Source organism: Delphinus delphis, chromosome 4, assembly GCF_949987515.2.
Source record: "Delphinus delphis chromosome 4, mDelDel1.2, whole genome shotgun sequence".
In the NCBI taxonomy this organism is placed as follows: Eukaryota; Metazoa; Chordata; class Mammalia; order Artiodactyla; family Delphinidae; genus Delphinus; species Delphinus delphis.
Genome location: NC_082686.1, coordinates 58,719,197 through 58,863,375, shown reverse-complemented (window position 1 = coordinate 58,863,375; position 144,179 = coordinate 58,719,197). Strand labels below are relative to the sequence as shown.

General features: G+C 38.2%; 3 protein-coding genes and 1 long non-coding RNA gene across 6 annotated transcripts in view; 3 read left to right on the top strand and 1 right to left on the bottom strand.

Moving 5' to 3' along the window:
* CCDC80 (coiled-coil domain containing 80) overlaps positions 1-15,779 on the top strand; it is a 34,183-nt gene extending 18,404 nt beyond the window's left edge. Inside the window, exons 4-8 of the mRNA XM_060010632.1 lie at positions 3,532-3,668; positions 5,252-5,400; positions 11,278-11,381; positions 13,846-13,926; positions 15,015-15,779. Coding sequence (XP_059866615.1) covers positions 3,532-3,668; positions 5,252-5,400; positions 11,278-11,381; positions 13,846-13,926; positions 15,015-15,361 — 818 coding nt within the window. The 3' untranslated portion in view covers positions 15,362-15,779. The remainder of the gene's footprint in view (positions 1-3,531; positions 3,669-5,251; positions 5,401-11,277; positions 11,382-13,845; positions 13,927-15,014) is intronic.
* Positions 15,780-27,312: 11,533 nt separating this feature from the next.
* SLC35A5 (solute carrier family 35 member A5) lies at positions 27,313-47,394 on the bottom strand. Of its 3 annotated transcripts, none has more exons than XM_060010629.2 (7): positions 47,045-47,394; positions 46,244-46,392; positions 41,288-41,386; positions 39,776-39,906; positions 37,186-37,253; positions 30,066-30,846; positions 27,313-28,796 (listed from the first exon to the last, which is right to left on the bottom strand). In XM_060010629.2, the coding sequence occupies exons 2-7, from the start codon at positions 46,371-46,373 to the stop codon at positions 28,728-28,730; spliced, it is 1,278 nt and encodes a 425-aa protein (XP_059866612.1). In that variant the 5' UTR covers positions 46,374-46,392; positions 47,045-47,394; the 3' UTR covers positions 27,313-28,727. The 3 variants fall into 3 exon arrangements, with proteins under 3 accessions (XP_059866612.1, XP_059866611.1, XP_059866610.1); XM_060010628.2 differs by having other exon boundaries at positions 39,776-39,909; positions 47,200-47,392; XM_060010627.2 differs by having other exon boundaries at positions 39,776-39,909; positions 47,045-47,391.
* Positions 47,395-47,640: 246 nt separating this feature from the next.
* On the top strand, positions 47,641-76,236 carry ATG3 (autophagy related 3). Its single transcript, XM_060010630.1, has 12 exons — positions 47,641-48,015; positions 50,894-50,935; positions 54,546-54,595; positions 58,496-58,566; positions 59,919-60,026; positions 65,181-65,230; positions 67,283-67,364; positions 70,868-70,902; positions 71,153-71,308; positions 72,085-72,212; positions 74,272-74,340; positions 75,970-76,236. The coding sequence occupies exons 1-12, from the start codon at positions 47,944-47,946 to the stop codon at positions 76,049-76,051; spliced, it is 945 nt and encodes a 314-aa protein (XP_059866613.1). The 5' UTR covers positions 47,641-47,943; the 3' UTR covers positions 76,052-76,236.
* A 26,977-nt stretch (positions 76,237-103,213) lies between these two features.
* LOC132424077 (uncharacterized) lies at positions 103,214-138,532 on the top strand. Its single transcript, XR_009519161.1, has 4 exons — positions 103,214-103,688; positions 112,454-112,633; positions 137,132-137,178; positions 138,215-138,532. It is a non-coding gene; the product is annotated as an uncharacterized lncRNA (long non-coding RNA).
* The last annotated feature ends 5,647 nt before the right edge of the window (positions 138,533-144,179 follow it).

Sequence of the window (144,179 nt, the reverse complement as noted above, 5' to 3'; positions counted from 1 at the left end):
TCTTTGGCAGATTCTCTCAGCACAAACATTGCTTCGGGATGTATCTTTCTGTAGGCTGGGAGTGCAAAATGTTCTGTTTATCATTTTTAGTTTGATCAAATCATTTCAGAAAATATTCTAGTTGAAGGGAGAATCCAGACCATGAAGTTGGTTTTTTTTTTCCCCTCCATATCTTAGTAGAATAAAATTTGGTTTAAATCTTGTTCTTGGGTCATCTCTATCCTTGAGTGTGGTGCATTTTGTGAAAGTAGAGAGAGGACTGGATGGGAGTGAGGTCATGTTACCTGAGTCCTCACCTGCAGTCTGTTATTAACTAGCAATGTGAACTTGAGCAGAGTGCTCCCTTCATGGTGTCTGTGATAGGTCAGTTCTCTGGGAAACAGACTCTGAGATTTGCATGCAAGAGGTTAATGGGGAGTATTCTCAGGAATAATGCCTATGAGAGGTGAGGGATGCAAAGTGACAGAGAGAGAATTTGAATGCAATTGGCCCTTCAGCATTGTTCACTTTGAGGCAAGGGGGCAGCTGTTATATCTACTGCCTCGCCCCCTGCAGCAACCACTGAGTGTGGGCTGTCTCTTTGTAAGGGTGTGATTTGGGGAAAGGCAGCACTTTTCTAAGGAGAGCAGTTTTCAGAGGGATTCAGCTGCTAACATTCACAGCAGCTTTAGTCCTGAAGGTAGGATCTGGCCAGCACTGCAGAGTGTCCACTGCAGTCCTTGGTTTCATCTTCAGTAATGTGACTGGGTTGGGCCAGATAATGTCTGTAGCAGTTATCTATTGCCACAATAAGGCTATGTAATAAAGACCCACACACCTCAGTGGCATACGACATTAAACGTTCATTGAGTCGCAAGCCTGAAACGTTCAGCTTTGGCTTGCCCATATGTTTGCAGTCAGCTGCCTGTTGGTTAGGTGGTTCTGCTGATCTCGGCTGGGCTTGCACACATGTTAGGGGTCACCTGGCTGTCAGTGGATCTGGGATAGCCCTGGCTGGGGTGAGACCAGAGTAACTTGGCTTGACTTATCCTCTTCAAGGCTAGTATGGACGTAGTCTCATGGTAATGGCAGAAGCAGCAGGAATCCCAAATGTGCAGGCCCATTTCTAGCCTCCATTTGTATCACTTATGTGAACACTGGCTAACCCTGACCGAAGCAAGTTATATAGATGAGCTCAGAATCAACCCATCCACCATAACAGGCAGCTACAGCTACTGGGCAAAGTGTAAGTATAGGGAAGGGTGGAGAATTGGGACCATTTTTTTTTTTTTTTTTTGCAGTGCGCGGGCCTCTCACTGTTGTGGCCTCTCCCGTTGCGGAGCACAGGCTCCGTACGCGCAGGCTCAGCGGCCACGGCTCACGGGCCTAGCCGCTCCGCGGTATGTGGGATCTTCCCGGACCAGGGCACGAACCCATGTCCCCTGCATCGGCAGGCGGACTCTCAACTACTGCGCCACCAGGGAAGCCCTGGGACCATTTTTGAAATCCACTACAGTCTCCAATTTCGTTTCATCTCAGCCATTCAATGGTTTTTGTGACTTTATCTGTTAGGTAGATGTAAATGTTCTAATTGTGATTCTACTTAGGAACTTGAACTCTGTTCAAGTTAGCAAATATTTTGTTCAATGAACAAAAGCAAAAATGAATGTATGTTATGGATTAAAAATAGCAATTCCGGGCTTCCCTGGTGGCGCAGTGGTTGAGAGTCCACCTGCCGATGCAGGGGACACGGGTTTGTGCCCTGGTCCGGGAAGATCCCACATGCCGCAGAGCGGCTAGGCCCATAAGCCATGGCCGCTGAGCCAACATGTCCGGAGCCTGTGCTCCGCAACGAGAGAGGCCACGACAGTGAGAGGCCCACATAACGCAAAAAAAAAAAAAAAAAAAAAAAAAAAAAAAAAAATAGCAATTCCTAGGTTCAAGATAAAATCTGGTTTGTAAGGTCTTAGAATCAGAACATTAGTTGTTGAGGACATTTACAAATCAGTTTTTTAAAGATTTCCTTCATTATTATTATTATTGTTGTTATTAATCACAAAGTAAAATATGCTTCTTGTTAAAATTTAAATAATATAGACTTACATGGAGTAAACAGTGAAATTTTCTACCTCACCTCTTCCCACTCCCCAGAGGCAACCATTTCTATCAGCTGTATGTCCTTCTGGACTTTTTCCTATGCATATTCCCATATAGATGTATTATGTTTTCTTTTGCTTTATTTCTTTTTAAGAATAACATCATACTATGCACTTTATTTTGCAAGTTGCTGTTTTTATTCAATGAGCTATACTAAACAAAAACCAACACCATGAACCTAACAATTCTTTTAAATTAATTTATATTTTATTAATGATAGCATTCTCTCCCCTCTCACTATGATCTGCTTGGGAGAATGAAGCTTTTTGTTTATATACTTTCAACTTATATACTTTCAATCCTAATCAAATAAACCAAAGTAATACTTAAATTGTAATTGTCCCCTTTATATCAACAAAAGAGTAATAGTCTGTGGTACTCAGCTGTGTAACCTCTGTATCTGCAAAATTGTGTTTTTTCCTACTGTAGTACTATTCATTGGGTAGCAGTATTGATAATAACTGATAGATTCCCTTCTGTAATAGATCTGTTATCACATATTTGCTAACTTTAACTTTTGTACCTTTTTTTAAAATACAGGGGATTATTTGCAGATAAAAATTTTAATAGGGTTGAGGGAAACACTGTGACCTGTATGGGAGAGAAGAAGTAAATAAAGCTGTCCTATCTTTTCCAAAATGCTTTCCAGACATAGTAATTTGCCATGTTCATACTTCCCATTAACCCAGTAGCACCTTTAGGAACCATTCTGAATTATAATAATTTGTTTTCAGGGTTTGATATTTGAAAAAATACCTAACACTAAAAACTTCCATAAATTCAGTAACATTTTACTTAAAATTGTATTCACTTACAAAATTTATATTATGAATAGCTTGACTTGTTTTGGAGCCAAATGACCATATTTGAACATAGGCTTTTTATTTTTCTCTATGGCAATGACATAGTTCACTGAGTCCCAGAGTGATTCTCTAAGTGGGAGGAACAGACACTGATTTTAGACTTAAACAAATAACTAAAACTAAAATAAAATTTTAAATGAAATAAAACTTAACCAAAGAATCTGGGTCTGGTTCCCTGGTGAGCTAGGGTGATGACTCATCCCCAGAGTGAGTTGGCAGTCTTCTTCCAGGGATGACTCAGCAGCTTCACTCTCACGTTGCTGCTTCTGATTCACCGTGACCAGGGTGGGCAGAGATGGTGGTTTGATCATCTTTGGAAAAGTGATTTTCAAAATGAGTTTACTCACTTGTTTCTATATTTATTTGTTCACTTTGGAAATGCTCGTTCAAACAAAATGTTAGTCAAATGTGTGCAACTAACAAAAACTGTTTTAATTAACTTGGGATGAAGGCTCAGGGCCTCCACCCTTTGGTTTCCCACTGATTTCTGTTTTGTCACATCCATATTTATTCACATTTCATTTGCCTTAAGATAATGAGAAACCTATGCGTGTTGTGGATGATGAGGACTTGGTAGACCAGCATCTTATCAGCGAGCTAAGGAAGGAGTATGGAATGACCTACAATGACTTCTTCATGGTGCTCACCGATGTGGACCTGAGAGTCAAGGTATGGGTTCCTGTTTTGGATGATGCAGTGACATTCCTTAAGATAGCAACTCAATTTTTTGTCAATGAGTCTATTAGACATATGACTAAGCACAAGTTATTTCATAAATGGGAAGGGTTTGAAATGGTCCAAATAGTTCCCACTGTCCTGTAGAATTTGTGTCTAGAAATGTGGTCTATGGAAAATATTGGATTGGATGACCACCTATGGCCTAGCTACTTGACTCAGACTAAATTCTTCTGTAACATCAAAGTCATGCATTCACCAGACAATTGCTGAATAGCTATGATGTTTATCACCAGCCAGGCCCTGGTGATAAAAAGTAAAGAGTATTTAGCTTCTGTTTTCAGAAAACCCAGATTTAACATAGGTCTACTTTGAAAGGGCCTGGAAGTTTACCTCCTGATCCAACATGGGCAAGACAGTAGGGTTTTACACCTACTTTCTTCCTATGATAAGGACAGAGATTCTGAACCCTGAAAAACTGTGCCATGTAGTCATAATAATATTAACAATAATAACTAACTTTGTTTCATTATGTCAAGCACTCACCTCAGATGTTTACAATCCTTGTCTCAAACCTCTAAGATAAATAGCAAGTATTATCATTGTTTCACAGAGGACAAATAGAGACCCAGAGTAGTTAGGTAACTTGCCCAAGTTCACCCAGTTAGTGTTGGGCTTCATACCCACGCAGGTTGACTCCAGAGCCCATGCTTACATGAAAATCCTTTTGAAAAAAAGCTGCCTGGACTATTAGAATAGCTGATTCAACCTGCAGTAGTTTTCTGGATCTGGAGAGAGATCCCTTCAATAATTCATTCCACATTTGTGTTGTGCCACGTCTGATGTGAGAGGTTGGACTAGATGATCCCCAAGGTCTCGGCCAGCTTTCACATTCCATGATTTACTAAATTCCCATTGAGGGCACTTATGCTGATCAGCCAGCCCTCAAATCCACCTCAGGTTGCTGTTCTAAGTCCAGACAGCTCTGATGCAGGAAACTGAATTTCATTATCCCCCAAAAAGTTAGATCCAACTTTTTTTCTGAGAATACATAAGCAAACATGACCTAATTTTAAGTAATGCTCACTCAATAAAATAGTCTCTGAGAATCACAAAGAGTTTATGTAGATTTCTGATGACCACAGAGCAGGCCTCCTTCTGGTGGAAAATTACCCTTATTGCTCAGGTCAGATACTCTAACATGTTATTCCATTTGTTTTCTTGTGTTTAGTACAGTGTTTCTGACCTTCTCTCCAGTTGTATAGTGAAGAGGAACCAGCTTAGTCCCAGAGGTAGGGAAGTGAGCCTAGAATATGTGTGGTGAGGAAGGCATGGACCCTTCCCAATAAAAAGAGCGAAGTTAAGACCTTCATGGAAGGTAACGGCTTTTGTTTCATGGATTCAAAACCTCAAAAAATCAGCAGAGGTACTACTGCCGGAGAGAATTTATAAATCAAAGAGCCCTCCAGGCTCTGATTTCCCTGGAGCCACCCTGAATTCTCTCAAGCTCTCTATCCTCTGGACATAGGGAAGAAACACCTTCATACATTATATACTTTTTATTTTTCCTTCAACAGCAATATTATGAGGTGCCTATAGCAATGAAGTCTGTGTTCGATGTGATTGATACCTTTCAGTCCCGAATCAAAGACATGGAAAAGCAGAAGAAGGAGGGCATTGTTTGCAAAGAAGACAAGAAGCAGTCACTGGAGAACTTCCTATCCAGGTACATCACCTTTGGAGACCCCGAGGAGGCAGACGGGAGAGTGTTCTGAGTGAGCTAATGAAAACCCCAGAGAAACACAGAGCAGACATGTGTGTGCAGAGTGACCTTCCCTGTGAGACATCTGTCCTCTTCATGGCACTCTAGCCACCAGGCTTAGTCTTGTCCTTTTGGAAGTTGCTCTGGTGGCAAGGCTGGCTGGGGTCAGCTCCAAGCTTGAGTGTTAATTGGGTGGCTTTGGATAGGTCTTTTCTTTTTTTTTCCTGCCTTTTTTTTTTTTTTTGGCACAGATACAGAATTCTGAACTTCTGTGAGGGTTAGTTTATTCATTCAGTCAATTTGGAGGGCTTTGTATACTGTACTTTTATTTTACATATTTATTGGGCCTTTTCTAGTTCCAAACAGGATTTGGAACACTGCTTGATTTTCTGCTTCCTTCCAACTCTGCAGAGAACAAAAGCTCCACTAAGACCTCAAAAGGAGAAATCCTCTTGACCCAGCTCCCTGATTCCTTGGGGAGTATGGTTTATTGAAAACCATTATAGGGAAACTCTAGTACATACACCAAAAAGAGTGTAAAAAAAATCACTCTACTTCTTCCCTTCTCCATCCCTTCCCTCATGTTGGATGAAAATTCTACAAATCCTTGGGACCTTAAGAGGTGCAAGGATGCAGAAATTTCATCTAAGCATCAAGAATTCTGTGATTAGGAAATGGATAATCTGAATTCCTCTAGATTCAGAAAGCTTGGGTCTTTTAAGAGATAACAACATGATGTGTAAAGAGCATAGGACTTGCCATTCATCCAAATTTTCAGTTTACAATTTTCTAGGTATGTTGCCCCTATGCTTCCAATTAACCCTATCTTAAAAATCTCTCACCCTTGAGGATAACGACAGCAAGTAGCCCTACTTCCACTCCAGGGTTGCTGTAATCACCTTTTGTGCCAAGCACTTCTTCTTCCCTCCTGATTTTAATCTTCACAACAATCCCATGATCTAAATACTGTAACTACTGTCTTGCTGCAGACAAGACAACTCAGGCTAATGAAGATTAAATAACTTTCATCACTGAACTAGTGTCAGTTCTAGAACTTAGTGGTCCCAGGATAATCTGGTTCCCAAAGTCCACGCTTTTATCTAACACTCGTTTTGAAAATATAATGTGAATTAATTTTAGTGTGAACCCAGAGGCCCAGAGTTTGAAGTGAAGAAAGATACTCCTAAAACCACAGGATTTCAGAGCTGAAAGGAACCCAAGATTCTGCCTTCATCCAAATTTTCAGTACAGAGCAAATACCTGGAGTGGAGATGAAAGGTGCATGCCTCCCTAAGGACATAAGGCTCAGTCAGTCTTCCGGCCACTCTCCTGGCTGAGAAACGGCTCTAGGGCTCTACTGGGCCGATGGCTTCTTGTCCAATCCTGGGGGCTCTGAAATATCAACTTTTAGTTCAAGGTCATCCTTCTAGATGTCAGTGATTTAGAAGACTGAGGATAAGAGCTTGCTGTTGTCCTTGAGGTATTTTCTTCCCCTCCCCTTCCCTCTCCTTCCCTTCCTTTTATTTCTTTTACCTTTCTCTCCTTTTTTAGGCAGAAAAGATTCTTTAGAAGTTTACTTTTGATTTTAACCAATAGTGTTAAATATATCCAAGTTATAAATTCAAGACCTTAGTTTTCTCTTAAACTTTTAAGTTAGGCTTTTAAATCTTATCATTTTATTTATAACCTGGCAAATTTTAACTATCATTCTTAAGGGGCTTTGAATAATGTTTAATCTCACTTATGAACTCAGTAATTAAACAATGTCATTATGCCAAACAACCATTTTACATTTAATATATTTCTTTCAATTCCTTGAAATAAACAAAACCTTTCTGAGTACTTAAATGAGCCATAAGTTTAATAAGTTAATCTTGTAAATACAGTGAATCTAAAGTTTTCTCAGATGTTCCAATAACTGTATACGCTTAGTAAGATTTCAACCTAAAACTATACATCTAAACCAAATACTCAATTACACATTCTAGTTGGAGTTTCAAGGCTATCATTTTAAGCCAAATTCTCTTAAGTTTCACAAGAACATAAATTATATAAGGAAAATCAGAAATGTATATTATTACTACGATTTGGATTCTTTGCAAACTTCCTCTTCTTAATTCTGAATCTTCTAGGACTGAAAGAGGCATACCCACTGAACCAACCCATTAAACTCACATAGCCTGATCTCTAAAGCAGTAACCATCTAGTTCATTGATATTACTTATAACCAAGGATTTAGGCCATCCATGAGACCTGCAACTACAGACATTCTGAGGGATTATTTTCACCATTTCCAGGCAGAGGGTCTTTTTATAATCGAAGTGTCATGGGTTTCAAAACTTGAAAGGGAAAACTGACATTATCTCACTTTTGTTCACTCACAAAGCTTGCAATGCTCATTCAAGTTGATCGCTGACTTGAATTTGTATTTTTTTGATTCTTAAGACATTATACATATTTTGCATCTAAAGTCTTTTGAACTGGATAGGGTCCTACATAATGTAAATGTATTTTCCTTCTAATGTTAGAGACTTGTGAGCTCTTATATTCACTACTATTTCAGGAACATACATCTTTTATGGATATTCAGAATGGCATATGATTATAAGTTAGATGTCCTATGGCTATCTATGACCTGTGGTCATGGAATCATCGTGCTGACAATCATCACTGATCTTAAAAATTAAAGTAGAATAGTGTGTTACTTAAAGGCATGAGTAAGACAGCCCTGAAGTTGATTCCTGGTTTCTCCACTTATTAGCTGTGTGACCTTGGGCTAATTGCTTAATCTCTTTGGGCTTTAGTTTTTTCATTTGCAAAATGGGCATAATAAATTTAGCTATTCTTAAGATCGTTGTGAAAGGTAAATTTGATACTAAAGGTAATGAGCTAGAACCTAGCACAAAGCAAGTAATCAATAAATGGTGGTTATTAGTAGTATTAGGGCCATTTATTCAGGTCCTAGTTAGAGAACTTTGTCATCAAAGGAGAGCTAAGAGGAGATATAATAAACACCTTCAGAACTGAAACCCAGGCAAAAAGAACTGAAAAAAAAAAAATGTTTTTTCTACCTAACTGTTCTATAAATAAAGGAGTATCCAAATGGGAATTTTCCTTCATATTTGCTGAGTTGTTGGTGGGCCTATACAGCCTGGTTTCAGCTGACCAGACTCTGAAGCCAGTCTAGTTTTTAGTGACACTCATATGATTCAGGCTATAATTACCTTTCTCTGAGACAGAAGCCCTAAAGAGTGGGCAAATGCACACTAATTTGGAAATGCCAGTTAAAAGAAGCAAACACATGCATAGCTTGTAGACTTTCCATTTACTGACAAAGTAAAGTGACGGAAAAACAGTTTGTCCAAAATAAGGATCTGGGCCACATTCACATCTCTTGTTACTTCCCACAGAAGTTAGTTCCATTAACATTTGTCCTTCAGTGTTGGGAGCTGGGGCCTTGTATCTTAATGTAAATGTCTGTGGGATAAAGAATCATCACTTAGGGGAAATGACCTTCTCTTGATCGTGTCTGGGACAGGGAGTCTCAGATCCCATCCTTCTCCAGTCTGACAGCATTCAGTGGTGCACACAGGTAAACAAGCCAAAATAGACCTCACCCAAAATAGCTCCCTCCAGGATACTCTGAAGCTCTGTGTGAGGCCAGGAAGGCTGGCCTGCTTTGGGTGCTGGCTGGGGTGCCGGTGCTGGTCTGGCATGCCTCCTAAGGAAGCAGGGAAGATACAGGAGACCCTTTTCGTGATCCGAGAGCAGTCACTGTTCCGTTTCCCAGGAAACCTCAGACAGTCTCAGACTCTCCTCTCCCCTCCTTTATGCAAATACATTCATCTTCCTATCCTCAGTGGAGATTTTAGTTTTTCTTTCCCTTTGAAGAAAAACAAGCAGAGGAAGCTAATGTAATGTCACAGCAAGCAATTCTTGGCGAGCCTTGCTACAGGCACCCATTCAGAGGTTGTATTTCATCAGACTATCATTTTCTCTCATTCATCCAAACCACTATTCCCCTAAGAGGCCATTTTCTTTGGGACTGAAAACTCTCCTGTTCACTGTGAGGCTTGAAGGGGCACAGGGAGAGAAGCCATGAATAAAATCAACTGGCTTCCGGCTCCATGAGTGCACTGACACCCCGCAGTCACCAGCACTGAGGGCAGAAAGCAAAAAACCCTTCTCCAGTGAAGGTGGAATTTGAGACAAATGCACGCAGCGGCCCCTTGGATGCACACCCTCTCTCCTTCCTATCCTCTTTGGGACCCTGACGCGCCAGCCAAGCATCAGCACCTCTGAGGGGGTAGACTAGGGAAAGCACTGCACCAGGAGTCAGAGAAATCTGTATTTCGGTACCACCTCTTAGATTTACTAGTTAGGCAAGTTACCTCACTTCTCTAAGCCTCATTTTGTTATCTGTGAAATGGGGAAAACAAGTCACGCCCTCACTGAACTCTAGTGAGGATCACATATTGTGTAGGTGAAAGTGAGCTATAAAATGATACACAAACATAAGGATTAAATGGGTTGTTGTATGACATCATGATAGATAATGTCCAAGATCTGTTAATGGGGAAATGGACATTATCCATCAGTAGGACAAAGTTCTAAATCAAGAAGCCTGCAGAATAAGACATGATCTATAGCCATGCCATCACATGCATAACTTCCATTGATGGGTTTTAGAGTTTAATTCTTATAACACCTCTTTGAGGTGGATGCTCTTTTTGATTCTAGAGCTAAGGAAAAACTATGACTTAGATGAACAGAGTGACATGCTCAAGGAACCCAAGAAGTGGCAGTGACAAAATGTGGACCAAGCTTCCCGGCTGTAAGACAAAAGCTCTGTCCACTGCCCTGCCGTGTTGGAGCTGTAAGAGCAGAAACAAGTTTATCATATAATCTAAAATCCTATGGCTCTAGGTTTAGCCCCATTCTGCTTCATAGGGGTACTCTGTAAGTGGTGGTTCTTACTATGATGATAGGGTACATTTTAGAACTAGCATTTGCCCCTGGAAGAGCCCCTGGCTATTGAGGAAGGTACACAGGGCTTTGTTTTTCCAGGAACCCTCCTTGACCCCTTAAGACACTTTCCTATTTTCCGTCTTCCTGTCACTGTCATCTACTTAAAATGCAGTTCTTTTTCTCCATACTATTTCCTGTCCATATATTCACTGATCCCTGCCCCACCCAAAAACCCTAGGGAACTCTACCAGAACCTGAGTTTTCTTTTCTTTTCTTTTTTTTTCTTTTTTTTTGCGGTATGTGGGCCTCTCACTGTTGTGGCCTCACACAGGCTCCGGACACGCAGGCCCAGCGGCCATGGCTCACAGGCCCAGCCGCTCCGCGGCATGTGGGATCTTCCCGGACCGGGGCACAAACCCGTGTCTCCTGCATCGACAGGCGGACTCTCAACCACTGCGCCACCAGGGAAGCCCCAGAACCTGAGTTTTCTTCAGTTATTTTCTGATTCCCTTATTTCTGTTGCTACAAGTTAACATACAATCTCAGCTAGTTTTCATTATATCTGAGAGCTTTGTCTCTCCCTAAGTGACCTCATCAGGCATGGGGACCAGACTCATGCCTGATGACCAGATTCATGCCTGACACATCACGCAAATGTCACAGTATGGCAGACTGTGAAGTTACAAAAGAAAACGTGCAAGAAATGTGGTAATACCGTTTAATATTAGGCTTTGAGGAGCTATGAAATATTTGTAAGGGTCACTGTTTTTTATTCTGGGCACAGGAAAAAAAAGACAGCCAAAGTTCCTCTGCGTTTTCACACTGGCCTCTATTGTTTGAAGCAGCAGTTGTGGCCTTCTGCTTCTTTTCCAGGTTCCGATGGAGGAGGCGGTTGCTAGTGATCTCAGCACCTAATGATGAAGACTGGGCCTATTCACAGCAGCTCTCTGCCCTCAGTGGTCAGGCATGCAATTTTGGTGAGTGGGAAGCCTCACTGACCTGCTTGTCTTAAAGCATCACTGCTTTCCCATACCACTCTCTTCCTGGTCTGTTCTAAAATGGAACATTAGGTCATCCAAATATTCCCCAGTCCAAACTGTAGATTCCTAGACACTTACTCAGTTATACTGAGGATAAAGTTGCTTTCAGACTGAAATCTTAGTCAACTGGGGTCTATTTTTCTTTTTTCTTTTTTCTCAATATTCTGCCCTCTCAGGTTCTTCATTAAAGTGTTTGAAAATACCTGCTGCTTTCCTTTAAGTGAGCTCTATTATGTTGTCTTCTTGTTTACTTTTTAAAAACTTGTCTCAAGATCATAAAACTCAGGTATTATCATTTTCTTACGTAATAATTAGGTACCAACATGGTGTACTTCTCCACAGATTGAATATCTTTTGTAAAACAGGAATGGCTTTGGGAATTAATGAACGAATTGAAGCACACTGTACTATATTGCCATTCCCTTAGAAAGGATTTTGATCTATAACTGGGCACCAGGAAGACAGCAAGATCTGTTAAACAGAACCTTATGCTTTAAGACAAGCAGGTCAAAGAGAAATGCAGTTTATTATTACTATCATTATTTGCAGTAAATTGCTCAGTGTTTTGAAAACTAATGTATGCTTTCTTTACCAAACATTATTATCCTAGTGGTCAGAAAGAGCTAGTATCATTTTGAATATGGACATAGAGAAAGGAAAGGAAATGCATAATACAGAGAACTTATTACTAAGTTCTGTTTTGAACCAAAGAGATAATGGCAATTTCAAAAGTGGAAATCACAACTGAAGTCTCATGTAAAATACACCTCTGCAGAGGAAGAATTTTGAGAGAGTCATTAGAGGGGGGAAGAGTAGCTAGGGGGCCACAGATTAAAAAATTCGTAATTGGAACATAGATGAATCTTTATTCTTTTGATACTTCTATTAGGAAGAAGAATCATTTATTAGTTATAAAACTGTGTTTGATTTATAAAAGGTGGTGTGGTGGCATAAGTCTTGTAAAACATTACCAGAGCCTGGGCCCTTGCTATGACCCAGTACCTGAACATTATAAATACATTTCAATTTTAAGATGTGAAATAATAACTCAAAAGAAGGCAGAAAATGAGCTCATAACAGTAAAAACAATTAGAAAATTTGTGAATTTTTATTTATACTCCTATTAACAAGGTTAATGCTTTAAGAACTTGTGTCAATATATGTAAAGAAGATTTGCTTGTGCCAGTATTCTCAGGCAAAATTTAAATTATGTATCGCCACCAACAGTGCTGGGTAAGACAGAAGTTTTTAGAGCAGTTAATGACCCTCCACAATAAGAATATAAATAAAATCATGGTTTGCTAATTTTCTAAAGATGTCTTTGCAGCAGCTATTAGGTGATGTTTCATTTTGAATCTCTGCACAGAGCCCAAGTCAAACACTTTTGCAGTAGACAGGAAATGTGAACAAGTCATGTTTTTAAGGAATAATTAAATTCATGATCTTCCCTTTTGAAAATATGACTCAACAACATGTAGAATAGAAATGCTTCACTTCTCTGGGAGAAGAGTAAAGGCCACAAAATTTTTTTGTAATAGCATTTTGCCTGGATTTCAACTCTTCCTTAAAAAAGCCCTCCATGGTGGCTTTCAGTTTTCTCCCCTGGACAGTCAACACCGTCAACATTCATATTTCGTTCCAAGTTGCTACCATGACTAGGCTCGGATTTTGTCTAAAACCACGAACTCTGAATAGGATGAATCTAGAGCCTCCTTGTCCTCCGGTGTTCTTTCTCCTGAATCTTTTCATATGCGCTTCATCTTCAAAAGAATTCCAACAAGCTACCAAGGCATGACCTCCTTTCCTTTCCTGAAACTTTAGCTGAGGCTGGGAAGCAAGCTCTGCCTGCTGTGCTACCCCTTTGAGTCTTCTAAAAAAGTGCTAAGAACCTGCCCTTTAAACTGACAAACTTTTCTTTGAGGAAGCCAGAATGATTTCTTAAACAATCACAACGGCTAGGGTCTGTAGTCTTTTCTTTGAGAGAAAATTAAATTATCCATGCAAGCTGTTTAGGCATGACTTTTTTCGAGAACACTAATCAGCTTAGATCATCTTAGATATTTTAAAGTTCCGATGGCTTCATTTTTGTTTTGTCATTTAGTAGAGTGAGAATCACAGTTTAAAGGCAAATTCTTCTATTTCAATCTGCAAAAACAAAACCAAACCAGACCACATCTGACCCTGTTGTTAATCCCAAAATCTGCAATTAGTCTTTTTTCAAGATGTTATAAGTATTTAAATATATATTTTTAATGAAAAAACTTTAAAAAAATGAATTATTTTACCTAATCAGGTTATGTTTTATATTCTTTTTAAACTTAGAGATTTTTAATACTCAGACATCCAGTGTTTGGAGGTGAAAGAAAACTTACAGATTCTACGGCTTTCTTTTTTCTCTTAGGTCTGCGCCACATAACTGTTCTGAAGCTTTTAGGTGTTGGAGAGGAAGTAGGGGGAGTTTTAGAACTGTTCCCGATTAATGGTAAAGTATTACTTTAAAACAGTATAAACTACTGATAAGTTCAGTTAAATTATGTTAATTTATATGTAAGCAGTGGGTGTACCCCTCAGGTGAAGAAAGGTCACAAAATCCTCCCTCTTCATGTTTGCCCGTGTGTGTGTGTGTGTGTGTGTGTGTGTGTGTGTGTGTGTGTACACAGGATGCATGTAGAAGAAGGGGAAGGAGAGCACAAGCACTAATATTGTTTTTACTAAAAAAATCATAAGTGACAGCAAAAGTATCCATTTTCTTAAATAAGTAATTCTTTTTTGTCTGCATGGGGCTTTATTGGCTTACAAAGCATTTTCATCTATGTTATCTCATTTAATTCTCGAAATAGTTTTACGAGGCACAAAGGTCATATCTCACTGATTCCCTTGCAACAGATGAGGACATATACTAAAAGGCTCAGAGAAGCTGAAAGAAAATGACAGTGACTAAAAGTTTCAGAAAGTAAACCCAGTCCTTCCATCCAAGATCAAGCACTTTACCTGAGATAATGTGGATAAATCCCTGGCACAGTGCTGGACAGAGCAGATACGCAGAAAGTCTCAGTGCCCTTCTCCCTTCGCTTTCTTCTTTTCACTAATGATAATAGTTTAAATATATTCCCAGCTCTTAGATAATTGGTATTTTTCACCTTTGACAATGAAATAAAAGTTTTGTTATAAAGACAACAGCATCAAAAGTAAAACTGTAACCGCTAAGAAGAAACTAAACTAATTGGAAGTAAACTTAGAAATATAAACAATATAATCTTTGTTAGTGACAAATTTTATAGCAGTTGATCTTGCCAGGATTAAACGAAGGGACTGGTTTTATACTTTGTAACATTCCTATAAGGAGACATTATGTGCCCCAAAGTTGGATACACTAATAATGTTGTAGAACAGCAGGGACATTTCTTTGCTAATAGAAAAAACAAGCAAACTTTTTAAATTGGATTTTTGAGCTGAAGAGAAGAGACTCCTGGGTCCTCTCTCTATTCTCACAGTGGTTTCTTCTCACTTTGATGCTTTCCTGAGTGCTGCCTCTTCAATCCTCTAACAACTTTTCTAATCCTGTTCCAGGGAGCTCTGTTGTGGAGCGAGAAGACGTACCAGCCCATTTGGTGAAAGACATACGTAACTATTTTCAAGTGAGCCCAGAGTACTTCTCCATGCTTCTAGTTGGAAAAGATGGAAATGTGAAATCCTGGTATCCTTCCCCAATGTGGTCCATGGTGATTGTGTACGATTTAATTGATTCGATGCAACTCCGGAGACAGGAAATGGCTATTCAGCAGTCACTGGGGATGCGCTGCCCAGAAGATGAGTATGCAGGCTATGGTTACCATAGTTACCATCAAGGATACCAGGATGGTTACCAGGATGACTACCGTCATCATGAGAGTTACCACCATGGATACCCTTACTGAACAGAAATATGTAACCTTAGCCCCAGCCAGTTTCCCCTGCAGCTGTTGAAGCCACATGTGGCCAGCTATGTAAAGGAGAGTTCTTCCACACTGCCTACATTCCCTGCCTTTTTCTTTCAGTGTTCTTCCAAGATTAAATAAATAGCAAACTTTTGCCTACTCTTGAGTTGTTACTGAAGCCTTAAATCATAAAGATGTTTAAAAGAATTGTTTGTCTAACTGGAGAGGATCTGGTGCTGAATAATGTTATTGAAAATGGATATTTTCCTTTTCTTAATATGGTGGATGTGAATGGGAATACAGTATTCTATAGCGTAAGTATTTATACCTCTCTTTTTAGTATTTTTAGTATTAATTGGTAAGTGAAAACCATGATTGTTAAAGAAAATTAAAGATCACAGCACAGATATTTTCAGATGAACATCTGAGCAGATGGAACAGACAGAGCAGATAGCTTCTTAACCCTTTTTGAAATGTTAGTCTAAAAATGATTAAGACAGCTCTGCTCTGTACTGTGAATTTCTTTCCTGAAGTTTGATACTACAGGAGTCCGGTGATATTGGCTACCAAAGCCAGGGCAAGTACCAAACTCGGCTTTGTTATCATAGCCACTTCCTGCCCTGTTTCTGTTAACTTTTAGTGTCTTTTCAGGGAAAAGGAACTTCTAAATCACCACCAGAATCTGGCTCTGCATCTAGAGGTGCTACTTTCAGAGTTCTATCAGGTACCATGGAATTTCCAGCATGGGAAACCTTGACTCTTCACATTTGACTCCCTAATGGGCCCATTATCATACTGGCACCTTGTAAAATAAAATTACAAAGGAGATTATTTTTAGGGGTTCTTTTTGTTTTCAAAGGAAAATGTTACTAAATTAACAGTGGATAAAATTGTAACTGGATTGCAGAATATAATCCTTGTCTTTGAAACAGAGCATTTATTTTTTACATATGGCATATAAACTAAATATTCTCCCTTCCTCCCTCCCTCTTTCCCTTCCTTCCTTCTTTCCTGCTTTTCTTTGTTTTTCAGCAAAGACCAAGTAATATTAACTCATATGTATGAGTTTGCCCTAAGGTGATCAGATTCCCCAGCGTTTAGCATCCGGACAGTGCCAGCCTCTATCAGTAATGGGGATGCTTATTTTTTGTCACTGTTATTAACAACTAATTCTCCAAATAGTCTTGAAATTGGTTATTAACTCTAGTGAGCCTAGATATTAATAACTGCATTCAAGCCACATGTGAATACTACTAGCATTTAACTTATCTATGCCTATTTGTACGAGTTTGTCTTTACATCATCTGAACTTTGTTATAATTATAGTAAAAGTGGAATTTGTACCTCAATGAACCTGAGGAATCACTTGTTTTGTCCCTTTTTCTCTATGAAGACCATTCATTCTTACCTGTTTTACAGGTAACTGAGGTCCAGAAAGTACAAGTGACTTCAGAACACAGTTTTCTTATTATATAAACCATGCTCCCACCCTACCCCTCTCCCATGGTGGAGAACTTTCCTCCTCTCTCCTTCTAGAACAATCTGTACCAGCTGCCTGAAGGGTGAAGGTGCAAGAACCAGGTTGATGTGCATTGCTCTTACATTTTTGCCAAGGTGAAGCACAGCTTAAAATTGCCAATAAGAATGGTTTTCTTTATGATTGTTTCTGAAAGTACATAGGGACAATTTCTAAGGGCCACAAATTGTCTCAATTTCAGGAAATATAATAATGAGGGAGTTTCATCTCCCAAGGAAACTAGGTAGGGATGATAGGAAATTTACTTATAGAATAATATGAATAAGGTTTTAGTTCCTACACCCAAAGAAAGACAACACTTTTTCATAACCTGAGATTACTTTTTCAAGAATTCTTCTGGTTTCAGGGACACTGAAATGATCATTAGCAAATGCATTTGAAGACTCCTTCCTCTAACGAGTGGAGGCAGAAGTCGTGTATAATCACTTGGGGGACTATAGTATAAGCCATAGCTCAGCAAAAGGACACATTCAGAGGAAGATGTTTTTGGTAAATTCTATAATCTGGAAAAATACAGAGTAATTCTCACCAAATGGGAGCATTGGAGAACTAGGTAACCTGAATCTCTGTCTTCCAGGGGTATAGATCAGGTTGTTTGAAATCTGAGTATTGTTTGTTTCCTCTAAAACCATTTCCTTCCCAAAACAGCAACAACAAAAGGTAAGAAATAAATAAAATATAGTCTCTGAGCAAGTTTATGGTATTTAGAAAGAAAAGCACCCAGTTGAGTTAGGAAAATCTGGAAAACTCTGTAAAGGACACAGCCTCACCAAAGTTGCTGGTTGTCATAATTCCCTTCCATGAATTTCCAAGAATTGGTTTCTACTAGAGAAATTCCAGGGCTCTAAGGTGAATATTTTTTTGTTTGTTTGTTTTGTTTTTGTTTTTTTGTTTTTGCATTACGTGGGCCTCTCACTGTTGTGGCCTCTCCCGTCGCGGAGCACAGGCTCCAGATGCGCAGGCTCAGTGGCCATGGCTTATGGGCCCAGCCGCTCCGCGGCATGTGGGATCTTCCCAGACCAGGGCACGAACCTGTGTCCCCTGCATCGGCAGGCGGACTCGCAACCACTGTGCCACTAGGGAAGCCCTCTAAGGTGAATATTAATTCAGCAGAGAGATTCTTCTCCTGCCTGCTACAGGGGCTGGTGGCCCAGACGCAGCAGAGTCGGTGGAGCCCACTGGTCTCATTTTCTGGATTATAGTTAATAATGAAACTCACACCTTCTCAACTCCTAGAGCCTTGAGGATAAAAATAGCTCAGGACCAGGGTGAATGATGGCCTCAGCTGACCCTGATTGATGATCTCAGTGCTCAGCACTGTAGGGAGATTCCAGAAAAGGAGAAGCCTGTTGAAAAGAACCTCTGTCCATTTCTGTGCCACCACAAATTCCCCTTTCCCTGCTGAGGAATCCTTTCTGCTCCATGGTTGCTCTGTACTTGATGGTTTGGTGGGTGTGGACAAAGGGTGTGGTTGGTGAGTGCTCTTACCTCCAAGTGAAGCTCAGTTAAAATGCTAACTACTTCTCTTCAGTCCTCTCAGAGTTGGTGCAAAGCCCCTAATGCCAGACTTTCCTCTTCATTTTTTACACGTTGTTAGTTATTAAGAACTCAAGAATCAAGGTCGGAGTGGTGCTTCCTGATGGTCTCAACCTGTCGATAGTGATGCTATCAGCCAGGAATGCCCGGGGGCACTCACCTGGGCCTGTATTACAGACATTTCCCCATAGGAACCAATGTTGTGGCTGGACTGGCCTTTGTGGTTCTTATTATGATCGCAAAGTGCACTTCAGCAACAACCATGTTGGTGAAAAATTAATCAATAGCAGATCTAAGAAAGAAATGGAAATTTTTATTCAAGCCAACCTGAGGATTATAATCTGGGAGACAGTCTTTGAGAAAGCTCTGAGGTTTGTTCTACCAATTAGAGGTCAAAGCTCGGTTACATACTTTTTTTTGAGACAAATAGTTATGCATCATTTGACAGTTTACAGATCAACATGTACAAAATGAGTAGTGGGTCATGGGTCATAGTGGCCCCTTATGAGGTTAGGAAGGAAGGTTATCTCCTAAGGAGGTCTGGTTAGTACAAATGCATAATACACACTAAAGGGGAGGGAGGAGGCCGAAACAGGCAAAGAAGAATTTTACGTTTTTTTCACCTTGCCATAAAATATGAATTTTATTTCATCAACCATCACAAAACTCTGTAAAAAACAAGGTTTATTATTCACAGGTCCTGGAGGATACACACGGCAAGGCTGCAGGTAGAGAGCAGAGACCTGGGGCTCTGCCTGTATTGGGGTTGAGGGTGAGGTGCCTAGGGTTTCACGGGTTTACTTTTTATTGGTGAATTTAAACCTAAGAGTGGGAATTTAGGCACATGAAGGAAGAAGTAGGGTCACTCAAGGGGTCAGTTATGTAGGTCACCCAGGGCTTTCCAATAGGGGAACTTCATGGGGGTTGCTGGATCTTTAGGTAGTTGTGTAGCTGGCAACATGTTTATTTGAGATGCATTCTTTGACATGGATGCCTTAACAATCAAAAGATTAATGTTAAGCCTTTACATTACTGTCAGAAAAGCTAATTGTCAGGCACTTACACAGAAGGTGATGAAGCGCAAAGGGCAAGTTGTAACGGAATTCGATGAGTGTTTTAAAAGGGCCACTGGACTTGGGAAAACTACTGGTCCTTGCCCTGACCTGAGATGAGTCACTTTACCTCTGGGACTCAGCTTCTTATCTCCAAATGAGAGAGTGGGACTAGACATTTAAGTTTCTTCTGACTCTGTGACATTTACGAATCTTTCTTGGTCTTTAGGGAGTAGAATGCTAAGCTCAGAGATTTCCTATGATCCAATCAATGTTAATTCTCAGAGAACCCAGACTTCATAGTTCAGAATCCAGTTCCAAATTGTTATGGGAATTGGGAAAGGTATTAAGAAACTTCACTGAATTCTTCCCAGCACAGTACTGCTGCTGTGGCTGTGATCTAAAGAGGTCATCACCTCTAACACACAGAAACCCTCATCATCACCTTAACAGCCAGGCTGGAGCTTCCAAGGGATTCAGGCTGGCAAGGACTGTGAGCTTCCTGAACATTTAAGGAGTCCCTTAATGTGGTCCCCAAATTAGGAAAGTTGTGTTGCAGCATATGCTTGTGCTTCAACACAAATTTCCTAATTTGGGGACCAAATGCATCACCTGAAGCTTGGAAACTGGGCAGTCCCTGGGCGGACTTCAGAGACCTTAAATATTAGTACTTCCTTCTAGAAAGCAAAAGGATGGTCCTCCACCCTCCACTCCATGGGTTGATACATGTGCCAAGGAGGCTGGGCGAAGGGGTGGGGTGATTTTAAACAGCTAAAACTGACCCTGGGCAACATTTTCTTTGGCTTTCCTCCTCCCCCCTAAGCATCCCTTTCCTCTCTCCCTTTTCTCCTTTCCCTGGCCCCTCTCTCATGAACCATTCTGGCTCACAGATGACTACAACTGATTAGGTATAACTGACATGCTAAAGGTACCACCCTTTCTAAGGACATCTGCGGCACAAAAGGAGATCCTTGAAGAAGGACCATAGGGAACAGCTTGGCAAACCATTTCTGAAAGATTGCTAATCCCTGGAAGCAAGCCTCACTTTCCTTCTCAAAAATGTTAGAGAAAGAGTAAATTCCTCCTGTGGATTTCACCATCATTCTGTTTGTCTCCTTTAGTCCTCTTTTCTATCTTTGGCTCGCCTCTTTTTGTGAATACTCTTTAGAGAAGCCAAATTAGAACAGGGTAGGCAGAGGCAGGAATATACCCAAATTTGGCAAGACTTGATCAAGAATGGCTGAAAGCCTTGAGGTGTGAAGAGAACCATCTAGTCATTCCAGGTCTTAATCCAAGATACTCATTTTCAGGTTATGCTCAAGTTATATGATGATTCCAACATTTATTGTATTTATATTATTTTCTATGTACTTTGCTAGAAACCAGTAATACAAAACTGACATTTTCCAGTACAGATTAGTAGAGAAGAGCCATGTACACAGTCAATTATAAGATAGTATATATAATCAATGATGGGGGGGAGAGGTATAAAGAAGGGACCAGGGAGATATAAGTGATGATAGTTCTTCAATCTTCTGGAGACTAGAATTATTACATTGCTCTTCCTGTCAGCCTCGACATGATTTGAACAAGTACCTCATATTGACTCCACTGTCACCAGAGTCAATGGCTTTTGGATACTCACAGTGTAGGTACTTCTTCTCCTGGGAACTTCTTACCTCTCCCGGATTTAAGAAGTTGTCCAGATGTCCATGAAAGGATGGTGGCACTAATATTAATTCATTCATAAACACTACCCCCTTGCTGAAATAAACTAAAATGAACAATAAGCATGAATTTATAGAAGAAAACTTCATCAAGATTGAAACTAGGGAATAGCTTTAATCTCAAAGCATGAACTTTGAGTAATGTGTGTCTACTTACTATCCCCAACTTGGGGAAATTGAGCACTAGGAAAGATAGGAAATACACTTGTAGTCTATTGCTCAGGCGAGGATCAGCTGTAGCTGAGAGGCCAAAGTTAAGTGACATGGCTATGCCCTGCCCTCCGTTCCCCCTAACTTCCTAATTGGAGGAAGGAGGTTTGGAGATAAGGGTATATATATATGCAGGATGGAGTTGGTTTACAGCTAGACTGGAAAAGCTCTGTCTCTGGGGACATAATGGTATCTTTTTCGACTCTTGGCCAAACTAAGGGCAGTGGGATTTATGATGTGCTGTTTAAAGTTTGAAATTACCCCGGGGATCCCCAGGGTTAATTTCTTTAATGATGGTTTCCAACTGGCCTAATAGATTACGAAAACCTGACTGATTACCTGGCTAGAGAGGCCATGAAAAGCCTGGGAAATTCTACTTTGAGCTCTCCCAAAGTCAAGATTCCTCCCACAGATCTTGGTAGCTCCAGCTGGAGACAGTGGAGACAGTGCGGTCTCTGTGTAATAAGGACCCTGGGGAGCTCAGGCTTCGGCTCTCTTGGAACCCCAGTGTTTACACTCTCCTTTTCTTGCGGCACCATGTCCTTCGCCTTAAATAAAAGTCTTACGTGAGTGTCCTCTGTGGAGTCTGGTGAGTCCTTTCAAATATATGAACGTGGGAAATCTTTGCAGCAGGGCAGTGTGTATAAATTTTACATAAAAAACCTTACAGAATATGAAATGTTAAAATATTTTATACAATATGTTAAGTGTCTATAACATATTAAATGTAAGAATATATACAAATATTATATAATTATATATAAGTATACAATAGAAACATTCTAGAAGCAAATTTCACAGCTGTAGAGAAAGTGTGTGCTGCTTTCAAGGCACTTCACTTAGCCTGACTTCTTATCAAAGCAGGGGGCTCAGTCTCAAACAGAGGAACAAACTAAAAGTCAAGTGATACCCTCTCCTCACAACAGGAGACAGTACTACCCCTATCTCTATGGAACTGGCACTTAAAGCAGGCATTTCAACAGAGATAGAGGAAAAGTACACACCCAGAAAGTTACCTCGTTGCAATTTTCTATGGTCCTGCTTCCCTTCCACCTTCTTAAAACACCTTCTAGCTTTAACACAACTTCAAAGATGCCATTCAGGGTCCAGGTAAAGAGCAATTGGGTAAGGGAGATTGCACCTACACCATTTTGTGGGAAATACTGGGACTGATTAAAATTTTGTTTAAAGATGAGTACACAGAAATCTTAAAGAAAAGATCTGTACGGAGGCATCCATGCACCCAGGCTTAGAAATCAGCTCACCTACAAAAATGGGGAAAAAAAACCTATATATATATATATATATATATATATATATATATGTGCATATACGCATACACACACACCTAGACATACATATACACATACATACGTACATATGTAATAGAGCAGGGAAACAACTTTTTGGCAACACTAAATGATAAAAAAGGAGATTTCTAAATGGAAAAAAAAGGTGACTTAAGAATTATTTTTCAGACAAGCCATTATTTATATTATATTAAATAGCTATAGAAAGTAATAAAAATGCAAAACCTCTGAACAATAATATGACTCGAAAAAACCTGCAGTTAGTAGTTATTAGACACCAAAAAATATTAAAACCTCAGGAAGTGTATCAGTCGAAAACACTTCCGGAAGAGAAAAATCTATTTTAAGACAGCTCCCAGCTGAGAGATGAACTGGCATTTAAAGTTATGAATAAACAAATTATGTCATGAACGAATAAAGTTTAATTCGCTGTGATAATTGGAATTACAAACTAAAAGGCAAACTATTAATTCTTGAAGGAAAAGGTGCATAATAAAACATTTTAAAAAGAACTTCCAGGGCTTCCCTGGTGGCGCAGTGGTTGAGAGTCCGCCTGCCGATGCAGGGTACACGGGTTCGTGCCCCAGTCCAGGAAGATCCCACATGCTGCGGAGCGGCTGAGCCATGGCCACTGAGCCTGCGCGTCCGGAGCCTGTGCTCCGCAACGGGAGAGACCACAGCAGTGAGAGGTCCGATTACCGAAAAAAAAAGAACTTCCAAATTATGATGAAACTTCCAAATTTCATCATATCCATGACAACATCAAATCTAAGAGACACCACTATTTCATGTCCTGCTAAGAAACAGTCAATTAAACATATTACTTTCTTGTCATTTAGAATTTTCATTTTATATCTCTTTTTAAAGAGCTTTTAAAGACTTTGCATTTATCATGTAGCATTTTCTGATTACATAAAAAGGGAAACTATAAGTTAAATAAATTAAGCTATTTTTAGAATATCTTCACATTTTGAGCCAGAATCTCTTGAATCACTTTTTGACGCAGAGTCGTAGATGTCTGAGGTTTTCCAGGCAGATAGTTCCCTGCACCACTGGGAGACGTGATGATGATGAAGCATTTTAAGAGAGTTTCTCTGCTGTCTCCAGGGTCTTCTTCCAAGCTATTGACACTTATTCTGTAAAATTTGATGCTGGCATGCTCTTGATCTCACCAGGAGGTACCAATGAAAGATTTTCAGACAACAACCAGAACTCTTATCCTCTCCTCAAATGGTCTTTAAGTGGCTTGTTGACTGAAACATCAAGAAGTTGTATGCCCGTGCCAAATGCCTGCATGTGCAAGCAAAGACAACTTCATTACTGCCAGGAGGCAGCAGCTATATTAACATGCCATTGCTTAACACACCCCAATTTCAGAGATGGTAATGTGAAAACATATGAGTCCTAGAAGAGATGAAATACAGCATAGCAGACCTAGATAAAATTCTCAGAGCTTATTAAGAAAAACGAGGAGTTGGCAGGAAATATAATAACCTAAGTTCCTCATCTTTCAATGAAAGAAGTCAATGACCATATTTTAATTTTTGAGGTTTAAACATTTATAAATAAGGTTCTAAGTTTGCTTTTAAAAATGTAGAAGTAACTACTAGCAGTGAAACAGACTAGACATGAAAGTTGAATAAATCTAAAATATGACAAGAAACTTTCAAACTGGTTCAAAATATCAAACCAACATCAACTTTCTCAAAAAAGTTTTTACACAAAGGATGAGCCAAACTACAATAATAAATTCAATAAAAATATGCAAATAACAACAGGAAGAGCACAGATCTCATTTTCCAACCAAGTGTATAAAAACTAGAAATTAACAAAAGTATGAATAAAATCCTCAATGACACTACTCTTGACTCGAAACAGAATTAGAAAAAATAACAATGATAATGCTATATTTTAAAGTCTTTGGGGACTGGCCTGGAGTCTACTTACTTTAAGGAATTTTTCTACTAGTTATAAACATGTTCATTAACAAACAAGGAAGAAAACAAATACATTTGAAGAAGATGGAAAAAGAACAAAACAAACTTTAGAAAAACAGAACATAATAAATTTTAATAAAGTAAAAATTAGAAGCTGCTCATTAACCTATTTTTTAAAAAACCAGGAGACACCATTCATACACAAAATCAAAAATGAGAAAGAAAACAACTATAGTAAAAGAGGAAATAAGTAAAAGGATTATGAGCATGATTCACGAATTCCTGTGCAAATAAATTTGAAAATCTGGATGGTTAATTTTTTAGCAAAATATTGAATATAAATGATCAAGAGTGAATCAAGAGGAAGAGGAGAGGAGGAAGAAACAAAGACTGTTGTAGGGAAAAAAGTACTCCTCAAAAAAGTGCCAAGCCTAGGCAATTTTATTTGTGAGTTCTTTCAAAGCTTCAGGGAACACATAAAGCTGACGTTTTTAAAATCTTTCCGGGGCATCGCGGCCAATGGGAGCTGGCAGCTTGACGCACACCACATCCGTATGGGATTGTTAGGGACATGGGTTGATAAATCCCAGCAGGATTAAATGCATTACCAGCATTGTCAGCAGGTTTCAGTTATCTTTCTTGGCAGAGACAGGATGGTGCTTGAAGCAAGTAAAATAGCAAGTGAGGACAGAAGTTCTGCAGATCTGTTAGGAAGTTTACTGTGATTCCATTTGAGCAAAATATCACCTTCTCACTAAATTCCTATTTGAATTGAAAATGTACTGCTTTTATAGCTTTATACTTTCATTGTAAATTTGTTTTGGTTTTCATATAAAAACTATAAGAAGTTTATACTTTATGTTCATATGCATTTAAATTACAGTAAAGTGAAAAAAAGGTCAACACTGATCTGTGAGAGGTTTTTTTTGCCTTTAAAGGAGGGATATATATTACTCAGTATTAGAAAGTCTGCTCTCGGCTTTAGAGAAGGAAAACCACTCTCTTTCCTTTGGGTTTGACTTTCTCTGCCCCTTCACCATACTAAAATGGTAAGAGTTCGCAGGAAAAATCAGGACTTAAGTAAAAGGAGAAGTTGCCAAGGAGGACCTGGGCTGTGTCTGGTCAAGGTTGGGCCTGTACAAGAGCAAAAGGTTTCCCTGCAGCCCCACATAGTCTAACCCAGGTCACCAGCAACAGGGCTTCCACATGTGGATTCAGATGCAAAAAGCCTTAGAGTTATAAACAAAGTAACTCTGCGCTGAGTCTCCTCTGCATATAGACCTTGAAAACCTATGGCAGCAGGACACAGTTGGCCAAGCATTTGGGATCTGGGTCTAAGCCATCTTTCCCTCTATAACCAACAGCCACATCCTGCTTCCCCTCAGGATTAGGCACATTGCTGGATAGAAGTTTGACCCTAGGATCAGTGACAGAGCTGGAATCAGGTCACTGTAGGCCATACTTGTGGTCCAACCAAAGGCTAGTCAGCTCATTAGTTGTAGGTCAAAACTGCTTAGAAGAGAATCTAAAAATAGGAAGGGACTTTAGAAATCACTTAGTCCAACTTCTATACCAATGATGGAATCTCTTCTAAAACATACTGCTGATACAATCTCTCCTTAACACTTCAGTGATTGAGAATTTACTACTACTCTCTACTACTCTTCAGGAAGGCCTTCTCCATTATTGGAAAGTATCATTTGTTAGGAGAGTCTTCCTTATAAGGAAAGAATAACCATCACCCTATAACTTGTTCTTTAGAACAGGAAAGAAGTCTACTTCTTTTTCCACATGACACTCGTTCTCCCCAGATTACACACTTGATCCAAGAGCACCTAAGATGATAGGATATGGTTTCTAGACCTCTCACCTTCCAGTTACTCTCCTATTAAAATAGCAGCGCCCACAAAATACAGTTGTCCCTTGGTATCTGCGGGGGATTTGTTCCAGGACCCACTGCGGACCAAAATCTGAGGATGCTCATGTCCCAGAGCCGGCCCTCCGTATCTGCAGTTATGCATCCGAGGATTCAACCAACCGGTGATTGTACAGGACTGTATTTATTGAAAAAAAATATGCACATAAGTGGACCCGTACAGGTCAAACCCGTGTTGAGGGGTCAACTGTAGTCCAGTGCATCCACATCAGAACTTCACATTTCAGTCCCAGCTCCTTCCCTCTCTCTACTTAATTTGTAAATTAAGATGAGTAAACCTTCCTTTGGGCAATAAATGCTTTCCTGAAAAGGAGGGTGAAAAAGCAACTGTAAATGAGAAAATCAATCTCCATGAATTAGTGGGATCTGCTATTTAATATATCCCGTAGGCAATACCTTCACAAGTAATACTGTTGCAATTTTATGTGTTTAATAAGTATGTTTTATATGCTATATTTCCTAAAAGTGAGGTCTTCCTATAGCTGATTTTCTTTACCTTAAAATGAATTGCCATAATAAAGTAATCTTTCTGTTTCACATTACTCTGATGGAACGCCTATGATAAGGTAAAGTTTTGCTATTCTCAGAAGTCAAGATCTACTGAAAAAGAGACAGTTTAAAAAGTTCTTTTGAAATTACGTTTTGAAATTAAAAATACTCTGCATTCCATCTCATATAACAAAGTGGCAACACAAGGTAAGTGTTTAATAGTTATTTTATTTATAAATTTCCACCAACTCTTGCCATTCATATTGTTCTGGATATCACAGATGGATTATGTAATAGTATTATCTTATATTTATCTGTATGAAATTTAGGGGAAAGAAGAGATGTACAGACTGCATGAAAACGACAACTTAAAGCTCACATTTACAGTGTAGTGCTCTATAAACACACAGGTCTATTAGCTGAAGCCAACACTTGTCCCATCACCATCCACCATATGGCCTTGGGCAAGTCATTTCTGTTTTCTCATTTTTAAATTATCTATCACCTGACTTCCTACCTCATAGACTCAACTGGATGCATGCAAAAATACCTCAAAAAATACCATGCAGTTTAAGGGTGCAATATGGTTACTATAAAGTGCTTTATTTATTACTGGCCTTCCTCTTTTTAGAGTAATACTATTCATATTTCAGTAAAAGTCATTTGTTTGCAAAGTGACTCTTTTAAAACAACTCTTCGGCAATAGTCTTACTGACAACCTGGCATGATTCTGAAGCCAGTGTCTCAACCTTTAGGAACAGAGTATGATATAAAGATATAAAATAGTCATAAGTTCTATTTAATAACTAATAAAAGTGGCTTATTAGTTCTCCAAAATAGAGTAATTCAAGAGTCATGTGGTCAAACTGAGGAGAAAAAACCCACCATAGCTCGTTTAAGTGATGTAAAATACAAGTGATAACTGTGGGGACTGGAAACCCACTTTCACCTAAATGGAAGCTTATTTGTGTAGAAAAACATCAAAAGACAACCACTAAAAATAAGATTTCCCACAAATTCCTAAAAATTAAAATTCTGAGATTTTTCTTGAAAAATTTGCTTCTTTGGCAAAACATTTAGCACAGACTACACTACTCTCAAATCAATGTTGTGGCCAGTTATTAAGGTCCTTCAACCACATTTTTAGAGTCTCATTGCTTTTTAATTACAAAATGACTATCTCCATGGTCTCAAAATTCAAGGGTCAACCTAGGTGATATTTATAACGATAAAAAAGGGAAGACTATGGCATGCAAAGCAGAACTACACAATTCTGAAAATCTGGCAAACTGATCTCTATTTGTATATTTATAGGGTACAGCTAACATGATTATTACAAGTTTTCTGGAATGGAGGAACAAGGAAAATAATCTGCAAATATATCTTGACCTACTAAGTACCAGGCCATTAATGCAGTCTCCATACTATTATTCTTACGTCAGTTCCTTAGAACTTTTTAGCCTTTGGGTACTCTAAGCTTTGGTTGGAATTATTTAGGGAGCGGTTAGATATATGCAAAGAGTTTTATGCTTTAGAAATGTTCTTGGTTTATCAAAGTGGAAAGATAAATATCACACATGCTGAAAATGTGAAGATAAGGTTTATGAGAGCTGCCAACTATTTGGGTACCAGTTAGAAAGCATCTTCATCTGATTCAATATCACTCTTGGGTTTGGTAAGTCTCTCCAGTTCTTCTCCATCCTAAAAGGAAACATGAAATCAGTAATTAATTAGGACAAAACTAGAAATGTCCCATTTTTAATGATTACTAAGGAGAAACCTTACTAACAAATCATGGATTTTATTTAATTAAACTATAATCTTGTTAAATGAAATTAAATAAATAAGTTCTTGGAAAGTTAACCGCAGGCATACAATGAGATAAAAAATTGGAATGCACTTCAGTACTTTTGAATTTCAAAGTTAACAAGAGCAAAGTAAGGAGCGGCCTCTGCTGGTCTTGGAGGGAAATGACTAAAGGCTGCAGAAATAGGTATAAACTAGGCCTTGTTACCTACATTGATTTTCTTCTACCTAAAAAAGTAGGGCAAGCAGTGTCATTAGACTGTTGGAAAAGAATACAGGATTTCTAAATCTATATTCTAACTGATATCAGAGCAGGCTTCTAATTTTTTCATCTTAAGAATCTGTTGTAAATATCATCACTTCAGAGGCATTACTGAGGGAAGCTTTGCCATGAACTGTATCTAATAAGAAATAGGTTAACTTTCCCGAAGAGTAAAATGTTCATTGTGTGAACTATCTCATATTTTGTGTTGTCATGAAAACTGTAAATTTAAACCTAGATAGAGGACTCCATTTCATGTTTTATTTAAATATATATCTCGTAACTTGAGCCTCCAAGAGATCACTATGCATTTGCAGCGATCCTTTTGGGAACCTTGGGAACCACCGTCTGAGCGAGATAAACAAGGTTGCCCTTCTGGCACACTCTGGTTGACGAAAAGCTACAGCGAAAAGAAAGAAGCCAGGCTTTTGACTTATATTTAACAAGACTTACTAATGTCAAAGATCAACTTTTCTTACGAATGAGGCTTGTTTCCCCAACTACAGTGGGGTGGAAAGAGTAATGAATGGGTTTGGTACCAGTTCTTTCACTTACTATCTGTAACCCAGTTAGCCTCTCTGAGTCTGTTTCCTCACTTGTGAAACTAGGAGACTAGACAAGATAACCTGTGATGCATCTTCTGGTTCTGTGACTGTAATAGTCTATGATACAACTAATGCAGAAGGTCCTTGAGACTGTGATTTATACTTTTTCTCAACCCCTGACAGCATTATCATGAGCCCTTATACATAAGGAGTCCAACAAATGTTTGTTGAACAGTAAGTCACAGAGAGATCCAATACGCCCTGTGCCAAATCAGCACTGATCTATTTCTTTTCTTGTATAACTACACTTTGAATTTGGGAAGAACAGGCAAAAATGCGGCATCGTCACAAACTTACCCCACTGGAGCGCTCCCAAAGACTGCCGCTTAGATCTCGGATCCTTTCTTGCCTAGGTGCGTATTCCAGACCTTGAGGCTTGCTGGCATTATAAATAAATATGGAGAGAAGAACTGACGGGGCTTCTATGAAAAACTCCAGGGAGGGCCTGAAGTCAAAGACCAAGACAGACACCGTTGTGATGACGACAGTGGTGACCTGGGCCATCAAGACATGGAACATGTTATCCAGGAACTTCAGAATAAAGGCCACCGAGAGGCCCTGGAATGCAGTTACAAAAATAAGGGCTACTGAAAATGCATTGTGGCCATAAAAAAACCCACAGTTCTTAACCTGATCACGGTTACTGCTCTGAAGGCCCAGGGTCAGCCCATTAAAAAGAATGCCAAAGAAATAGAGTTTGCTGTTCTGTACAAAGATGCTTTCAGTGAGCTGGTTCCCTTCCTTCAGTATCTTTTCATTATAGATATTGGCCATCGAAGAAATAAAACACTGGACTATAATAAGAACATGGCCCAAGCCAAGACGGATATGACTGAAAACCCTGGCCGTGGTGTTCCACTGAGCTTCAGAAAAAGTCCACTTCTTTGCCGTGCAATTGTCTTTTCCGGAGCACTCACTTCTGAAGAGAAGACAGGAATTGGATGGGCTGAAGAAGGCATCGTGATGAAATCCATGTCCTGCCAGGTTATGCTGTGAGGTCTCAGTCCCAGAAGTGAGGGCCACAATAGACAAAAACAAAATCAGGAGGGAAGCCCACTGTATCCAGTTTAGATGCCTCCTGTTCAAAGATGAAAAAAGAGATTTTAATACTGGTCTTTTTTCCTCCTCCCCTATCAACTGTGTCTACTGAAAACTCAAATCACTTGAGTACTTGGTTGCATGAACCATACTGTTTTTGCCTGCATTCCCCACAATTCAAGTTCAAAGGAAACCCGTCAGGGTGTGTCTGCTTCTTGAACTTATTATTATTATTTTTTTTGGTACGCGGGCCTCTCACTGTTGTGGCCTCTCCCGTTGCGGAGCACAGGCTCCGGACGCGCAGGCTCAGCGGCCATGGCTCACGGGCCCAGCTGCTCTGCGGCATATGGGATCTTCCCGGACTGGGGCACGAACCCGCGTCCCCTGCATTGGCAGGTGGACTCTCAACCACTGCGCCACCAGGGAAGCCCTTGAACTTATTTATTTATTTATTTTTTGCAGTACGCGGGCCTCTCACCGCTGTGGCCTCTCCCGTTGCGGAGCACAGGCTCCGGACGCGCAGGCTCAGCGGCCATGGCTCACGGGCCCAGCCGCTCCGTGGCATGTGGGATCTTCCCGGACCGGGGCATGAACCCGCATCCCCTGCATCGGCAGGCGGACGCTCAACCACAGCGCCACCAGGGAAGCCCCTTGAACTTATTTTTTATCTGCTTTTATAGTAGCTGTCCCTTAAGGCCATTCAGTCATTTCTCCTCATTTTAAGTTTCCTGTTAACCTATAGGTTTAACTAAGCCTCCTTCCTACCTTGGGAACTGATCTTAGTTGTTTGGTACGATCACTTTTTAATCTCACGATAAAATAAGTTATAGCAGGGATTCTCAATCTAGTTTCCATGAACCAGAAAAAATGTGACGAGCTTAGCATATCTGTGAATTCTTGCAGTGTGTGCCAAATCTTCTACATAGGTGACTTCCTGGTCTTCCCCACCCCCACCAGGTGATCCTTCAAAGATCCGTCAAATTTTCAAAGGTATTCATGACCCAGAAATGATTTAAGGAGGAAGCTAGTTCCCAGATTCATGGCCTGATCATAAAATATTATACAGCAAACTGTTTGATAAGGCAAGGAAAAAATATTTTCAGTGTTTCAGTTGATGAAGTCCTAACAATGCTTTATTTATTTCTTTATTTTTCCTAACAGCAAACTTTTCAGATATGGAGGATGTGATGATTATTATTCCATTTTGCAAATTCATTCAGCTCAACAGACATTTAATAAGCAGCAACTATGTGCCAGACATGCTGGGAAGAGAAAAAAGACTTGGTCTCCATCCTCAAAGAATTTACACTTTAATACGGAGTGAGCCATGGAACTAAATAATGACAATATAATGTGTGACATGTGATATACAGGACAATTGGGGTACACTGAGGAACAACACCTGAGTCTGGAAATAGAGTCAGGTAGTGCTTCGAAGAGGAAATGACACTTAGGCTGAAAGATGAGAAATAAATTGAAGTTTCTCATGTGAAAAGGGAGTTGGCAATATACCCAGGAAGAGGCAAGAGTCTATACAAAGGCTACAAGAAGGTACATTGACTAAGGAAAGAGGGGTATGGGACTCAGGTGGGGGCATCCAGGGAGGCTTTTGGGGGGAACACCTTCAAGTTTGAAGATCGATTAGTCAGGTGGAGAAGAGGCACACCAAGAACAGAGAGTAACATCAGCAAAGGCAGACATGTAAAGCAACAGGTGAGAACTGAAGTTGCAAGAATTTTGGAGCCTTTGTTGAGCACCTACTATGGGTCAGGCAGTTTCCGTTCTAGAGGAGGAAATGGTTCTCAGAGTTTAACTGACTTCTCTAAGGTCATGTATTTATGAAAGAGCAAGGAAGGAGTCTGAGCCATGGTTTTGTAAGTTCTCCTTCTGGACCAATGCACCTCTTAAGTATAATTCTGAGTTCCCAGGATGCCTGTACAGGATTATGTGTCTGATTTCACCAATGCTTCCATAGAGCTTCATGCTGTGAAACTGCTAACTGCACAGATAGCACAGGCAGCAGCACACCTGTGCTCCCTATATGTCTTCTTGTGTATACACTTTCATATAACCAGATCTAGCATGCAGTGATGAGACCAACATAGCCTTATAGTCCATGAGGTCAGAAACTGTCAGCTAGTCACATACATTTCTGAAGGTGCAGGTGGTACACGTTTAGTAGTAGAAAGCAAATGGAACAGAAACCGAAAAGACAGAGATGAAAAATGGGTGCTCAATTTATAAAAATCATTATATAACCAAGTACTGTAAGTCAAGATAAATGAGGCAATGATATACTCTACAGGTCCTTTAGAAGTTTTCAATTCTGATGGCTATAGATCTTCCACTAATATTGACATGGAGAAAAAAGAATCCAAGGAAATAAAGCCTTAAATAAGCTAACCGGTACCTACTGCAAATAATTATTCATTCAAGATAATGTTCTAGGAAGGTAAAAATTATTAAGGATTAGGGTGAAAATAGATTTTTAGCAAAGAAAATAAAACAATAAATCATCCTATAAAGTCAGCTGAGGATCTGCACTCTTATAAATGATGACTGATTAGGCACGAAAGAGTTTGAAAAAGTTTGCTCCTTACGGCTTAGGTGATTCAACAGTAGAAACTCACTTAACCGACCTCTCCACTGCCCCAGTAAAACATTCAGATTGATGCGCAGAGCTGAATGCCTCTGGCTGGAACGCTGCTGAACCTGAAGGCCTCTGCTCCCAAGTGAACTGTTTGCTCACAAAGAGTCTCTGTTCCAAAACGTGTTTTTGCCAGGTGACCTCATTATTGTAATTATATATTTTAATGATTACAGAAATCATAAATTATGAGTGAATGAAAAGGATTGCTGTTTTCATGAAAACTAAGTTGAATGCTTTGGGAGGACAAAAGGCAAATCTCAAGACAAAAAACCTGCCTTTGAATTAGGTACAGGTAAGTTAGTTTAAGCTTAGGGAATGAATAATAAAAATCCAGAAGAATCTACTTTAAAAATATACTTAAGGCTTGCTCCACTATAATGAAATTGAAACCAGAAACTACAGATGATGTGTAATGAATGTAGGTTCAAGCAAGAAAGAAGCCAAAGAACTCCAATCAGCAAACCCCACACGTATGCAAAGAAAAGGTTCCACTTTGAACCATGGTTCCACTTTGAACCATCAAAAGAATGATGAATCGACACTTACATACCTTAATTGTCTAAAGTATATATATATATTTTAAATGACATCCCTACTTTGAGTTTTCCTAGTAACTCAACAATTAGGTCCAAATTGTGTCAGATATGAGCATTTCTACCATATCTGGTGGTAAACCAAAGCAGAGCAAGAAAATATTTAAGTGGAAAGACATAACTTTTTACAAGAAACCATGCATCATAACTTTCTAAATAGCACAAAGAGTGACCAAGGGCAGATTTATCAAGGGAAATTATAAATATTTATCAAGTGAATGAATGGTTTTGGAGAAATGCTTGTTATTACTGAGTGGCACTTTTATTTTTTCTGCTGGTTCAGAAAGTAAAGTTCACCGTAACTTCTAAGACATCCAACATATGTTTCAAAATGTGTTTTTTAATAATTTTTTCCCTTCCCTTTGAAGAAATCACAGAAACTTATATACATTCTTTAGGTAAAAATAAGTGCTGGTCTTGATTTCGCTCTCTAATCTCCCAAATCTCGACGTTCAGGCTGACATTATTATTCCCTAAAGCCTAGCAAACAAGATTATACAACTTTGCCAAGCCTTAAGAGCAAACCAATAGGGCTTTGAGGCATGCCTGCCACATTTCCACTTTGAACCAGTAACTATACTTCAAGGAGAAAATCTATGCATTCACATGGGGTTTAGAATAAGACATTTGAATGATGATACTTTTCACTTTTTCTCACTTTCAAATTCTTACAAGTAAGTTTTACATTAGTCACTGGACTTATTTTTTTCTACCTGTATGGGAAAGGTTATTTGATAGCTCTGCTTGAGTCAAGTATAAGACAAGAGCTTTGATATCCTAAATGAGTTATTTATGGCAAACAAATTAAGAACTTGTGATAGAACTCAAGCTATTCTTAGGTCAAAATTTTATTGCCACGGGCAAAAGACCATCAAATGACTCATGAAGAGTAGATTAAATAGGGAAAAACTAACAAACAACATACACTATCACCAACAAAAAGATCAAAATAGAACAAAGTTGATTTTAAAATATAATAATAGGTAATACTTAAAAGGCATTCCCATAAAAGACATTATTAATTACCACATTTTAGCTTCACTATTTAGAGTAGCTTCAAGTGCTGATTTGTGAATTAGTCAAACTAAGACCCATTCTGGGAACTAAGCGCTTGTGGAAATAATAAAAATGGAGTGCTTTTATCGTTTCTTTAATCTAAAGAACTTCTAAGGATTCAGAACAGAGTGGTATTAACAACAAAGCAAACACATGCCTAAGAATCCATATTACTGCTTTGAATATTAAGAGGTAAAATATGTAAAAAAAAAAAGTTTGAACTGTAGTTCATAACGTTGTTTGCCCCTCTGCCCCCAGCCTATCCACCTACACTCCCTCTTCTACAGCCAAAGGGAGCTGCCTGAGGGCTGCAAAATGCTTAGTGGCTCTGGGTTCCAGGCACAGACTCAGCCTAACTGCACCTATCTCATGGGGTCATTGTGGGGTTAAGTCGAAATAGGGTAGAAAGGCCCTGAGGAGACCTTAGTGTTTTCTAGTCACTGGTGGAGAGCATCCCCGCGCAGCTGCCCACATGGCAGTCGGGCCACCCTGGGCAGGGCTTTTCCAAGTGCCCCTCACCTTGGCCCACAGCCCTGCTCATGCTCTGGGGTCATTAAAAAAAACAAACAACTCTGGGCATAGCTAGAGCTACTAGCCAATTTCAAGTCAGGAAATACCTTTAAACTTCTCTTTGGTAAATTCAGTTACTAATTTAATTTTGACATAATACTTATGTATTATATAATAACTTAAGTATAATACCATGTGTACTCATAAACTGTCACTTCACAGGAAAAAAAAATTTTTTTACTTGAAAAAAAAGTGAAAAAAAAAGCCCCAAACAAAACAAAAAAAATACATGTTTTTGAGACCATCGCTCCCCTATTAATAGTATTTTATTGTGTGTCAGAGCCAACAATTATTCCTTTATGGAAGTGCATCCCTAATTTTATCACAGGAATCAATATAAAAATATGATTGCTTACATATGTTTTCTCAGAAGCCAACTTTTATCCTACAAAGTGACTTTCGTGCTGATTTTAAAGACTTTAAAACGTTTTTTTGGATTAGCATTCTTTAACTTGCTAGTTGAATTGAATTATTCTCACAATTCATAAATAAAATGAAGAAAGTGATAGCAAAAGCAAATTTCAGTGACTCTAACATTTAAATTGGATGAAATGCTATGTTCATTTTTTTCCCATCTCTTACATTAACTATTAAATTGAATGTTTCCTCAGGGTAGAAGAAAACCTTTCAAGAATTTCATATAATTTATGTACTGGATGCATCATGGGATTCAACAAATAACTACTGAGTGCCTATGGACCAAGCCCTTCATCCTTCTGTACACATCAATTATGAAAACACACTATGACACAGCACATTGAGAAACAAATTAAAAAGAGAATGTGAATGTAAAATTAAAATAAAAACAATCACAACAAATATAACAGAGAGTTAATTTTATTTTCATCATCATCATCATTAAATAACAAATTAAACTGGAGTTAAGTACCCAGATCCTGTATCACCTTAGGACATTCTGGCCTTTGCTTTGCAGCAGAGCCTATCTAAACTAAAAATGTTTATTTTATTCAAACGTTCTCCTGGAGATGAATTAGTGATAGCACTTGGAAAGTTTAATAAGTTCACTCTTATTAATTGGAATTTTAACTAGATTCCTCATGCAAATCCTCTGCCAGTTAGAGCTTAAATCATGTAGTCACCTCAAGGAGTTTAATAAGGAATTTGCCACTTTTTATCACCTCCAAACTCCAAATAACAAATATATTAATCTTAGGAACTTGCTGGTTCCCTATTAGTGTACAGAGAATCTGCAAAAAAAAAAAAGCTATTGAATTCTTTGTTGAAAACCTGGCACTAAAAATTAAAATAATTAAAATCCAATCATCTCTTGTCTTTTGAGATGCTAAGAAAATACATTTCAAACATTGAATCGCAGAGGATTTAGACAGGCTAACACTGCAGCTGCTTTCCAGATGGGTTAAACAACTTGCCCAACACACAAAGCAAATTAGGAATAAAATCCCGGCCTTGGGATTCAGAGGGTATATCATCTGAAACAAGGCGGTACCATTTTAAAGTATGATATATGCTTTCACAACAAGTTACTTACTTCAGCACTATCCTGAATAGAAGAGCTGTTGTTATAATGCTAAAATTTGAGAAGATAACAGCCATGGCCTAGAAAGAAAGAGAAGATAGAGTTACAATCCAAGCAAAGCACTGACCTCAGAAATCTCCCAGCTTGGTGCAAGTTCACCTGACAAAAAAAGCTTTTTGGTCAAAATCCAGAGGGGTTATTAGGGCAGCTACTTCACTAGAGGATTAAATTCTATTTTTATTGCTTGTTAAACTTACATAGATATGATCAAATTATTGTACAGGCTTTGAAAATGTGCTGAAATTCAGCAAATGCCTGTGTAATAATCTTTATGTGCAGATCTGGAAATACGTATAAACTCTATAAGTTTAGGTCCAGAAATAATGGTTACAATGATTATAAAGCATACTTTTTCAAGCTCTCAGAGACTTTTAACACTGATTCTGTGCGTAGAGAGAAAGCAAGTACTGTTAGGCCCATTTATACATTAAGAAGATGGAGGTATAGGTTTTTAAGCGTTTTTAATGCTCTAGGAATTAAATCAATTTATACCTGGTTGAACTGTAGTGATTCAATACCAGTGATTCACTACCAAACTTATATTTGACAGTCCTTTGGATTTATTCACATTGTTCTAAACACTTAGAAAGGTGTTAGCCAGATTTTATTAAGGTTTGTTTTTGTGAATTTAGTCAAATTTCACATATGAAAATATTAATCTGAACATATATACATTTTGGCCCAGAAAATATGAAATTTATCACTGCCCCCATAATTGGATCTGACAATATTAATAATTTCTAAAAACAAATCCTACTGCCTTCCTCCTTGCTGTCACTTTAAATTGACCAAGCCTAAAGAGTATCCACAATCTTATGCAACCAGCAAACACGACTAATATGCAGCTGAATTAAAGAAATAAGAGTAAAATCCAATAACAACTAGCAAAAATTCCAAGAATACAATATTGCTCTTTTCCTACTGACTTTTATGGGAACCATTATTTTAAGGTTTTCTTTGCAGATGAATGCTTGTGAGCCCCTGGTTAGGAGACAAGTAAGAGGAGATAAGAAAAGTACGTGGCTGGTTAAGAGTGGGGAAGTGGCGGCTCTGATCAATCACTTACAGCGCTGCTGCTGGCCTGGGGAATTGTGTCCACTTTGTCCAGGCAATAGTATAGAACAAATAAAATATCACAGCTCTTTGCCCCCAAACTTCCATGCATCTCTATTTAATTCTTTCCAACGAGGTGTGGGCATAGCACTACACAGAATATGTATGCCAAGTAATTTATTTTGTAATATCTGTGGTTGTACACAATCAGGAAGGAAGAGCAAAGCAAGAAGCTGTAAGAACAGGAAGTTGCACTCCTGCTTTGGTACTAGGGGTTTAGCAAAGGGATATAAATTTAGAGGTAGTCTGTTGGATGCAAATAAAACACAACAAATATACACTTCTTGAATGTGAATAATTATGTTGTCGGGAGGAATTCTCAGATCTGAAAAACAAAGTGAAAGAATTTAGGAGAGGACACATTTTAAATGGAATGAACTTTTACTAATAAAATGGATCACAGAGCTGAAAGCAACTTCATGTGATCCCCTGGCCTAGGCCCTTACCTTTGGGCCGGTATGGTAACACTATTCTATTTTACAGAGCGGTTTGGCCTTGCCTGGTTCTAATCTTTTAAATTGTGCAAAAGAATCAAACTCCTGTTTTCTACCTCAGTGCCCTCTTGACCCCTCCTTTTCACCCCACTTTCATACTGATTTGGATATACTTAAGAGGCTTCAAATAGAGGACTAGTGTCAACAGAAATTCTATTTATGATCAAAATGCCTGAACTTGCTCTTTAAAGAAAATTAAAACACATTTTCTTAAATGTGGCAATAGAAACCTTCGTTTTATAAAATGAAAATATAGAGGGGAAAATATACACGTGATCCAAACTGAGTAATAGGTAAAAGCAGAAGAGACCAAACTTTAATTCTGATTACTAACAGCTCTCTAAATTGGCGTAGGGGATGCCAGGGGAGATGAGAAGTATACCTAGTATTATCAGTTATGGATAGCAGTTAGATTGGGAGGATATAATCTCTACCCTTAAAGAACTTGGTTAAATGACAGGACTAACAGAAAACGAAAATCATACCAAAAGAATACATATACACCACATTAAAACAAGTGTAAGAAAGAGCGGTACACTGAGTGTATAATTTTCTGAGTTAATCATGGGAGTCTGCTTGGAGGTCCTGGATGTTGAGATTAATATTAGAGGTGGGTGACCACAGGATGGCTCAGAAAATAGGCAGACTGGTTAAGGTTACACAGAGAGAGATGGCTCTAGATTCAGTGGTCAGGAAGCAGCTCCCACAGATCAGTCAGCACAGTTTAATAGTTATCTTTCACAGCGGAAGAGTCTTGCAAGTGGATTGGTAAGTCAGTGCTCAGATGATTCTGCTAAAACCTCAGGAAGGCCAGTGAGGCAATGAGAAACTAACAGTGCCAAGGAAAACGATTAAAAAAAAAAAAGAGAAAGGTTAGTTCCAGGATTCATTTCTCTGTCTTTTCAATGCTGTCTTCTTTGTCATTATTTACTTACAGGCTGAAGATAGGAAAGGACATAGAAGACAATCAAATTATCCAGGAAATAAAGAAAGGCAGGAATGGACCACTTCATGAAATTAGAGAATTCCTTCCAGGAACCACATCTCAAGTTTCTATTTTGATGATCTTCTAAAGAAAGAAATACAGCAATAAATATATGAGCTTGGTGAGAATGCACATATTTTTAGAGAAAGTAAATTGTATTTAATTTCTGATATAATTCTTTAAACGAGACTTAATGAACATGCTTTCATAAGTGACTATTAGCCTTGAGAAATCAAGGACTACACAGGATTCCATTATGGTCTTTCTTCACCCCACCACCGTGCTCATCTCTGACAACAGCAACACTTTAGGAATACTGATTTTCTTAGTTCCTGCTAACTTGAGACAGACGTATTACTGAAGAAGGCAACTCAGGACACACTTATGTTTTCTCTTACTACTCTGAGCATAAAGCCAAGAGAGATCAACAAGTTAAAATAAGTGGAACAAAAAATGTAGCGTTCATGCTGGGATTTTTTTTCCTGGGGCCGGGACGGCGGTGCTGTGGTGGGTGAGGGAATCAGGAAAGGGAGATAACTAAGTGAAAGTTTATATACAGGGGAGTAGAGAAAATTAACCTTTGCTCATCCTAGTATGAGTTATTCTCCTATCTCTAGGTTTACAAAAACTTAAGAAGGTACTATAACGGAGAATGTAAAATAAAATGAAAAGATAGAAAACAATTTAAGTCTAACCCCTGTAAATACTTCATGAATTTCATGAGATTAAGAAATGTATTCCATTAACTAGAAACTCTGCAAAGACTGAAACCTCTGAGAATGAAAAGACAACTTCTTGGGCAAGCCCTTTAATAGTGTAAATTCTATGTCTACCTCATGTGGGAAGGTGGATCAAAGTAGTAGAGAGAGCTAAGGTTCAATAACTGGAGAATTAATAGCCACAAAAGGGTACATACTTTTGATCTGAGGAAGGATTAGTACCCTTATTTGATACTATTTGCACCCTTATTTGATACTTATTTGATAGCTGATGAAACTGGAGCTCAGAAAAGTAAAATAATCTGCCCTAGAATACAGTCTCTCTGACTCCAAAGCGCTATGCTGTCCCCCTAAAGGCAATGGGGATTGTTTTGCAGTATGCTACATATCACGTCAGACAGTAGTGATTTAGATAATCCTGAATTTGAACAAAAACTAACTCGCTGTGTGACCCACCACAGGAACAAGTCAAGAGGCAGCACAGTGGACGGGACGCTAGGACATGTGGGTTGGAGTCCAGGCTTTGCCCCCTCCTACCCAGCACCACATTAACACTTACTACTTACTCTCTGAGTCTGCTCCTCACCTGCAAAACATGAGTAATCATATTTCTATTTGTATCTTAGTATCCTCATATATAAAATTAATGGGCTAGACTAACTGATATGAAATGTTCCTTTCAGTTCTAAAATTTTTTGATTCTGTGATTTTTAACCAGTATATAATACCATTTCAAGACTCACCTTTCTTTAGAACCCAGAATGACACAAGCACACAGAAAACCAGCTTCACCAGTTCTGAGCACACATTCACAGTAGTTGGAAGATAATCATATTTGTTCTCTGAAATGTAACAGAAATGTTTTTTAATTATAAATTTTGCTCTATATAATGCTTACATACAGTAAATAATTTAGAGCTGTTTCTAAACTTAAAAGTTGGACTTTAAGACTAGTTATATTGGGCTTCCCTGTTGGCACAGTGGTTGAGAGTCCGCCTGCCGATGCAGGGGACACGGGTTCGTGCCCCGGTCCGGGAAGATCCCACATGCTGCGGAGCGGCTGGGCCAGTGAGCCATGGCCGCTGAACCTGTGCGCCCGGAGCCTGTGCTCCGCAATGGGAGAGGCCACAACAGTGAGAGGCCCGCGTACCGCAAAAGACTGGTTATATTAAACTTCATCCAGTTGGTTTTGGCTCTTTTGGATTTTTGAATCAATTCACCTAACGTGAATTCACCTTACCTCATTGAGCGTTTTATTATCCTTGAAATTGAGAGAGATGCTTCTCATGTTTTCCTTCGAGTTCCTGAAAAATGTGTTGAGGAGGCTAGGGCTACAGGCGAAGAAAGCTTTGTGGCATTAGAGATCACCTTCTAAGTTGATCATTAACTAACAATCAGGGCCTGACTAATCAAACAGCTATCAATCTAGGTGGCTGAATTATTACCCAGCTCATGATTCCTCTTGTGTGACTTGTCTGCCTTGCTTAAATCAAGGTACACTCTGTCTGTGATATTCCCTGAACTCAGTTTTCCTATCTGTTTCATATCATGGTACACATGGAAAACAATATTTGTTAGGCACTCTGGGACAAACGGTATGTTGTGGTAACAGAAGGAAGCGGCTTGAGGCAAGAGGCAACTGGCCCAGGGCTCTTCGGTGGACAAACACACTGACACATCCAAACCCACTGACCAATCAGGAAGCTATATCCCAACCTACAAGTCAATCTAATTAGGAAATGAGGTTTGGTTAGTATATCTTGACTTAGCTGTTATTTCTCTCCTTTTTCTAAAATGCTTACAAACAACTTGCTCTATGATTTTGCCAAGGACAAACATAAATTTTATTAGTTACTATTTTGAGGAATGCATTTTCTCAAAAATATTTGCTTGTTTCCCTTGGTTGTCATATGAAAAAACTGGCCAAATACAAAGGAAAAAAGCCAAGTACAAAGGAAAAAAGCCAACTCGACATTCTTGCTCCCCAGAACACTCTTTCTTCCTCTTTTCTGTGGTTTTCCCTGACCTTCACAACCTATGCATAATCAATCCTTTATTCATCTCTGATCCTGTAGCACTAGTGTAAACAGATAGGGTAGGGGGTCCCCGGAGAAAGAGAACCAGGCGTGGCTTTCTGGACATAAGAGAAGCCATTTTGGGCCGAAGCCATCTTGTGACTTAAGCCTGGCCATAATGCTTGTCCTTGAACAGGTCTCAGTAATTAAGGATCTTAAGGGAACAAAAGAATGCAGGAACAAACTGTTATCCAGCAAGAGAAGTGACAATAGCAAAGATAATGTATCAGTTGTAAAGACTCCCAGTTCAGTTTCAATGGTAAAGATGAGCCTGCATTGCTCAACCACCAGATCAACTAGAACTGGATGATGATGTTGACCTTTTCTGACCCTCCTGACTTCAATCAACTAAAGCTGGATTCTGTCAACCACCCAAGCCCCTTCATAAAATGCATGTACCCTTTAGCTTAAAATTTCCCCAATTTTGCTGTTTGGGAAGACACTGCTTTGGGAACAATCCCTGGTGTCCTCCTTACTTGCTACAAGTAATAATAAACCCTTCCTTCTCCCGATCTTTGGCTTGGTTGTGTCTTTTGGCTCAACACCTACCAAGAGGTGAACCCTGCTTTCGGGTAACACTACCTATAAACCTCTATAACAGTACTTGTAACATTGTATTATAGTTATTTTTTATGTTGTATGTCTTACCCTTAAAATGTAAGCTTTGGGGCTTCCCTGGTGGCGCAGTGGTTAAGAATCCGCCTGCCAATGCAGGCAACACGGGTTCGAGCTCTGGTCCGGGAAGATCCCGCATGCCGCGGAGCAACTAAGCCCATGCGCCACAACTACTGAGCCCACGCACCTAGAGCCCGTGCTCCACAACAAGAGAAGCCACCACAATGAGAAACCCGTGCACCGCAACGAAGAGTACCCCCGCTCGCTGCAACTAGAGAAAGCCCGCGCGCAGCAACGAAGACCCAACACAGCCAAAAATAAAAACAAACAAACAAATTAAATAAATAAATTTTAAAAAGTAAGCTTCTTACAAGACAGGGATCATGTCTTGTAAGACATCCTAAACCTGGCAGTTAAGTGTTCTGCTGAGCTCAAAGTTATACTGAAATCACATTTCCATTATCCTCCAACAATACTTTGCTTTACTTTCTAGCACGATACACGTGAGCAAACATGCACGCACACAAATGGGGGGGGGGCTTCATATCACAACTTTCAAACTCTTGTCACTGCTCTTTAACTCATTCTAGCTTTTCATCATTTTTGTTTTTCTCCTTGCATTTCTCTCATGGTTGATCCCGTATCGTATCACAGCATCATGTGTGACCTCTCTCCACTCTTCTGCCCACACTTCAACCTTATCTACGCCACATTCATCCTTATTGGTTTCCCTTCACTCCCAGAGAGAGGAGCCATGGCCCCACTGTTTACCCATTCTCCCCATTAAAACCTTCCATTCTCTTCAGGGGCTTTGCTCTAATAATTATTTCCTCGGGCTTCAGTATATCTCCTTTATCTTTCAATTAACTGGCTTCCTCTCCTCTCCTACAAATATGTTCAAAACTCCCAACCAAAAAAAATAAAATATAAGATCCTCCCTCTCCAGCTACCATACCTCCTCCTAATCTCCATAAAAGTGTCAATATTCATTATCTCCACTGTACCCACTTTCCACTCAGATCTTGCCCCCAAGCAGTTTGGTTTCTAATCCCACCACAGTACTCCAACTACCTAGTTCCTGAGATTACCAAACATCTTCTAATTACTAATTCCCAAGAGTGGGTTTTAATCCTTATCTTATCCTGATGTTGCAATTTCCTCCCAAACTCCCTTCTATAAGTCACGTGCATTTAGTTCTCTCACCTCTCTAATTCCTTCTTAATGTCCTCTGAGTGTCAGCACTCCTGTTAAATGCTGGCATTCCTTGGCTCTTTGTTATTTTCTCATTCTGTGTGGTTACCCTGAATGAGCCCTCCGCTCCTCTAGTTTTAAATGTCAATTTAATGTAAATGTTTCCAAATCTGTACTCTGGAACATCTAATGCTCACTAAACATGTCCATATGAATGACTATCTCCTATTTATTCACTTAATTGATATTTCCTTGACATGTGTGAAGTGCTAAACACTGCAGGATACAGCAGTAAACAAGGACACAGCTCCTGGCCTCGTGGAAGGTACAAGAGCTAAAACTGTTAATTTCTCTGAGCTCTGTCCAACTGCTCTTCCTTCCTTAGTCTCCATCTCAGTTGAGAACATCATTGATCTACTCAGCATCCAAACCAGAAACCTCTGAACTATCCAATACTTCATCTCCTTTAATCTCCACATTCCACACATTCTCCAGGTCTTATCTTTTCTATGTTTAGAATATTTCTTGAATCTATCCTCTCTTCTCAATTCCTACTTCAAAAGCCTTGGTTAGTTTTCATCATCTGTGGCTTGAATTTGTAATAACCCCCTAACTGGCTACTTCTCTTCCCCTTTAATCCATTCTCCATCCAGCTACCATAACAGTCTTTCTCATCTTAACCTGCCGTTTATATTCCTCCAAGTATTCCTTGTCCCCCAGACTCTAGGGCCTAGAGGATAAAGTCCCAGATGCTTAGCATGACATATAAAGTCCTCAGCGCTCTGATCATTACTGCCCTCTCTGGCTAAGCACTCCTTCCCCCCTCGTCCAAGTCCTTAAAACTTTTTGCTCAGTAATTCTGAACTACACATTCTCACAATCCATCCTGCTTTTTTAATACATCTGTTCGTTTTTACAGGCTGTTGCTTCTGTTTTGAATACCTCTGCCCACCTTGTCTTCTTGTGGATCAACTGTCACCTTATCAGGGAAGTGTTCCCTGACTGCTTCACAGTCCATATCATGCTCTCCCAGACAGAATATATCACTTTCTATGTAAAACTACCTCTGTATCTTTGGTATAGAACTGCACTTATTATACTGTATTTTCATGATGCATTTACATGTATTTCTCTTCTAATAAACTGTGAATTCTTGAGAATAAAGTCTATATCTTGTGCACTTTGAACTCTGCTAGTAATATCTAGCCCAGCCCCTGGCAGAGAAATGTTAACTGAAAAAGAGACTTATGTACACATCTGACTCTCCAGGCAGACCATTAACGATCATGATGTCATGATTTTACGTGTACTCAATAACTAGTGAGAGGTTCTCAACACAGTTTTGTGGAATTAAACTGTTTAAATACAAATTCTTACATTAAGAATAACAAAAGATTTCCTGAGTATGTATTTATCAAAGCTAATAACCTGTACTGCTCCATTGATTATGTAGTTAAAATAGTACCTCACAAACCCCAAGTGACCAAATGTATCTCCTATTTCAAAATAAGTTATAATATATATTGCTATAGGCCCAGAAACACCTGTTGATTAAACCAACAGTCAGATGTTATGATCTGTTCTGCAAAGGTTTTGATCCTGTACTTAACTGACACAAATTTCACTCAGCATCAAAAATTTTTCTTGGTAAGGAATGACAGTTTAAAGAACCAAATTTAAACATGGTTTATCACTGACATGAAGCAGAATACTTTAAAGGGTATTATCCCCATTTTATATACAAGGGAAACTAAAGACAAGAAAGATAAAGTGTGATTAGATGGCAGTGCTCCATACATATTCCAAATCTTAACTTACCTTCATTGGCTGAATATTTTACAAGTAGGATTCTACTGGAGCTTAAAGCAATGAATATGGCCCCCAGCAGGAATGTATACATTGCTGAAGAGGAGCTTAACACGGGATGACCACAATAATTGCTTTCCATTCCACTGTTTTTTAATTGCCTTAAAGAGAAGAACAAGTTCATGAGCAACCCTGCTGGCAGATTAAGCATAATGCAAATACCACTGATTTGTGAAGAACAGAAAAGGAATTTTTTAGATGTCTGGTTATGCCTATACCCAAAGCAAAAAAGTTGGGGAGTACAAGGGAAACTATGGGGAAAGGAAAGAGTCAAAATTTGATAGGAGGGGGAACTCTAGAGATTGAAAAGGCAAGAGCCAGCTTAGAAGTGCTGCCAAAGGTAGGACATTTTAGGACTGCAGGATTCTGCAGAAAAGCAATTCTTTAACTTTCATTCTTATGAGCAACTTTGCTCTAGAAGATAATTTCATACTTGTATTTTTCTCCTCAGTAGCAGTTTTTCCATAGGAGGAAGAAAAAGAGCTTGATGGGAAAGATTTCGTTACAATAATGACCGAAATAGAAATATCTGAAACACTGTGTTAATTTATACTGAACTACTGTTGGAAGTAGAAGACGACTTAGAAATCAATGGCTCTAAGGCCCTCTTTTGATATGTTAAGGCCATTAAACTCCAGGTCGGGTAACTACCCAAAGCAACCCAGAGTAAGGATAGTGCACAGTGCCTGGGGGATTGGTGAGAGATGGGCTGGAAATACCAATGCCCCCAGCCCAAGGTGGGCGTAAACCTACCAAGGCCAAAGAGACACCTCCCCTTCTCGGGAAGAGCAGCTTTCCCTCCACGATCTAGGAACGCCTTCTTGTCACACATGCGCAGGAGGCATCTCGTCTGGGGCACCCTCCCCTCAAACGCACGCGCACTTCCTTGTCCCGGGGGGCGCGGTTACCTCGGTCCCTTGGAAGAGCTTCTAGTGGAAGAGCGTACATCCTAAAGCTAAGACAGTAACTGTCTAGGTCCGCAGCAGCAGCAGCAGCGGTAGCTTTTAGGATCCATACGCAGAGAATCTATGGGAGGAAAAGAAAGGCGAATAAGCCTTTGGACCCGACCCTCCTTTTCCGGAACAAAAAGCACAATAACTACCCGACTGAGCAAAAGCGGACCTGGCGCCCATTGCGCAGGCGCGCTCAGTGTTACGCTTCCGGAGGGAGGGGAGAAGCGGCCCGATCCCGCCCCAGCGCGGCCTTTGTCGCGTCACGTGCCCGGAGGCTCCTGTGTCACGTGAGGCCCAGGTGGCGGCGGAGCTACGGCGAGAGGGCGAGAGTAAGAAGCGGAAGCCGGAAGGGGCGCGAGTGAAGGCTGGCAGAGAAGACTCCTCCCGAGAGGGCAAGGGGTGCGCGTGCGCCCTCTTCTTCCAGCGCAGCCCCGCCGCCCTCGCTCGCGGCCAGGTGACAGCTGGGCCTGGCCTGCTGCGCGCTGCCTGGGGCGCGAGGAGCGCGCGCCCTGCCCTTGCGCGCCGCGCCGGCCGCCCCTCCCCCTCGTCCCGTCCCTCCCGTCGCGTCCCGTCCCCTTGGGTGCTGCCGGCCGGTGCTGAGGCGAGTCGGCGGCAGCGGGGACATTTTCTGACTCCCGACCACTGTCCCGGCTGCCCTTTCCTCTCCGACGCGGGGCCGGCCGCTACTCCGGCCCCAGGATGCAGAATGTGATTAACACGGTGAAGGGAAAGGCACTGGAAGTGGCTGAGTACCTGACCCCGGTCCTCAAGGTAAGCCGGGCTTGCCGGGGGTTGTCAGGCTCACGCTTGGCTCTGCAGGGACCGAGGACCGGACGCCGGGGGAGTCACGGTGTTGTCCGGTGGGGAGCGGTGTAGGGTGGTACGCGGGAAAAGGTGCAGCCCCCTCCCGCGGTCCTATCCAGCTGTTCTCTAGGGTAAACTTGGAGCGACGCTCTGTGCGTACTTCACCCGCCAGAACTCAGCTCGTCTGGGTACATCGGGTTGGAGAGTAGTCCGCGGCTAAGTGGGTTTTAGAACATTAAATCCTAACCTCGGAAGTCTTTTGAACTTTTTAAATAAGGATTTTGCTTAAAGAAATGAATCTGTTTGGTACTAAAATGACATGTTACTTTTTTTAAGTCTTGTGATTAGGAGTTTGAAATAGTAAGTTGTGAATGAGGTCGCAGCTTATTAGATTTCAGTGGAACAAGGTGAAATTTGCAACATTATTTATTTCAGTACCGTTGAACCCAGTTTACAGGCAAAACCCCCTTTCCCAAGTTTTAAAATAGCTGAAACTAGTTCATCTTGGACGTCAGTGATAATACGGAGCAGCTTGACCCTTCTAGATACATAATTTTTTTTTACATTGGCAATAACAGCATTTTTAAACTAAAAATTGTGACACATTAGCTATTACAGCAGTGACTGACTTTCTTATTTTCAAAGATAAATTAATAGAATTGCATTCGAGTTTTTCTTTTATAACCCTTTATGGTAAGTTTTTTGTTATTGTATCTTTATTTTTCCTTTCTGAAAAGCGAGCAATGATAGTAAATGAATAGCGATTTCTTGCTTAAGTGTTTTTTTTCTTTAAGCTTTTATTAAAATTTTACAAATCTTAGTGTAGGATGAAATATCCATGGAAATGGTTGTTCCTGTCTATTCAAGAAGTTACTCTGGTGTTCTAAGAAGATTTTACTTTGCTCCCTTTCCATGACAAAGCGAAATCTTAGTCCTGCAGTTTTTAAATACTTATTTCTAAGAATGGTTTTAAAATGATGTCTTGTTGGGCCAAGTTAAAAAAAAAAGTTTATAAATGAGAACTCCAACACTTGCTACGCTTACATTTGTTTACTGTGAAACCCATCATAATTAAGATTGTTCAGTCAACTTTGAAAATTTTTTTTTGACATTTGAATCGAATGATTCTTCTGCATATTATGTCATCTTATCAGAAACGTCTAATTTACTAGGCATACAGCATTTAAATAATACATAATTATTAAAACTTTTTAGTTTCAGGGAGAGAGGAGCAAGAGAAAAAAACCTCCCACATAAAATATAAAACTGCTATTTTGAACTTATAGGATTATGTATTGAGAAAGCATTCTACTTGTTCACCAAACTGAAAGGATGTGTTAGCTTGTTTATGTATTTTTAGTAATAAAGAAAGCAGAATTAATGACCCTTGCCTTGATCTTCCCTGTGCAAACTGTTGGTTTACAGAGTGAATTCTTGTAGTTTCCTACTAGACATGGGAAGGCAAGGAGAAAAAGCTAAATCCCTGGGAAATAGATGATGATTTATCCCAACGAGTAAAAATTAAGAAAAATCATGGTTTGGAAGGCACATGTACAGTAAAAGCCAGAGTCCTTACAATGAACTTCAAGCCTATACTTGTTTGGTAGAGGGTCCTTTCTCACCTACTACTGGATTTTAAGCAAAAGCCCTTGTTCACTTTTGCTTAAAAGCCAGTCTGACCTTCTGTGTTAATCCATCAAGCACTCTCTTGCCTTGGGTTTTGCATTTGCTCTTCCCTCTGCCTGAAATGCTCTTCCTCCAGACAGCCTTGTGGCTGGTTCCTTTCCTTAAGGTCTCTACTCTATAGTCACCCATCAGTGTAGTCTTTTTTCTCTTACCATCCTAGTTTAAATAACCATCTCTCTCCCTCCACCCCTGACCAGTTTCCTCTCTGCCCCATTTTTCTTTTTGATATTGATGACCATTTGGCTTTTCTCCCTGAACTAGAGTTTAAACTTCTTATGAGGACAAGGAGGGGTATGGTCTATTTTATTCACTCTATGTCCCTATTACCTTAAATAGTGCTTGGCATATAGTAGTTATTTGGTATGTTTTGAATCAGTAATGTTCATAAGTGAATCTTCATTTTTGTAGATTTCTACCACAAAACCTTATGTATAACTTAAACTTTAGAAAAATTTGGTAAGTTGCATCCTTGCTTTAGAGGAGAGAATATTTTATAATATCTTGGTGGAGATGAGAATAATGGGAAAGTATTAAGTGATTTAGGACTTCTAGATTTGGTTTCTAATATTACTCAAATGAGACATTGGCTGAATTGTAATATGTTTAAACATCTTTAAGACGTTTTTCTGTTCTGTAAAATAATGATATTTCGTCATTTCATAAAATTATTTTGAGGTTTAATGTTTGTATAAATCTCTTTTTTTTTTTTTGCGGTACGCGGGCCTCTCACTGCTGTGGCCTCTCCCGTGCGGAGCACAGGCTCTGGACGCGCAGGCTGAGCAGCCATGGCTCACCGGCCCAGCAGCTCCGCGGCATGTGGGATCTTCCTGGACCTGGACCGGGGCACAAACCCGTGTCCCCTGCATCGGCAGGCGGACTCTTAACCACTGCGCCACCAAGGAAGCCCCTGTATAAATCTTTGAATGTTTTTCCAAAGAGCTTTGCTCTAATATAGCACTGATCACATTATATTGTGATTATTTTCATGTCAGTTTCCTGTTATACTTACATATTCCTTGAGGTCAGGTACCAGTGACAGATTGTTTTTTTGCACATGCTCCATTCCCTAGATGGGTACCAAGCACATAGTTGCCCACAAACATTTTTCAGTTGAAAGTGAGAGAGAGTGTAATACTGTTATTCTTTGTACTTTCTATAGGAATCAAAGTTTAAGGAAACAGGTGTTATCACCCCAGAAGAGGTGAGTATTGAAGATATCAGTATAAAGCTGTTATTTTCTACAATTACATAAAACTGGGTGGCTTTTGTGTTTTATAAGAGAACATCTTGAAATTTAATCTTGATTTGAGTAAAATTAGATCCTGTTGACTATATTAGCAATTTTGTAATTGTAATTACAATAATAGCAGTTTCTATTTCCCATAAAAGAAAATGTAACTTCCCTCTCAGTTTGCCATTTCTCATATTTTTCTGTAATTTCTTTTTATTTAGAAATGAGGGTGGGAGAGGAAATGGAAAAGATTCCTATAGTGACTTATCCTTCACTAATATTTGTATTATATTGAGCTGTGCAGTGGGCTCTGGCGTTTGTTGTCTTGCTTCTTTCTACCCCAAACATGAGTTTTTATGGCTTTCCATTTGGAAACTTTGTCTCAATGCTTGGATATTAAGTTTTCTATCAGTATTTAGCTTAAATATTTTATTGCTACATATTTAACATTGATTTTTTTTTCCCACCATTCTTTCACTTTTTCTACTAACCAGACAATGATGAATCTGCTTAATGCTGAAACAAATGGCTCTTTTATAGGCCAGTTGTGTTTTATATACTTTTAATACAGAATTATGTTTTGAGGAATCATTTTACTTGTTCACTAAATCTATATAATAAAAGTATTGTCTTTCCTTTAGGTAGTTTATTTTGTTGTCTTTAGAGAAATACATTCTGGTCTAAAAATCCTTTTGGACTCCAGTTTTATGAATAGTTATGGTTACAGCAGACTTATTTTTTAGTCTTAATGAATGGTAAATAATTTATTTAAGCTTCACCTTTAACTCTCATTAAAAGTACCAGTCAATGGCAATGGAACTTTATTGAAATGAGGCATGTTGTATGATCTGGTTGTAAATTCCAAGACCTCAAGCCAGGGAATTAACTGATCTTTTAGTTTTCACTTGTGATGGAATCTCTTCAGTCCCAAATCCTTGTAAGTTCAAAGGATGGTGTGCTTAACTGAAAATTTTATCTAAAATTTTATCTAAAATTGTCTTCATGTTTAGTGAAGACACAGAATAGTATGGATAAAACCTAGAAGACCTGCCTTCTAGACCCATTTCTCTAATTTCTCCTATTCTGATTTAGGCAAATCAATTAATTTAGGCACAGGCCTCATGTTTCCTCATCTTTAAAATGAGGGATTTTGACTCGACATTCTCTAAAGAACCCAGTCTGCCTTAGGCATCATGAGTTTAATACCTTGAATGCCAAATAAAACTAAATTTTGAGCTTAATCATTAATGTTCTTGAAACTCAGTATCTAAAATAAAGAGCAGAGATGAAAGTGTGCTGTTTTTCTTGTACTCTTCGACTTTATCTCCTCTATGTGAAAATGGCTAATTGGTAAATAGGTAGTTGGATTTAGAGATACAAGTCTGTGGTCATTGAATAGAATTAAGCAAACCATTTTAAAACAGCTACTAATCCTACAATGAATAACTCTTACACTTAATTGTATCATGAAGTGATTTATGAATTTCCTCATTTTTAAACAAATGCAAGGCAAAAACTAGCTCAGCTGGGTACCAACCACATAATGCTGAATTGAGATAGAGTGCAATTATGGGATTTAATTAGATTAGAATGAGTCTAGAGGAAGAAAACCAGAAGACAAAATGCTTTGGATCTGTACTGAGTTGATCTGTTCATTTGTTTTCTCTTACTGTTTCTGGGCTTCTGGCTGTCAGCCTCTAACTACCTTTTTGTTTTCATTGAGAGGTGTGGAAGTATTGTGTTTAAAAATAAGGACAGGCATTATCTAATATGGTACTGTCTGACTAAAAATACTTTAATGTACAACATGTGTATGACTTGAGTAAATAGAGTACTAGTAATAGAGGATAGCTTGAAGAATAAAGTTGTTCATCAGAATGTTAATATTGATTCTACCTTGTTAAATTTATTCAGTCTTATCCAATATTTAATCACTAAGAGAAAGCTACTGTAAGCAGTATTGAGAATTTAGAAACTTGAATCTTTCTTTTGAACATAGGAAGCATGTAATAATAATAATGGCCACTGATAATGAGAGCAGATATACACATGTACTGAATATCATTAGTAGCATAGCAATTCTATGTTCTTTTATATTTTTCCTTATCTTCTAGTGTTTTTGTTATTTTTTCGATGGATGCCAGCAGAGGTGCTGGGGAATAAAATATTAGAGTCTTGTGATCTCAAGGCAGTATCATTAAAGAATTTTTAAGTTTTTAATTCTTTGTTTTGCTTGCACTTTGTTAAATTAATACTTTTTTGGTGATGATGAATTAGTTCCCAATAGCCGTAGAGTTATGCAGCATCTGGTTGCAAAGACCCAAAATGCTTAAAACCTGGGGGAGCGGGTGTTGATTTCATTTGGGTTTTTGTCTTTACCTAATCCCTTTAAGTAGTAAAGAAATTATTCAAATAAAAGAACAGAAACATTTTGTAAAGTTACTGTTGGGAGTATGCTGCTGAATCTTATCTTGTTAATCTATCTTCTTAAAAGAAGTTACTGTCAGAACTCTTATTTTATAGAGTTTTATTCTCTCAAATTAAAGCAGAATATCATACATAGACATACTTTTCTCAGAAAGACATTAGAAGGTTAAAGATAATATAATTTTTTGCTGTATAATAAACCCATGAACAATACATGATTTTAAGTTAGAGCTGTTGTGAAATAGTAATTGGGGACGTATGTGTGCATATAGCTTGAGTTGGGACACTGCAGTTGTGTTTAACAGACTTTCATTTTCTGCTCTCAAGAATAAGCAGGACTTCTGTCTTACGATAAGATCAGTCCATGCTCATGTATAATGGAAATTCTCAGAAGATTAAACTCTTTATTCCTGAGTCTGTTTTTCATTTCTGAAGAAAAACAAAAATTTGTACAATGTTCAGCCTGCCCAGAAAGTCCAAGATGTGTTAGAGGATTCAATTTTTTAATTGTCTTGGTGTTTTCTGATTCAATCCAAAAGCTTCTAACTTTTTCCCCATTGTTTGGCAGTACATTTCTCACTTTTATTAATGATTCCTTTAATATTGTGAAAAAGCTTTCAAAATAAGATGTTACTTAATTTTTTTTTAAAATGAGGGAGAAAAACTGTGTGCACTGTGATGTAATAAACTATTCTTACATCATAGACCTGTAGTTTTTTAGTAATTTTTTCAAAGACCTTCATTGACTTTTCAACCAGTAGCAAGAATCGCTCTACATTTCATTCACCCATAAAGTGGTGTTTGGCATTTTAAAATCCTGTTGTGTTACCCTTATTCATTTCATGGTACTGTATGCTTTTGGCATTATCTAAATCCAGTGATTACAATTGAATAAAAAAATTAACAGCACTCAATATTTTTTCTTCCAAAATTAATATACATTTTCATGGATGTTAAAAATTTTGTAGTTTTAATAAATATTCAAAAATAAATCTTTAGGCTGGTAGAGCAAGTTGGTGCTGTTTGCATTTTAATTGATTATTTTGAATCAAGTTTATACAGGATGATTCCTTTGGTATTTTGCCACCTTATATTCAATGATGTTCAATTTTTCTTTTTTCCTTTTTTCATATTTCTTCTAAATCTTCAATAGTTTGTAGCAGCTGGAGATCACTTAGTCCACCACTGTCCAACATGGCAATGGTAAGTACTCTTGAGTGAGGAATAGAAAGTTTATAAAAGGTGTGACTTCATAATTTTGGCAGTTTACAAAATAGATTAGTGCATGAAAATTAGAATGACCTGTTTAACCCTCCTCTAGTAGATTTTTCTATTAAATAGTGCTCCAGTGTTGCTAAAGTAAAATAAATGAAGAAAAACTGAGCATTATGCCTGTTTTGTTTTGCTCTGTTAGCACGAAAGATGGAGATTTTTGAGATAAATGCCTTACTTCCTTTACCAGTATTCTGTTTCTTTATAGTGTCTAAGTCTGTTCTTGTGGTGGGTCTTTAAAAAATAATTTTCAAAAGTTTAATAACTTTGATTAGCTTTTTTTTCTGTTCATAAGAGTAATATTTAACATCTTTATTGGAGTATAATTGCTTTACAGTGTTGTGTTAGTTTCTGCTGTGTAACAGAGTGAATCAGCTGTATGTATACATATATCCCCATATCCCCTCCCTCTTGCATCTCCATCCCACCCTCCCTATCCCACCCCTCTAGGTGGTCACGAAGCACCGAGCTGATCTCCCTGTGCTACACAGCTGCTTCCCACTGGCTATCTATTTTACATTTGGTAGTGTATATATGTCAGTGCTACTCTCTCAGTTCGTCCCAGCTTACCCTTCCCCCTCCCCATTTCCTCAAGTCCATTCTCTGCATCTGCATCTTTATTCCTGTCCTGTCCCTAGGTTCATGAGGACCTTTTTTTTTTTTAGATTCCATATATATGTGTTAGCATATGGTATTTGTTTTTCTCTTTCTGACTGACTTCACTCTGTATGACAGACTCTAGGTCCATCTACCTCACTACAAATAGCTCAATTTCATTTCTTTTTATGGCTGAGTAATATTCCATGGTATATATGTGCCACATCTTCTTTATCCATTCATCCGATGATGGACACTTAGGTTGTTTCCATCTCCGGGCTATTGTAAATAGAGCTGCAGTGAACATTGTGATACATGACTCTTTTTGAATTATGGTTTTCTCAGGATATATGTCCAGTAGTGGGATTGCTGGGTCATATGGTAGTTGTATTTTTAGTTTTTTAAGGAACCTGATTAGCTTATTTTTCAAATTCAAATGTATTGATTTTTTTTTTTTTTGTGGTACGTGGGCCTCTCACTGTTGTGGCCTCTCCCGTTGCGGAGCACAGGCTCCGGACGCACAGGCTCAGTGGCCATGGCTCACGGGCCTAGCTGCTCCGTGGCATGTGGGACCTTCCCGGACCGGGGCACGAACCTGTGTCCCCTGCATCGGCAGGCGGACTCTCAACCACTGCGCCACCAGGGAAGCCCTGAATTTTTTTATGACATTAATAACTGCAGAATTTTGCAGAATCTTATGGTTCTTTACCATAAGACCTTCTTTAAGGTTCAAAAGTTTCTCCCCTTTTTAGGAATGAGCTCAAAAGTTGAGAGATTCATGATACCAAATAAGGTCTTAATTGGAAATCTACTTGTAACAGACTTTTCAAATTTTTATTTTCCTCATTAACTTTTCTTTTAATTATAAAGTAATTTAAGCAACTAGCAGTTCTTGTAATGTGTTTTTTAAATATCTGAATAATAACAGAATGTTTTAAAACAACTTCAGTTTCATTACTTTGAATACTTACGATAAAAGCATCTGGCAGTAGCTGCAAAATTGATCCCAATACTGGCAGACTATTTTAATTAGGCTAGAATTGTTTGGAATTATCATCTTGTTTGTATATGAGTGGTTCAACTTGTTACATCCTTTTTTTTCCCTCAGTGACACTTTTTCAATTGTAGTTGAAAGGTAGAGTTTTGATTTGGGAGCAGGGGTTCTAGAATTAACAAGATTCTAATTGATAATGTTTTCCTTAATATCTAAAGAGCTTAAATAATTAAACTATTTAAAATCACAGTTAGAATTCTCTTTCATCTGTGGCCTCTTCTATTACCCTTAATTTTTTTTTTTTAACAAGTCCTTGCCCCTCTGTGAGTTTCATGATTCTGTCTGTCCCCTATTTGGGGACCGTGGGCCTTTTGGGATCTGTAAAATAATAAAGTGGGTTCCTGGACTGTTTTCAATATTTCAAAAAGTCAAAGAGAAACTGCATTTGTGTCACCGAGCCTTTGGCCAATGCCCAACGTACCCTTAATTTTTATGCTTAACACGTATCCAGAATAGTTCTTACTGCTTTTGATCAATTGCTCTTTATCTTGTAGAACATTGTTTTTTATGTACCAAGGAAGGCCGAAATGTCAGGTTCATTTATTTTTATGTCCTTGTCTTTCCTATGTGTATTTCTGTTCCATATTTTAAATTATGTTCATATTATAGAAGCGTTCTGATTTTAGACTTTTTTCCTCCCTAAATTGTTAAAACTATATTTAGCTATGTTGTGGTCTACAATATATTTGTATATTTCAAGTCATATAGATATATAAAATTTAAGGTAATAGTCATTCTATGGAAAAAGAACTAAAGGATTTTCTTCAATACACGTGTGATAGATATACATTTTCTTTATTCAGATTTCTTTGTTGAAGCCCGTAGTTGTCTAGTTAGTTTAGTTGTATAATCTATAGTACTGTTATAGGGGTTGGTATATATAGACAGGATCTTCTTTTAGCAGGTAGTAGTTTATAGTTCCATTTCATAAATTGTGATGGTTTAAATAATTTTATTGTAACTTAGAACTCAATTATATCACACTCCAATGTCTGTACTTCGGCTAAATTGTTGGGACCAAAGGAGCAATTCATTTTAAATCAGTGCTAGAAGCAGACCATTTCTATGCTATATGTTCATGTTTACAGGTGCCATCGTGACTGTATTATATCATCTTCCCACAGAACTTCAGGCATTACCATGATGTTGTTGAATTTGACACTTGGAAATGGTCTAAAGATACTAGAAGCCTGCCAGATGGTTTTAGGACATTTCCTGGCTTTATCTTATGCTCAAATCTATGGTTTGAACTTTAGACTGAAGCTTAAGACGGCAGCAGAACTCAAAATTTATGCTCATTTATATTTTTGACAGATACCACATGCCACTCTAGCTCTGACCAATTCCCCTAGGTGACCCACAGAAGAATGTTTGAACAAATTTCTGAGTGAGATATTCCACAGTAGCCCCCCCAAAATCAAATAGCTGGCTCTGACCCACAGAGGGAGCAGTGTTCAAGAGCAGGAGCCCTAGAGTCACTTGGCTCCATCCTGGCTCCTCTACCTTCTGGTTTTGTGACTGTGGGCAACCCGACTTCTTTAAGCTTTTGTTTACTTATAAAATGGGAGTATAAATATTACTCAGTATTTAGATATCTGCGGATTATATAAAAATACTGCATGTTAGAGTTCTAGGTCCTATACTTAATATGCACTCAATAAAAGGATTTTTTGTTTGTTACAACCATTATTCTCAACATTATCATCTTGTGATTCAAAGCATCTTTTATCTCTTAGTTCCAATTTTAATACAGTGGTAGGAATGTGGATCTTGTGAACCACCTACTTTGTTATGTAATGTCATGGAGCTATTTTTCTGCCTCTTCTTGGTCTTCAGATGAGCAGTACTTTAAGATTAAAAATCTGAATGAGATTATATTTGGTTAGAGGCAAACACAATAGTTGCATAATATAGTTCTGTATTATTCTACCTTTTTGTCTAATATTTAATCCAAATTCTTTTGGTCTGTCTGCATCTCTTGGTACATTTCACTTACAATAAATATTGCTGTGCTCTTCATTGCCGTGACGTATGTCACTTATGGCATCCTTCCCAAACCAATCCTAAAATAATTTTCTCAGGGGTGTGGATTGTGTAGTGTTGAGATTAACATGTGATACCTTCTGTCTTTGTCTTTTAAAATATTTTTTGTATTTTGGTGCTTTTCACTCTTTTTAAAGGGCTACAGGAGAGGAATTGAAAGTGAAGGCTTACCTACCATCAGGCAAACAATTTTTGGTCACCAAAAATGGTAAGAATTATGTTGTATGTATTAGTTAATTTTGCGCAAAGAGTTAACATTTTTTAAAAAACCTTAGCACTTGCTGATCTTAATTCATGCTTAAAGCGGTACTTGCAGCTTCCCTCATACAGAAATTTGGAAATTTAATGAAACTCTGGATTTTCTATGGGTAGAGTATTTTTTCCATACTTGATTTTATCTCCTTCCTTTTTGTTATTTCTTTTTGCCAAAAAAGTCTAGTTTTAAGATATGAAGGAAAAGAGCTTTAAGCAAGATGGACTTTTTTCTCATTGAGCTTTTTAAGCAGACTTCATAATCATAATCTTTTTAGCTATTTTAATCATCTTTAGACTTAAATTTTTCATGGAAAGTATAACTTATACTATCTTTGATATCTAAAATCTCAAAGCTAGAGGTTTTATTGTCCGTTGTGTCATTGAAAGATTGCCTATAGGCACAAAAATGTTTCTGAAACAGGTATTTATGAAGTTAATGAAGTTATTTATGAAGCTAATTTGAAAACAACATCAAAACGTTGTTACAGTCCCTATCTAATCACATAACAATACATTGATTTCTATTCTAATTTGCTCATTATAGGAAAGGGAAAACATGTACAAAACATCAGTTTTTTATTTCCTACAGTATATGTTTTGATAGGATTGGTCATTTATATCTTGCTTGTTTTAAAAAAAAATCAGGAGATTAATAGCATTTTGTTGACCCCATGTCGTAATGTTGTTACCTTATAATTTTTCAATTTTAGGCTTATATGAATTATAATACCTGTTATTCGATACATTTGCTATATGAAAAACTTGGCACCAATTTGTATAAGAGAGTAAAGTTTAGCAGGTTAGTGAACTTTAACTGGTTTATCCATTATGAATAGCTGGAGCTTAAATATGAATTATGAAATACATGTTGAAAGTTATTTTAGGATTGCAAACCAGAGGTCACCTCTACCGCCTCCGAGTGTGACAGGTGGTGCCTCCATGTCCTGAGAGTAAAGCTGTTAAAATAGTATATTATTCATTAGCCTGAGGTTGAACGATGTCATCTCTGACTTCAGCTTTGTTGATCTTCACAGACCATCAGGGTAGAGAATATATAGAACACTCCCAGTAGAGCCTTTGTATTTGTCTTCTAACAAAGCTATTTAGGGAAAGATAAGTGTGGTCAAATAATTTTGTGGGTTGAATGTAACTCTTAAATTAAGTACTCCTATTAGAAGTAAAATATAATATTTACCTAATATTTTGGTGGCAGAAATATATTTTATGGAATAAAGTTTCTTTTTTTAATGGATTTATAGGAAGCAGATTATGTCCTAGTAACTGTTTTTGCCATTTTTTTTACAGTGCCATGCTACAAGCGGTGCAAACAGATGGAATATTCAGATGAATTGGAAGCTATCATTGAAGAAGATGATGGTGATGGGGGATGGGTAGATACTTATCATAATACAGGTAAGAGGAGATTAGAATGGCATGTATTTAGTTTAAATTGTTTTAAACTCCTTTACAATCTTTTATAACAGCCTTCATTTTTAAAAAAAGGCTACATAAAGGCATATTATGACTTAGTTTTAATAAAGAAAATACGTTCTGAGTTTAAATCTAGGATACTAAAAACAAGTTTTCTCCCTCTAACTCCTAGAGAATAGGAGGTATATCAAATGTAGTGGTAGAGCAGGGTTTCCCAGTCTTAGTACTATAAACATTTTGGGCAGGATAGTTCTTTGTCATAGCATTTTCTGTGCATTGCAGAATGTTTAGCAGTATCTCTGGGCTCTACCCACTAGATGCCTGTCACATCCTCCCAGTTATGACAACCAGAAAAGCCTCTAGACATTGCCAGGTATTCTGCGAGGGGCAAAATTGCTACTCTCAGTTGATACTCACTGCAGTAGTCAGAGGGCTAAATAATCTGCACAGGAAAAAGTACCTCATTAAGTCTGTTTCTCCTCTTCTCTGAGTAAAGGATACTGCCATCATTTCCTTATGATGATATAGAAACAGATTTAGGAATTGAGCTCCTTGATTTGAAGCTCTTTTGTTCCTTAATGAGTTGAATGTTGTCATGTCAAGGCCTAGAGAAAATAGATTAAACAACTTCTTAAAATAATTTCAAAAATCATCCTCTCTTCTCCACTGAGTAGTGCTGTTGGACATTTTCTTTTTCTTTTTTCCCCTGGATCTTTCCAGAATCTTTTAGCTGCTCTGCTTTAGTCTTCACATGACTGGGAAATATGAGTAGCACATCTGTAGGAAATTGCCTGTTGACTGAATAGAGCCATTGGTTATAGCACTGTATTTCTGATATCAAGTTAGTGAGTTTCTCAAGTTGTCTAGTTGTATTTTATTCCATAACCCCTACCCCAAAATCCAGGTACATATTTACAGAGGCATTCATCACAGAGATAAGCAGGTGCCGGAATGATTGGATTGACAGAAATCTATTACAGAAATTCTACAACTAAAGAAATGTTTGCCATGTTGACAGAAGACAAGTAGCATCATTTTCTTACATAGAAAGCAACATAGTATTATACTTCATTTGATGTGGTGTACATAAATTCTAAGTAATGTTTATGAGAGATACCCTTAGAATTTTAGGTTTAAACTATATTCTGATTGGCTTAAAGCAGTGCTTCCAGCTGACTCATGAGGCTAGGTGCCTGGTTCTTTATTCACCTCAGTTCCCTTTGCTTCATTACTGCTTTTCTTCTCTCAGGTTTCTTTTATTTCTGTTAGCCCTTGTGTTAGTCATGATTCTCCAGAGAAACCATGGATATAAATACAGACAGGTTTGTTTTGAGGAATTGGCATATGTGATTGTGGAAGCCAACAGTTCTGAAATGTACAGGTCAGGCTGGCCAGCAGCCTGAAGACTCAGGGAACAGTTGATTGCTGCAGCTGGAGCCAAAGGCAGTCTGGAGGCAGAATTAATTCTTCTTCTTGAGCACTCAGTCTTTTTCTCTTAAGGCCTTCGACTGATTGAATGAGGCTCACCCACATCATGGAGGGTAATCTGCTTTACTCTAAGTATACTGATTTAAATGTTAAGCACATCTAAAAAATACCTTCACAGCAACATCTAGACTGCTGTTTGATCAAACTATGGGACACAATAACCTACCCAAGTTGAGTTGACATATGAAATTAACCATCACAGCCTTATAGAGTATTACCTTCATTAGAATCATTTGAGCTGTCTTTTTCTTTGCCAGGATGTCCTACTTTTAGGAGAGTCTGGTTTAATGGGGTACTACTACATTATATTTAAACAGATTGAAGAGATTTATTTTCTTTTGTTTCTATGTAGTAGATTCAGTGAATTGTTTTGTAATAGCAATTTATTACGTTAATATTTAGGCTTTACTGTTATAAAATAATCATACCTATCATAAAATAATTTCTAGAAAAACTACTGTGAAGTAAAAGTTTTATGCTAGAGCTGTGGATTGTGACATTTTCCATTTGTGAAAATGAGTCATTCTTTGGTTTGGATATATTGAACAGATATATCAAAGCTTTAGAAGATTAACAAGGGAGCAAAGCATATTTTGTATTTAGGGGTTTTTTTTCTTTAATATTTCCCATCCTTGTTGAACTATTTAATTGAGAACACTGATGGGTATTTTGAATTAGAAATATTGTTTAACTGACTTATGATGCTGCCATCTGCTTAATGTCCCTTTCATTGAGATAAGTAGGTTCCAAGGTAGTTGCTTAATGAGGTGCACTGGACAGAGCATTGAACCAAAAAGGTATGGGTTGAGTCCCAGATTATTCATGTAACTGTCTGTGAGATTCATGCAAATTACTTTCTTTTTCTGGAGACTTCATTTCTTTATAGGGAGAAATCATTACCTTACACAATAGTGTTTGTAAGGATTATATAAGATATAGAAACAGTAAAATAAAAAGTCCTATATAAATCTGATATGATATTACTACCTCTGAATGTCCAGGATTTCTGAAGCAAATAGCATATATTTTTTAAATTTTTAAAAATTAATTTATTTTATTTATTTTATTTTTGGCTGTGTTGGGTCTTTGTTGCTGCACGTGGGCTTTCTCTAGTTACGGCAAGCAGGGGCTACTCTTTGTTGCAGTGCATGGGCTTCTCATTGCGGTGGCTGCTCTCGTTGCACAGCAGGGGCTCTAGGCACGCAGGCTTCAATAGTTGTGGCATGTGGGCTCAGTAGTTGTGGCTCACAGGCTTAGTTGCTCCGCGGCATGTGGGATTTTCCCGGACCAGGGCTCGAACCCGTATCCCCTGCATTGGCAAGCAGATTCTTAGCCACTGCGCCACAAGGGAAGCCCCTAAATAGCATATTTAGTATAACCAGTATCTTGTTGAAAAAATTTCAGTGCAGGTTTAAATATAAATACTGGGTTGGCCAAAAAGAGCATTCGGTTTTTAAATAAAAATAAAAGACACCTTTTTCATTTTCACCAAGAACTTTCCTGAACAACGTATTCACCTTTCTGTTCCACTACCTTCTGCCATTTTTCAGGCAACTTCATAATTTCATCTTCCCAAAACTTTATATCTTTTTTTTTTTTTGCGGTACGCGGGCCTCTCACCGTTGTGGCCTCTCAGGCTGCAGAGCACAGGCTCCGGACGCACAGGCTCAGCAGCCATGGCTCACGGGCGCAGCCGCTCCGTGGCATGTGGGATCCTCCCGGACCGGGGCACGAACCCATGTCCCCCGCATCGGCAGGCGGACTCCCAACCACGGCGCCACCAGGGAAGCTCAAAACTTTATATCTTTTTGAGCAAAGAACTGTTCCAGGTGCCTTTTACAGTCTTCCAGGGAATTTAAATTTTTTCCATTAAGAGAATTTTGTAAAGACTGAAATCATTGGAAATTCGAAGGTGCAATGTCTGGTGAATATGGCAGATGAATCAGAACTTCCCAGCCAAGCTGTGACAGTGTTTGCCTGATCATCAAAGAAACATGTGGTCTTGTATTATCCTGATGGAAGATTATGTGTTTTCTGTTGACTAATTCTGGACGCTTTTCACTGAGTGCTGCTTTCAGTTCGTCTAATTGGGAGCATTACTTGTTGGAATTAATCGTTTGGTTTTCCAGAAGGCGCTCATAATAGAGGACTCCCTTCCAATCCCACTATATACACAACATCACCTTCTTTGGATGAAGACCAGCTTTTGGTGTGGTTGGTGGCGGTTCATTTTGCTTGCCCCACAGTCTTTGCCATTCCACGTTATTGTACAGTATCCACTTTTCACTGCCCGTCACTGCTTGTTTTAAAAATGGAACATTTTCATTATGTTTCAGTACAGAATCGCATGCGGAAATACAGTCAAGAAGGTTTTTTCCAGGGACTTCGCAGTGGTTAAGAATCCACCTACCATTGCAGGGGACTTGGGTTCGATCCCTGGTCCAGGAAGATCCCACATGACGTGGAGCAACTAAGCCTGTGCGCCGCAACTACGGAGCCTGCACTCCAGAGCCTACGTGCCACGAATTTGAAACCCGTGTGCTCTAGGGCCCCCATGCTGCAACTACTGAAGCCAGTGCACCTAGAGCCCATGCTCCACAACAAGAGAAGCCAACACAGTGAGAAGCCCGCACACTGCAAGAAAGAGTAGCCTCTGCTCGCCGCAACTAGAGAAAAAAAAAAGCCTGCACACAGCAACAAAGACCCAATGCAGCCAAAAAAAAAAAAAAAAAAAAGGTTTTTTCTGCTTATCTTATGTGGAACCCAAACATCAAAGTGATTAACATAACCAAGCTGGTGCAAATGATTTTCAACGCTTGATTTGGATATTTTGCGTATGTTGGCTATCTCCCATGTGGTGTAACGTTGATTGTTCTTAATTAATGTCTCAAATTGATCAGTATCAACCTCAACTGGTCTACCTGACTGTGGAGCATTGTCCAGAGAGAAATCTCCAGCACGAAACTTCACAAACCACTTTTGACATGTTCGATCAGTCACAGCACCTTCTCCATACACTACACAAATCATTTTTTTGCATTTCTGTTATGTTTTTACCTTTCTTGAAATAATAAAGCATAATATGCCGAAAATGTTGTTTTTCTTCCATCCTCAACAGTAAAATGGCTACACAAAAATTCACCAATTTTGATGTTTTTTTTTTAAATGCATGCTGATATGACAGCTGTCACGTACAATCTAAAAAAATTGTTTGGAATGAAGTTAGATAACTAAATGCTATTAGAGCCATCTTACGGAAAACACCGAATGAACCTTTTGACCAACCCTGTATGATTCTTGTAATCTCTTAATCTGTTCATTTTATGAGGATGAATATTTATTTAGATAGACTCACACAAGGAAAGTAAATAAGTGAAGAATAGTAAATGAGGAATGATAGAGTAGGATAATTTATGGTAAAATATTAAATTGGTATTTAAAATTTTTAATTTTATTTTTAATATGAAAGGACCCTTTGGGATTATTTATTCCTATTAGAGTTCATTTGTGAAAGTGCTGCTAACATTGCCTCCTCGTTTCAGAGAACTTTGAGAATTTAGGTAATAAGTATTTTTATATTTCTTAAATCAGGTAAATGGAGGATGTTTACAACTTAATTTTAGTTATATTCTGCTGAATTTTAAACAGGTATTGCAGGAATAACCGAAGCAGTTAAGGAGATTACACTGGAAAGCAAGGTACTGGTTGTTTACTTATGTTTCTAAATTCAGTGACCTAGTTATTTGCATGTATATTTATTTTGAGATTATTCATATCATTTTTATGCAAACTCTAATTATTTATTATCAAGCTCTTTTAAATTCCAGCTATTTTATTCCCTCTCATTTTTCTACATCAACATACCAAAACACTGCTGTTTCCTAGTGCTTCTCTTTTCTTTAATCTGTCAAATGGTTAAGAACATTTTTTGAGATTGTAACTGGTTAAAATCTACAAATTTTTTTACTAATTGGGAAGATTTCTAGACCATTTTAAAAGAAACGGCTTTTTAAGTATAAGTACAAAATGATCTTCAAGTGGAGGTTTTGAGGGGATTTATTTACTTGCTGATCAGTAGCTGCTGATGGTATCGTGTTTAAATTTGTAGTTTAAACATTAAGTAATTTACTCATTTCTTCTGTAGTTTCTTAATTTACTGCTAATTTGAAGGATTCTTGTTTTTTTGTTTTATTTTATTTTTTTGAAAATTTAAAGGAAACTTTAGTTTATGTCATCCAAAATCATGACATTTTGGATGAGTGGAAGCTAAATGGGTTTCATTGTACAGTTTATTTGAAGGAAGGGTAAAAATATATAATTGGGTAGAAATTTTCTGCTTGAAAGTTTTCAGTTAATTTAGACTATCTGTATTACATTAGCTTTTCCATTTCTAGAGAAAGAATGATTACAGTTGTCTTCATATTTTTGATATAGTTGTTTGAAATAATATAGAAAAAAATACGAAATGCCTTCACCCTTATCTTTTCTTAACTATTTTGTTCACAGTCAAATCTCTTAGAAGATAGAATATTTGGACAGAATAATTGTGTTCCTTTTGTCCTTATGAAACATTCAACTACAACAGTTCCTAGTTTAAGATAGTTTTCTTTATGTGTTTTTGTCATTTGGATCTTTTGGGATTTGTTACCTGGGGCTTAACAGAAGGTGTTAGAAACCAAAACAATACTTTTTTTCCCTGTGTACAATTTTATGCTTGCTAGGGATTTAAGGTTCAGTTCAGCCTGAGAATTCATCCTTTTGAAGTTTTACTTTTTGGAGAATTTGAATGATAAAGGAAAAATTACATAAATGGCTTTGCTGCTTCAGAAGCTCCTGTTTACTCCAGCCATTAGTATGTATGCTTCAGACTTTGGGAATGATAAACGGCAGAGGAGTGTGGATAGCATTATTTGATAGGTTTATGGTAATTCTTTTAAGAATTTTTAATAAATGCAATAATGGTTAATATGGTACTTTGTATCCCACTTAACATTCTTATGTCCTAGTAAAGGTTGAATATTTAGAATTAATTTACAACTAGAATATATCTTCCCTGTCACTTCCTGTTTAATATAGAATTTACATGATTATTTATAATTTAGTGCTTAGAATACTTGCTATCCAGAGTAAAATTATAAATTAGGTGAAACTAAATGTCCAATTTTTTTACCTACTACATTGACTTCAGATTTTTAGAATATTAATTCCGTGAAAATGATAATTGTATGTTAGGCTTGGCTTTGATTAGCATTATTTCATTCTAGTGCAAATGTAGTTAAGAACTGAAATCTTATGTGTTCTAGTAACTGTAATTGCTTAATTCAGTCAGGAATGTTAACAAATTAGAGAATATGATATTTATAATAATAAATTTAACTTATAAATGTATTGTGATTTATAGATATATAGCTTTTTCTCCTTTAAGTATGCAAGTTAACTTTGAATTGGTTTTCTAATACTAATGAATTGCTTAACTAGAAGTATTGTTTTGTTGGAAGTGCAGCTGGCAACTTTTTTAGATGACTTGGTGCTTCTATGATACTTTTATATTTTTCAGTCACAGCACTTAGCACATCACTCTTAAAGATTGGCTTATGGGTTTGTCATCTGATGGAGGAGTTTCTTGAGCATAAGAACTATCTTATCACTCTTATTTTTACAGTGGTTAGTTAGCACTGCCGGCATGTGGGTGCTCAGTATTTGAACTAATGAACGTATTTAAGTGACTTTAAATATAATCAATTTCAAAGGACAGTATAAAACTCCAGGATTGCTCAGCATTATGTGAGGAGGAGGAAGAGGAAGATGAAGGAGAAGCTGCAGATATGGAAGGTATTGTGTTCTGGATTTGCTTTACTCACAATAGAATATTGCTTTTAGAATTGGTGTAATTGATGTGAGTTAAGAATTCTACTCCATTGAGTTCTAAATTTAACATTTAACAGCCTAGAGAGGATTTGTTTAGTTTAAATTTAATCAGCACAGAACTTATCTTGGTCTTAGACTCTTCTACTTCACCCAGAGCATAGCTGTGATAGCATTATTTCTGCTGAGATCAGTACTGATCATAAATCTTTAATGCTGGGTACAGCCGTAAGACACAGATTCTTAAGCTAATTCTTAAATTCTTTCAGAACAGAACAAAATTTGTTCTGGCATTTAGTATTTTCTTTTTCCTTTTTGATAACATCTTACTACTAAAACCTTATGATAGTGATTCTTAATGGGGCCTTTTGAACTACATGGAATCCCTCCACTGCTCCCTGAAAATCTGAAGTGCCTTCCTAGGATTGCTAGCTGAGACTCACTGCATTAGTGAATCATTGTTACAAGAGATTGAAACCCACTGTACTAACATAACACGGTAATACGGGTCTAAAAGTATACAGCTTTGATTCTGTTAACCATTTCCTCCTCTTTTTTTTCCTCCCTTGATTTTTTTTTTTTTTTGCATTACATGGGCCTCTCACTGTTGTGGCCTCTCCCGTTGCGGAGCACAGTCTCCGGATGCGCAGGCTCAGCGGCCATGGCTCATGGACCCAGCCTCTCCGCGGCATGTGGGATCTTCCCAGACCGGGGCACGAACCCATGTCCCAAACCCGTGTCCCCTGCATCGGCAGGCAGACTCTCAACCACTGCGCCACCAGGGAAGCCCCTCCCTTGATTTTTTGACACAGGATTTTCCTCCTCTTTCCTTGACTGTTTCTTGTAAAAAGTCATCTTGCTGGGCTCTTTTACTTCTGCTTCACTGTTAAATGTTACTATTTCATGGGGTTTCACTTTTTTTTTTTTTTCTGCTCACTCCCAGGTAGATTTTTATCTACTCTTATGACTTCTGTAATTGAATACTGTGGTCTGGCACAGAATTGTTTACGACAGGAAAAATGGTATATAAATTACATTAGATTCTCTATGAGAGTTTAAATATGAATATGTGTATGTATAGAGAGAGGGTTAGTTGGAAAAAGGAAGAGGATTTAAAAAAGACAGGGCAGATATTTTGGAGGCTGTAAGGTGGCTAAATCCCCCCAATACATAGGATTTAGTGAGAGAGAATGCAAATGTAGAAGGTAGTGTCAGTAGAGTTGAAGCACCATAATGGCAAGTGGTGTTCGATGATGAGGAGGTGACAGCATAGCCTAATCAACCAGCGTAGCCTTTACTTAAAAGTACCTTTTTTAGTTTTGTTTCCTAAATTACTTTGAGTTTCTGTGAAACCTAGCTGTATATCTGTTCCTGAATTCTAGTAAGAGTCTTGTCCTTATTTCCACTGTGTACTTCTATTCTTTGAGGAAATCCAAATGAGTTACTTGTAACCGAAATTGCTCACAGCAACCTCATATACCATTTCTGTGCTCAAGACATCCATGTCTAAACCCCCAACCCAGATCTCCTGAATTTCATATCTACTTGTTTAGTTTCATTTCTACGTGGATGTCTCATAATTGTCAGAACCACCTTCTGTACAAATAGTCTTTCTGGGTTCCATTTGTCTCTGAATGGCACACAGTTGTCCCGGTTGGAGTGGGGAACCTTATGAATAAAATACTGTTTTTAGAGTACAAGCTGTGGGACTGCCTTAAATATCTGGCAGCCTTTTAGTATGTTTGTTACATTTCCCTTGGATAGAGTTAAAGAAACAATTGCTATATATGGAATTTTGCTTAAAAACAGTGTTGTTGGTATCTAATATAACAGTTAATTTTCATCCATCATTCATCAAATATTTATCAAGCAATACAGTATCTATGTATCAGATACTGTATTTGGTGCTGGAGACAAAGCAGTAGACATGATCTCACGGAGCTAATATTTGATTTAGGGGACGCAGACAAAAAACAGTAGATAAGCAAAATATATACTGTCTTAGATGGTTATAAGTGTTAGGGAGAAAAATAAAGGTGGGAGGGGATAGGGAGTCTTGTAGTACGATGAGTGTTGTAATTTTTAAATAGGTTAGTCAAGGAAGAACCTCATTGAGGATATACCTTTTAAGTAAAGTCTGGCAGGAAGTGAGCGGACAAGCTGTTTGGATATCTGAGGAAGAGTGCAAAGGCCCTGAAGTGGGAGCATGTGTGGCTTGTATAAAATACTGCAAGGAGGCTCCTATGTCTAGAGAGGAGAGAGGGGAGAGTAATAAGGCATGGAATCAGAGAGGTAACCCGGGGACCAGATCTTGTAGGGCCCTGGCTTTAACTCAGAGTGAGACAAGAAGCCATTGGAGGGTTTTTCTAAGTAGAGGAACAGCTGAGAACGAGATTTAACATCTCAACAGAATCACTGTGACTTCAGTGTTGAGAATAGAGTGAAGGGATAGGGACAACAGTTGGGTGGCTACTTTGATAATCTAGGCAAGAAATGACTGTGGCATGGCCTCGAGTAGGAATTGGAAGTGATGAGAAGCTGCAGATTCTGGACATATTTTGAGGGTAGGGCCAAAAAAGGATTTGTTGCTGGATTGGATGTGACATGAGGGAGAGAGAGTACTCAAGTGTGACTCCAAGGTTTTTGACCCAAATGTCTGGAAAGATGTCATTATTGAGATGGGGAAAACTGTAGGAGTGAATGGCTTTGGAGGGGGAGTCAGGAGCTCAGTTTTTGACATGTGATATTTGCTGTGCTCCTTAGTCACTCATTGTAGTCCTAAGTAAACAATTAGGTATCCATGTTTGCAGTCAGGGAATAAATTTAAGAGTCATCAGCATTTAAAGCCCTTGGGACTAGATGAAATCATCAAGGGAGTAAGTGTGGATAAAGAAGAGACAAGGTCCAAAAACTGAGCCCGTAGTTACTATAGATGATGAAGGGGAACCAGCATAGGAGATAGTGAAGGAGAAGCTAGTGAGGTGGGAGGAAAGCCAGGAAAATGTAGTATCTTAAAGGCTGAGGAAAGAAAACGTTCCAAGGAAGAGGGAATAAATCATGCCAGATGTTCCTGAGAGGTCAATTAAGATGAAAACTGGGAATTGACCACTGGATTCAGCCAAGTGGAAGTCAGTGATGACTTTAACGAGCACATTTTATGCAATTCTATAAATAGCCTTGTGCACCCTATGGAGTCACCTAGGGCTCTGCAGTATTATTGTGCCAGTTGGTATTAGTAATAGACTGTTGTAGCACAGGCCAAGCCTTAAGCCTGCTAACTTTCTCTGGCTTTGTCAGGTAAAGTGTCTGCTGCTTTAGAAGTATAGAATTAGCTCCCTCATGTTTATTCAATATCTTCAGTCAGAACAAAAGCAAAAACCCAGGTTTTGAATGATACTCTGAAGTAATATGTAATTTGGTTTAGGAAATTACTTCGAACTTGATTAATCTTTTGTTGCTTTTTTAAACAGAATATGAAGAGAGTGGATTGTTGGAAACAGATGAGGTTTGTAAATCAAGTTTTTTCTTTAGTTAATTTTTAATGAGTAAACTTGGGGATTAGTGTTCTTAATATCTTGATCTATCAAATGAGTTTTTAATATGTGTACATTGTTTACAGTATATAACATTTTAGCTTTAAATTTTGTTATATCTGCTGTTGAATAAAAAATATATGGGATGGGAAAAATAGATTTTCTAAAACAAGACATTCATAGTGATTTTAATGGTTGTAAATTTTTCTCCACTATTACCAGGCTACTCTAGATACAAGGAAACTAGTAGAAGCTTGTAAAGCTAAAACTGATGCTGGAGGTGAAGATGCTATTTTGCAAACCAGAACTTATGACCTTTACATCACTTATGATAAATACTACCAGACACCACGACTATGGTTGTTCGGCTATGATGAGGTAAAAATAAAGAAAGACATTTTAATGTAAATATTTTAAATTTTTGTGTTGAATTCTTTTGTCATTAGGCCCATGGATATATACTTTTGCCTTTTAAATTTTACAAATCATTTGTTTTATAATTTTGTGATTTATGTTGAGTTTGATTCTTATTTTGAAGAAACTGAATTATCCATTGTAACACCACCACTGCTAAGAATTAAACAGAAATAATCTGTTACATTTATTTCTTGGTCCCTGAGCTTATTTATCCCTTCAAAATGTGAGGAAAATTGAAGTTGGTTTGTTGTATTAAATTTTGTTTGAGATTATATCTATTGGATATATAGGCATTTGTAGAATGATCATATTGCATGTAGTTTTTTTCCTTAAGAATTTCACTTAATTGAATTAAAGGATAACTGAAATAAAAGTAACTTGTTTAACCTGTCATTCCAATGACTATAAATGGGAAACAAGAAAATAAAACAAAATCGGCCTAAAAGATGTTAGAAAGTTATAAAATGTTTTGATAGCCATGAACCTGCCTTTTTGTAGGATCTTTTCTGTATTAGATGGTGGCTGATGTCACATAACCTTGATGGACAGACTCTCTCCTCCCTCCCTCCCTACTTGGTGTAAATAAATCCTTGGCCCAAAATAATCTGGTGATTCTAAATAGTATAGAATTCAGAACTGCAAGTGATGTGGGAGGTGGGGATAAGTATAAACCCTGAAGTTTAGGCCTAAAAGTTTTTAAACAGTAATTTCAAATGAAGCACTTTTTATGGTTTTAGCAACGGCAGCCTTTAACAGTTGAGCACATGTATGAAGACATCAGTCAAGATCATGTGAAGAAAACAGTGACCATTGAAAATCACCCTCATCTTCCACCACCTCCTATGTGTTCAGTTCACCCATGCAGGTGTGTCTGTGTGTGTGTGTGTGTGTATTTGTGTGCATGTGTGTGTGTGTATACTTCATGGATTTACTACTTGGGAGTCTGTATAAACATAGTGCCCGAACAGAAAAAATTTACTTAATAAATAAAATTCTCTTTTATCTTCCTTAGGAATGTTTTTGTGCTTAAATAATATATAAGACAAGGAAAAAAAACCTTACCAATTTCCTTTAAGTTTAAATTCATTAAGAATAATTTTTGTCCTTTGTGTATGTTTAGTTATAGTATAGATCTTTGTGATTTCACTCCTGTTATTAGCTCCAAGAATACTTTGGAAGATCCTTTTTAGATTAAAAAATACTAATCATTTAGACATGGTTTGCTCTATTGTGATATATCTTTCTGCGAATGTGCAATGTAAAGTTAACTTTGTGCTTTTTCTAGGTGACCATTTATCTCTTTTTATTGGTTAGTGAAGGGAGATGTGTGTAGAATTTCTATTCCTTTACTTTTCAATTAAGAGGTTTTCAGCCCTACCAAATCAAGTACATTTTATAATTTGGGATTTCTTTGTATTAATGTGTTTTCACAGGCCAAATAAGTGAAACTGAATCTATATATATGATCTGCTTAGAATTTTCCTTAAAAAAAAATTACATGCTAAATTCTTTCAGTTATTTCTAATGGCTAACTTCTACAAATCATTGAGCAATTTTGGTAACAGTATTTTTCAGATGAAAACGCTGATATTCCATTGAATAATTAGAGGCAACAGTCTTGTTTTAAAAAATCCTTTAATATTTTCTTCTCATTTTTAACAACCTTTTTATTCCAAAAATCTATCCCATAGGAAGTCTAGTTCATTTTTCAAGTTTATTTATATTAAGAGTGTTAATAATGCTAACTATGAAAAGTATTTCAAGAGTCATTGGTTTAAAACTAAAACTATCTAAAATTACCTAATCTAAAAGGTTTTCATTTTTGAGAGTTATTTTTTTGGATCCTCTTATGGCTTGAGAGTTTAGGACAGAGCTTATCAAACTGAGGCAGGTCTCTTTCTGAAGTATAAACTTTACTTAATGGGAAAAAGAGATAAATAATTTAACTGGTGATGTTAAACATTTTAGTAAATGACTGTATTATGGAATATAATGTAAATAAGGCAAAAAAAAGCTGGGACCCTGTAAAATGAGACTGCAAGGGCATTTTAGGCCTTGCCGTTGGCTGCCTCAGATTATGTCTTCATATTCTCAGGGCCAATACATTTATTCTCATCTTCTAAGTTGACTGCCTCTTTCATGAAGGTTGTACTCATAAAAATTGAAGTGGTGTTATTTAAGCCAGGATATGTGTAAAAGTTCATTTCTTTTGTACAGTGCCCTTTTCTCAATTATATGCTCAGGCAATTACTTTGATGCCACCTTTTTCTATAGCATAGGAGATTCACCAGTTGGCCACAAAAAAATTTGTGGAAAACTTCAGATAAATATCCTTCTTTATATAAAGCCAAAAAAATTTTTCTAAATAGAATCAGATAATTTTAATCTGAAAAAATATATATATAAACCTCTTAACTCTGACCAGTTGGCTTTTCTTTAACTCAGTTTTGGTTTACTCTCTGTTAAACATTGAAACAGTCAAAATCACAGCCTTATAAATATCTTTGTGTTTTTTTTGACCAGCTGTTAACCATGTAGCTTTTTTGAATTTGCCTGTTTAGGTTCTTTTTTGTTTCTCAGAGCAGAGAGCCCTTGCTCTGTATTTATGCCCTGGCATGATTTCCCTTTCTCTGATTTTCTGCCCTACCTCCCTTCCACCCCCATTATAGGAAAGCTAACTAGTCCCATTGTGTTCATTTGTGACTACCGTGGCTACAATAAAACTGTCTGCATGACTCAACAATCTGGCTTGTTGGGGAGTAGGGAGGAGAATATTTTACAATAGTACTATTATATATTAAAATTAATTCACAGGCGGTAATAACATAGGTGTAATAATGTAGGTTTCTTCGCAAACAAAAGCTTGCTTTTCCTACTTTGATCCAATTGATCTATACTAATAAGATGTGTTCTTTTGCTTTTAGGCATGCTGAGGTGATGAAGAAAATCATTGAGACTGTTGCAGAAGGAGGGGGAGAACTTGGTGTTCATATGTATCCTTACCTGTGTATGCGACTAGAGGAAAATTGCTTCTGGGATTTTTTTTCCCCCTTTTTGGGAAATTTAGTATAAACTTTAAGGCACAGTAGTATAACTTATTTTAGCCCCACACATCTGGAAGTCTTAGTGGGAGTCCTTAATTTATTTAGAAAATGTTACATTGTGATAGTTCTGGCCTTGTTCAGTTGATAAGCACATGTCCCTGTGTGCACCAGTTAGCTCTGCCTTGTTACAGAGCTTCAGAGCAATATGTACTTCTAGGTGGCATCTTGCCAGTGCTTTTGTTTGTTGAGGCAGTGGCTGAGAGTATGCACAACTGTGAACTCTTTATGGAAAAGAAACTCAAAGTGCTTAATCTGTTGATGAAAGATGAATAACCTGTGAATTTAGAGGATAACACATGAATATCTTTTCAAGTATATTTCTGATTTAACATATTATCAAAAACGTACTTTTCTATCAGGTAAAAGTAAAGTTGGGTTTTGTCAGTCTGAGGTCTCTGAAGCAAAGAAAGAATTCAGATTAAATAAATAGGTTAATTAAAAAGTAAAGCACCTGAAATCTATTTCAGGTTGTCTTCAAATGTAGTATTTTCATTTTTCTCCAGATAAGAGCACCTCTTTATTTCTCTGGGGTTAGCAAGAGGAATTAAGTAAACTACTGGATCCTGAAATACACGTACCCATAGCATGGATTCATCAAAAGCAGTCAAGAGTCAATGATTTAAATACCAAATAGCTTGAATTAGTTTGATGCTAGATTGACATTCGACTTGGTGGTTCCTGCCACTCAGTGTTAGATGTAGACTGAGGGGTCACCACTGTGTTGGAACTACAGATAAACTAAGCATTGCTAATAGAATGTGTGCCTCAGAGAAACATTGGGCTGATTTGATACTGAAACAAACCAAGAACTTTTGGTCCAAACCAGAATTACTCTTAAAATTCTATTATGCATAATTTGAGCATTTATCTCTGTTTTGGAAGCTGTGTAGCAACTTGGAAGACTCTATATATAATTCATAATTGTCATCAATTCCCCTGAGAAAAATTAATCTCTTAATGTTTCTAAGTACAGTGGAACATAGAAAAAAATTCAGGAATTTATTAAAGACAGTCCAGTATAGCAGATTTATTAAAGGCTATTCCAGTATAGTATATGGCAAGTACATATACTAACCAAGAATCATTCCTTATGGAGGGTTTTTACTTATTTTTTGTTCTTTTACTTCAGTATTTTTATATTCTTTACACTGTCTCATTTTCTAACATACTCTAGCAAACTTGTAGGCAATAAAAAGACCATCTCCCAATTATTTAAACATGTACAACCTTGTCCTTATTTTTATATTAAAATATTTGGGCTAATATGAACTTGTACTCATTAAGAAGTCTTACATGCAAATATTAAATGCGGCCGGGTCAGTCATTCTTATAGAGAGCCTCATGCTGAATAGACACCAATTGCATGAATGAATTTTTTTAATATAATATACTTGATTTAAGATTTTGTCTTCTGTATTTTTTCTGAGGAGTTATTGCTTAATAAAATGGATATTTACAATGTTAGCTTAAATCATAGAAGTATTTACCAATCTGTTTTCCTTAGCTAAAGACCTTTAGGTATCTTCTAATTTTCTTGAAATTTGTACAAGCTGTCATTCCAACAATAGAATATGACTACACAAGACACTTCACAATGTAACAAAGAGAGCATAGAATCTATCCTAATTATTGATTCTGATTTTTAAAGAATTAACCCATAGATGTGACCATTGACCATATTCACCGATATGTACAATTTCTCTAATAAAGAGAATTATATGTTTATGCATTAAATAAAAGTTCCTCTACCAGCCTTATTTGTTTAATAAAATGAGTGTAAAGAGACCGTTTTTCTTGCTTCTTATCAAAAGATGATAATTCTTCAAGTGTAGAAGTATCTCATACAGAATGATGGTAAGAGTATTTTTGGTTCACACTTATGAGGAAGGTATTTAAATGTGTAATAATGTGAGAGCTGGGGCTAGAAAATACTTCATGCTAGACTCACCTTCCCTTCTTCTTTCTGTTCCTTTTGTTTCCCCTCTCTGACCATCTCCCTAAGTCTCCTATCTGCTAGTAGTTAATATTGATGAAGTACTTACTGTGTGCCAGGAAATGCGTTAAGTGCTGTTACTTATTTTCTTTCTGGATTGTTTTACTAAGTTTGTATCACCAAAGTTATTTTTTTATTAAAGATTCAGGAATATTTTTCCTATGGTGATTGCCTGATAGAATATTAGAATTTAAAGGGATCCCTTTGTTGTATCACATCAGTTTATAGATATGGGTCTGGGAGTTCAGAAAGGTTAAGTGAGGTTCTACTCAGGGACACCCGCTGAGAGCCGAGGAGTAGAACCCAGGCCCTTTGAGGATTCCTCTTGCATTCTCTTCGTACCCCACATTGCCCCCTCGTCCCCTTTCTTTCCATCTTGCACATAGTGGGAGTGGCTAACCCAGCCTCTAAGGAACCTTCGTTTCTTGGTTGGTTTTTGTATTCCTCATCATTCAAGAATACTTGCCTTACCTTCAATGCCCCTTCATTTTTACCCCTTTTCCAATTGTAACCCAATTTTTGTGTTTTAAGGAGCTCTCCATAATGAAAATCTTGATAGAATTAAGGTGGTGTTTGATACGGCATAATAGAGAGATGTAAACATGGGTGTCATCTTAGAATACATATCAGATATCCTGCTTGCTCATGTAGGCAGCAAGCTACTCTTCTGGCTTTATTTGAATTAATCTTCCCAACTGATTTTACTGAAATATCCTATTTTTGAATACCTGTAATCTAAATGATATGTAGTAATAGATGTTATCACATTGTCAACATTTTTCTCCCAGTTAAGCCTTATTTATAGTACAGATACCTTCAAATCATTGTTTTTTAAGCTGGCAGTCATATTTATCTCAATCACCACTAGGTGGCATAAATCAGAAGATCTTTTTTCCAATTGAAATCTTTACATGGGTGCCTAATGCATAAAACAAAAGTGGATTTTTTTAACATCTTTATTGGAATATAATTGCTTTACAATATTGTGTTAGTTTCTGCTGTATAACAAAGTGAATCAGCTGTATGTATACAGACATACCCATATCCCCTCCCTCCCAACCTTCCTATCCCACCCCTCTAGGTGGTCACAAAGCACTGAGCTGATCTCCTTGTGCGATGCAGCTGCTTCCCAGTATCTATCTGTTTTACATTTGATAGTGTATATATGTCAGTGCTACTCTCTCACTTCATCCCAACTTACCCTTCCCCCTCCCCGTGTCCTCAAGTCCATTCTCTACATCTGCGTCTTTATTCCTGTCCTGAGTTTGTCAGAACCTTTTTTTTTTTTTTAAGATTCCATATATATGTGTTAGCATACGGTATTTGTTTTTCTCTTTCTGACTTACTTCACTCTGTATTACAGACTCTAGGTCCATCCACCTCATTACAAATAACTCAATTTTGTTCCATTTTATGGCCGAGTAATATTCCATTGTATATATGTGCCACATCTTCTTTATCCATTCATCTGTCGATGGACACTTAGGTTGCTTCCATGTCCTGGCTTTTGTAAATAGTGCTGCAGTGAACATTGTGGTACATGACTCTAAAAGTGGATATGTTAATGGTATAAATGTGTTTTTATGAGTTCAGATTTCTAGCACTCATTAAGAAAAATGGGGTTGGTTTGATAAAGTTGTTTTAACGAACTTAGAATTGGGTTTCAGATTACGCACGGCAATCTTACAAGTCTTTGCACCTAGTTTATTTTTTATATTAGCTTTGTGGCATTTTTAAACATTCAATTTGCATAAGTAGTAGCAAATGGTAATGGTTTTTTCTTTTGTTTTATAACTTTTTATTTTGAAATAATATTAGATTTACAGAAAAATTGCAAGTCCTATACACCCTTCATCTGGCTTCCTCTAATGTTAATATTTTATATAACCATGATACATTTATCAAAACTAAGAAATTAACATTGATACAATACTACAAAACTACAGATTTTTTTTGAGCTGTTTGTGCATTTTATTTTTGTTCTTGCCTCTTTTTTTATTGAAGTATAGTTGATTTACAATATTAGTTTCAGGTATACAACATAGTGATTCAGTATTTTTATAGGTTATACGCCAATTAAAGTTGTTATATTGGCCATATTCCCTGTTCTGTACAGTATATCCTTGTAGCTTATTTATTTCATACATAGTAGTTTGTGCCTCTAAATCACCTAACCCTGACTTGCCCCTCCTCCCTCCCCTCTCTCCACTGGTAACCACTAGTTGGTTCTCTATATCTGTGAGTCTCTTTCTGTTTTGTTATATTCGTTCTTTTTAAAAATTTTTTAGATTCCACATATAAGTGATATCATATAGTATTTGTCTTTTTGCTGACTTATTTCACTTAGCATAATATCCTCCAGGTCCATCTGTATTGTTGCAAATGACAAAATTTCTTTTTTATGGCTGAGTAGTATTCCAGTGTGTATATATACTATATCTTCTTTACCTGTTCATCTGTTGAGGGACACTTAGGTTGCTTCCGTATTTGGCTATTGTAAATAATGCTGCTATGAACATTGGGGTGCATGTATCTTTTTGAGTTATTTTCATTTTCTTTGGATATATACTTAGGAGTGGAATTGCTGAGTCATATGGTAGCTCTATTTTTAGTTTTTTGGGAAACCTCCATACTGTTTTCCACAGTGACTGCACTAGTTTACATACCAGCCAACAGTGTGAGAGAGTTCCCTTTTCTCCACATCCTTGCCAACATTTGTTGTGTTTTTTGTTTTTTTTTTTGCGGTACGCGGGCCTCACTGTTGTGGCCTCTCCCGCTGCAGAGCACAGGCTCCGGATGCGCAGGCTCAGCGGCCATGGCTCACGGGCCCAGCCGCTCCGTGGCATGTGAGATCTTCCCAGACCAGGGCACGAACCCGTGTCCCCTGCATCGGCAGGTGGACTCTCAACCACTGCGCCACCAGGGAAGCCCTGTTGTGTTCTTCTTGGTGATAGCCATCCTGACAGGTGTGAGGTGATGTCTCATTGTAGTTTTGGTTTACATTTCCCTGATGATTAGTGATATTGAACATCTTTTCATGTGCCTGTTGGCCATCTGCATTTCCTCTTTGGAAAAATGTCTATTCTGTTCTTCTACCCAGTTTTAAATTGGGTTGTTTGTTTTTTTGATGTTTAGTTGTATGGGCTATTTGTATCTGTTGGATATTAACCCGTTATCAGTCATATCATTTGCAAATATTTTCTCCCATTTAGTAGGTTGTCTTTTCATTTTGTCAATGGTTTCCTTTGTGGTACATCATTTTAGAGAGGAATCTGGTAGTACCTGGTCACATTAAGTATGTCTCCTCAGATTCAATTATCTTGCTGAAGTGGCTAACAGAACTCAGGGAAACACAACATTTATCAGTTATTAAAGGACATGAAGGATACAGATGAACAGCTAGATGAAGGGTGAGGTCTAGGAAGGTCCTGGGTCCAGAAGCTTCTGTTGCTGCGCAGTGCGGGGACATCACCCTCTCAGAGTGGATGTGTTCGCCAAACTGAAAGCTCTCCAAACACCATACTATTGGGATTTTATAGAGGATTCCTCACATAGGCATGATTGATGATTAACTGTTTCTAGCCCTTCTTCCCTCTCTGGAGGATGGGGAGGTGGGGCTGAAAATTCTAAGCTTCTAATCACGGCTTTGTCTTTCTGGTTATGAGCCCCGATTAAAGAGTCCACCTAGAATTACCTTGAGAGAACAAAAGATGTTCTTTTTTTTAACTTTATTTACTTTATTTTTTAAAATATATTTTATTTTTTAAAATATATTTATTTTATTTATTTAGTTTTGGCTGCAATGGGTCTTCATTGCTGCGTGCGGGCTTTCTCTAGTTGTGGCGAGCGGGGGCTACTCTTCGTTGAAGTGTGCAGGCTGTCATCGCGGTGGCTTCTTTTTGTTGGGGAGCACGGGCTCTAGGCACACGGGCTTCAGTAGTTGTGACACACGGGCTCAGTAGTTGTGGCCTGCAGGCTCTAGAGCGCAGACTCAGTAGTTGGGGTGCACAGGCTTAGTTGCTCCGCGGCATGTGGCATCTTCCCGGACCAGGGCTCGAACCCATGTCCCCTGCATTGGCAGGAGGATTCTTAACCACTGCACCACCAGGGAAGTCCAAAGATATTCTTAGTGCTCTTATCACTTAGGAATTTTTAAGGATCTTAGGAGCCCTGTATTAGGAACTGGAGACAGAGACCAACATATATATTTATTATTATATTACAGGGAACCTATAGAATGTTCATTGCTGTTTTGTTTATGGTGACAGGAGTTGGAAGCAATCTGGGGATTAATCATTGGTAGGGATACCAGGTACTGTACAGCAATTGGATACATAATAGATACACATGAAACAACATGGATAGATCTTAAACATATTGTAAGTTTTAAAAGTTATTTCCTTTGTAGTTTCCTGTTTTCCATTTTTATTTGGTTATCCTATTTGACATCTCAAACATAACATGTCTAAGCCAAAACTCCTGATTTTATATTCACTGCCAAACAGCAACTACCACAACTGAACTGCTAACAATAAAAAACCACTCACTTCTTCCAATTTTCCACACTTGACGTCACTACCAGCCCCCTAGTTACTGAGCCAAAATTCCTGGAGTCATACTCTTTCTCTCTGTCCACCCCTCTCCCACTAATACATATCACATCTCTTAGTGGCAAGTCCTGTCCTCTCTACTTCCGTGACACATCCTGGTGCCTGGGTTTCTGTGTATTGAACCAGCAACTCACAAGATTTTAATGAAGGAGGTTGATTCATGGATCACACTTTGAGAAATTCTTGAGAAACACTCTCTTGCCCGTAGTTGAGGAGTAAACTTCCTTTTTGATAACTTTTGGGGCTTCTTAAGGAAAAATTAGAGGAGGATATTTTGGGGGAGCTTTTTAAAATAAAAATCATTTTTGTGATTCCATTGTTAATAGTGAATCAGCTGGTCTCAGAAAGTAATACCTTTTCAGATTTGTCTCCCAGTACAGCTGATAGCATGACGTTTATATTTAGGGAAGAGGAAGTAGCTAAGAGCTGTCTCTAGAGCCAATATTGAATTCCCAGTTCCCTTTAATTGTGTGACCTTGGTTCTGAACCTCCAGATACCTCACCTACAAAGAGAGGCTAACATTTTCTAGCCATAGAATTGTTAGGAGGGTTGAAGATGATGATGCATGTAAAGCACTTAGCACAGTGCTTGACATTCATGCTGTAGCTAGTGTGATGACGATAATGATTACAATTGCTGCCACTCTAGAACTTCTGGTTTTGAGGTCAGAATTATCACATCCAGCAGAGGGCAGTGGAATAGCACAAGATTAAGCATTTAAGCATTCTGGATATGGCAGAGTTATCAAAAACTGCTGCTCCCACTTTCTCTTTGCGTTTTTTATCTTAATGGGGGAAGGAGGTGGATGATATTGGTCAACATCCTTTATGTTTGAGATCCTCACCCCTTCATTTATTGAAGAACAGTGATATCCAGTTTACCCAGTGTTTGCTTGCAGTTATTTGCTGTTTCAATCACCTGACATTTTCCCTGAGCTATGTCCTTCATATCTACTTTTCTAAAATGAGAATGGATTAATTTTTTTGTTTTATTGATGTATAATTGATAAAATTTTAATGTACTTAGAGTATACAATGTGATGGTTTGATATATGAATAATTTGTAAAGGATTCTCACAACACACCCATCATCTCACATATTTACTTTTTTTTTTCCTTTTTTTGGTGAGGATGCTTAAGATTTATTTTCTTGCCTAAATTTCAACTGTACAATGCACTGTTATCAACTGTAGTCACCGTGCTATCCTTAGATCCTCATACCTTATTCATTTAATAACAAAGTTTATATAACCTTTCACCAACCTCTCCCCTTTTCTCCCAGCCCCTGGAAACCACCATTCTACTCTTCATTTCTATGAGTTTGCCTTTTTTTTTTTTTTAAAGATTCCACATATAAAGGATAACCTGAGGTATTTGTCTTCTATCTGGCTTATTTCTGGTGAAATGCCCTCCTGATTAATCCATGTTGTTGCAAATGACAGGGTTTCCTATTTTTTTAAAGGCTGAATAATATTGCAGTGTATATATTAACAGTAGTCGAGGAGAGACCATGATGCAGGTGAAACAGCTGTGAAAAGAGAAAGAGAAGAAAGGACACTTGGGGAGAAAGAGTCTCATCTTGCAGTGCAGCTCCAAGAAAGTGTCAGACAGATTAATGGGGATCCAGGAGCACAGATTGCCTATTAGAGAAGCACCCCATCTGCCAGGAATGTCCTGGTTCTACTGCTGTGTGCAGATCCCAAAGGTGTGGCAGGTGGAAGCCATCAGCTTATTACACTCCTTGCAGGAGGCTCTCTCCAGAAGGGAGATTTGAGTGGCATGCCTCCATGACAACCACAGTGAACACATTTTGAAAATGCTAAAGAAAATTGTTGTTGTTATGATTATTATTATTCCCCTTGATATTGCTGCTGCTACAACTACCACTACAGAGCCCAAATACGTTCATTCACTAAATAGAGGTCAAAAGCCTATGCTGGGTTAGATACCAGTGGACTCCAGAATTCCAATCCCCATATACCACATCCCCTTCAAAGAACATTTGGGTTGTTTTGAAATCTTGGCTATTGTGAATAATGCTGCAACAAATATGAGAGTACATATATCTCCTTGAGATAATGATTTTATTTCCTTTGGATATATCCCAAAGACGTGGGATTGCTGGATCATACGGTAGTTCTATTTAATTTGTTGAGGAATCTCCATACTGTTTTCCATAGTGACTGTACCAGTTTACATTCCCTAACAATGTACAAGTGTTTCCTTTTCTCTGTATCTTCACCATCCTTTGTTTTCTCTGGTTTTTTCGATAATAGCCATCCTAACAGATGTGAGTTGATACTTCATTGTGGTTTTGATTTGCATTTCCCTGATGATTAGTGATGTTGAGCATCTTTTCATGTACCTGTTAGCGATATGGATGTCTTCTTTGGAAAAATATCTATTCAAGTACTTTGCTTATTTTTCAATTGGGTTGTGTTTTTGTTTTTGTTGTTTTTTGCTGTTGAATTTTCTATCAGTGGTGATAATGGGCATCCTTGTCTTGTTCCTGATCTTAGCTTTTTGCCACTGAGTATGATGTTAGCTGTGGGCTTATCCATAAATGGGTTTTATTATGTTGAGATACCTTCTATCTGTACCTAATTTGTTGAGAGTTTTTATCATGAAAGGATGTTGAATTTCACCAAATGCTTTTTCTGCAATATATATTGGGATGATCATGTGATTTTTATCCTTCATTTTGTTAATGCGATGTAACATTTATTGAATTGCATATGTTGAACCATCCTTGCATCCCAGGAATAAATCTCACTTGATCATGGTGTATGATTCCTTTAATGTATTGTTGAAATTGGTTTGCTAATATTTTGAGGATTTTTGCATCTATGTTCATTGGGGATATTGCCCTATAATATTCTTTTCTTGCAGTGTTCTTGTCTGGTTTTGATGTCAGGATATTGCTAACCTTATAAAGTAAGTTTGGAAGTGTTCCTTCCTCTTCAAATTTTTGGAAGACTTTGAGAAGGATTGGTATTAATTCTACTTTAAATGTTTGGTAGAATTCACTAGTGAAACCAGACAGTCCTGGATTTTTCTCTGTTGGGAGGTTTTGATTATTGATTCAGTCTCCTTACACATTATTGTTCTGTTCAGATTTTCTGTTTCTTCATGATTCAATGTTGATAGTTTATGTGTTTCTAGTAATTCATCCATTTCTTCTAGTTTATCTAATTTATTGGCATATAATCATTCATAGTAGTTTCCTATGATCCTTAGTATTTCTGTGTTATCAGTTGTAATGTCTCTTTTATTTCTGATTTTGTGTCTTCTCTCTTTTTTTCTTAGTCTAGCTAAAGTTTCTTTGATCTTTGCTATTGTCTTGCTAGTCTGTATTTTTTTTTTTTTCTGCTCTGGTCTTTGTTATTTCCTTCCTTTTGCTGAATTTGGGCTTAGTTCTTTTTCTAGTTTGTTGAGGTGTAAATTTAGGTTGTTTATTTGTGCCCTTCTTTTTAACGTAGCCATTTATCACTAAAAATTCCTTCTTATTATTGCTTTTCCTGCATCCCATAGTTTTTGGCATGCTGTGTTTTCATTTTTGTTTGTCCGGTGGTACTTTTAAACTTTTCTTCTGATTTTGTCTTTGACCCAATCGTTGTTCAAGAGTGTGTTGTTTAATTTCCATGTATTTGTGAGTTTTCCAGTTTCCTTGCCTGTTATTGATCTGCTTTTATTCCAAGTGGTTATAAAAAAATACTTGGAATGGTTTCAGTTTTCTTAAATTTGTTGACTTGTGATCTCTCCTGGGGAATGTGTTCCATGTGCACTTGAGCTGTTCCATGTGCACTTGTTCCATGTGCACTTCTGCTGTTGTGTAGAAAGTCCTGTATATGAACTTCCATTGATCTATAGTGTTCAAGTCAGCTGTTTCTGTATTGATTTTCTGGATGGATGTTCTATCCATTATTGTAAGCAGAATATTGAAGTTCCCTACTATTATTACATTGCTGTCAGTTTCTGCCTTCAGATCTGTCAGTATTTACTTTTGATACTCTGATGTTGAGTGTGTTATGTATTTATAATTTTTATATCTTCCAGTTGAATTGATTCTTTTTTTTTTTTTTTTTTTTTTTGCGGTACACGGGCCTCTCACTGTTGTGGCCTCTCCTGTTGCGGAGCACAGGCAGACTCTCAACCACTGCGCCATCAGGGAAGCCCTGAATTGATTCTTTTATCATTATATAATGACCTTTTTTGTCTCTTGAGACAGATTTAGACTTAAAGTATATTTTATCTGATATGAGTATAGTGAATCTGCTTTCTTTGGTTACCATTTGTATGAAATATCTTTTACCATTTCTTCACTTTCAGTCTACATGTATCTTTAATTTAAAAGCAAGTCTCTGCAGACAATATATAGATAGATCTTGGTGTTTTAAATTCATTTGGCCACTTTGTGCCTTTTGATTGGTGAGTTTAATATTTTAAGTTAAATTATTGATAAGTGATGACTTAACATTGCCATTTTGTTGTTTTCTGTTTGTCTTTCAGTTGTTTTGTCCCTCTGTTCCTCTCATGATTTTTTATAGTGATTTGCTTTGATTTATTTTGCATCTTTTGTGTATCTGTTATATGTTTTCTTGTTGGTTAGCTCAAGACTTGCATAAAATATCTTGTAGTTATAACCTTCTATTTTAAATTGATAACAAAACTTCAGTTTCGTACAAAGCCCTGTCCTTTTACTCTTCCCACCTCCAGCACTTTGTGTTCTTGTAGACATTTGGTTTCCTTTTATATTGTATACCCACAAACAAATGTTTAAGCTTTATATTAGGGTTAAAAATAATTTATACACCACCTTTACTGTGTTATAGACAGCTCTACATATGTCTATATATTTACCTTTGTGAGATTTGTGCTTTCACATGCTTTTGTGTTGCTGTTTACTGTGTTATTTCATTTGAGCAAGTCACAGCCAGGACACCTCTGGGTGTGGGTCCAGCATGCATGTGCATTTGCTGCAGCAGTAGTGCAGCAGAAGTCTCAGGCACAGGCTCATGTGTAGCAGTTGCAGAGATAGGGTCCAGGACGAGTGCATGTTTGTGCAAGAAGGGTGTCTACTCTGGGAACTGGGATCCAGCAGTGTACATATGGCTCTGGCCCTGGAGAGGGGGCAGCATTGCACAGAGGCAGCTCTGGCCCTTGCGGGGAGGATGCAGCTGCTGCTTGGGGCCCAGCAGGGAGTAGGGGACAGCAGGGGTGACTCTAGGCAGCTCCATCAGCTGGGTTCAGCATAGGTGTGGACAGTGGGAGTCCTTGGCAAAAGCTAGAGTGTCCTCAGCAGTGATTAGGGCTGCTGAGGTCCTCTGGTTCTCTTTTTTCCCCATAGGGGATGGTCACACTCATCCCTCTTGGCAATAAGCTGTGACACACTGGGGGATGAGATGACACAGGTTTGCTTTCTACACTTTTCTATGTGCCATCCTTAGTTTTTGTGCTCCTCAGGATTTCTGAAGCTACTTTATTGTATTCTGGAGTTGTCCTAGAGTTATTTTCCTCAGTATGTAGTTGGGGGGACGAGCATTGGATCCTTCTACGCTGCTATTCTAATGACATTACCTGTTTTTAACTTTTGGATAAATTCCTAGGGGTAGAATTGTTGAATCATAAGGTAGATGTATATGTAGTTTCATTCAAAAACAGAAAATCCTGTCAAATCTTTTTCTAACATGAGATACTTTTTTTTTTTAACCCACTAAGATCCAGGAAGGTTTTTTATTCAGCAATAAATAACCATAACATGAGCCCACTGAAGCTCCACAACCCTTTGAGAAATGTACAAGTTCCCCCCTTTTTACAGATGAGAAAACTGAGGCTTAGTGAGGTGAAGCAACTTGTGTCCCACATCACGCAGATAATGAGCAACACAGCTAGAGTTTGAGTCAAAGTGTGTCAACCTCAGAATCTACATTCTTTGTTGATGAGATGATCAGCAGGTCAGTCTAGAGGGTATAGAATGTTTGGGTTGGGAAAGAATGGGGGAAAAAAGTGAGAGAGATAACCCAAAGAATGAGCTTAGAGAGGGAGCAGGGGAAGCTGGAAGGTATAAGCAGATTTGCCACTGGGATTAAGATCATTCAAGGCTATTCTTTTCACCAGGGTCAGCTAGGGAAGCTCCCACCTATGCAAACACCAGAAGGGAATCTGGTGCTTGGCACTGCATAGCAGGTCAGAAGGCCTGGGAGGGCTCTCTTCATCTTCCTACCTCTTCAACAGGGAAATGTTGGCAAGGATATGGAGAAAAGGGTATCCTTTTGTGCTGGTGTTGGGAGTGTAAATTCATTCAGCCACCCTGGAAAACATTATGGAGGTTCCTTAAAACTAGAACTACCATATGATCCAGCAATCCCACCTCTTCAGTATATATATGAAGGAAAGGAAAACAGGGTCTTGAGATATCTGCACTGCCATGTTCGTTGTAGCACTGCTCACAATAGCCAAAATATTTAAATAGCCCAAGTGTCAATGGATGAATCAATAAACGAGATGTGGTGCATATATACATGGCATATATATATATATATATATATATATATATGTATATGTATGTATGTGTGTGTATACATATATATACACACAAACACACAGGAGTATTATTTGCCAAAAGAAAGAAGGACATCCTGCCGTTTGTGGCAACATGGATGGAATTTGAGGGCGTTATGCTAATTGAAGTAAGTCAGACAGAGAAAGAAAACTACTGTATTATATCATGTTATACATGGAATTTTACAAAGCTGACTCAGAGAAACAGAGACTAGGACTGTGGTTACCAGGGGTTGGGGAGTGGGAGAAAACCAAGATGTAGTACAAACTTCCAGTTACAAGATGAATAAGTTCTGGGAATCTAATGTACAGCATAGTGACTATAATTAATAATACAAACTCATATACTTGAAAGAGTAGATCTTAAATGTTCTCACCACAATGTTCTCACATTCCCATCATGAATGCGTGAGAGATCTAGTTGCTTCAAAACCTCACCAACATCGATGTTGTCAGTCTTTAATTTTAATTCTGGTGGCTTTAGTTTTGATCTTAAGGTTTTAATTTGCATTTCCCTGATGACTAATACTGTTGAACATTTTTTTCTGCTTGCTTGCTGGCCATTTATATGTATTCTTTTGTGAAGTGTCCATTTAGGTATTTTGCCCGTATTTATTGGGCTATTAGTCTTTATTTTTCATTTGTAGTTCTTTATAAATCCTGCACTGGAACTTTGGCATATGTATGTTTTTCAGATATTTGCTTCTAGTCTATAGCTTGCCTATTCATTTTCTTAGTTTTGTCTTTTGAGGAATAGACTTACATTTGATGAGGTCTAATTTTTCCATTTTTTTCTTTGCTTTCTATATCCTTTTTCAAAAACCTTTCTACCCTTAAACATGAACCTATTTGCTGTTTTTCCTCTAAAGACTCTATCATTTTGGTTATTGTGTTTAACTTTAGGTCTATGTATATGGATGAGGTATGGGTCCATGTTCACCTCCCATCCCCACCCCATCCCTTTTGTTTAAAGGACTTTCCTTTCTCCGTCAGGTTGTTTTGGCCTCTTCATTGAATATCAAATGATCTTAAAAATATGAGTCTATTTCTGGATTTTCTCTTCTGTATCTTTAATCTACTTGTCAACTCTTATGCCAATACACCTGGTCTTGATTGATATAGCTTTATAGAAGACTTGAAATCAGGTAGTGTATGTCCTCCAAATTTTTTCTTCTTTTTCCCAGATTGCTTTGGATATTCTAGGTCCTTTGAATTGTCATATAAAATTATAAATAAGCATGTCAGTTTCTACAAGAAAAATCCCGTTGGAATTTTTACTGGGGGTGTTGAATCTATAGATAAATTTGGAGGGAATTGACATCTTAACAAGATTGAATCTTCTACTCCATGAATATGGTAAAGCTCTTCATTTATTTAAATCTTCTTTTATGTATCTCAGCATTATTTTGTAGTTTCCAGTGTAGGTGTTTTGAACATCTGAAGTTTATTAATGAATATTTTGGTTTTTACATAATTGTAAATGGTATTCTGCTATTTGATTCCTGCTAGTATGAATAAAAATACAATTGATTTTTTCATATTACTGATATTATTGTGTAACTTTATCACTTAACTAAATTGACTTATTTCTAGTAGTCATTTGGAGTTCTGTAGGATTTTCCATGTGAACAGTTATGTCATTTGCATATAGAAATAGTTTTGCTTTTGCTTTTTAAACTTTATGCTTTTATTTCTTTTTTCTGTTTTTATTACAATGATTAGGAGCTTCAGTACAATGTTGAATCAAAGCGATATGACTGTGCATCCTTTCCATGCTCCTGATCTTGTGGCAAAAGCATTTGTTGTTTATCATTAGTTATGTTAGCTATAGGATATATGTCACCTTTGAGGAGACAGTTCTCCATGAGTCTCCTGTTGCTACATATCTTGCAAGCAGATATACTAAGCACTGTTTTGTTCCGGACTACCTTTTCAAGGATATTTGTATAGCAAAAAGCCTTGGAATATATAGTGTCTCCCTCCAGAGCAAAGGGTGGATCTGTTTACTGTCCAATATGATAATGTCTCCCTTTGGGGCAAATGTTGGGCAGGGTTGCTTGCAGCCCATTACAAGAGATTTGACTTCACTAAACTCAGTGTTTCTCTTCTGTAATGTAAGCTACTGTGTGTGCAGGTGGCACCTAGGCCTCATTGTGTCATCCTGTGAAATTGGGGCTTGAGAAAGTAGCACAAGAAAATGATAATACTCTAGCTACTGCTATTGTTATGAGAAATAAACTGTCCTTTACAGTGGACCTAGGAGATTTGTGTCTTCTGCCAGCATCCATGACAGGCTGATTTGTTAACTTGTAAGTAGAGAAAAACTGTTTACAGTTCTTGACAATGACCTCTGTCAAATTGTGGAAAGTCCCTTATATTCATAGTTTTATGAGTTTTTTTTTAAAGATCTGATTCTCAGGATGCTCTTTCTCTCTCAAATTGCAAATCATTTAATATAGTAAATTTAGAATTTTTGGTATACTTGGCTACCATGCCTGTTGCCTTGCTGAATGATGATTATCAATGTTCCACCACTACATTAACTTTTGCAAATTCAAATAACTTACTCTTTGTGACATTGAAGGGACTCTGAAAATAAAAAAAATATATGTATTCCAAGTAGGGCTTGCTTTTCCAATAAAAAAATCTCAGACTTTTAAAATCATAAATGAGTTGAATTTTGTTAAATGCTTTATTTTTATCTATTGAAACTATCATATACTTTTCCCCCCTTTTTTGTGAATTACGTTGATTTTTGAATGTTAAACTAAACTTAATACACACTGTTTGGTTATAATGTATTATCTATTTTATATATAGCTGAATTTGATTTGCTAATATTTTGTGGACATTTTACATCTATGTCCATGAGGTATATTGGTCTGTAATTTTTCCCTCTACCTCCCTCCTTCTTCCTTTCTCTCTGTCTCTTTCTCTGCCTCTCTCTCTCTCTCTCTCTCTGTATCTTTATTTCTCCTTTTTTCTATATTTTATAATATTCTTGTCAGGTTTTGATATTTTGGACACAATGACCTCATAAAACTAGTTGGGAAAACTTCCTTTCTCTGCTATGAACCGATAAGATTTATGTAAGATTTTTTCCTTAAATATATGATAGAATACACTAGTGCAGTCATCTGGGTCTATAGTCTTCTTTCTGAGAAGATTTTGATAACAGATATAATTTCTTTAATGTATATAGGCAGGCCTATTCAGATTTTCTATGTCATTTTGTGTTTGTGTTTGTTAGTGGTATTTTTCAAAGAATTTGTCCATTCATCTAAGATGTCAAATTTTTATAAACTTATTCATTATATTTCCTTTATTGCCTTTTGAATGTATGTGTGATGTGTGGGGATAACTTCTTTTTTATTTCTTATATTGGAAATTTATGTTCTTTCTAGCTAGAACTTTATCGATTTTGTTGATCTTCTCAAAGAACTTACTTTTGTCTTTGATAACTTTCCCTGTTGTTTGCTTATTTAATTCCAAGGTATTTATAGCTTCTCGTTATTATTTTCTTCCTTCTACTACTTTAGGTTTATTTTGCTTTTCTTTTGTTAGTTTTTTGAGCTCTAAACTTAGTTTATTAATTTTGACCTTTCTTCTTTTCTAAAATAAGCATTTAAAACTATAAATTTTCCTCCAAGCACTGCTTTAGCTGCATTTACAAACTTTGATATATTTTCATTATCATTTCATTATCATTCTATTCAAAATAGTTTCTAATTCTTCTTATGATTTCTTCTTTGACCCATAGACTATTGAGAAGTCTGTTGTTTAATTTCCAAACTAGGGAGTTGTTCTAAATATCTTACTATTGATTTGTAATTCAGCACATACTCTGTACGTTTTCAGTAAATTTAAATTGATTGAGACTTGTTATATTCCAGCATTGGTCTACCTTAGAGAACACACCATATGCACTTGAAAAGAATATATATTGTACAGTTGCAGGATATACTATTGTATAAAAATCAGTTAGATTAAAGTGATTGATAATGTTATTCAGATCTGCCTTTACTAACAATTGCAAGTACATAACAAATATGTCATTCACTTCAGGCTATGTAGTATGTATGAAAAGGAGGGAAGAGAGGGGGAAAAGCACCTTTTATCTATGAATTTGATATTTTAGAACTCTGACTTTATTATAATTTTACATTAAATCTTTCTCTGTATAGTTACTAATTATTAGAGCTACTGGTTGTGATAATTATGGTTAATTATCTGCTAATAGAAACAACATACCTGCTAATAGAAACAACAAAAGGTCCATCTTAAAAATTACATAAAGGTAAGGGGTTGTTGGTGGACCGAGTGGGAAGAAAAATAGTTAAGAGCAGGAAGAATTAGATCAGAGCTATGATAGTTTCAGACATGATGTGACGTGCTATTCCATGAGTCTGTTGAGCTGTTGCAAGTTTGCTACACCATCCCTTTTCCAGTGAAGAAAAAGAATCCACCATCACTGAGTTCCCACAATGTGCAAAACATTGTTCAATGAACTTTACACATGAACATTCATTTTATTTAGTAGATATAATTATCACCATTTTTCAAATGAGATAACTAAGAAAGGTTAATTAAATTTTCAGGTTTATGTGGTTAGAGAGCATAGCAGAAGAAAATGCTTTGTGTTCATCAACATTTAGTGTAATGTTTTTCCTTCCTAGACATGAAAAGTTTGCTTCCCATCTCCCTGGTAATTAAGTGGGTCTGAGTAATAGTTCTTATCAATGAGATATGAGATGTAGCAGTGAAAAGTCCCTCAAATGTCTTCAGTCTCTCCCCTCCCCTCGTACTCAGATGATGAAACTACGTATGGAGAAAGCCTGTTGAGTCACCACTGAAGGAGTGGTGCCCTATAGTTGCACTAAGCAGATACTTGAAAAGTGAGAAGCAAACTTTTGTTAAACACTGAGATGTGGGAATTGTTTGTTAGTATATTAAAAAATCTATTCTGAGTAAAATAAAGGGAGCTGTAATTTGAACCCAGATTTATTAAACTCTGAAAGCTATTGTTATTGTACTACCTCTTCTGTTTCCCCAAAGGCATAGGAATCAGTGTGGATACAGAAGGAGTGCATAGACATCTTTCATTAGCCAGAGGGGTTGAGCTGGATCTGTATATTAAGAACCTAGTGAGCACTAGTTGACTACTTTTTAGACTACAGAAATTGGGCTTTTTATCTGCTCTGTGTTACTTCTAATTACTAACCACACATCAACTGTACAGTGAAAAAAATCATTCTTGCATAGGTCTTTGTTTTTAATACAGGTCACCTGACCTGAGTAGATATTGCTGTTAATGGCTGTTACTGGACTCCCCAACACTGGTTTGCAAAATTTTGAGTGTAAGTATATATATGCATTTTTAGAAGCCTAGACACTAAAGAGCTGTGGTGTGCAATATGGTAGCCACTAGCCACATATGACTATTTAAATTTAAATGAATTAAACAAATTAGAATTAAACTGAATTAGAAATTCAGTTCCTTAGTTGCACTAGCCACATTTCAAAAGCTTGATAGTCATTTCTGGCTAAGTAGCTTCCATATTGGACAATGCAGATTATGGAACATTTTCATCATCTCAGAAAGTTCAGGTAGACAGTGCTACTGTAGAACTTACATCAGTTTTCAAAAGAGTCTATGACTGCAAAAGTTTAAAAACCATTTAATTAGTATAGGTGTTTGCCTCATGGTATATAAGAATAGCTTTGTCCCTAAGAGGTGGGCTATGCCTGTGTTGATGATTCTGTGGTATGAAATATAACGTCCCAAAGCATAATCCCCTGATCCCCTCAGGTTGTGGCAAAGGGAAGTTAGAGGCTTTCTATGTGGGGGAATCTCAGTCACTTCTTTCTGATGTTTACATGGGAGAAATCAAGGAAGGGCGTTATATTAGTGTGCTTGGGCTGCCATAACAAAATATCACAGACTGGGTGTCTTAACAGAAATTTAGTTTCTCACAGTCCATGATCAAGATGCTGGCAAAGTCTGTTTCTGGTGAGGACTCTTCTTGGCTTGCAGATGGCCACCTTCTCACTGTGTCCACACAAGCCCTTTCCTCTGTAGTGTGCAGAGACAGTGGGAGAGAGAGAGAGGGAAATGTCTTCCTCTTCTTATAAGGACACCAGCCCTATCAGACTGATGCCTCATCCTTATGATTTCATTTAATCTTGATGGCCTCCTTATAGGTCCTGTCTCCAAATATAGCCACACTCGGGGTAGGGCTTTAACATGAATTTGGAAGGCAGGGGAATGTGAGGGACACAATTCAGTCCAAACAGGTATTTTTTAGAGCTGTGAATCACAGTTCCTATAGTGAATGGCAGGAAATGGGTAATTTCTTCAAAGAGTAAGTGCTAAGGGGACACTGAATAAGGAAAAACTTAGTAGTGTCAGCCTGGGGGTGTGGAAGGCTTTTGAAAGAAATGAGTGTTTTTCCTCCATTTATTTATTTGAGAAAGAGTTATTGAACCTCTACTGCATGCCTCACATTATGTTTGGCATTTGGAGCATATAAGATGAACAGGATATGATAAATGCCACTGACCATGTCAAGTCAGCTGGTGGATGTGGAAATGCGCACACTCAGATCTGGGCAAGGTGCTGGTAGCTTGGAATCTTGAGCTACTGAGCCATGGATCCTGTTGTGTAAGCTGGGATCTGTGGTTCAGGGTTAGTGTTTTTGTTTTAGATTTCCTGTGATTTCTATGTGCCGCAATTAGAGATAATTAGAGGTTAGCTCAGAATTGTTTTGCAGAAAATCTTGCCCCCTGGAGGCTTGTTTTTCTCTGATTAGTGTGCCAGCCTCAACACACAGCATTGCACCTCAAAATACTAGAAAGGAGGGGGAAAAGTCTCCCAGAAGAAGAAAACCTTACTTGGGCAAGGAAGCGAGTATGGGCAGAATGATAATTAATCAGGCCCTTTCAGTGTCAACTAATGTTTAAGGACTGTATGTTCTAGACTTTAGGGCAAATTTAATTCCCTTACGTTAAAAGCAAGTGAATGTAAGCCCAGTGACCTTAAAAAGCTTGCCTACACAGAGTGCTAATGACAGTACCCGAAATAGTATCCTGACTCAGTTCTTCTTAGTGCTACTCGGGTGTACTGGTGTTTATTTTATATTCACAATGTTAGTACAGAAATTGAAAGTAAGCCCACAGAAAATTTTACAGCAATTTGACATTGCCACAACATCCAAGCACTTAATCATTTTTCTGTTAATTAACTTTTATTGATTTTACAAAAGTATTGATGACAACAAATTGGAAAGAAGAAAACTGGTCTTTCACCACAGTTAGGTTGCGAAGCACTGCTCTAAACTGCCGATTCTCGAATAGAACCTGGTGGATTTGTTAGGTTGATTTAATCCATGTCTGGGGGGCAGCCTAAACACTGGGAGACTCTGGCATACCCAGGAGAACAGCGCTGGGTCTCCGCCCTGCTCCATCCTGCTCTCCATCCATTCCTGCCCACACCAAACATCAGTCTCTCCCGAGGGCCTATCATTGATTCCCTTGTTTTCTTTCTCAGCACACTCCCTTCAGTTCTCATTTACTCTCTCAGAGTCGAATTTATAGACATGTCTCCCAAAACTCTATTTCCTGCCTCAGCCCCTCTCTCTGACTCCAGTCTCTCATTTGCATTGTCCTGTTCCTCCTAGTAAACTCATTTCAAGTTTATAAAGCACAAAATTCTCTTCTCCCCAGCCCAGTCACAGCTCTTTGCAATCACTAAGCTCAGACCCTCAGTTATCCTTACTCCCTTCCAGTTTCTCAATGCCCTATCTAATCATGCATCATCATTCATCAAAAACCCATTTTGACTTTTCCTTCAGAATATTTCTGGCACCTCTCTCTCTTTTCACCTCCTCCGCGTCCATGGCAGTTCAGTTCTCTGATTGCCGTGACCTCCTCACTGGTCTCTCTGCTTCCATATGTCCCTCCTTTTAATGCATCTTTCAGGCATCCTAAAATGCTGTTTTAGTTGGTAGAAATTTCTCCCATTTAAAAACCTTCAATGACTGACTGTAAGATAAATTCCAAATCTTTAATAAAGGCGCTGTCCGATTTCCTGGTCCCAGTCCATCTTTCCAGCCTTGCCTCTCACTCCTCCATCATATACCTTCTCCTTCCAGACAAGTGGAATCTCTCATTGTGCTCTAAGACATTCCCTACATTTTCTATATTGCATTTCTGTTCAAGCTATTTCTTCAGGCTAGCGTGTTCTCCCTCTCATCTCTGCCCACTAAATGCCACTCTTCCTTTAAAGACCAACTCAGATCTTACTCTTCTCTCTTTCTCTCAGCATTGTCAGAAGTGATATTTCTGCCTACTTAACTATAGAATTTTGATTGTGCCTCCGTTGTGGCACTTACTTCATACTATTTTGCATTATAGTTATTTGTACACATGTAAAATCTTTCCTAGATTACCTGCTCCATGGGGACAGGTTTCATATATTTATGTGTGTAACTGGTATGTTGAATAAACATGACACATGGATTATAATCAAAACTTAACTTTTTGTAAAGCAATTATACTCCAGTAAAGATGTTAAAAAAAATCATAACTTTATTTTTCTCTTTCACCATTCCTTCAAACTTTATGAAGTAGCAGCAATCTTCCCCTTACTCTGGGTAAAGTTCCAGGCCCATGGCTGTTCTGATCTTTCTTGAGTAATAGATTGTCCTAGAATCATTTTTGCAAACAGAGTCATAATTCAGTAGTCACTGTGTTCAGTCTAACGTGGAAGACAAAACCCTTGAATTGACATTAAGCTTTCTCTCTTGGCCTTGCTAGGATGGGCATGCTGTCTATTCTCTTCCTGCTTACTTCGTTCCTCACATTTGATTGATTTTAACAAATTGCAATTATCCATTTATATGCTTATTTGTCTCATCTTTGGCCAATAGGAGCCTCTTCAAGTTGGCTCTGAATCCTTTTGTAAGTAATCTTTCATAGCTTCCTTGCTCTTTTTCTGACAAGATGTTCCAGGTTTATTTTGTCCATTTCCTGCCCCAAGTCCTGAATCAACTGTTTCTCCAACAGGCCCTAGTTTTGGGTTGCTGGTTTTGTTTGTTTTGTTTTGTTTTTAAATGGGAAATATTATGTCAAGACCACAATTCAGGTTCTAGAGATGCTCACTGCTACTGGTTGGTCATTGTTTCTAGGTCTCTTCAGTGGGTAGAGCTTGGAAAGATATCCTTCCCTCCCTCTCTCTCTTTCTTCCTTCTTCCATCTTTCATCCCTTCCTCCATCCTTCCCCCCTCTCTCCCTCCCTCCCTCCCTTCCTACCTTCCTTCCTTCCCCCTTCCTCCCTTCCTCTCTCTCTCTCTCTTTCTTTTCTTTCTTTTTCTTTCTTTCTTTCTTTCTTTCTTTCTTTCTTTCTTTCTTTCTTTCTTTCTTTCTTTCTTCCTTCCTTCCTTCCTTCCTTCCTTCCTTCCTTCCTTCCTTTCTTTCTTTCTTTCTTTCTTTCTTTCTTTCTTTCTTTCTTTCTTCCTTCTTTCCTTCCTTTCTTTCTTTCTTTCTTTCTTCCTTCCTTCCTTCCTTCCTTCCTTCCTTCCTTCCTTCCTTCCTTCCTTCCTTCTTCTTTCTTTCTTTCTTTCTTTCTTTCTTTCTTTCTTTCTTTCTTTCTTTCTTTCTTTCTTTCTTTCTTTCTTTCTTTCTTTCTTTCTTTCTTCCTTTCTATATCCATCTATCTCCTAGCTCTGTGCTTATGTATATACATATTTTAGGATAAAATACTTTATACCTCCAATTAAAATTTGGGAATGCTACAGTGTCTTGGACCTCAATATTACATCTGTATTTCCTTCCTGTCACAGAGACTTCTGTTCTCAGAGACATAGGGATTGGAACAATTAGATTATCCTATACTTACTTTATCCCATATTACACACATAATAGGCTTAGGATAATAATATTTTTTATTTCAGAAATTTTTTAAATTATATTTTTTAGATTTTCTCTTGCTTTGATTTTTCTTCACCAGAAATTTACATTAACTGTATAGTCAAGGACTTTTCTGGTGGTCCAGTGGTTAAGAATCCACCTGCCAATGAAGGGGACACAGGTTTAAGCCCTGGTCTGGGAAGATCCCACATGCCATGGGGCAACTAAGCCCATGCACCACAACTACTGAGCCCATGCTCTACAGCCCATAAGCCGCAACTATTGAGCCTGCGTGCCACAACTACTGAAGCCTGTGCACATAGAGAGCCAATGCTTTGCAACAAGAGAAGCCACTGCAACGAGAAGCCTGCGCACCGCAACAAAGAGGAGCCCCCGCTTGCAGCAACTAGAGAAAGCCCATGCACAGCAACGAAGACCCAGCACAGCCAAAAAAAAAAAAAAAAAGACTGTATAATTGATCTTTTTTTCCTACTTTCAATACTGCTACTTTCTCTCAAATCCTTTTTTACCGATTCATTTCTTTTGAATTTAAAAACTTGTCTAATTTTTCACCTTCTATTTTATTAAGGCATTATCTGTTGTGCTCATTCACCCTTGTGTTCCTTCTTGTTTAGCCTTTGTCTCTAAAATAAATTTCTTTTAGTTCTAATTCTTTTCTGAATTGTCACCTCATTTTGAGTTTTTCTGATCTAAATTACGTTGTTCTTTCATGTCTTGTGTTATTTAATTTCTTTTAGCTCTTTTTAAATCTGTTCTGTGAACATGTCTTTCCAGCATGCTTTCTTTTTTTTTTAAATAAATTTATTTATTTATTTATTTTTGGCTGTGTTGGGTCTTCGTTGCTGTGCACGGGCTTTCTCTAGTTGTGACATGTGGGCACTACTCTTTGTTGCGGTGTGCAGGCTACTCACTGTGGTGGCTTCTCTTGTGGAGCACGGGCTCTAGGCTCACGGGCTTCAGTAGTTGTGGCACATGGGCTCTGTAGTTGTGACACACGGGCTTAGTTGCTCCATGGCATATGGGATCTTCCCGAACCAGGGCTCAAACCCATGTCCCCTGCATTGGCAGGCAGATTCTTAACCACTGCGCCACCAGGGAAGTCTTCTGGCATGCTTTCATTGTTGGTAGGGAAGTTATTTTGTTCTTTATTCTCTTTTCTTATAATAACTTTGTATGGGATTTGACCTCAATACTTTCCTGTTTCTTAATTAATTTTTCCAAATTTTTAGAAGGAGGAATGATTCAAGGTAGGTTTTCTAACTGCAGAGAGCTCTATTGTCTGTTTTTTGTCTTGTTTTTGTTTTTCCTTCAGAGTTCAGAAATATTGTGGCTTGCTTTTTGAACTCTGTTTTCCTCCCTCACCTTCACATGATCCCTTTCTTCTCTTCACCTTTATCACCACTGTCATCTACTTTGATGCCACCCTTAGTAGTTACTGCTTAGGGTAGGGCCATGTCCTGGGATAGAGCCATGTCCTGGGATACAGCCATGTGGCTAAGTTTTGAAAGTTCACAGAGACTATGCTTCTTCAGCCCTCTTACAGCAGACTCCTGTGATTACCTGCTAATGGAGTAGACATGCCCTCCCAGTTTCAGCTGCTATTTCCGCTAGGCCCACTGTATGCTCCAGTGAGTTCCTTGGCTATTTTGGGGTTCTACTATTCTCAGGTCTGTCAGGTGCCCTGTTGCACCCCTCTACTTCCTCTTGCACAGAGCTGATACCATGCAGATTTATGCCTGTGTGTAGTTTGTCCTCGTTTGTGGCCTGTGGGGCAGTTTGTTACCTGGGGTTTTTGGGTTTGTTGCTTTTGGTTTTCTTGTAAATGCTAGGAGTTTTTGGTTTTGCTATGTAGTTACTCTGTTTGTTTTGATGTGGGAATTTGGAAACATTCCAAAACCATGCTGCTACCACCCCCATCTTCCCAAAATGAACAATGAACTCATGAATTACATTGAAAACATAAAACTTCCTAAAATTTATTCTGTTTCTCTTAATAAATCTCTTTCAAAGGGAGGCAGTCCCTTTGGTTCTTTACAGTTGCCTTTCTTTTTTAAAAACTAGTGTTAAAAAATATGGTTTTTTAACCATATTTCTGTGTCCCTCTTCTACCTTTATATGAACCTTTTCTTACATATAAACAATATCTTTACATAGATATACTATGATTTTTATGCTCTCTCACTCCCTCCCTTCGTTCCTTCCTCTCTTAAACCAAAACAAAAACTAATAAAAGGGCTGCTTGTGTTTTCCAGTATTGGCTTATGTTCAGGAGGAACTGCATCAGATGGTGTCCAAGCCCCACCTGTATCTTTCATCCTCACCACTTTGGTGCAATTTTCTGGCACCTGCACTTCTTTGCTTACGGGCTTTCCCTAGCCACCAGAGCCTGCTTCATTTATCTGAGTAGCAGGCTAGACATGCTAATGCCCCTCTTGAGAGTAGTCTTCAAGTAACAACTGATGAGAATGGATATATTTGGTAGACAAAAAAATGACCTGCTCAAAGAGGTGCACATCCTAATCCACTTAAAAATGGAAGAAGGTAGTCACAATTACAGGGAAATTTGAAGATGCTATGCTGCTAGCTTTGAAGATAGAGGAAAGGGACACCAGCCAAAGAATGCAGATGGCCTCTCGAAGGTGAAAAAGCAAGGAAACAGATTCTCCCCAAGAGCTTCCAGTTGCAGCCCTGCTGTCACCTTGATTTTAGCCAGTATGACACATTTTGGACTTTTGACCTCCAGAACTGTAAGATAATAAATTGTGTTATGTTTGTGGCAATTGGTTACAGGAGCAATAGGAAACTCATAAAATGGTTAAATACACCAGCTTCCTCAGTGCTTGAGTGGGCTGACTCTGAGGCATATGTTTTGTGTTGGATCTCAGAGTTCCTGGATGTGGGGATTAAGTGCCTTATCTACAGTGGTACTTTCCTAGAAAAAAACCCACTTATTTGCTTCCTTCCCATTCCTCTCCAACTTCTTCACTCCCATATTGTGTTGGAAACACCTCCAAAAAAACCACTTACACTCAAGTCCTTGAATTGGGATTTGCTTCTGGGAAAATGCAATCTAAAACCGAGCTTGAGATGGTTTTGGTGAGAGACCGATGTAGGTACTTGTTTAGATTCTTCAAGTTTGGATTGAAGAAGACAGTTCTATATTTATCAGAAATTTTTATCATTTCCAAGGTGCAGGGATGGAAGGGCCTTGGGAAGTGGGTGGAAGTCTGAGACTCAGGTGGTAACAAAACATAGTCCCTGCCTTTTTTCCTCCTTGTGTTCATTGTGTGGTTCTTCAGTGCTTAGAGTAAGGCTCTGTGTTGTGAGTCTCCAGAAGTGACACCTAGGGCCTCCACGGTCACCAAGGACTGTGAATCTGAGGTGGAACTTTAAGGCAGATACTATAGATTGGCTCACTCTATACCAGGGTTTCTCAACCTCGGCACCATTGACATTTGGGGCTGAATAATTCTTTATTTGAGGTCTATCCTATGCATTGTAGGATGTGAGCAGCATCCTTAAACTCCACCCACTAGATGTTATTGTCACCCCCCGCCTCAGTTGTGACAACCAGAAGTGTCTCCAGACATTGTCCAATATCCTGGAGGGACAAAATCACCCCTCAGTGAGAACCATTCCTCATGTAACTCCAGCTCCTTTTCATCCTGCCTTCTGGTACCCTGGAGGCAGCAAGTGAAGATCACATTCCCCAGACTCTCTCGTAGTCAGGATTCTGTGTGTGAGACTCGGAACATGGCAGTGAACATCACGAGGCAGCAGACAAGTGATTTTTTGACAAGCAGTGTCATTGAGGTATTTGTTTTGCTTTGTTTCTAGAACAGTAGTGGTGATGGCCTAGTCTCTGGCTTCACATGTGTTGAGTGCTCTGGCAGCAGTGTGACTTTGTTGTAACAAGCCTACTGGATAACTGGATATTTCTCTTTGCTGTATTCCTTCTCATTATGTGACCTCTAAGTTGGTTTCCTGGCACTTCAAGAAATTTGAAATGAAATGAATTCTTTTGATTAAACTAACTATAAATGATTCTGCTATCTGAAATGCAATCATTTTTACCAGGACTGTGTACAGAGAGCATCACAACCTAAACTGTGTCTTTGGCTTCATGAAGGAAGTAGGCGGAAAGATACTAAGAATTTAGACTTTGAAGAGTAGAAAGCTTGCGAACCTAGTTATATGACATCAAACAATCCTTAGATGGCAGAACCCATGCTGCCCAAGCTCGTTACATTAACCAATATGTTAGGGAAAATTCAAAATTTTAATGTGTATGTGCTGATTCTTGCTGCTTTCAGTGAAGTCCTGCAAGATACAGATCAACTCAAACTATAGGTGGAAGGAACTAGCACTTGGCTAAGAGAGGCCATGGGCTTGTTGCCTGCAATCTAATTAGACTGAGCCTTTAGTAATTGGGAATCTTGCAGAGTTAAAAGATTCAACTCTGGTGTTTACCCAAATGAGTTGAAAACTTATGTCCACACAAAAACCTGCACATAGATGTTTATAGCAGCTTTATTCATAATTGCCAAAACTTGGAAGTAGCCAAGATGTCCTTCAGTTGAATGGATAAATAAAGTAGGGTACGTCCAGACAAGGGAATATTATTCAGCATTATAAAGGAATGAGGGGCTTCCCTGGTGGCACAGTGGTTGAGAATCTGCCTGCCAACGCAGGGAACATGGGTTCGAGCCCTGATCTGGGAAGATCCCACATGCCGCGGAGCAACTGGGCCCGTGAGCCACAACTACTGAGCCTGCGCGTCTGGAGCCTGTGCTCCGCAACAAGAGAGGCCGCGATAGTGAGAGGCCCGCGCACCACACTGAAGAGTGGCCCCTGCTTGCCGCAACTGGAGAAAGCCCTCGCATAGAAACGAAGACCCAACACAGCCAAGAATATATAAATAAATAAAGAATTATTAAAAAAAGGAATGAGCTACCAAGCCATGAAAAAACATGGAGGTAACTTAAAAGTATATTATACTGAGTGAAAGAAGCCAATCTGAAATGGCAGCATACTGTATGATTCCAACTATATAACATTCTGGAAAAAGCAAAAAGGTGACCACAGTGTTTGCCAAGGGTTAGAGGGGAGAGAGAGAGGTGAATAGGCAGAGCACAGTGATTTTTAGGGCAGTGAAACTACTCTGTATGATACTATACTGGGGGATAAATGTCATTATACATTTGTCAAAACCTGTAGAAGGTACAACACCAAGAGTGAACCATAATATAAACTATGGACTTTGCGTGATAATGATCTGTCAATGTTTGTTCATCTGTTGTAACAAAGGTTCTACTCTGGTGCAGGATGTTGATGGTGGGAGAGGCTGTGCTTGTGTGGGGGAAGGGAGTATATAGGAATCCTCTACTTTCTGCTCAATTTTGCTGTGAACCCTAAAACTGCCCTAAAAAATAAAATCTATTTTAAAAAATCAACTGCTTTCTTACCCTAAGAGTAAAGGCTACTGTTTAGCCTTAGAAGGAGATAAGTTTCTGATCGCAAGTTTTTTCAAGCAAGTCCCATAAGAGTTGTTTGCCTGATAATGAGAGCTAGCTCATTGATAAAAATCAGATTAAAAATTAACTTCCCACTTAATCCTCTTTCAAATAGTCTCAGGATAGCTCTCATTAACTGAGAGCTGGAGGGTGGACAAAGGATAATGGCCAGTAAGTAAGTCTTCTGGCTTAAAATTTCACAACTATACACCAGCTCCTTAACTGTGGTTATTTGTGCATGAAACTTACTGAAAAAATAATAGAAGAAAATCCTACTAGATTTTTGAGGGAACCCCAAGACTAGCTTATAATAGCCTGTGACTGATAAATATCAACACTGTACTTGGACCCCAACTTGCACAAACAGGAAGTAGAATGATGAAGCTGTGCATTCCCCAAAGTCATCCTTTCCAATGCCCCCCTCAGCTGTGGTCCTAAAGGAAAAAGGACCAGTGTAGTAGAGGCTATGATGTATGATCCAGATCCCCTTTAGGACTGAAGGACAATTCTTGAGCTGCTGAGAGTGTTCTCAGCTGTCAGTCTTGTCTGGGAAATTGCTGAAGAGAAATACTTCACCGAAGGACACACCACCTTTCCTGAAGACAGCCTACATCCAATGACTTGTTGACGCAGGTATGTAAAGTCCCAGTCTTCTCAGCCAAGCTCAAATCTACTCTAAGGGGCCAATCCAGTTTCAGACGTCCCCATGGTTGGCTGAAGCCTTTGCTGGGACCGTATCACAGCCTGGTGTATCCCTCTGCTTAATACTCCTCTCTTCTCTGTCCTTACAGTCAATGATCCCTAGAGCACTCTTTAATAAAATTCCTGTGTGCTCATCTCAGCCTCAGAGACTGCTTCCCAAGGAACTGAATCTTCAAAAACTAGGAAGAAACTTTAGAGGGCAAAGGCTAGGGCAATTGGAAGCCCAAACATAGGAATTTGTCCACTGTTGCAGCAGCAGGATATCCTCACTCTTGTCAGTAGCTACCTGTATTTCCTTTATACCCTTTTCTGTATAGAAATGTGTATCTTTTTCCTAAAAGCTGAAAAGAAATCATATCGACATTTTTGCCTTTGGTTTGAAGTAACCTTTTATATAATATGGAACACTGATACAACATGGTCTAGAAAAGGTATGCAGAAACTTATGTTATTTTTATCAAAATGGACAAAATGTTACCCGATTAGAATTTATTATTATCATATAATAATTTAAACTATGGATACTATATTCCTTCTTCATTTGGGGAGACCAGTTGTTTTAAAAGAGGGCCTCCTTTATGTTATGTTTTATCATTGGAAATAACATGTCATTCAACAATCAAAAATGCTTATAAAATCTTTTTTAAACACTACCATATAAATGTTGGGAGCATATGAGTTACCTTTTAGTTCACAGGTCATAGAACCATGAGAAGCTATGTACAAATCTGATGCGGAGAATATGTGTCCTCCAAATACGTTGATTCTGGACAAGTTAGCAAGGTGAGCTGTTGATATTGTCCCTTTTGGAGAGGGATGTGTGTTCTTCCAGGGATGTTTAAGTGCTCAAAGTGGTGGATGTGGTAGATAAAGCTTTGGCCCTTCTTAATAATGGAATCTAGAAATTTAGTAGTGTATTTTTTCCTGCCTAGATAGAAAATTTCATTTCCAAGTCTTCCTTGCAGGAAGGTGTGGTCATATGATTAAGTCATGTTCAGTGTGCTGTAAGTGAAAGTTTGGTATTGGGTTTCCAGAAAATCTCCTTAAAGAGTCTCAGTCATCCCCAAGGTCTGCTCCCTTTGTCCTCTGCCTCTTTCTTCAAACCTATAACTCAGACATGATGACTGGAGCTGAGACCATTCATCTTACATCTTGGACCCAGAAGATGGATGTCAGAGTTAAGATAGTGAAGCAAACAAACAAAAAAAACAGGATACAGGGTAGCTGATCAATGAGGAGCCATAATATCAACCCTGTCCTGCCTACCTCTATACTTCTTTCGCATGTAAAAGAAACAATGTTCTATTTTATTAAAGCCATCACTATTTTGGACTTTTCCACTATATACAGCTGCACTCAATCTAAATTGATATAGAACTCCAGTGGTGTAATCCTAAAATAGCCTTTTGACCTGTCATCACTCTTCCTAGGGAAGGTGAGGGCTGTGCTGCCTAGTGGCCTCCATAGTTACCAGGTACACTAAGCTTCACAGGAGATGAATTAGGCTCGAGAACTTCTAGCTTCTTATGGTATTATGGTCCATCCTCACCCACACTATTTCTAAAAGAAATTCCATGAAATTTTATAGTGAAGCAAGTTTCCTTTTATATTAGTAGAGAATATTTACTGGACAATAACATCTTGACATTTACTGGCAATTTGTGTGATGGAGAACAAAATTACATCATTCGTTACTTTTCTATTGCCACTGTAATAAATTACCACAAACTAAGTGGCTTAAAACAACACAAATCTATTCTCTTACAGTTCTAGAGACCCAGGTATCCCAAATGAGTCTTACAAGACTAAAATCAAGATGTCAGCAGAGCTGGTTCCTTCTGGTGGCTCCAGAGGGGAGAATCTGTTCCTTGTCTCTTCCAGCTTCTAGAGGCAGCTGGCATTCCTTGGCTTGTGGCCACATCACTTCAACCTCTGCTTCTGTTGTCACATTTCCTTCTCCTCCAACTCTGACTCCTTCTGTGTCCCTCTCATAAGGATCATTGTGATTACATCAGGCCCACTTGGACAATCCAGGATAATCTCTTCATCTCAAGATCCTTAACTTAATCAAATCTGTGAATTAGCTTTTGCCATATAAAGTATCAGGGGTTCCACAGTTCCAAGGTTTAGGATGTAGACACGTTTGGGAGGCTGACTCCACTTACATAGACATCTTGATTAGAAATCATTCAGGAAAGGTGTTTTTCTAATTAAAAGCAACAGAAATTGTTACATATGGTTACAGTTAGATATGGTTGCCTTTTAAAAAGTCAGCTTCCATAAATCAAAAACTACTATTAAAATGTTTAAAGGCAAAAACAAACTGCTGAAAATACAGCAGGCAAGGTGACAAAAGTATAATATATTCTATATATGCACTATAAAAATTTTTAAAATAATAAGAAAATCACTGACTCCAATATTTTCATAAACAGTTAATCGTGCAAGAACAATTCACAAATGATAAAACACCCCACAAATCTGTTCATCCTCATTAAGCATAAAATTCCATAATAAATGGAAAGTTTTACTTTTAGAAATATGATGATCATAACAAGACATTACTAATGGTAAGAGTGCAGTTAACCAAATCTGGATGCTTTCATAACTTGCCCCTAGAAATATATGCTGGTCTTCCTTGGAAGTTATGTAGCACTAAGTATCAAGAGTGCTAAAAATGTTCATATGTTCTACTCAGTAATACCACTTTTGGGAAATCATCCAAAATGCAGCAGAGCAAAAATGCTTATCTTTATGTGAAAAATTAGAAAAATCTAAACATCCTACAATAGGAAAATGACTAAATGAATAGCGCTGTAATTGTAAGATAGAATATTATTCAGCTATTTAAATGGATGCTACTGGAAAGTATTTTTTCCTAATTCACTTGGAGAAACACCTATGGTAAGGGCAGGGAGAGCAATCTTACAAGGCAGCTGAGCAGCAGCTAAAAATCTGCTCAGAAGTCAGGAGAACATGCCTCCCCTGGACCTGATCTTTCTGAGTTTCCTTTCAAACCATTATGTGTGAAAATTTAGGTATATAGTTATCTGAGTTTATTAACACTGACTCCAATTAGCATTAAAGGGATAAACAGGCCCAAAATTCAGTCAGTTACCATTGATATGGCTCTACCAGATGTTAGAATATGAAATGCTGCACTTCTGAACTGGTTGGTGAATGGCAGCTAGTTGCTGCCCTGACCTGAGCCCTTGAGTACTCCCTGCATCCCTGGCCCCCTGGGATCCTTCCTTGGGACCTATCATTTTGGGATCTCTTCATTACTGAGCAACTGAAATGACTGGCACAATTGGGCCTTCAGGAAGCTGCTGGAGATATATATGTATATATATTTCATTTCAGGACAAACTTCTCCCAAATTCTTTCTTTGACCTTACTCCAAAGTAAAACTAAATCCATTTCCTTTGCTTTGAATTACTATTTACTTCATTTGCATGTTCTTTTTCTCATAAAGCCATGTAAATAAGGAGAGGATTCTACTGCTAAGACAAATGCGAGTGGAGCATGCGCAGTGCAGCTCTGATAAAGCTTTGTTTGGTCCAATTCCCACTGTGCTCTTAGCTACTTTCACTTTTGTAGTTAAAAGGATGTGAATTTTCCAAGTTTCTGCCTGCTTTCTATGCCTGTTTTTCACTATTGTTCCCATTGGTTTGGCTGATCGTCACAGTTTCTCCCAGATTGACTAATTTAATACTGCGATTCCTACTAACTAGCTTTCATGCCTTCCCACTTTCTGCAAAATAGATCCCCTCTGTGCAGAATATCATCTATTGAACAAGGGGTATGGGAAAGCAAAATAAAAAGTTGTATATTCAACATTGTCATAACTATGCAAAATTAATGTGTTAGACTGGGTGCTCCAAAAAGCAGACTCCAAAACAGGATAAAATATGCAAGGATTAGATTAGAGGAAACACCTGTGAGAAAAAAAATGCCAGGAAGAACTATTAGACCACAAAGCAAGTGTGATCCTGAGTGACTGCAGGAAATAGGTTGGGTGGAAGGATCCTAGAGTGCTGTGTACCACAAGAAGGTTTGGCAAGGCTCTAGGGGAGTTCTTAAGTGAAAGTAGGTCATTAGAAGTATCCTGTGCCCCTCAGAAATGGACCTACCTTGGTATTTCTGTTGTGCTCAGTCATTGGCTGGGAAGCAGAGCCTCATGGCGCAAATAAGGTGATAAATCTCAGCGTGCAGAACATGGGGCTTTTGGTCAATTACACCCTTATATTTGGAAATCTACAAGGTATGCCACCTTTCTTTTCCATGTAAACCCCCTAGTCCCTCCTGGAAGAACAAGTTCATGGCTTCAGACCCTAACATTTTGCTGAGATCTAAAGCTGTAGGCTCATCAAGACATGTGGACATCCACAAAAGTAAAAGAGAAAACAATTTGCAAAGCAAAGATGCATCCATAACTTGGTTCATGACACAAGCAATGAGATAAACATACATATGGCACAAAAATATGAGCATATACAAACATAGTTCCTGGGATATAAGAGAAGTCAACTCTCTCCCTGCCCATGCAATACAAATAATACAAATAAACAAGACATAGGCGCTCTATACTTCTTGTCTGAGTGGGAGGAAAGAAAGGAAAATACATTTATCAGGATCCTGGTTTAGTGCCAGTCACTGTGGTAAGTGGTTTCACATTTGTTAAACTTAAAATGTATGTTACTATTTTTGTCTCTTATTGAATACCCATAACAAGGTTCCAGGTAAGTGTGATTATTCCTGCTTTACAGAGGAAATAATGGGTTTCAAGGAGGTAATTGATTCAAAGTTAAGTAACTTGTCTAAGGACACACATCTAGTAAATAACAGAACCACAATACATTTCAAGTCCACCAATACAGAAGTAAGGGGAGAAGGGTGTTTTCGGGTGTTGTCTATATATACATTTTTTATTGCAAGGAATCTTTTTCCCTAAAGCAACTTCAGTCTTCTAATTTTTGCAGCTGAGTGTATTTTATACCGTTTTTTTGGATCAACCCTATCCACCTCACAGTATGGGATTGATTCTGTCACCAAACATACACTTTAAAGAGCCAAGGGGAAGAGCTCAGTAGCAAGTCAACATCCTTGCCCATCTCAGGTTCTCAGTTGTGGTGCCAATGACTATGATCCTTTTCTGTATCCCACTTTCAGTAAGTGGCCCCTGCCTTGTTTACCTGTCCAGCCCTCTAGTCTTGTTGTGACTACTTTGACCCCTTCCAGTCTTTTGGAGGGTTACAGCTCTTTCCCTGAAGGACAGGCCCAATGGCTGGACCCTTTTTTAGATCTCCTGTTCTCAGACCTCTAATTCTTCCTGCCCTTTACTTCTGTGGCCTGTTTGTGAAGCTGATCCATCCTTGTGAATTTTCTGGAATTCAGACCTTTAATCTATTACATTTCTCTGCTAATCAAAGCTTTGTTATGACACTTCTGAGTCTCATTCTCTATGCAACAGTGACTACCATTAGCAAATACACATTTTCAAGTGGTTCCACTATCATTATGTTTTGGCTTATTAACACAGGGCTTCCTGGTATCCATCTTGTCCAAATGAAAACCCATCTTTGGGTCAGAAATAATTATAGATATAATTTACTGATCACTTTATATATGTTAGCTCAGTTAACCAACATAAAAGATAGATATTATTACATCTGTGTTCTACAGAACAGGAAAAATTGAGATATGGAGCAGATTTGGTTCTCTGGAAGCAGACATCAAAATAGATTAGGGATCAACACCTGTGAAAGAAAGGGGGTATAAGGAAGATTGGGCAGAGAAAGAAGTCAAACTGTGATATAAGCCTGACATAACCTTGGCTGACTGAACTGGAAGCTCTGGGTCAAGTATTGCCCATCGACATCCCATGTGGAGTCACAATGGCCAACCCTTTATACACTTTCCTTGCTCCATCACTGGATGCAGGCTGTCATGGGAAAGCATGACCTTGGACAAGGGAAATCTCAGCTGAGCAGACCTTGAAGGAGCATACACCTGGATACAGTCTGCTGACTGCATTCCCCAATAGCTAAGAGCAAATATGTCCTTGAAAAAGGATCTGAGTGGTACGTCTGTGTCTACCACAGACTCTAAGAATGTAAGAAATATATGAAAGAGTCCACAGCTAGTAAGTGGCAAAGATTTGACACTAAGTCTTTTGTGGCTCAAAAGTCCATGATCCCCACTAATTTATAATTGGTTTCCAAATATTCACCCAAACTAGTTGTATCAGAATCACTTTTAAAATAGGAATTTCTTTAAAATATGAATATTTGGCCTCAATCCTGTGAGATTCTAATTCAGTAGATGTGAGTGAGATCCAAGAATTCCACCTAGTTAATAAAAAGTGCCCAGGCTGGTTCAAAGGTACAGTCATATATAGAAATTATTGCTATCATTGATGAGGAGAGGATGCCAAGTAGAAGAATGGAAATGGTTTTAAACACTGTACTACATTTCTGATAGAAGTCACCCAATGAGTTTTGGAGTGTTAAAAAAATTCAGAATCAAGATTCATCCCCTGGGCTGATGTTATCTAAAGTCAGTGGCAAGACCACACCAGGACCCTGCGTCTTATTTTGTGATTGCTGTTTCTCTGATCACCCTTGGGTAAAAATATTGAAGAAAGCACAGCTGCTTCATGGTTCATGAAAGCAACTGCATCTGTAAGTGAACTGAAGAATTTGCCCTGTAAGTAGCTCCAAAGATGTTTGCAAAATGAATTTGAAGATTCCAAATTCTGTTTTGCTTTTTGTCTTTAACTATAAAATCGGAGATAGGTTCATGTTTTTGAAATTGTTTCTAAAATACGATGCAATTACTTTTTAAGATGTAGTAAATTCTTCAAATTTGCACATTTAAATAAAAGTATAATTTTCTGATCAAACAGTACATAATTATAATGGGACAAGTGTCAAGATAGAAGCTTAATTACTAGATGAGGTAAAAATTTAAAGCAAAATTGATTTGTTGCTGAGCTAACAAACTTTTGAGCCAGGCTTCTTTCAATTCTTCTTTACCAGAATGAAGATAGGAGTCAGATTCTGACTGAGGATTCTGTCTACAGTGGGGCTCTAAGGACTCCAGCTCTGGAGGGACAAAGGACCAGTCATGCTGATAAAAGTCACAAAATAGATACCTTTTAAAAAATACATTAGATGTTACATAAGTTTTTTCCCCCAAATTTATCTAATTAGCACAGGCATTTTTATATGAAAGAATCCTTAGAATAGTGAATCATGAAGGTTTTATGCTGAGATAAACAACATTTATAGGACTTCTTTCTGGTTTGGGATAATATCCTGAGATCCTTGGCCTTGTGGTTTGTGGCTTTGACTTCTGAGACCATTTTAAAGGGACAATGAGCCTTAACTTGGCTGGTATATGTCATTTGCATGGGAAAGAAAGTTGTGTAAATATTACATAAATACTGTAATATTTGCAGGATGTTTACTCCAGTAATGGAAGTTCTGGAAGTAATGGAAGTTCTGGAAGTAATGCAAGTTCTAAGAAGCTATGTGTAGTCGCTCTGTATTACAATGTGGTGGTTGAAATGCCTGAATATTTATGTCCCAACACTGAAGGCTGATGTGAGGAAATTACAGTGCTGGTTGAGCCCTTTAAAATCAGGAAGAGTGACTTTTCATCTTTGTTCCTCCAACCATTGCACGGTGTTTATATGAATCAGTGAATACATGATAACTGTTTTTTAACCTTATATACTTAAAACCATTGAAATTTGGCCTTGGAAGAAAATCACCAGCCTCTGAGAGAAAGACTTACAAAATCAACTTCTGTCAATGACCACATATGTCACAAATCTAGATTTTTCATTTGGAATCTCAAATGGGTGAATTTAATTAGCTTCTGTGATTAGAAGCTAAGCTAATTATTACAAGTGGCCTTGGAGAAAACAGTCCCACATTGATCCTGTCTGATCTTGAACTTTTCCATTTCTTCCTTTATTGTTTCTATTCTATTTAATCCAGATAATAACCACGTGAAGAATGTTGAAAATGGAAGTTTCCTTTAATTGATATTCAAGGTGTTATTCAGCTTGGAACTTTATTATTTAGAGAGAACATGTAGCCAGTACTAATGATGATCTCGTCCCATTGATATTTATCTACAGACTAAAGACAGTTGCCTTTCCTTCATCTGTTGAGGAAAGGCTTCCTGTCACTCACTTTCTCCATAACCTCAGGAGAATCTTCACTGGTTTAATAAGCATTCTCATCTTATAATGACATGATTTTGGGGAAGGTAAATCTAAAACCTCTTACATAAAAGAAGTTTCATAATCACAAGTTGTGGAAAGCGGGGAAATGTATACTTACCATAAGTACTTTTTACCATGAATTTCCTGACCTTGATTTGATTAAAATCTCAACCTAAAGATTTCAACAATATAAATTTCTTTAGAGTTTAGTTGTTCATTCACTGAAGTTTGAATGAGAAAAACCTAAATGTGGGGCAAAAAGGGTGGTATGGAAGGAGAAGTTAAGGACTGCGCTGCTTAATGGATCAGAGCATTTGAAAGTGAACAGCCAATTTGACAAGAAGCAAAACCCACACAACAGAGTACCGCCTAGTCTTTCTGCTCATTTTGTTTCATAGACTACTTGGGCTCTTCTTACTGTTCTCTCCCACCTCCTCTCTCTTCTCTATTTATTTTATAGATGTCACTGGAGTAGGTAACCTGCTCCAACTCTGAAGAATTCAGGGGAGGAAGGGAAGCTTTCTACTTGAGTATCTGTGATATAAACAGGAAATGAAGACATCACCTACCATGCTTGGAATCAGGAAATTGCTTTGGGTCCTCTTTCTAATTCCACTTGTAGGCATCTGGAGTATCAATGGTAAGGCACTGACTTCTTATATTTCTCAGCGGGGGTTGGAGGCAATGCTTTCCCTTGCTGATTGTAGTAGGATGTAGTGTTTATGTCAAGTGGATAATGGTAGATGAAACCAAGTAGTTAGACTTGCTCACTGAAGACATTATAGGACATAAACCAAATTAGAAAACAGTACTTAAGTCACAGTTTGGCTGGTTTTCTTAAAAACACAGATGGTAAGAAAAGAGAATTGTGCAAACATTATAAATAGTTCAGTAGAAATTTATCCCTCCTACTAGCAAAAATGTTCTGGATGTCATACAGATGGTGAATAAATAGCTTGTTCTTTCCAAACTGAAGCTAGAGGAGTGTTGAGGTACTCAGGTGGGTAGGTTAGGTGTTGGATAACTGGAATTATATCTGATTCCATGGTTACTCTGGAATAATGTGGCTAAATAAAATCTCGCTACTTGCTTCAATGGGGAACATGCCTTGAGAATACTGAATGAGACAATGCTGAGAAATATGGGATCGGAACATTCTGTCTCAGCTTCTAGTATGATGAAAAAGAATGTTCCTACTTGGGTGTCATGATATAGAAAACAACTTGGATTCTGCATAGACAATGTTTGGCCACTCTTGCAAAGACTTTATGCAGGCAAAAAAGTGATGAGTTCACTTGCTCCCTTACGTGGTCACAGATGCCCGCATATTGTAAAGGGGGAAGGGCTATAAAAAGCTAGCAGAAGTTTCTGATTTCCTGGTTTCAAATACCTTGCCTTATTATCCCCACAAGCACACATACTCTTAAATTTTTCAAATCAGAAAATATGGTCACTGAAATCCTGTAAATGTCATCTTCAATTCTGAAGCTGTGTGGTTTGGAATGTCTTTGTGATGCCAGGATGGCATGCACCCAGGTGCAAAACAAAAATCCCCTTCATTTAAGCGTTTTTATGTTTCTAAGTATTTGGTATTATGTTGATGAGGTGTAGGATGGCTGACTGGATTTTTCACTTTAGCTAGAACTGAAGTCAAATATTATTAAACAGAAATCATACCAGTCTGAAGAATATATAAACTATTCTCTGTGAAATGAAGTAAGAGAACATGCAGTGCTGCATCCCACTGGGAGTGTGGTACAACTCTGTTCCTCCTCTCAATGTGCTTTACAAAAACAGACTTGGGTGTTAGAATTGGGTTCATTGACTGGCCCTGCCACTTACTGTGTGACCTTGGTTTAGTTTCTTATCCTCTCTTATCCTTAGTTTCCTCTTTTGTAAAATAGAAATAATAATAATTGTACCTAAATTATGGGGCTTCTGTGAAGACTACAAATACAGTCGATAAAGTGCCTGGCATAGTAAGTGCACATAATAAAAGTTTGAAAAACATTAATGGTATTTTTGCTAATATTCTTTACACCAAGGAACCCACACAATATTCAATTAAGTGGGAAGCAAGTTTTAACATTATCATTTAAAATAGTTGAGGTTTTGAAGCTAAAATAAAATGAATACATGAAATATATTGTACAATATATTTAGCCCAAAGTATAGTGACATGAATTATTTGAAAAATGAAACGGAATGCCTTATATAAAGTACTGGCCAGGTATCTTATCCAGCAGTTTTTGGATTGTAGCATTACTTGAATTAAATTAGGAAGAGAGGTTGGTGAGATTTCCCGTGATTTGCTTACTGAATTCTTTACACTGGTACAAACTGTTTAAAAATAATTTTTAAAGATTTTTTCCTTTCCACTTCAAAGCAATGTGAAGTCTGTGTGCCTCTTCCCAGGAATGAGGCTGCATCCGTAATAAGGTCGTAAAAAATGGTAAAGTTCTCTACAAACTTCCAGCTTAAGGTCTTTCTTTATAATGAAATTACGCTTGCTTGCCTTTTGTGTTTCTCAAAAAAAAATTAGGGGGAACTCTGTCCCTTTGTATCTAGCATATACTTTCTGTCTGGATGAAAGTAATAAAAGTTTCAGCACCTACACATGGAGAGATTCTTCTGGCAAGAACTAGGCTGCAGGTGGAGATGGCCCATGTCCGTCACCTGCCTCATCCCCAATGAGCAGCTCCAGCTGAGAGGTCCTGGGACATTGTTCAGCTGAGCATCAACGAAGGATCCCAGCTTCAAGCAGCCAGGAGCACTGCAGTTATCTCTGGCTATAGCAGAGATTATATACGATCCTGAATAAAGGCAGGAGGAAATCTCTGACCACTGCTTATTGTAATAAAAAATCATCCTAATCTGGTCTAGTACCAGAGGCCACTGACAGTTTGGTGCCTTTGAAAACACAGTGGTTGGGGCCAAGTCTCCATGTGGGTCTTGTGTGTGTTCTCTTTCTCCTTTATGGTGGTAGTTCAGTGTGATCCGTGGATCCATACTCCACATTCCTCCCATATTCTGTTTCTCCACCATGAACAGGCTATATCCTTGGGTCAGAGAAGAAACACTGGGGCAAAAGTGCTCTGAATCTGTCTCTCATTCCTTCATATTCTGGTTTTGTAACACAGTGTCTTTATCAGGCTTATTTCTCTGGCTCTACTTATTTGTTCTTATGGAAATATGCACATTGTATGCCAAAGATAGAGCTCTGCTTCTGGCAAATGCCTGTGTATTTTTATTACAAAAATGCCTGTCATAAGATATGACTACCTTTTACGTAAATGTCTAGAAATACATTCTGCAGCTACAGGATTTCCTGGATTGAGGCATGAAAAGACCAGTTCTTGTGTTGATCACAGCCTTGAATAGACTTTCCTAACATTGAGGTCTTTAGTTAATTATTGCTTCCTCTGTTCCACTATCAAAATTTCCTCTATTGTAAATGTTGAAGTTAAACAGTTTATCCTGATTCACTGGGAATTTCCTACTTAATTTCCATCATTTGTGAGTTTCCTTTACTTAGAGTTCAGAATTTGTTGAAAGAAAAATGTTCACAGGCATTTGTAATCAGGTCCAAAAATGAAATCAACATTTTTCTTTGTTCCTTGGGGGCACAGTGGTAGAGCAGATAAGATCAGGGACTCTAGATTACTAGATTACTCTCCCATCGCTGCCATTTACTGGTTCTGTGACTATAGCCTCTCTGGTTCTCTTTCCTCATCTAAACAATGGGGACAATAATGATATCGAACTTATAGGGTTGTTGTGAGTATTGAGTGAATTAATTCTGTAAAACTCTTAGGACAGTGACTGAAGTTTATTAGCTAAACTTACATAGTAAGTGCTGTGTAAGTTTAGCTAATAATGTTTTAGGTTTTTTTTCCCTTTTAGTCCCAAACTTAATTAACTTGATAGTCCCCTTAAAGTAGTATTGGGAGATCATCTCTCATTTGGGGTTGACAAAAGTTGTCTATAAACAACTCTTGATATCATTATCTCCCATCACCCCCATCACCAAGAAATGAGAACAGAGTTGGGAGTCATGAGGCTTGAGTTACTTTGTGTCAGTGAATTGTTGTATCATAAGCAATTTGCTTCACTTTTCCAATTTTCTTCACTCCCTTACCTAAAATAAGCTCAGTATTTTCCACCTTTCCGGTGTCCTCTCATGGTTATGGACTCTGATCTCCATGCTTATCTCCATGGAAGAAATTACTTGTGTGCCTGTGTCTGTGTGTACACATGCAGGGAATCATGTTAGTATGCTCAGAATCTAAACATGTACAACGTGAGGTTCACTTTGAACACAGTCCAGGCGAGTGATAGAGGGGCCATCTAGGCAGTCATAGGGAAACATTAGGTTTAGCTGGTAGAGCTCTTTAACTCCTTTTCTCCTTCCTGATAACTACATTTATCTTATAAGCATAATCTGGAACTTGCATGTATCACAAACAGCCCATTGTCCAGAAGTGGCTATAAGGAAGGCTGGGACACTTAGGTTCTACCTGGGTGGTGATGGCCCCATTTCTTTTTCTTCTGGGGTATTAGGAGAATTAATATTGGGGGACAATTGGCAGTTTCTGCCCACATAGGTAATGTTAGGTATCTTCTAGGGCTTTGAAAATGCCAATGAATCTCAGTGTGATCTCTGTAGTAGAATGGATTAGGAAGGTGAGGAAGTATCTGGAAAAGAAGCAGAGATGGACTTTCCTCGTGTCCTTCCAACAACACATAACCCACGGTTACTCTGAGCATCACATGTAACCACTCAAACACTGAAGGCAACATTTAGAAATACTCATGTTGGTTTCTTATAAAATGCCAAAGGCTCTCTTGAATGTTACTGTCCACAGCTTCCAAGGTATGTTCTAGGCTTTTCTTGACCTGATTTTCTTCCTAAAGTCACTGTGAGGAAGGTGGAAGGCCTAGCATCTCTGAAGGACAGACCCACCTATACCAGACAGTCTTCCCTACCCAGAACTATCCCCTAAATTGTCAACATGAATCATTTTTCTTTAGGGTCTGTTGAACTGGGTAAAAACCTTTGCTATTCCAGAGAGATAATTACACATTGGCCAACGAACTCTCCACCGGAAACTCATCCTTATCAAATAGGACAGGCAGAACTCTGAAGGATTGGAGTGAATCTTCTGGTCTGAGGAGACAAAGGCATGACCAGTAGGGTAGAACTGCAGGGTGATATTTGTCATTGGGTGGAAATGTAATGAAGAAGTACTCAGAGAAAGCTTGAGAAAGTACCAAAAAGCAAAGGATTTTTACTTCCTAGCTTTGACCAAGACTAGCCTTCTTCATTAGTATAATTCTCAAGAATTTCATGTCTCATATAAAAGGACTTTTTTCTGTGGGATATAACACCTTTTCTATCTCTATTATATTCATTTGGCTGGTGAATATACCACATCACTGATCCATGATCACATCACTGCTCATCCCCAAAAGAAGTTGGAAGTAACTGTTCAGAGCAGAGGCACTTGGGGCAGACCTTCTGGGTTTCCATCTTGTCTCTGCCTCCCATAGGCCTTGCACCCTTGGACAATTACTCAACTGCTGTGTTGCTTCCCTAAATTCACCCTATCCAAAAAATAGTAATGCCTGGCATTTATTATTATTTATTGTGAATGAACCACAGTGCTAACAACTCTTCCTATGTGTTCCCATGCACTTTCACAACTATTCTACCAGAAAAGAACTTGTGGTTTGGTAACCAGACCTGGGTTCAAGTCCTGGTCCTGTCTCTGCCTCCAGCCAGCTGGTGATCTTGAGTAAGTGGCTTAGCTTCTCTAATATTTGGTTTCTCCCACTTAAGATAAAGATAATAGTAGTAACTACCTGATAGAACTGCTGTGAAGATCAAAGGAAACAATATAGGTATTGTACATAGAAGTGCATAGCACATAATAAGAATTCAAAAAATATTAGTCATATCCCTATTTTCCTCCTGTCGGGAGCACCTAGGATGGGTTTACAGTACTCTGATAATGCTAAATATGCTGCAATTGTGAGCAAGTGGCAATCAATATGAAGCAGTGATTCTGGAGGTTACCTTCCAAATGTGACTTAAACTATCTGACCTGATGATCACTAAAGCTCTCTGCTTGTACTATTCTTTAATATCTCAAGGAAATGAAATGACATAGGTACTTTAGATGCTTTGCTAACTGTTAGACAAAGCTATAGCAAATACTAGAATGACTATATCAAGACAAAAAAATTTCAGAATTATCCCAGACTATATAAAAGCCAGAGATATATGGCTTAAAGTCTTAGATTGCTCAGTACTACTGGATTAAATAGATAGTCTTCAAAATATTCTCCAAAATAGTCATATCACATTATGAGAAATTCTAGCCCTAGAAGAAATTGTTTTAAAATGTGCTCTATAGGGACTTCCCTGGAGGTCCAGTGGTTCAGAATTTGCACTTCCACTGCAGGGGGCACGGGTTCGATCCCTGGTCACGGAACTAAGACCCCTCATGCCACGCGGTGCAGCCAAAAAAAAAATTTATTTAAAAAATGTGCTCTATAAATACCATGTGAAAGCAAAATTAAAGAAAGGTTTCACATACCATTTTAAGAAGATTTTAAAGAGAAAATAGTGATAGAAGATGAATGTGAAAATTCTCTCTATTCATTTCATGGTCTTTGTTTTTTTCTTTTCTAAAAAAATTAAATTAAATTAATTTTTTTATACAGCAGATTCTTATTAGTTATCTATTTTATACATATTAGTGTACATATGTCAATGCCAATCTCCCAATTCATCCCACCACCACCACCACCCTCCCCACTATCCCCTCTTGGTGTCCACATGTTTGTTCTCCACACCTATGTCTCTACCTCTGCCCTGAAAACCAGTTCATCTGCACAATTTTTCCAGACTCCACATACATGCGTTAATATACGATATTTATTTTTCCCTTTCTGACCCACCTCACTCTGTATGACAGTCTCTAGGTCTATCCACATCTCTACAAATGACCCAATTTTGTTCCTTTTTATAGCTGGGTAATATTCCATTGTATATATGTACCACATCTTCTTTGTCCATTTGTCTGTCGATTGGCTTTTAGGTTTTTAGTAGTGAGTAAGTTTCACAAATTACTTACTCCCTTCAGCTCCTGATGTTATTTACACCAGCAGCTACACTTGTTAAGCTGGAAGGTACTGGACCATGCAGTTTTTTGTGGTCGGCACACCTTTCCGATTGGCTGATCTGGGTATCTGGATGACCATGGAGTGTCACTTCTTAAATATTTTGAATATCACCCCTGAATGGACATAAATCAGGCCTTTACACATTGCATACTTGTAAGGTCTAGTTTTTCTTTAGTGGTTAAATTATAACCACTAAAGGGTATGTTGAGATACATACATCCTTCACCTCAATGTCTTTAGTCCACATACCTAAGGACTCAGCTGCATCTGCTCTGTGTCTTAGTGCACAGAGAGCATTAGAGTGTGAGCAGGAGATCTTTCTCTTCATGAAGCTCTCTCTTTTCAGTCTCATGCTTTCTCACTTTCATACCTTTTCTAAGGCCATTTCCTTTTGTCATCCCATCAAGAAGGTCGTAGACAAGATCAAAAGAAAGATGCATAAACACATATTTACTCATAACAGAGTGATGCATGTCACACAGAGTAGCATGGGACATTTGGTAGGAGAAACATCAAGTGGATGTGGGTTGCTGGAGTGTGTGTGGGGGGGACTGTCAAGTTTGCCTAAAGAGGCAGGGGCAAAATGCCATTTGATGAAGTCTGGACATTTTCCTGCAGGCACTGAAGAATCTCTGAAGGATTTTAGGCAAAAAAGTCTTGCAGTTGGATTTTCGTCTTAAGAATGTAAACTGTGGGACTTCCCTGGTGGCGCAGTGGTTGGGAATCTGCCTGTCAGTGCAAGGGACATGGATTTGAGCCCTGGTCCGGGAAGATCCAACATGCCACAGAGCAACTAAGCCCATGCGCCATACTATTGAGCCTGCGCTCTAGAGCCTGCAAGTCACAACTACTGAGCCCACGCACCACAACTACTGAAGCCCGCGTGCCTAGAGCCTGTGCTCCGCAACAAGAGAAGCCACCGCAATGAGAAGCCTGGGCGCCACAACGAAAGAGTAGCCCCCACTTGCCGCAACTAGAGAAAGCCCACACACAGCAATGAAGACCCAAAGCAGCCAAAACTAAATAAAAATAAAAAATAATCTTAAAAAAAAAAAGAATGTAAACTGTGACAGTGATGTGGAGAATGAATTGGGGTGCGGGGAGGGGAACAAGGCCAAATTCGGAATGTAGAAGGCTAGTTGGTAAGCTGTGACAATAATCCTCATGAAGTAGAGTGAGACCCAAATTAAGGCAGTAGCATGAAAACAAACTTGAATGATAGTTTGGATGCTGAATTAACTTAACTTGGTGGCTGATGGAGTGGGGTAAGAGACAAAGATGGCATCCAGGTTCTGGTCCATGTGATTAGGTAGATAATGGTATTTTATACTGTGATAATGGGAGGAGGACCAGATCTGCCCTGGAGTGGGGTTTGGGACAGGAGCAGATTCAACCTCCTCCTTGAAGCATTTCCTGATAACCCAGACAGAAAGGCTCTCTCCCTCTTGGAGATTTGAAAGCTCTGAGAGATTGTATCTTGTTCAATCTTTTAAAAAAGAAAAAAATCTTATGGGAAAATTGAAGAGCCAAGTGAGCCTCTTTCTGCATCCCCTTTGCACTAGAATCTGTCCCATAACTAAATAGTCATGAACAGTGGGATGTCCACCCCCCTCCCTGGGTGTAGGCAATAAGGGGGAATATTGTCTGTACAGAGTTTTAAAGCAAATAAGAGTTGGTCTACTTTTAATGATCACCATGTACCAGCAATTCTGAAAAATATCAGTGATAAAATGTTCCCCCATCCCCAAATATTTTGGTCTAAGTTCTAAATAATGACCATGGTTACTCCTAAATTTTAATAATATGTATGTAAGTTTCAAATTAGCACATTTTCAGTACTTCCCCTTTAAGAAACATTGCATCTACCTGAAAGTTAACTCAGAGAACTTCAAATTCAGCTATATGTGTTCACTTCAAGAGCAAATTCATAAATGTTCAGAATCACATGAGCTTGCTCTAGGCATAGTTTGTGTCTCCAACCCTTGTCGTACTACATATTTCTACATTTAAACAGTAGATTTTAAATAACAATAATACCACAGTGATTAGAGAGACAAAGGAACAGAATGTGTGTTGTTTCATTTCTTTCATTCCATACAACCATTTTGAATATTTATTTGTTTAAAATTTAAAACAGTGAAACAATACAAACTGTGAGATACAATTGTTTTCTCATGCATGAACTAAAGTTTATATCTGAAATGTTTTATTGATTAATATCTTTATAATTTATAATCTTTAAAGTGTTGTTTTAAAATTAAAGAATGGATCAAGAAAATAAAACTTTACATTAGTGATACACTTCAGTAATGGTCTAAATTATGTCTTTTATAGAATGTCAGTTTTAATAAAATTTGCTTATTAATTACTGGAAAATTACTTACATAAACTACAATATCAGGTTGTAACTAAAGGATCCAAGTTCACATTGTTTAGATAGATATAAAATTATTAAATAAATAGCTGTGCATTTTTCCCTTTTTCTATTCTATTATTATTTTTCAAACATTTTTTAACTTGCATCATTTTATTTTTTTCTTTTCTTTTCTTTTTTTATAAATTTATTTATTTTGGGCTGTGTTGGGTCTTCATTGCTGTGCGCAGGCTTTCTCTAGTTGTGGCGAATAGGGGCTACTCTTTGTTGTGGCGCACAGGCTTCTCATTGTGGTGGCTTCTTTTGTTGCGGCGTACAGGCTCTAGGCGTGTGAGCTTCAGTAGTTGTGGCACGAGGGTTCAGTAGTTGTGGCTCATGGGCTCTAGAGCGCAGGCTTAGTAGTGTGGCACACAGGCTTCGTTGCTCCATGACATGTGGGATCTTCCCAGACCAGGGCTTGAACCCATGTCTCCTGCATTGTCAGGCGAATTCTTAACCACTGCGCCACCAGGGAAGTCCAACTTGCACCATTTTATACATGAAGTTTAATGAAAACAATATTCACTATGTTTCTTTCCTGGGCATTTTATTATTTGTTTCATTTCATGATTATTTCTGAATATTTTTCCATATAGAAAAAATGGTTGTTAAAAATCATGCACTCTGGGCATCAACTATGCTAGGTACACCCTAGTCATGGAATATACGTTCTGTAATAACGCAGCAGTGGTTTTCATGCGAATTTTTATTTTATTTATTTATTTAATTAAAAAAATTTTTTTGGCTGCATTGGGTCTTCATTGTTATGCACAGATTTTCTCTAGTTGCAGCGAGCGGGGGCTACTCTTCTCTGTGGTTCGCAAACTTCTCATTGTGGTGGCTTCTCTTGTTGCAGAGCATGGGCTGTAGGCGTGTAGGCTTCACTAGCTGTGGCTCACAGGCTTAGCTGCTCTGCAGCATGTGGGATCTTACTGGACCAGGGATCGAACCCGTGTCCCCCTGCAATGGCAGGCAGATTCTTAACCACTGTGCCACCAGGGGAACCTGAGAATTTTTAAAAGGAGAGGCTTCCTAAACATATAGTACTTAAAAAGGGATACTTTATCATATGAGAGCCTGAAGATGGTAGAGGTTTCATCATTCACTGCATGCATTTATTTTAATTATTTTTAGCATTGAAAATTCCCCACCATTAGATATAAATGTTTGAGAAAACAGCAGGAACAACAAAACTAAAGTTGACAGATAAATCCCAGCCAAAAGCAACTGTGATCTTCATTCCTTTTCAGATGTTTCTTTGACAAGACAAACCCCTTGGGGACAGCTTTGGATAACCTGAGTGTCATAAGATGATTATACGTAATTTGGGACAAGCAACAAAAGTGTCAACATGCTTGTCAGATGGAAAATTGGAATTCTATCATTTACCTCAGTGCATCATTCCTGTACTACAAGCATCAGTTTTAGTTTCACACAGGTAGGCAGTGTTAATGTCTTCTTTGTACAAAGAGGGAGCACTCTTGATGACTTTTAATGCCTGTTCACAAGCCTCCATCCATTCTTTCCTCCACTCGAGAAAAATTCCTATGCTAGTCAATGTGACAGCCAATGATCTTCATCCTGCTGATAAGAACACACAAGAACCACATTGATGTTTCTATTATCCCACTGCAAGTCAGTGATGTGGTCAGGACTAAAAGCTAGCTCTTCTCCCCTCCTAACCCACTTTGTACACTCCTCCCAAGCACGTAGTCGTGGAATCCTTGAACTAGCCAGGATGTTCAACAGTGCTATTAGCATTGGGTGACAGCCCAGTGGCTAAATGGAAAGGTAATATATTGTAATAGAGAGACTTAGAGAAGTGGTTTTATAGCATCAGTTGTACACTGAGGGAGGTGAAGTTGTATATGTGTTTGTGTGTAGGAAAGGATGGTGGGTAAGACTTTTCCTGTTTTTGTAGTCCAGTCCTTTCATCTTATTTTTTTAAAATTGAGGGCTGGTGAGGCTGGGTGACTATCTCAACATCACACAATCTGTTAGCATTTGAACAACTCTGTTCAACTGAAAATTCTCATTTTTAGCTATTTACATGAACTTTATAAATATCCCAAAAGAATCAGGCTCTGTATTTTCTCATGGTGGAGAAGCAAAGTTTAAACTTCTCCCCCCAATGCTTATTCCATTTATTCTGAAACGACTAGTGGTCTGCAGATCAGTATTTTCCTAAAACCACAATCTAAGTGTATATCAATTCCCTGAATCTGCCATGAAATTCCTGGACAGTCTGCGTTTGCCCTTCAATTTCCCCAAGACTTAAGATACCCCCACCCTGTTCCATTCACTGCTCTGATTATCAAAGAGCTACTCACTCACTAAGGTTCAGCTCAAATACAAACTTTCCATTCAGCTTTGCCCCTATAGTCCCAGTCAAAGTTAATCCTCGGCACACCCAAGCAACGTCTGCACCTTCTTATAGTGTTATTTCATTCTTCCATCTGTCAAGCCCTCTGTTTCCCATTAGAAGGCAAGCCCCTTCAAGGGAGGTACCTTGTCTTATTTTTCCCTATACTGCCTAATAACTAATATACAAGGTCCCGCTGGGCCTTCCTTTCAGCTCAGTTAAACTAGGAGAAAAAAGAGTGGTAGATAGTAAATTTATTACAGAAAAGTGGTCTTGTTAGTTAAGCTTGCCTCACCAATTAAATGGTAAGCTCTTCGAGGTCAAAAAGGTCTTTGCCTGGGCTCCCCTGGTGGCGCAGTGGTTGAGAGTCCGCCTGCTGATGCAGGGGACACGGGTTCGTGCCCTGGTCTGGGAAGGTCCCAATGCCGCGGAGTGGCTGGGCCTGTGAGCCATGGCCGCCGAGCCTGCGCATCCGGAGCCTGTGCTCCACAACGAGAGAGGCCACAACAGTGAGAGGCCCACGTACTGGAAAAAAAAAAAAAAAAATTCTTCCAACATACAAAAGCTCAGGACCAGATGGCTTCACAGGCCAATTCTATCAAACATTTAGAGAAAAACTAACACCTATCCTTCTCAAACTCTTCCAAAATAGAGCAGAGGGAGGAACACTCCCAAACTCATTCTACGAGGCCACCATCACTCTGATACCAAAACCAGACAAAGATATCACAAAGAAAGAAAACTACAGGCCAATATCACTGATGAACATAGATGCAAAACTCCTCAACAAAATGCTAGCAAACAGAATCTAACAGCACATGAAAAGGATCATACACTATGATCAAGTGGGGTTTATCCCAGGAATGCAAGAATTCTTCAATATATGCAAATCAATCAACATGATACACCATATTAATAAATTGAAGTAGAAAACCCATCTGATCATCTCAATAGATGCAGAGAAAGCTTTCAACAAAATTCAACACCCATTTATGATAAAAACTCTCCAGAAAGTGGGCATAGAGGGAAAGTACCTCAACATAATAAAGGCCATGTATGAAAAACCCACTGCCAATGTTGTCCTCAATGGTAAAAAACTGAAACCATTTCCAGTAAGATCAGGAAAAAGACAAGGTTGCCCACTCTCACCACTCTTATTCAACATAGTTTTGGAAGTTTTAGCCACAGCAATCAGAGAAGAAAAAGAAATAAAAGGAATCCAAATTGGAAAAGAAGAAGTAAAGCTGTCACTGTTTGCAGATGACATGATACTATACATAGAGAATCCTAAAGATGCTACCAGAAAACTACTAGAGCTAATCAATGAACTTCGTAAAGTAGCAGGATACAAAATTAATGCACAGAAATCTCTTGCATTCCTATACACTAATGAAAATTCTGATAATGAAATTAAGAAAACACTTCCATTTACCATTGCAACACAAAGAATAAAATATCTAGGAATAAACCTACCTAAGGAGACAAAGACTTGTATGCAGAAAATTATAAGACACTGAATAAAGAAATTAAAGATGATACAAATAGTTGGAGAGATATACCATGTTCTTGGATTGGAAGAATCAACGTTGTGAAAATGACTATACTACCCAAAGCAATCTACAGATTCAATGTAATCCCTATCAGACTACCACTGGCATTTTTCACAGAAGTAGAACAAAAAATTTCACAATTTGTATGGAAACACAAAAGACCCCGTATAGCCAAAGCAATCTTGAGAAAGAAAAATGGAGCTAGAGGGATCAGGCTCCCTGACTTCAGACTATACTACAAAGCTACAGTAATCAAGACAGTATGGTACTGGCACAGAAACAGAAATATAGATCAATGGAACAGGATAGAAAGCCCAGAGATAAACCCATGAACATATGGTCCCCTTATCTTTGATAAAGGATGCAAGAATATACAGTGGAGAAAAGACAGCCTCTTCAATAAGTGGTGCTGGGATAAATGGACATGTAAAAGAATGAAATGAGAACACTTCCTAACGCCATACACAAAAATAAACTCAAAATGGATTAAAGACCTAAATGTAAGGCCAGAGACCATCAAAGTCTTAGAGGAAAATATAGGCAGAACACTCTATGACATAAATCACAGCAAGATCCTTTTTGACCCACCTCCTAGAGAAATGGAAATAAAAACAAAAATAAACAAATGGTACCTAATGAAACTTCAAAGCTTTTGCACAGCAAAGGGAACCATAAACAAGATAAAAAGACAACCCTCAGAATGGGAGAAGATATTTGCAAATGAAGCAACTGACAAAGGATTAACCTCCAATATTTACAAGCAGCTCATGCAGCTCAACATTAAAAAATCAAACAACCCAATCCAAAAATGGGCAGAAGACCTAAATAAACATTTCTCCAAAGAAGATATACAGATTGCCAACAGGCACATGGAAGAATGCTCAACATCATTAATCATTAGAGAAATGCAAATCAAAACTACAATGTGATATCATCTTTCACCAGTCAGAATGGCCATCATCAAAAAATCTAGAAACAATAAATGCTGGAGAGGGTGTGGAGAAAAGGGAACTCTCTTGCACTGTTGGTGGGAATGTAAATCGATACAGCCACTATGGAGAACAGTATGGACGTTCCTTAAGAAATTAAATATATATCTACCATACAACCCAGCAATCCCACTACTGGGCATATACCCTGAGAAAACCATAATTCAAAAAGAGTCATGTACCAAAATGTTCATTGCAGCTCTATTTACAATAGCCAGGACATGGAAGCAACCGAAGTGTCCATCAACAGATGAATGGATAAAGAAGATGTGCCACATATATACAATGGAATGTTAGCCATAAAAAGGAATGAAACTGAGTTATTTGTAGTGAGGTGGATGGACCTAGAGACTGTCAAACAAAGTGAAGTAAAAAAAAAAAAAAGGTCATGAAGAACCTAGGGGCAAATGGGCATAAAGATGCAGACCTATTAGAGAATGGACTTGAGGATACGGGGAAGAAGAAGGGTAAGCTGGGACAAAGTGAGAGAGTGGCATGGACATATATACACTATGAAATATAAAATAGATAGCTAGTGGGAAGCAGCCGCATAGCACAGGGAGATCAAGTCGGTGCTTTGTGACCACCTAGAGAGGTGAGATCGGGAGGGTGTGAGGGAGGGAGACGCAAGAGGGAAGAGATATGAGGCCATATGTATAAGTATAACTGATTCACTTTGTTATAAAGCAGAAACTAACACACCATTGTAAAGGAATTACACTTCAATAAAGGTGTTTAAAAAAAAATCATATATCTGATGAGGGACTAGTACCCAGAATATAAAGAATTCTTGCAGCTCAGAAACAAACAGACAAGCAACCCAATTAAAAAATGGGCAAATAGTTGAATGGACATTTCTTCAAAAAAGATATATAAATGGTTAATAAACATAGGAAATAATGCTCAATGTAATTAGTTATTATGGGGATGCAAATTAAAACCACAATGAAATATCACTTCACACCCACGGGGGAAACTAGAATTTCTTTCTTCATGGAAAATAACAAGTATTGGCAAGAATATGGACTACTGAAATCCTTATACATTGCTGATGGGAATGCAAACTAATGCAGCTGCTTTGGAAAACAGTCTGGCAGTTCTTCAAAAGGTTAAACATAGTTGCCATAAGCCCCAGTAATTCCATTGCTAGGAAAATACCCAAGTGAAATGAAAATACGTATCCACAAAAAAGCATGTACATAAATGTTTATAGCAGCACTGTCCACAACAGCCTAAAAGTAGAAACAACCCAAATGTCCTTTAACTGATAAATAGATAAAGGAAATGTGATATATCCATACAATGGAATATTATTCATCCATGAAAAGGAATAAAATGCTAGTACAGGATATAACATAGATGAACGTCAAAAACAATATCCTAAGTAAAAGACCCCAGACAGAAAAGATTACATATTGTATGATTCTCTTTATATGAAATACCTAGAATAGAAACATCCATAGAGACAGAAAGTGTGATGGTTGCCAGGGGCTGAGAGAAAGGGAGAATGGGGAGTGACTACTTAATGGGTATTGTGTTTTCCTTTTGGGGTGATGAAAATATTCTGAAACTAGATAGTGGTGATGGTTGCACTATTTAAACTGAGATATAGTTGATTTGCAACGTTATGTTCTTATAAAGTGTTCAACAGAGTGATTCAAAATTGTAATAGATTATACAGCATTTATAATTATTTTAAATATTGGTTATATTCTCTGTGCTGTACAATATATCCTTGTAGCTTATTTATTTTATACATAGCTGTTTGTACCTCTTAATTCCCTATCCTATTTTGCCCCTCCTTCCTTCACTCTTCCCATTGTTAACCACCAGTTTGTTCTCTATTATCTATGAGTCTGTTTCTGTTTTGTTACATTCAGCTGTTTATTTTTAGATTACACATATAGGTGATAACATACAGTATTTGTCTTTCTCTGTATGACTTATTTCACTAAGCATAATATCCTCCAAGTCTAGCTATATTGTTGCAAATGGAAAAATTTCATTCTTTTTATAGCTGAGTAGTGTTCCATTGTATACCACATCTTCTTTATCCATTTATCTGGTGATGAACACTTAGGTTGTGTCTATATCTAGGCTACTGTAAATAATGTGACTATGAACTTTGGGATGCATGTATTTTTCAAATTAGTGTTTTTGTTTTCTTCAGATATATACATGGAGGTGGAATTGCTAGGTCATATGGTAATTCTATTTTCAGATTTTTGAGGAACCTCCATACTAGTTTCCACAGTAGCTGCACAAATTTACATTCCCACCAACAGTGTACAAGGGTTCTCTTTTCTTCACATCCTCACCAACGTTTGTTATTTGTGGTCTCTTTGATGATAGCCATTCTGACAGGTGTGAGGTGATAACTCACTGTGGTTTTGATTTGTATTTCACTGATGATTAGTAATGTTGAGCATCTTTTCATGTGCCTGTTGGCCATCTCTATGACTTCTTTGGAAAAATGTCCATTCAGATCTTCTGCTCATTTTTAAATTGGGTTGTTTGTTTTTTTGATGTGGAACTGTATGAGCTCTTTATATATTTTGGATAGTAACCCCTTCTCTGTCATATCATTGCAAATATTTTCTCCTATTCATTAAGTTGTCTTTTTGTTTTGTCAATGGTTTTCTTTGCTGTGCAAAACTTTGAAGTTTAAGTAGCTCCCATTTGTTTATTTTTGCTTTTGTTTCCTTTGACTTAGGAGACAAATCCAAAAAAAAACTTGTTATAATTTACATCAAAGAGTGTTCTGCACATGTTTTCTTCTAGAGTTTTATGGGTTTTGGCCTCACATTTAGGTCTTTAATACATTTTGAGTTTATTTTTTGTATATGGTGTTACAGAATGTTCTAATTTCATTCTTTTACATGTAACTGTCCAGTTTTCCCAGCATCACATATTGAAGAGGCTATCTTTTCCCCACTGTATAGTTTTTTTCCTCCTTTGTCATAGGTTAATTGACCATAAGTGAATGCATTTATTTCTATTCCATTGATCTATGTGTCTGTTTTTGTGCCACCACTATACTGTTTTGATTACTATAGCTTTGCGGTGTAGTCTGAAGTCAGGGAGCCTGATTCCTCCAGCTGTGGTCTCTCTCAAGATTGTTTTGGCTATTCAGGGTCTTTTGTGTTTCCATACAAATTTTAAAATTATTTGTTCTAGTTCTGTGAAAAATGCCATTGGTATTTTGATAGGGATTGCATTGAATAGTATGGTATGTATGGTCATTTTAGCAATATTAATCCTTCCAATCCAAGAATATGGTATATCTTTCCATCTGTTTATGTCATCTTCAATTTCTTTAATCAGTGTCATAATTTTCTGAGCACAGGTCTTTTACCACCTTAGGTAGGTTTATTCCTAGGTATTTTACTCTTTTTGATGAGATTGTAAATGTGATTTTCCCTTAATTTCTCTTTCTGTTTGTTTGTTTTTAGTGTATAGAAATGCAACAGATTTCTGTATATTAATTTTGTGTCCTGCAACTTTACCAAATTCATTGGTAAGTTCTAGCAGTTTTTTGGTATTGTCTTTAGGATTTTCTAAGTATAGTATCATATCATCTGCAGACAGCGACAGTTTTACTTCTTTCCAATTTGATTCCTTTTATTTCTTTTCCTTGTCTGATTTCTGTGGCTAGGACTTCCAATACTATGTTGAATAAAAATGAAGAGAGTGGGTATCCTTGTCTTTTTCCTGACCTTAGAAGAAATGCTTTCAGCTTTTCGCCATTGAATATGTTGTTAGCTGTGGACTTCTTATATGTGGCCTTTATGATGCTGAGGTATGTTCCCTCCATACCTACTTTGTAAAGCATTTCTATTAAAAATGGATGTTGAATTTTGTCACAAGCTTTTTCTGAATCTGTTCAGAGATGATCATGTGGTTTTTATTCTTCAGTTTGTTAATGTGGTGCACCATGCTGACTTATTTGCAGATACTGAACCATCCTTGCATCCATGGGAAAAATCCCACTTGATCATGGTGTATGATCCTTTTAATGTATTGTTGGATTTGGTTTGCTAATATATTTGTGAAGATTTTTCCATCTAAGTTTATCATTGATATTGGCCATAATTTTCCCTTTTTTTCTGATATCTTTGTCTATTTTTGTAACAGGATCATACACCATGATTTTTGCATCTATGTTCATTAGGAATATTGCCCTAAAATATTCTTTTCTTGTAGTATTCTTGTCTGGTTTTGATATCAGGATATTACTGGCCTTGTAAAACGAGTCCAGAAGCTTTCCTTCCTCTGCAATTTTTTGGAATAGTTTGGGAAGGGTAAGTGTTAACTAAATCAGAGATGAAATTGGGATCTACAATCTGTCTCCCTTGGGGAGGAGGGGGCCTAACTTCAGAGGGAAGGGAGGCAGCATTCCCTCCTAAACCCAATGCCTCTAGGGAATGACTGGAACAAAGAGTGTGAAGGATGAAGTAGTGAGAGGGGAAGTCTAAGAGCAGTGTAGAAGACATGAAGGGCCTTTTAAGTTCTCTCTGAAGATTTCTACTCTTCTAATTTTCTACTCTTCCACCTTCTTATCACCCCCTTTCTTATCACATTGATGATTAAAGCTTCTGAGCCTGTTAGGAATTTATCAGGACTTTGCTTTGATCTTCTACTCTTGCCTGTCAACAGCCTTCCACTCTGTGGTTGATTCCCTCCTGGAGCTTCATGATCATCTCAGACGTTCACTATCTTCCTTCTAAAATTCCAATTAGTTTTATGAACTCCTTGTCTTTAAAGTTTTCCCACTTTTGGCTCATTTCAGCCAAAAATCTTCCTAATAAACTTAATTTGCCTAATAAACTTATTCCATAAAGCCACTCTTTTTTTTTTTTTTTTTTTTTTTTTGCGGTACGCGGGCGTCTCACTGTTGTGGCCTCTCCTGTTGCAGAGCACAGGCTCCAGACGCGCAGGCTCAGCAGCCATGGCTCACGGACCCAGCCGCTCCGCGGCACGTGGGATCTTCCCGGAGCAGGGCACGAACCCGTGTCCCCTGCATCGGCAGGCGGACTCTCAACCACTGCACCACCGGGGAAGCCCCACAGCCACTCTTTTATTGAGTCCCGTGAAGAACATTCCTAGTGCTTACACTACTGGACTCACACCAATCTGCCTCCACCTATCAAAATTATACCTCTTCTGTCAAGCCCAGCTCATTTCCTAATTCTTTATGAAGCCTTCTATGTTTACACTAGAGGAAGTGATTTCTATTTTCTAGTAATTTTATGCCATTTAATAAGGTTTTTGCCTCTCATTTATCACAGATTTCTTTGTATTGTAGAAATGTGGAGAAATGTCTTTTATTCCATGAAGGGTTATGATATACTGGCAAGGAGGAACTGTGTCATATTTATTTGGATCATTCTTGCTTCCTTCACAAAAGTCAAATGAATTACTTAGAAATTGTCTTTGCATTGGGTGTGGATTTTCCTTTCATGGAGTGATGAAAACAAACATAATGGGAAGAGTGTTAAAGAAAAATTATTTTCTTTATGTACCAGGGAGTACTCAATGAACTGAGTATGAGGTGAGGAGAAAAATATACTCTGAGGACTTCCCTGGTGGCACAGTGGTTAAGAATCCACCTGCCAATGCAGGGGACATGGGTTCAAGCCCTGGACCAGGAAGATCCCACATGCCACAGAGCAACTAAGCCCGTGCACCACAACTACTGAGCCCGTACTCTAGAGCCCGCAAGCCACAACTACTGAGCCCATGAACCACAGCTACTAAAGCCTGCGTGCCTAGAGCCTGTGCTCTGCAACAAGAGAAGCCGCCACAATGAGAGGCCTGTGCACCGCAACGAAGAGTAGCCCCTGCTTGCCGCAAATAGAGAAAGCCCACACACAGCCATGAAGACCCAATGCAACCAAAAATAAATAAATTTATTTATTTTAAAAAATATATACTCTGAAATTATATTTCAGGACCATGCTTTTAGTAAATAAATTTTGGAGGTATGATAGAAAATCTTTCATTTTTCCCCTTGAAATATCTTTCTTAGGAGGTATTGGGAATTTTCCTGTTTTTATATCTAACTCTGCTTTGCTTTTTATGTTCAAGTTAATAATTGGTCCATGTGAAAACATGGTTGTGACAGAGTGGGCGTTTGGATGCTGTTGGGGAAGCAATTATCTCTCAGAAAGAAGCAAAACACTTTGCTGAGCAAAGTCCCAGGGGGAAAGTCAATAGAACAGCCACTGAAACACACACTGGCCTGCAACTCTGTCCTCTCCAACCTGCCTTTGGTCAATCCCTGATTAGGAGCTTCACAAAGCCATCTTAGCAGGCAAGTGGGGGTTTATGAGTGAGCAGGGTGAGAAGCACAATCTTTATTTTTTTACTTTAAAAAAAATTTATTTTATTCATGTATAGTTGTGTTAGCTTCAGGTATACAGCAAGGTGATTCAGTTATACCTATGTATACATTATTTTTTTCATATTTTTTTCCATTATGGTATATCACAAGATATTGAATATAGTTCCCTGTGCTATACAGTAAGAACTTGTTGTTTATCCATTCTTTTTTTATTTGCATTTTTAAATTTAATTTTATTTTTCTATACAGCAGGTTCTTATTAGTCATCAATTTTATACACATCAGTGTATACATGTCAATCCCAATCACCCAATTCATCACACCACCACCCCCACCCCCTGCCGTTTTCCCCCCTTGGTGTCCATATGTTTGTTCTCTACATCTGTGTCTCAATTTCTGCCCTGCAAACCGGTTCATCTGTACCATTTTTCTAGGTTCCACATGTATGCGTTAATATACGATATTTGTTTTTCTCTTTCTGATTTACTTCACTCTGTATGACAGTCTCTAGATCCATCCATGTCTCAACAAGTGACCTGATTTCATTCCTTTTTATGGCTGAGTAATATTCCATTGCATATATGTACCACATCTTCTTTATCCATTTGTCTGTCAATGGGCATTTAGGTTGCTTCCATGGCCTGGCTACTGTAAGTAATGCTGCAATTAACATTGGGGTGCATGTGTCTTTTTGAATTATGGTTTTCTCTGGGTATAGGCCCAGTAGTGGGATTGCTGGGTCATATGGTAATTCTATTTTTAGTTTTATAAGGAAACTCCAAACTGTTCTCCATAGTGGCTGTATCAACTTACATTCCCACCAAAAATGCAAGAGGGTTCCCTTTTCTCCACACCCTCTCTAGCATTTGTTCTTTGTAGATTTTCTGATGACACCCATTCTAACTGGTGTGAGGTGATACCTCATTGTAGTTTTGATTTGCATCTCTCTAATAATTAGTGATGTTGAGCAGCTTTTTATGGAGAAGCACAATCTTTATTTCACAATTAGTTCCCACCATGTCATCAAAAGCCTTCTTTCCTCGTGGCCTTTTATACTCACTTGGGACACCTTCTGAATGTTCATCTTGTTATTCAATGCCAAATGGTGTCATATAGGCTGAATTGTGTCCTTATACTTAAGGAGTGGGAAAGAGGGATTCAAAGCAGAGAGAGGAAGATTGTGTTGTATTTATACAGTCTGCGTTTGAGATCCAAAATAAACCCAGGGATTTACTTTGTGTCCATGATCTTGAGGTGATGATCTACAAATTTTGCAAACTGTCTTTGAGCTGGATTATTGGATTATCTGTTAGTATGTAAATGCAGGAGTCTTCTCAGAGACTAGCTCTGATTTTGGACACACCTGAGTATAATCCTCACTGTTTTCACCTTCAATTTCAATTCATTATCTTGTCTTTCTGTTTCAAAATGGACTCAAAATACTTCAGAACACTCTCTTATAAGTCAGTATCAAACTTGCCAAATAAAATTAAGGAAAGTAGATTGTTAAGTGATTGGAAAGTAATACAAGTTGCATCTTCTTAATTGAGTGGATTTGTCTGTATTAGGATATCTGTTGTGGGAATCTTAGTCCCTATTCTTATCCATTCCCCTCCCCCAGAGAGCCAAGTTTGTCACTCTTGGTAATGATTTGGCTGCTTGCCCACCCTAAACAATAGCTGCCGCATGAACAATACAGCATTTGTTACTGCTCAATTACCAAACCATTTCATGCCCAGATCCAGTAGCCCGTGACCACATTTACCCCAAAAACAAGTATATGGGGAAGGAATATATAATTATGTTAATATATCTAGAAATAAAGCTTTCCTACATAAAAAAATATTAACAGAAGTACAAAATCGAAAGATATGCGATGAATTCTGATATTTTCTATTTTGTTATGTTTCATTTTTTGAAGTTGTTTTTTATCTGTTACATTGTTCCACAACCCACTAGTAAGTTGCAACATATCATGAACAAAAAGGGCCTTAATGCACATTAACATTGATCAGTAGCAATGGGACCCAGCTGTATGCCCAGAGAAGCATATCTGGAGATACCAAAGGTATCTGAAGATAATAAAAGTATTTGGAGATATTAGGGTTATGATACAACAAAAAGGCACTGTGTTAAATGAACTTCAATTTAGATTCAGAAGCATGTTGGCTTGAGTCCCAATTGCCATTTACTAGCTATCAGACTTTGGGCAAGTCTTGGGACAATTGCTCTTCTCAAGGCAAGTGACTGGATAAAAAATATTCCTTACTTTTCTTAAGTGGTGAATATGAAAATTAAATAAGACAATGTAATGAAAGGATGTGGTAAAATGCTTTCTGAAAGTTGTTATGGATATTGTTTTCCAGGGGATTAACCCTAGCAGAATAAAAAACTTTTCAAAAGATAAATTATAACCTAGAGTCATTCACATATGCTCAGCAATAAAGCAAGACGTGGGTGAGAGTACTGAGTCCTGGGGTTCTTGGGAGAAGCCTCTTGAAAGGGAAATAGAGGCATCAGCTGGAACTCCATTCAAGTTCTGACAATTCAGAGGGTGTTACCTAATGTATCTCATATTTCCTAGCCGTCTTTAGTACTGACTAACATTTCAGATACAAGGAATGCCTCAGGACCACCCTCCAAAGAAGAGATGGTGGACCAACAATGGACCCTTTATAATTTGCTTCCTTTGGGGGCTTTATCTCTATTCATTACCTGTTTCTACCTATTCTGCTGCCTTAGACGGCACCGAGGTGAGTTCCATCTTCTCTCTGCTGCTCTGTGTCACACATTTGGGGTTCAGTTACAAGGGCTGATAGATTTTTAGTTGGTTTCTGTTGGCTTTTTACACACTATTCTGCTATAAACTGTGGACAATGATTTCCTAGGGGACAACTCATCTTTCCACCAGAAAGCCAAATGGATTAATCCAGGTCTTCTCTAGTCATGATGAGGCATGCTAAGCACAGCACAGTGCTCCAGTCAGGGTTGTGGTGAGGAAGGCATATTGTTGGGACTTATTCATTTTACTTGTGTCAATCTTAGGAGGAACTCTTCTAAATTTTAAGGGTGTTGAAAGGGAGGTTGAAATAATTTTTCGGATCAACACGTCTGTTGAGTTAGTTTGTCTCATCCTGTGTTTTACAGCCACATCACATCATGCCAGTCATCCACACCCCTGTCTAAATGAAGACCCAGTGTCCCCAGAGGCAATTCATATGTCTGTGCTTACTGTTGCCATCATAAGCACATGCTTGAACTGTATCCCCACCCAACAATAATGCATTTGAAAAATGTGGGTTTGGCTATGATGGCAGAGGTGTGATATTTTGAAAACAATTCTGTTTTTGTAAGAATTCGCTCCATGTCACTAGTAAACACTGAAAGACAGTAAGAGAGAGATGTATGGCGACTTCTGGTCTAGCTCGGGTCAAAACCAACTCAGTCCTCTCTCTCTTTCCTTTTTCCCCTCTGTCATCTTGTCTAATCCCTTTCCCCACAACAGCAGCAGCCACAGTGTAGCTACAGAGACTAAGCTGGACAGAGCAATCCTTATTTCTGCCATGAGAGAAAGCTTTGTCTGAGCAAAAGTGTTTCTGCTGTTTTGTGGTAAGGACTTCCAGAGCCCAGAACCTTCTCAGGATAATGAGGGACTCCTCTGTAACTCCAAGTCCACATCTGTAACTCCAAGTCCACATCTGCAACTCAAAGGCTCTTTCCATGGTCCCCCTCCAGTTTTTGCCACGTTTCTTCTGGCAGCTGGAGCTTCAGAAAAAAAAGTCAGGGGTAAATCTTTTGATTTACTCCATCTGAAGTGAACTAGGAGATCCTGACTATGTAGGTGGCAGGACAGCAGCGTGTATGGCATTAAGTATAGAATGTCCCCAGAACAAGGATTCCCAGGCTTTTTAAAGTGATGTGCTAGGTCCTGCCCCTTCCTCTTGGATATGCCTTTCTGGAGTGAGAAGTGAAGAACCAATGAACAAAATGGGCAGCATGAATTCTCACAAACAGATGTGTGTGTGCCATGCTAGATAGCAAATAAACAAGCCCAAACTAATAATGATGCTGTCAATGGCATGCAAGTGGGTGAGCATGGGTAAGGGGGTATCCCACCTCTACTCTAAGGACTGAATTTCAATCCTTATATTTCAATCCTCAGATTGCAGATAGTAATCTGATTCCAGAGCCCCTATTCTTAAATGACCCTAACTTATAGGGAATTGAGGAAGAATTTTGTTTTGTTCTGTTTTTTACCCCTTTTGATTTCTTATTTCTCCTTTTGAATTCCAGGGGAACAAATGAAGCTTTCTGATATAACAGGAAGGGAAAGTAACCTGGTATGTTTGATGTATCTGTTAAAACAAATGCAGTCTATGTTATACCATGCTAATATTTATACATTTTTAAAAATTTAATGAGTCTATGTAACACTTGCCATGTGCCAGGCACTGTTCTAAATGCTACATATATTGACTTACTTTTAAAATGTGTTTATTTTAATACATTTACTTTCATCTGCAGCAAAGATGCTTCAGGATTAACAAATCTCGTAATAAGTGGTCCTTTGGAAGAGCATGTAAGGCAGTGTAGAACCTAAGCAGAAAAGTCAGAGGTTGAACTGTAGAACCTTGACTCTGTTCTCTGCCTGGTATGTGACTTCAGGCTATTCACTTGTTCTCACAAAAATGCCTTAAAGAGTTTCCAGAAGGGAATTGGGAGTTAATAAAAAATGAATCATAAATAACCTCATAAAATCAGGTATGATTTCTTCATAAATCATACCAGCAGATAAAGAAGCATGATCACAGGTCTGATTACTATGCAAAAGTCCCTCATAATGTTTGTGGTCTCATTAGGGAAGAGACTTCACAGAGAAAGCAAAGGGTGTTTTGGAGGTAGTGCAAAGTTTTCCCACAAGTTCTTGGAATACACACTTAGGTGTTTCTTTTGGGTTCAGTGTTCTGTAAATACTGGAACTGAAAACAGAATGCAAGATGAGGCAACATATTTCTGAAAAAAATTTTTATGAAGCTCTGACTAAAAACAAATAGTCATAAATGAGATACTACAAAAAGAACTTATGTGGGTGTGTGTGTTTCCATTAAGAAGAGTAGAAATAAAGATGTAGTAAACTTCTTGAAATTTCCAGAAATGCCAGAGGCAGATATAGCCCATAGTTCTACATATAATATTAAATGGCCCTCAGCATTCTCCACCAGGTTGCCTGATTTTAAATAAAACTAAATAAATTCAACTTGATAAATTTGTATTAAAATTTTAGTAAGCATCAGTAAGCATCATTGTGTTGGGTGCTAAGGTTTTGTTCCTCAAGTACGGAAATTTTCTTAAATGTGATTTCCTTTCTTCCTATAGTGAACAACAACAACAACAAACTACATTCTGTTATGATCAGGCCTAAGAACTATGATACCATTTAAAACAGTAATCTAAGGAGACCTTCAAGATGGCAGAGGCATAAGACATGGAGATCACCTTCCTCCCCACGAATACATCAGAAATACATCTACATGTGGAACAGCTCCTACAGAACACCTACCGAATACTGGCAGAAGACCTCAGACTTCCCAAAAGGCAAGAAACTCTCCACGTACCTGGGTAGGGCAAAAGGAAAAAGAAAAAACAGAGACAAAAGGATAGGGACAGGACCTGCACCTCTGGGAGGGAGCTGTGAAGGAGGAAAAGTTTCTGCACACTAGGAAGCTCCTTCACTGGTGGGAACAGGGGGTGACTGGGGGGGGAAGCTTTGGAGCCACAGAGGAGAGCACAACAACAGGGGTGCATGGGGCAAAGCGGAGAGATTCCCGCACAGAGGATCGGTGCCGACCGGCACTCACCAGCCCGAGAAGCTTGTCTGCTCCCCGCCTGGGGCAGGTGGGGGCTGGGAGCTGAGGCTCTGGCTTTGGAGGTCAGATCCCAGGGAGAAGACTGGGGTTGGCCATGTGAACACAGCCTGAAGGGGGCTACTGTGCCACAGCTAGCCGGGAGAAAATCTGGGAAAAGTCTGAAACTGCTTAAGAGGCAAGAGACCATTGTTTCGGGGTGCACGAGGAGAGGGGATTCAGAGCACCACCTAATCGAGTTACAGAGATGGGCGCGAGTCGCGGCTATCAGCGTGGATACCAGAGATGGGCACGAAATGCTAAGAAGGCTGTGTGCAAGAACAAGAAGACTGTGTGCAAGTACAGGTCACTATCCACACCTCCCCTCCTGGGAGCCTGTGCAGCCCACCACTGCAAGGGTCCAGTGATCCAAGGACAACTTCCCCAGGAGAAAATACGGCACGCCTCAGGCTGGTGCAACATCACACCGGCCTCTGCCGCAGCAGGCTTGCCGCACATTCCGTACCCCTCCCTCCCCCCCAGCCTGAGTGAGCCAGAGCCCCTTAATCAGCTGCTACTTTAACCCCGTCCTATCTGAGCAAAGAACAGACACCCCCAAGCAACCTACACGCAGAAGCGGGGCCGAATCAAAAGCTGAACCCCACAAGCTGTGTGAACAAAGACGAGAAAGGGGAATTTCTCCCAGCAGCCTCAGGAGCAGTGGATTAAATCCCCACAGTCAACTTGATGTACCCTGAATCTCTGGAATACCTGAATAGACAACGAATCATCTGAAAATTGAGGTAGTGGACTTTGGGAGCAACTGTAGACTTGGGGTTTGCTTTCTGCATCTAATTTGTTTCTGGTTTTATGTTTATCATAGTTTAATATTTAGAGTTTCTTTTTATTGGTAAATTTGTTTATTGATTTGGTGGCTCTCTTCCTTTTTTCTTATATATAGATATATATTTTTTTTTCCTTTTTCTCTTTTTGTGAGTGTGTATGTGTATACTTTTTGTGATTTTGTCTGTATAGCTTTGCTTTTACCATTTGTCCTAGGGTTCTGTCTGTCCTTTTTATATTTTTGTATAGATTTTAGAGCTTGTTATCATTGGTGGATTTGTTTCTTTGTTTGGTTGCTCTCTTCTTTCTTTTTTTCTTGTTTTTCATTACTTTTAAATTTTTTATTTTTAATGATTAAAAAAATTATTTTAATAACTTTATTTCATTTATTTATTTATATTTTTTCTCCTTTTTCTTCTGAGCTGTGTGGCTGACAGGGTCTTGGTGCTCTGGCCAGGTGTCAGGCCTGTGCCGCTGAGGTGGGAGAGCCGAGTTCAGGACATTGGTTCACCAGAGACCTCCTGGCTTCACATAATATCAAACGGTGAAAGCTCTCCCAGAGATCTCCATCTCAACCCTAAGACCTAGCTCCACTCAAGGACCAGCTAGCAACAGTGCTAGATGTCCTATGCTAAAAAATTAGCAAGACAGGAACAAAACCCCATCCATTAGCACAGAGGCTGCCTAAAATCATAATAAGGTCACAGACACCCCAAAACACACCACCAGATGCGGTCCTTCCCACCAGAAAGACAAGATCTAGCCTCATCCACCAGAACACAGGCACCAGTCCCCTCCACCAGGAAGCCTACACAACCCACTGAACAAAACTTACCCACTGGGGGCAGACACCAAAACCAACAGGAACTACAAACCTGCAGCCTGCTAAAAGGAGACCCCAAACACAGTAAGTTAAGCAAAATGAGAAGACAGAGAAACACAGGGCAGATGAAGGAGCAAGGTAAAAACACACCAGACCAAACAAATGAAGAAGAAATAGGCAGTCTACCTGGAAAAGAATTCAGAGTAATGGTAGTAAACATGATCCAAAAATCTTGGAAATAGAATGGAGAAAATGCAAGAAAGGTTTAACAAGGACCTAGAAGAACTAAAGAGCAAACAAACAATGATGAACAACACAATAAATGAAATTAAAAATTCTCTAGAAGGGATCGATAGAATAACTGAGGCAGAAGAACGGATAAGTGACCCGGAAGATAAGATAGTGGAAATAACTACCACAGAGAAGAATAAAGAAAAAAGAATGAAAAGAACTGAGGACAGTCTCAGAGACCTCTGGGACAACATTAAACACACCAACACGTGAAATATAGGGGTCTTAGAAGAAGAAGAGAAAAAGAAACGGACTGAGAAAATATTTGAAGAGATTATAGTTGAAAACTTCCCTAATATGAGAAATAGTCAGTCAAGTCCAGTAAGCACAGAGAGTCCCATACAGGAAATATCCAAGGAGAAACATGCCAAGACACATATTAATCAAACTATCAAAAATTAAATACAAAGAAAAAATATTAGAAGCAGCAAAGGAAAAGTAAGAAATAACATACAAGGGGATCCCCATAAGGTTTACAGCTGATCTTTCAGCAGAAACTCTGCAAGCCAGAAGGGAGTGGTAGGACATATTTAAATTGATGGAAGGGAAAAACCTACAACCAAGATTACTCTACCCAGCAAGGATCTCATTCAGATTTGACAGATAAATTAAAATCTTTACCGACAACAAAAGTTAAGAGAATTCAGCACCACCAAACCAGCTTTACAGCAAATGCTAAAGGAGCTTCTCTAGGCAAGAAACACAACAGAAGGAAAAGACCTGCAGTAACAAACCCAAAACAATTAAGAAAATTGTAATAGCAATATACATATCGATAATAACCTTAAATGTAAATGGATTAAATGCTCCAACCAAAAGACATAGACTAGCTGAATGGATACAAAAGACATAGACTAGCTGTCTACAAGAGACCCACTTCAGACCTAGGGACACATACAGACTGAAAGTGAGGGGATGGAAAATGATATTCCATGCAAATGGAAATCAAAAGAAAGCTGGAGTAGCAGTTCTCATATCAGACAAAATAGACTTTAAAATAAAGACTATCATAACACACAAAGAAGGACACTACATAATGATCAAGATTCAATCCAAGAAGAAGATATAACAATTGTAAATATTTATGTGCCCAACATAAGAGCATCTCAATACATAAGGCAAATGCTAATAATAGCCATAAAAGGGGAAATCGACAGTTACACATTATAGTAGGGGACTTTAACACCTCACCTTCACCAATGGATAGATCATCCAAAATGAAAGTAAATAAGGAAAAACAAGCTCTAAATGATACGTTAAAAAAAATGGACTTAATTGATATTTATAGGACATTCTATCCAAAAACAACAGGATACACTTTCTTCTCAAGTGCTCATGGAACATTCTCCAGGATAGATCATATCTTAGACCACAAATCAAGCCTTGGAAATTTGAAATTATATCAAGTATCTTTTCCGACCACAATGCTATGGGATCGATATCAATTACAGGAAAAAAATCTGTAAAAAAATACAAACATATGGAGGCTAAACAACACAATACTAAATAACAAAGAGATCACTGAAAAAAATCAAAGAGGAAATCAAAAAATACCTAGACACAAATGACAATGAAAAAACAATGACCCAAAACCTATGGGATGCAGCAAAAGCAGTTCTAAGAGGGAAGTTTATAGCAATACAACCTACCTTGAGAAACAAGAAACATCTTAAACAACCTAACCTTATACCTAAAGCAATAAGAGAAAGAAGAACAAAACCCCCCAAAGTTAGCAGAAGGAAAGAAATCATTAAGATCAGATCAGGAATAAATGAAAAAGAAATGAAGGAAACAATAGCAAATATCAATAAAACTAAAATCTGGTTCTTTGAGAAGCTAAACAAAATTGATAAACCATTAGCCAGACTCATCAAGAAGAAAAGCGAGAAGACTCAAATCAATAGAATTAGAAATAAATGAAAAAGGAGAGGTAACAACTGACACTGCAGAAATACAAAGAATCATCAGAGATTACTGCAAGCAACTAATGCCAATAAAATGGACAACCTGAAAGACACAGACAAATTCTCAGAAAACCACAACCTTCCGAGACTGAAGCAGAAAGAAATAGAAAATATAAACAGACCAATCATAAGCACTGAAATTGAGGCTGCAATTAAAAATCTTCCAACAAACAAAAGCCCAGGACCAGTTGGCTTCAAAGGCAAATTCTATCAAACATTTAGAGAAGGGCTAACACCTATCCTTCTCAAACTCTTCCAAAATATAGAAGAGGGAGGAACACTCCCAAACTCATTCTACGAGGCCACCATCACTCTGATACCAAAACCAGACAAAGATGTCACAAAGAAAGAAAACTACAGGCCAATACCACTGATGAACATAGGTGCAAAAATCCTCATCAAAATACTAGCAAACAGAATCCAACAGCACATTAAAAGGATCACACACCATGATCAAGTGGGGCTTATCTCAGGAATGCAAGGAGTCTTCAATATACACTAATCAATCAACGTGATAAACCATATTAACAAATTGAAGGAGAAAAACCATATGATCATCTCAATAGATGCAAAAAAAGCGTCTGACAAAATTCAACACCCATTCATGATAAAAACCCTCCGGAAAGTAGGCATAGAGGGAGCCTACCTCAACATAATAAAGACCTTATATTACAAAGCCACTGCCAACATCATTCTCAATGGTGAAAAACTGAAACCGTTTCCTCTAAGATCAGGATCAACACAAGGTTGTCGACTCTCACCACTATTATTCAACATAGTTTTGGAATTTTTAGCCGCAAAAATCAGAGAAGAGAAAGAAGTAAAAGGAATCCCAATCAGAAAAGAAGAAATAAAGCTGTCACTGTTTGCAGATGACATGATACTATACACAGAGAATCCTAAAGATGCCACCAGAAAACTACTAGAGCTAATCAATGAATTTGGTAAAGTAGTAGGATACAAAATTAATGCACAGAAATCTCTTGCATTTCTATACATTAATGATGAAAAATCTGAAAGTGAAATTAAGGAAACACTCCCATTTACCACTGCAACACAAAGAATAAAATACCTAGGAATAAACCTACCTAAGGAGACAAAAGACGTGTATGCAGAAAACTATAGGACACTAATGAAAGAAATTAAAGATGACACAAACAGATGGAGTGATATACCATGTTCTTGGATTGGAAGAATGAACATTGTGAAAATGACTATACTATGCAAAGCAATCTACAGATTCAATGCAATCACTGCCAAACTCCCAATGGCATTTTTCACAGAACTAAAACAAAATTTCACAATTTGTATGGAAACACAAAAGACCCCGAATAGCCAAAGCAATCTTGAGAAAGTAAAATGGAGCTGGAGGGATCAGGCTCCCTGACTTCAGACTATACTACAAAGCTACAGTAATCAAGACAGTATGGTACTGGCACAAAAACAGAAATATAGTTCGATGGAACAGAATAGAAAGCCAAGAGATAAACTCACACACATATGGTCACCTTATTTTTGATAAAGGAGGCAAGAATATACAATGGAGAAAAGATAGCCTCTTCAATAAGTGGTGCTGG

Excerpts from the sequence above, each read along its gene's own strand:
- SLC35A5 (XM_060010628.2), bottom strand. The coding sequence starts at position 46,373 with ATGGAAAGCAATTATTGTGGTCATCCCGTGTTAAGCTCCTCTTCAGCA. Across the intron at positions 41,387-46,243 it reads AAAATATTCAGCCAATGAAG|AGAACAAATATGATTATCTT; the intron begins GTAAGTTAAGAT and ends GTTACATTTCAG. Across the intron at positions 39,910-41,287 it reads ATTCTGGGTTCTAAAGAAAG|AAGATCATCAAAATAGAAAC; the intron begins GTGAGTCTTGAA and ends TTCTTTCTTTAG.
- ATG3 (XM_060010630.1), top strand. The coding sequence starts at position 47,944 with ATGCAGAATGTGATTAACACGGTGAAGGGAAAGGCACTGGAAGTGGCT. Across the intron at positions 48,016-50,893 it reads ACCTGACCCCGGTCCTCAAG|GAATCAAAGTTTAAGGAAAC; the intron begins GTAAGCCGGGCT and ends TACTTTCTATAG. Across the intron at positions 65,231-67,282 it reads AGATTACACTGGAAAGCAAG|GACAGTATAAAACTCCAGGA; the intron begins GTACTGGTTGTT and ends TCAATTTCAAAG.